The sequence below is a fragment of the Stegostoma tigrinum genome, chromosome 20 (genome assembly GCF_030684315.1).
Source record: "Stegostoma tigrinum isolate sSteTig4 chromosome 20, sSteTig4.hap1, whole genome shotgun sequence".
NCBI lineage: Eukaryota > Metazoa > Chordata > Chondrichthyes > Orectolobiformes > Stegostomatidae > Stegostoma > Stegostoma tigrinum.
This window is the reverse complement of record NC_081373.1, coordinates 12,316,925-12,436,088: the sequence shown is the minus strand read 5'-3', so window position 1 is coordinate 12,436,088 and position 119,164 is coordinate 12,316,925. Positions and strand designations below refer to the sequence as shown.

Sequence of the window (119,164 nt, the reverse complement as noted above, 5' to 3'; positions counted from 1 at the left end):
TAAAATAATCAGAGGGTTAGATAGGGTGGATCGGGAGAGCCTTTTTCCTCGGATGGTGACGGCGAGCATGATTGGGCATAACTTTAAATTGAGGGGTGAAAGATATAGGACAGATGTCAGAGGTAGTTTCTTTACTCAGAGAGTAGTAAGGGAATGGAACGCTTTGCCTGCAACGGTAGTAGATTCGCCAACTTTAGGTACATTTAAGTCATCAGTGGATAAGCATATGGACGTACGTGGAATAGTGTAAGTTAGATGGGCTTGAGATCAGTATGACAGGTCGCCACAACATCGAGGGCCGAAGGGCCTGTACTGTGCTGTAATGTTCTATGTTCTATATTCTTGACTACCAAGTGGATGATTTATCTTGACCTCCTCTGAAAGTGCCAAGCATCAAAGATTGCTAGTCTTCAGCCAATATGATCAATTTCATGTAATGGGCAGTGGATGCCACAACAGTTATCGACCTTGACAACAATCCAACAAAGATTTATGCTCCAGAATCAACCGTGCTTTTAGCTGAGCTGTTCTGGTACAACTTCAACACTGATGTCTATCCAGAAATGTGGAAAATTGCCACAGCGTATCCTGTAGACAAAAAAAAGAACAAAAACCAGGCCAACTACTTACCACCCTGTCAATCTACTCTCGACTACAGAATGGGTCATCAACGGTGCTATCAAGTAGCACTTACTCAACAATAATCAGCTCATCCGTTCAGTTTGGGTTTTTCTTAAGCCACTTATTTCCTCACTTCATTGTGATAGAGTCATACAGCTTGGGAACAGACCCTTTGGTCCACCTTGTCCATGCTGCCTTGTTTTCCCAAACTAAACTAGTCAACGCTTGCACGCATTTGGCCCTTATCCCTCTAAACCTTTCCTATTGTAATCTTGGGCTGTATTTGAGCAAATGAATTGAACTGGTGGATGACGTGAGAGTGACTAGCCTTGACATGAAGGCTGCATTTGAACAAATGTAGCATCAGGGAGCTCTATCAAAACTTGAGTCAATGGGAATCTGAACAACTCTTCACTGATCGAAGTCATACCTAGCACAAAGGAGGATGTTTGCAGTTGTTGGAGGTCAATCATCTTAATCCCAGGGCATGCTGCAGGATTTCTTCAGGTTAATATGTTAGTCCAATTAACTCTAACTGCTTCATCATCATAAGTGCCCTCCTTCATAAATTCATCAATGGGGATGTTTGCTGATGGTTCTGCTAAAGTAGTACATGTCCCTATAACCTGGACTAATTTCCAACTTTGGCACAAAAGTGATGGCAAGTTCTCGGCGATAACCATTCTTTTAACTTTGATCAGAAGCATGCTGAAAGACAATACAAAATAGGGAGTATAATTCCAAAGTGGCTGCAGAAGCAGAAGGACCTGGATGTTTATGTGTACAGATTGTTGAAGGTATCAAGACAGGTGAAGAAAGCAGTAATAAAGCATACAGGGTTCTCAGCTGCTTTAATAGGGGCATAGAGTACAAGAACAAGGAGGTGATGTTGCACTTGTACATGACACTTGTTGGACATTGTACACATTACTGTAAACTACATAGCTGAAGTGTTGTAAATGATGCTGAACCATCAGCAAACATCCATATTGATGAATTTATGAAGGAGGGAACATGATGATGAAGCAGTTAGAGTTAATTGGACTAACACATTAACCTAAGGAAATCCACATTAAAGGAAAGATGTGCATGTGTTGGAAAGAGTGCAGAAGGAATTTACTGCACTGTTTCCAGGTATGAGGAATTTTAGCTCTGAGGAAAGATTGAAGAAGTTGGAATTATTCATCCTGGAGAGAGGCTGAGAGGAGATCTGACTGAAATTTTCAAAATCATGAGCGGACTAGATACAGTAGATGGGATGAAGCTGTTTCTGTGTATAAAACAAACAAGAAGAAGAAGAGATAATAGGAACTGCAGATGCTGGAGAATCCAAGATGACAAGGTGTGGAGCTGGATGAGCACAGCAGGCCAAGCAGCATCTTAGGAGCAGGAAAGCTGACATTTCGGGCCTAGACCCTTCTTCAGAAAGATTTCTGATTTCTGAGGAAGGGTCTAGGCTCAAAACGTCAGCCTTCCTGCTCCTATGATGCTGCTTGGCCTGCTGTGTTCATCCAGCTCTACACCTTGTTATCTCAGGTTCTCCAGCATCTGCAGTTCCTACTATCTCTATTTACCATCTACAAGGGTTGTCATGTGCGTGATGGAATACTGCCCACTGACTTGGATGAGTGCAGTTTTAACTTCGCTCAAGTTGCAAAAATGCTGCCTGCTTGATCAGTACCCATTCCTCACCCCAAACATTCACTCCCAATAAAACCGACACACAGTGGCAGCCGTGTGTTACATCTGCATAATGCACTACAGCATCTCGCAAGGCTTTCAGCAGCACCTTTGAAACCTGCAACCACCAGCATCTCGCAGGACAAGGGCAGCAGATGCATAGGAACTGCACCACCTGTGGGTTCACCTTCAAGCCGCACTTCATCCTGACTTGGAGTGATATCACTGTTATTGGATCAAATTCATAGAAGTCCCTCTGGAACAGCACCATGGGTGTCCCCACACCACATGGACTACAGTAGTTAATATTAGAGTATTAATCCTTTACACTCCTATCTCCATAATTCCTTTGGACCTCTGAGATCTTTGCACTCCTATAATTCCGACCCCCATTTTAATCATTCCACTAATTGATGGCCATGTCTGGGCATAATCCCTGGAATTCTCTCCCTCAGTGCCTACCACATTGACCAAGTTTTTACTCCAATATTTTGTTATATTTCATCATAGTCACATTTTAATCGTCTCTCCTATAAAGCCTCTTGGGATGTGTTAGAAATATAAATGCAATATACCAATCTACTTGAAAGCAGATCAAATAACTCAAAACAGGGATGAAATCTTCCTGTATCTCAGGGAGGGATGCCACTTAAATTACTGGTTAGAGAGTCCCTTCCCAATACATGACTGTGAAATTTCTCTCATTGTTAATTGGGGCTGTACATCTGTAGCTCTCTTCCTCGAGTGTAACCAACAAGCAGTGTCATGAAGCTGCCAGCAGACGTCACTGGCTGAACTTCGAACTGGCAGAGAATTACACAAGAATTCAAGATGCAGTTAAATTCAATCACAAGATAGGACAGGAAAGAAGGATTAAGGTTAACTGTAACGTGGGGAGCCCAAAACTGGATGATACAGGTTTAAGATGAAAGGGGAAAGATTTAAAAGGGACCAAAGGGGCAACATTTTCACACAGAGGATGGTGTAGGCATGGAATGAACTGCCAGAGGAAGTGGTGGAAGCTGGTGCAATTATAACATTTGAAAGGCAGAGTTTAGGGGTATATGGGTAAATGCTGGTAAATGGAACTAGATTAATTTAGGATAGCTGGTTGACATGGACAAGTTGGACCAAAGGGTCTTTTTTTGTGCTCGACAACTGTATAACTCTATGATGGTGTTGGGGAGTAGATGGATTTTGTTTTGCTGTATGTTTTATTACCTTTATAATTATTATATTTAGATAAATTACTTCATTTTATTATTATTCCAAGGGTTAAGGGTTATGGTGAGCAGGTGGGTAAATGGAGCTGAGTCCAAGAAAAGATCGGACATGATCTTATAGAATGGCGGAGCAGAGTCGATGAGCCAGATGGCCTACCCCGCTCCTATTTTTGTGTTATTTTGTGTACTAACCTCCTATTTTACTGTTAAAACCAAATCTGCAATATTGTGTGATAACAAGGTGTGGAGCTGGATGAACACAGGAGGCCGAGCATCATCTTAGGAGCAGGAAAGCTGACATTTCGGGTTTGACCCTTCATCATGTTGTGTGCCTATATTTTAGCGAAACACCACCACCTTAAATTAGAATAAAATGATCTATAAAGCCAGATTTAATTCTGGGATCTATCTTGTCCAGTTGTAGCATCATAATGTCAAGTTCCTGATCCATCATCAGAATTGTCGCCCTGGTCTCCTCCTCTTTCTCAGGTTGTATGCATTGCTGCCCTGGCCAGAGTTTATTGCCTATTCGTAGTTACCCTTGAGAAGAAAATGAGTCATCTTCTTGAACTATTGTTAGTGTTTTTACTACATCTGAGTCTAGATCCATTGGAGCTCAGTAAAACGAGATGATCTTATTGAAACATATACAATTCTCAAGGGATGTGATTTGGAGGAAGCTGAGAGGATGTTTCCCTTTGTGGAGGAATCCAGAACAAGGCAACACAATTTAAAAATTAGGGGTATCCTGTTTAAAATTGAGATGAAGAGAAATTCCAATCTTAGAGGATCGTTAGTCTATGAATATCTCTTTCCCAGAGAGAGGTGAGGGTTTAGACATTGACTGAGTTTGCCCAATGAGCTGGAAGGTTAGTTTTCAGACGTTTCGTCACCATTCTAGGTAACATCATCAGCGAGCCTCCGACGAAGCACCGGTGTTATGTCCCGCTTTCTATTTATCTGGTTAGGTTTCCTTTTGGGTTGGTGATGTCATTTCCTGCATTGGTGATGTCATTTCCTGTTCTTTTTCTCAGTGGGTGGTAGATTGGCTCCAAGTCAATGTGTTTGTTGATGGAGTTCCGGTTGGAATGCTACGCTTCTAGGAATTCTCGTGCGTGTCTCTGTTTGGCTTGTCCTAGGATGGATGTGTTGTCCCAATCAAAGTGGTTTCCTTCCTCATCTGTATGTAAGGATACGAGTGATAGTGGGTCATGTCGTTTTGTGGCTAGTTGATGTTCATGTATCCTAGTGGCTAGCTTTCTGCCAGTTTGTCCAATGTAGTGTTTGTCACAGTTCTTGCAAGGTATTTTGTAGATGACGTTTGTTTTATTTGTTGTCCAGCTGTTGTTTTAGTGAGTTGGTGGGTTTGTGGGCTACCCTGATGCCAAGAGGTCCGACTAGTCTGGCAGTCATTTCGGAAATGTCTTTGATGTAGTGGAGAGAGGTTATGGTTTCTGAGCCCGTTTTGTCTGTTTGTTTGGGTTTGTTGCTGAGAAATCGGCGGACTGTGTTCATAGGGTACCCATTCTTTAATGTGCGCAGCGTCAAGTCCACCGCGAGATGTGTGTCCACATTGGCCTACCTGACCACCGTCAAGGCGGACCTCCTGTTTCTGCAGGAGTGCAGGATATCGCACCTCAGCAGGTACGGGAAATGGTCCTTTGCCTGGACCTGTGGGCCTTCGATCTGGTCGGGGGGTAACGACTGTCGCTCCTCAGGCCTGACTATTCTGTTGCGGGGGCGCGACTTCACCATCTCTCAAGTTCAGGAGGTGGTGGGGGGGCACCTCCTAGTGGCTGATGTCACCTACAGGAACGCTCCCCTGAGGCTGATCAACGTGTACGCCCCAGTGGTACGGAGTGAGCGGTTGGCCGTCCTGCAGCGGCTTCCACCCCTGCTGGCTACGTCCAGGCCGGTCATCCTAGGCAGAGACTTCAACTGCATCATTGATGCAGATGGAAGATCCGGCGTGGGGACAGCGGGTGGGGGGAGTCAGCTGGACGTCACGTCCAGATTCCTGATGGGCACGGTGAAGGCCGCCAAGCTGCTCGACATCTTCAGCACCCCTGCAGACAGAGCACAGCGGAGGTACACCTGGTTGCGGTCAGACGGGTCTATTCGCTCAAGGATAGACTTCCTGTTTGTGTCACGGGCGTTCTTGGTCAGGGCCACCGGCGTCGAGCCGGTGTTCTTCTCTGACCACTGCCTCCTGCTGGCTGACTGTCACTTACAGGATGTCCAGCCGGCAAGGGGACGTGGAAGCTCAACACGACTCTGTTGACCCCAGAGAACGTCGAGGAGCTTAAGAGGGAGTACAACGGTTGGAGAACTGTGAAACCCCTCTTTGAGTCTCCGGGCGACTGGTGGGAGACGGTGAAGGAGAACATCAAGAGGTTCTTTGTCCTCAAGGATGTTCGGAAGGCGAGAGAGAGGCAGGGAAAGCTGTCATGACTCCAGAAAAGGATGCAGAACCTGCTCCTTCTGCAGTTGGAGGGGTCGATGTCACGGAGGACTTCCGCGAGGTGAGGGGCCAGCAAGCCTCACTCTTCGCCGCGGAGGCCTCCAGGATAATCTTCCGGTCCAGGGTCCGCTCCGTGGAGCAGGACGAGACGTGCTTGCGTTTCTTCTTTCAGAAGGTGCACAAAGAGAGCTCTGTGCTTAGCCGGCTGAAGGAGGACGACGGCTCGGTGAAGTCGGCTCGGTGACGTCATCTCGGCCCAACATTTTGAGGATCAGCAGATCCTTCTATGCTGGACTGTACGACACGAAGCCCACGGACAGCATGGCCTCCGAGTCGTTCCTGTCGTCTATCACGGAGGTCTTAGGGAATGGCTGGACCGGCCGATATCCGTGGACGAGCTGACTAGAGCCCTCAAGTCCTTGGAGAGGAATAAGACTCCCGGGAGCAACGGCTTACCGGTCGAGCTGTATTCCACTCTGTGGGACCTGGTCGGCCAGGACCTGCTGGAGGTGTACGATAGTGCGCTTCGGGCAGGGAAAATGTGCAAGTCCATGAGGAAGGGCATCATCACCCTCATTTACAAGAGGAAGGGGGAGAGGGAAGAAATTAAGAATTGGCGTCCCATTTCACTATTGAACGTGGACTACAAAATCCTGGCCAAGGTCGTAGCCAACTGGGTCAGGTCTGTCCTGGAGTCGGTGATTCACCCTGACCAAACCTGTGCTGTGCCGGGCAGGAAGATCGCTGAGAGCCTCGTGCTCAACAGGGATACAATCGCCTATGTGCAGGACAGGCGGGTGGACACCTGCCTCGTCAGCCTGGACCAGGAGAAGGCCTTCGACAGGGTCTCTCATGCTTACATGAGGGACGTCCTCTCCAAATTGGGGTTCGGGGAGGGCATCCGCAATTTGATCCGGCTGCTCTACACCAACATTGTTAGTGCAGTCTCGATCAACGGGTGGGAATCAGACAGTTTTCCTGTTAGATCTGGAGTCAGGCAGGGCTGCCCGCCCTCTCCTGCCTTGTTCGTGTGCTGTGTGGAGCCCTTCGCCGCATCCATCAGGAAGGACGTGAGCCTGAAGGGTGTGACTATCCCAGGCAGCGGAGGCCTTCAGGTCAAGACCTCCCTGTACATGGACGACGTCGCTGTCTTCTGCACCGATCGTCGGTCGGTGAGTAGGCTGTTGGACATCTGCGGCCAGTTTGAACTGGCCTCGGGTGCCAAAGTCAATAGGGGTAAGAGCGAGGTCATGTTCTTCGGGAACTGGGATGACCGGTCCTTCATCCCCTTCACCGTCAGGACAGACTACCTGAAGGTGCTCCTGAGATGCTGCTTGGCCTGCTGTGTTCATCCAGCCTCACATTTTATTATCTTGAAGGTGCTGGGTGTTTGGTTCGGTGGAGCTGGGGCATGCACTAAGACTTGGGAGGAGCATATCACCAAACTGAAGCAGAAGCTGGGCAGGTGGACGCTCCGGTCCCTCTCCATCGCGGGTAAGAACCTGGTTGTCAGGTGCGAGGGGCTTTCGGTACTGTTGTATGTGGCGCAGGCCTGGCCTATTCCCTGGACCTGCGCCGCTGCGGTCACCCGGGCCATCTTCCACTTCATTTGGAAGTCGAGGATGGACCGGATCCGCAGGGACACCATGTACAAAGACCTGGAAAATGTGGGAAAAGGGCGTACCGAACGCCACCCTCGCCCTGATAGCTACCTTCGTGTGCGGCTGCATCAAGCTGTGCGTAGATCCTCAGTATGCAAACACCAAGTGTCACTACTTACTGAGGTTCTACCTGTCCCTGGCGTTGCGAAGGATGGGCCTGGCCTCGTTGCCGCGGAACGCTCCGAGTAGTTGGACTGTCCCGTACCACCTGTCCTTCGTGGAGAAATTTTTGAAAGGAAACACCTTTGACCACAAGGCCGTCAGGCAGCACGTAGTATCCTCAGGACCCTTTGGGAAAAGGAGAGGGTGGATCCCGTCGTGTGGTTCCCCACGCAGACTGCCAAAGTCATTTGGCAGAATGCCTCATCGCCAGAACTTTCAAACAAGCACAAGGACATTGCTTGGCTGGCGGTGAGAGGGGCTCTGCCAGTGAGATCCTTTATGCATGCCCGGAATCTCTACGCCACTGCACGCTGCCCTCGAGGCGGCTGCAGGGGGGAACGAGACTGTCGATCACCTCCTTCTGGAGTGTGCCTATGCGCAGGAGGTCTGGAAGGGGATGCAGTTGTATTTGTCGAGGTTCGTCCCGACGCGGGACTCCGTGCTCTACGGGCTGTTTCCTGGGACGCACACCGAAACCAACACCAACTGCGCCTGGAGGACCATCAATGCGGTGAAAGATGCTCTTTGGTCTGCCCGCAACTTGCTGGACTGCCAGCTGAAAGAACTGACCCCGACCGAGTGTTACAGACTGGCACACTCCAAGGTCCAGGACTACCTGCTAAGGGATGCGCTAAAGCTTGGTGGGGAAAGACCACGGTATGAAACCCCTCGTCCAGAATAGAAAAAAGGGCCCTATCTGGTAACTGGGCCCAGCTTGCACCTTCCCCAACTGGTCATGGGGCCAACAGGGACTGTGCGGTGTGACGATGCCGGGGTGTTTTCTTTGCTTTGTTTTTTTCTTATTTTTTCCCTTTAGTTGGTGTACGTACCCCCTGGGAACGCAGAGCGGCTTGCATGACTGGGTAGGTGTATAAATATGTTTTATTTTTTGTACATCTTATGAATAAAGTATATTTTTTCAAATAAAAAAAGGTGATGAAACGTCTGAAAACGAACCTCCCAGCTCAGCGAGCAAATTTACATCCAGAACCTCAACCTGAGCTACAAATCTTCTCAAAACTCGCTAATATTGACTGATTAAGACTGATTAAGAATTTGATCAACAATGGTTAGTGGTGGGGGGGGAACAGACAGGAATGTAGAGCACATTTAATTCAATCCTGATCTTACGGAATGGCCTACCCCAGTTCCTGATTCTTCTTGGATGTTGTGTTCTTGAAGGATTTACGAGGCATCTTCAGGAACAGTTTAAAGTCAACTATATTGATGGAGTCGTATCTCGGCCAAACCAAGTAGGAACAGCAGGTTTATGACAATTCAGCAGTTCCTTATCACTTTTTCTGATTTGTGTTGTTTTTAAACTAACTCCCGTGATTTTCCGAAGTAGATGTCACCCAAACTACACAATTCGATTCCAGCCTGTAACTTCCACATTGGTACCTGTTACTCTGTAAATAAACCACCCAAAACCCTCAATTAGATTCCAATCTGTAACTTACTCCCAGATAGCTGTTATTTTATTCTATAAATGCCCTGACACCCCAATTAGATTCCAGGCTGCAACTGACTCCTGGGTATCTGATTTTTTACATACAAACCACCTGAACTCTTCAATTAGATTCCACTCAATTAGATATAACTCGTGCCTGGATTTCTGTTATTCTACTTTTAAACGCCACAATTAAATTCTGGTGTTTAATTCACTGCTGGGTACTTTTTATTTCTATATATTAATCAAACCCCTCGATATGTTGCCAGCCTGTATTCCTATATAAATTGTTATCTCATGTCTTAAGTATTCCAGATTGTAACCCAACCGGGGTGTCTGCTACTCTGTAATAAACCCCTGAACCCCTCGATTAGATTCTGTAACTCATTCAAGGTAATCCTGTAACACTATATACACATTTTCGCATACAGCTCCTGAGATTCAGTTACAGATACAGAATAGTCAGCACTGCACTCAGGAAAATAACATGTGGCACTTAAAAGGGTGTGGTGGAAATGATAGAAATGAAGACAAAATAGAATTTAATGGGCTTCTAAAAATACCTTGTTGACACTGGTGTCTTTGAGCTGTCCTTATTGCTGACCAATAGTGTTTGGAGAATGAAGGTTACTGAATTATAAAATTGATAACAGATACTTTGTCAATAACCAATAGGCATTGAGTTAAGATAATAAAATGTGAGGCTGGATGAACACAGCAGGCCAAGCAGCATCTCAGGAGCACAAAAGCTGACGTTTCGGGCCTAGACCCTTCATCAGAGAGGGGGATGGGGGGAGGGAACTGGAATAAATAGGGAGAGAGGGGGAGGCGGACCGAAGATGGAGAGTAAAGAAGATAGGTGGAGAGAGTGTAGGTGGGGAGGTAGGGAGGGGATAGGTCAGTCCAGGGAAGACGGACAGGTCAAGGAGGTGGGATGACGTTAGTAGGTAGCTGGGGGTGCGGCTTGGGGTGGGAGGAAGGGATGGGTGAGAGGAAGAACCGGTTAGGGAGGCAGAGACAGGTTGGACTGGTTTTGGGATGCAGTGGGTGGGGGGGGAAGAGCTGGGCTGGTTGTGTGGTGCAGTGGGGGGAGGGGATGAACTGGGCTGGTTTAGGGATGCAGTAGGGGAAGGGGAGATTTTGAAACTGGTGAAGTCCACATTGATACCATATGGCTGCAGGGTTCCCAGGCGGAATATGAGTTGCTGTTCCTGCAACCTTCGGGTGGCATCATTGTGGCAGTGCAGGAAGCCCATGATGGACATGTCATCAAGAGAATGGGAGGGGGAGTGGAAATGGTTTGCGACTGGGAGGTGCAGTTGTTTGTTGCGAACTGAGCGGAGGTGTTCTGCAAAGCGGTCCCCAAGACTCCGCTTGGTTTCCCCAATGTAGAGGAAGCCGCACCGGGTACAGTGGATGCAGTATACCACATTGGCAGATGTGCAGGTGAACCTCTGCTTAATGTGGAATGTCATCTTGGGGCCTGGGATGGGGGTGAGGGAGGAGGTGTGGGGACAAGTGTAGCATTTCCTGCGGTTGCAGGGGAAGGTGCTGGGTGTGGTGGGGTTGGAGGGCAGTGTGGAGCGAACAAGGGAGTCACGGAGAGAGTGGTCTCTCCGGAAAGCAGACAGGGGAGGGGATGGAAAAATGTCTTGGGTGGTGGGGTCGGATTGTAAATGGCGGAAGTGTCGGAGGATAATGCGTTGTATCCGGAGGTTGGTAGGGTGGTGTGTGAGAACGAGGGGGATCCTCTTGGGGTGGTTGTGGCGGGGGCGGGGTGTGAGGGATGTGTCGCGGGAAATGGCCTTGGAAAGGGATGTAGTGCAAATTTACCAGAATGGGACCGGGCTTAAAAGAATAAATCAGTAAAAGTTGCATACTTTTCAGCCACCCAGAGTTCCCCAGGCACAGGGTCCCACCTAAACTTTGTTGGCCTACCACTGATACTCCTGGTACAGGTACTCTATAATTGAGTATCCCTATGGTATCAGTCCCTTAGCACTGACTTTCATGGGGAACAGACCTCTTGCTCTGACAAGCCCTGGGGTACAGATCCCCTGGCACTGACTTTCCTTGAACTACAGTTCCTTAGCGCTGACTTTTCCCGGGTAACTGTCCCCTGGCAGTGACACCGCCTGAGGTACAGAACACTTGGCACTGTATCTTCCTCAGGTACAGGACCCTGAGTACTGACGGTCCCTGCATTACAGTCTGCTGGCATTGACATCCCCTAGAGTACAGGTCCAATGGCACTGACATTCACAGGTGCACAAGTTCCTGGCACTGACTCCCATAAGGACCATATTTATTCATTTTTTCTATTCTTGATTGTGGATTCTGGAGGAAAACATCATTTTGAAGAATCAAGGATTGGTGAAGGATCGCTGCACATTTTAAAAGCAAATTTCCAGACATTTATTGTAAGAGCTGTTTGTCCAAGAAGTGGGGAGGGGAAGTCTATTTGCAGGCAGGCTGGAGCTCAGGGATGTGTACAAATGGAGATTAAGCCAGCAACAAGCAGCTGATTGGTGTTGGGAATGCTGATCTGTTATTGATAACAAAAATCTTCTGCCTGCCAACAGCTGTGTGATTAGCCCCCGAGTATCTGAACAGCTTGTGGTTTTGAATGTTTGAGCAGAAGCCATCAAACCTCAGGAGAGGAAGAAGCTGTCTCTTCTCTGCAGTGGAAATACCTCAAGCGTGAAGAAAAGAAGTTTAATTTCCCTCAACAGTTGCTGTCAGCCGTGGCTCTTAACCAATAAGTCACAGACTTTATAAGTTGTGAATGAATCACCCTGTACCTCTTGCAAGCAAGTAAAAATACCTGGAGAAGGGAGATTCAAGGAGTGGCAGGTCCTGACAAACCAAAGAGATCATCTCAGCAAATGCTATGACAGGTACCATTGAACTGCCTTCCCTATCTTTTCCTACGTCCATGACACCTATATTTTTGTTTCATGCCCGTCTGTATTGTGTGTGTTGAGCAAGTTTTACAAGGGGTTTACAGCTTAAACTAGTAAATTATACATCAATAGTTAATTGTTTCTCTAACTAGAAATGCATTAATCTGTAATAAGTAGTAATTGTTATTAAATACAGAAACCTAGTCTGTGCTTTGTCAAACTGGGTCGAAACGTCAGGTAGATTTAGGAATTTTGTGTATTCAATAAAATGTTTAACTTTGTGAAAACTCCATGGATAGTGGGGGCCTAATTTCGAGCATGCTACCCCAGTGAGGCACACCTGTAGAAGACACAAATAACATTCAAAAAGACTAAATAATTAAGGAACAAAAGGAGGAGAGAAAATACACACAATATCTATCACCAGGGAAAATGTACTGGAGAAACTAGTAGTATTAAAGTCTGATGAGCACCCCGGAGCACATGGATTACATTCTAGGACATTACAAGAAGAAGCAGCTTGCACTGATGGTAATCTTCCAAGAATCCTAAGATTCTGCACCACCGTCTCAGAGGATTGTAAAACTGTCAAGGTAACAACTTTATCTAAAAAGTGGAAGAGACAAAAACACAGAGGTAATTATATCCACGTTAGATTCATTATTATTGGGAAAATGTTAATGTCTACAATAAAGGTTGTAATTTAGAAATACATGATACAATCAACCAGACAGAACTTGGCTTCATTGAGGGGAAATCACGCCTGCCGAATTTACTAGAACTCTGAGTCAACAAGCCAGATAAAGGGGAGGCAGTGGATTTAATATTATTTGGATTCCAGAAAGTGTTTGATAAGGAATGAAACATCAGGCTACTTCATAAGTTAAGAGCCCATGACGTTAGAAGTAGTATATTAGCATGGATAGACTATTGGCTAAGAAATAGAATAGAGTGTTGGGATAAGGAGGGTATTTTCAGAATAGCAACCTCTATCCAGTGGGGTGCTACAGGGATCAATGCTGGTGCATACTTACTTGCAGTATATATTAACAATTTGGGTTAGGAAAAAGAATATACTGTAACCATGTTGGGGGATGATGCAAAAAAAACGAAAGACGAAAAAAAAGGATGAGGACAACATGATAAGTTTGCAGAGGGATATAGACAGGTTAAGAGAATGGGCAAAATTTCTTAGATGGAATATAAATGTAGGAACAGGTGCTTTGGCAGGAATAGAGGAGCTGAATTTTATTCAAATGGAAAAAGGCTAGAGACAGCTACAGCACAGATGGATTTGGGACTCCTTGTGCATAAAAAAAACCACTAAAAAAACCTCACAAACCCAAGTTCAGCAGGTAATTAGGGAAGGAAAATGGAATGTTGGCCCTTATTTCGAAAGGGGATGTACTATGAGAATAGGAAAGTCTTGCTAAAACTATACAACATGAGTTAGACGGCACTCAGATTATTGTGAACAATTTTGATCCCCTAATCTAAAGATACACTGGCAACAATCAGAGAACATTCACAAGGTTGATCCTGGGTGCAGAGAGACATTTTTATGAGGAGAGGTTAAGTCAGTTGAACTTGTACTCAGAGTTTACAAGAACGAGAGGCAACCATATAGAAACGCACAATCCTTGGGAGCTAGACAGGGTGGATGCAAAGAGGTTATTTCCTCTTGGGGACAGTGTAGAACCATCAGATGTAATTTCAGACTAAAATGGATAAAAGGAGAACTGTCTTCTCTCAGGGGGTAGTGAATCTGTAGAATTTGTTGGTGGCTAGGTTGGAGACACAGACAGACTAAATCGGAAAGGGAATCAACATTTTGGGAATGAAATAATTGCACAGAGGCCAGTATCCCTTCAGCGAGTGACCCTTTATTTACTAAGGCACAGTACATTAGCTGTGACAAGCCAGCTCAGAGTCAATCCACCACTGGAGGAGATTCTAATCTCCTGGTTATATTTGTCAACCAAGGCTTTCCTGATTGGGGTTGTTAACCTGGGCCAAACAAGAACTTTGTAGTTAACAAGGGCCACCTGATCCAATCACTACAATCCTCCTACACCAGGCCCGGGCACGTAGGCTGGGTCTTTCACTTGTGGCTTCTTGTGATGCTTTCAGCCCAGGTCCGGTTCCTCCGAATTGGACTCTGACACAGGCGGCGCATGCTGGACCGTGGCCCATCTCTTGCATCCGGAATGTCTTGGAACAGCCTGCTCCTCTTCTTCCAATGGTTACAGTATTGAGACTGCATCCATTTTGAGGGGTTTGTGATCTGTTACCACGACAAATTCCCAACCGTAAAGGTACCAGTGGAACTCTCTCACACCAAAGATGACAGCCAATTCTTCTTTCTCTAACTGGACATACTTGTTTTTGGCGTCGGCCAATCGCATGTTAGCACTACTTCTCGATTTGGGCTGTAGTGGGCCAACACCTTCGATGATTGCTGTTTTTTATTCCACTTCCCTAAAGGCTGCTTTTTTGCTTGGTGACCATTTGCACAGCTGACCCTTTTTAAACAGCAGATGGAAGGGTGCCAAGATGGACGTGAGGTTATGGACAAGTTTTCCATAATAATTCACTAACTTAAGGAAAGACCTAAGCTATGGTACTGACATGGGACCTGGGGCTCCTTTGATCGCCTTCACTTTCTCTTCCAACAGGTGTAACCCAGTTTTGTCAACTCTGTAGCCCACTCAGGCCACTTGGGGCCTGGAACAGACATGTTTCCATTCTAAGGTGCACGCCCGCCTGAGAGATACATTTAAGAACTCTGCCCAAGTTCTCGAAGTGCTCTTTACTGGCCATCTCTTATTAGTACATCATCTAGATAAGTGGCAAACTGGGGGTAGCCCTTTTAAAATGATGGTCCAGTGGAAAAGGGCTCAGCCTGATGATATCCCAAACGACAGTCTTGTATATTGTTATAAATCCTTATGGGACTCCTCATTCTGTCGCAGGTGCAAGTAGGTATGGCTCATGTCCAGCTTCACAAAGGACCATTTCTCCCTCACCTCCTCCAACTTTGTGTACAAGTCCTCTCTGCAAGGGATTAGGTATTTATCCTGCTGCGAGAAGTGGTGTGTTTGCTTAAAATCCCCACAAAAGGTAGACCAAGCCATCAGGCTTCACAATCAGTAGAACCGTTGCTGCCCATTCTGCAAACTGCAGTGGTTTGAGGATCCCTTCACTCTCCAGCCTCCTGATTTACGCCTCTACTTTTGCCTACAAGGCAAATGGCACCGAGAGGGTCTTGCAGCATGTCAGAACTGCATCCTGCTCAACATGCTTGCTGTACATCTCAACCCACTGGGGAAATAGAGGAGCAGATATGTACTCAGCTACTGGAAAGGTGTGGAAAAAAAGCAGGATGGTTGTGGTGGGTGACTTCAACTTTCTCCTTATTTACTTAGGACTCCGTCAGGCCCAGAGGCTCAAATGGAGAGCAATTTGTTAGATGTGTCCAGGACGGTTTTTTGAGACAGTATGTTGACAATCCAACTAGAGAGGAGGCCATACTAGACTTGGAATGAGCCAGGACAGGTGATCGATATTTCAGTCAGAGTGCATTTTGGACTTAGTGATGAAATCTTCATAAGATTTTAATTAGTTATGAGTAAAGACTAGAGTGGCCCTTGGGCAAGGACCAATTACATTCCAAATTAGACAGCAACTGGGGAATGTGGATTGGAGTAGTTATTTGAGGGCAAATCTACATCTGGAATTTGGGAGGCTTTTAAAGACCAGTTAATTAAAATGCAGAACTGGGGTGTCCCTGCAAAACTGAAAGATAGGAATAAAAGGATTCAGGAACCATGGATGACAAGGGAAATTATAAGCTTTGTCAAAAGGAGAAAGGAAACATACAATAGGTATAGGCAGCTCTTGACAACTGTAGAGAAATTAGGAAGGAACTTAAATGTGGAATTAGGGAGGCTAAAAGGAGCCATGAAATGTCTTTAGCAAATAGAGTCAAGGAGAACCCCAAGGCTTTTATGCATATATTGGAAGAAAGAGGGTAGCAATGGTAAGAATAGGCCTTCTCAAGGACAAAGGAGGGAAGTTATGCATGGAGCCACTGCAAGTCAAATATATTTTCAAGGAGCACTTTGTATTGGTAATCACCAAAGACAAGGACATGACTGATGTGGAGATCAGGGATGAGTGTGTGAATACTCTAGAGAATGTTAATATATTGAAGGAGGGAGCTTTGGGTATCCAAAATTGCAGTAAGGCAGACAAACCCCCAGGGCCAGATGGGATCTATCCCAGGTTCATGTGAGAGACAAGGAAAGAAATAGCTGGGCCATTAGTAGATATCTTCACATCCTCTTTAACCACAGAAGTTTCCAGGGGACTGGTGACTTGCCAATGTTGTTCCCTTGCTTTTAAAAAAGGAAGCAGGGATAATTCAGAAAATTATAGGCTGGTGAGCCTGGCATCTGTGGCGGGGTAGCTCTTAGAGAAGCGACAAGATCTATCTTGTACAAGATAGCTTATACAAGACAAATAGATCAGTTAGTGATAGGCAGCATGGTTTTGAACAGGGAAGGTCATGTCTCTCCAATCTGAATTTTTTTGAAGGAGGTGATGAAGATAATTAATGAAGGAAGGGCTGTGGATGTAGTCTATATGGATTTTAGTAAGGCATTTGATAAAATCCCACTTGGTAGATTAGTACAAAAGCAAAATCACATGGGATTCGGGGTGGACTGGCTAGGTGGATGCAAAACTTGCTTGGTCATAGAAGACAGAAGGAAGCGGTAGAGGGTGTTTTTTTTAGAATGGAGACCAGTAACTTGTGGTGTTCCACAGGGATCAGTCTTGGGTCCTCTGTTGGTTGCAGTATATTTAAATGATCTGGAGGAAAATGTAGGTGGTCTGATTAGCAGTTTGCAGATGATGCAAAGATTGGTAGAGTTGCTGATGGTGCTCGTGATTGTGAAAGGACACAACAGGATATAGATAGACAACTTGGGCACAAATGACAGAGCTTAATCCAGGCAACTAAGCTTATGCATGAGGATCAAATTTAGGTGTGAATTATACTGTAGATGGCAGAACCCTTAGGAATATTAACATTCTGATGGATCTGGGTGTGCGGGCTCACAGTTCCCTAAAAGTGGCAACACAGGTGGCCAAAGTGATTAAGGCGGCAAATGGCATGCTTGCCTTCCATGGTCAGGGCATGCAGTACAACAGTTGGTAAACTATGCTGCAGCTCTCTAAAACCCTTGTTAGGCCAGCTTTAGAGTACTGCTTGCAGTTTTGGTTGCCATACTACCAAAAGGATGTGGAATCTTTGGAGACGGTGCAGAGGTGGTTCACCAGGATGTTGCAACATGTCAGAACTGCCTCCTGGTCAACATGTTTTCTATACATCTCAACCCAGCCCACAGGGGATAGAGGAGTGGATAGGTACTCAGATACTGGAAAGGTGTGAAGAAAGCAGGATTGTCGTGGGTGACTTTAACTTCCTCCTTATTTACTTGGGACTCCCTCAGAGCTAGGGGGCTCCGATGGAGATGTTGCCTGGTCTTGAGGGCATTGGCCAATAGGAAAGGCTAAAAAGACTAGGGTTGTTTTGACTGGAAAGATGGCAGCTGAGAGGTGACCCGATAGATGTCTACAAAACTGAGAGGTATTAGATAAGGTGGATAATCAGATATCACCCCCCACCCCCCACCCCCGCCAGAATTGAAGTTTCACTTACAAGGGGGCACAGGTCAAAGGTTGAGAGGGCAAAAGTTTAAGGGAGATGTGCAAGGAAAGCTTTTCCACACAGTGGTAGGAGCCTGGAATGCACTGCCAGAGGAAGTGGTGGAAGCAGGCAGGTTGGTGACATTTAAGAGGCATCTGGATGGTCACATGGATGGAAAGAGAATAGCGGGATATGGATTGAATAAGGGCAGAAAGTTTGTTTAGTCGAGTTAAGGCACGATGATCGGCACAGACTTGGATGGCCGAAGGGAGTGTTCATGTGCTGTTGTTCTCTTTTGTTCTTTGTACGTAAAGTAGCTTTGGCCCCTTTGCTTACCCAAGCCCTTCTTGGAAAAAAAACTCCTGATTATTTCATTAGGACTACACTGAGGCAGCCATTTTCCAATTGAAAAATGTTTTCTCAATTAGTCCTGCCCTAATAGACTTGGGCCAGAGCCTTTTCCTACCATCAGTGGTAACCTCACCAACTGCTTCTCATAGGAGGCCAAAACCAAAGTCATACCTTTAACTGGCAACAGTTCCCAGCATAAGTTCTGTCTAACTGTACAAAAAGCTAGTGTGGCCTCATTTGGAATATTGCGTGCAGTTCTGGTTGCCCCATTACAGGAAGGATGTGGAAGCATTGGAAAAGGTGCAGAGGAGATGTACCAGGATATTGCCTGGTCTGGAGCACAGGCCCTATGAAGAAAGGCTGAGGGACTTGGGTCTGTTCTCATTGGAGAGATGGGGGCTAAGAGGGGATTTAATAGAGACATACAAGATGATCAGAGGATTAGATAGGGTGGACAGAGAGTCTTTTTCCAAGGATGATTACTTCAGCTTGTACAAGGGGGCATAGCTACAAATTGAGGGGTGATAGATTTAAGATGGATCTCAGAGGCAGGTTCTTTACTCAGAGTGGTAAGGGTATGGAACACCCTGCCTGCCAATGTAGTTAACTCAGCCACATTAGGGGCATTTAAACAGTCCTTGGATAAGCATATGGATAATGATGGGATAGTATAGGGGGAGGGGCTTAGATTAGTTCACAGGTCAGCACAACACCAAGGGCCAAAGGGCCTGTTCTGTGCTATATTGTTCTATGTTCTATGGCTGAGGTCTTGCACACACTTGAAGGTTGGATTCCTGAGCAAATCTTGTTAAAGACAGCCTGTGCAATCACCTGTGCCAGTGTCAACCTCCATGGTATGGGGGTGGGGGCATTGAACCAAATATTAACTTTAATTGGCTGATTTGGGTGTCACTAAGCAATTTAATTGTTCCAACCCACATGTAGGAGAACTTTCCAGGGTGCGCACTCTCCTGGGTACCAACTTCTGAGTTTTCCTGGTCAAGTCAGGCCTTGTGGGACTCCTTTGCTGTCTCAAGTACAAATACTGGCAGCAACTACAGTGGCTGGCCGGCCCAGATCCTGAAGAACTGTTTAAGCACTTTGCCGAGGCTTGGTTTTGTTGTAGGGTTCTGCTGTGAGTTAGCCTAGAGTCCCTCTGCTCGGGACACACCCTGCATGAGGCTCTGCAATTGCCTACTCTCAAGTGCTGTTCCCAAAGGGCAGTTGGACAGGTGAGGATATCCACTTCCACCAGGATTCCTTGTAGTTCCCAAGCTACACTTACCACTTTTTCCTAATTAATGCCTGTTTGGAGTCAAGCTGGGCTTCAGCTAGTAGGCGCTTCTGCACGGTTACATTATTAATCCCACATACCAAATGGTCTCTCAGCATCTCATTCAGAGTTAAACCAAAAGCATATGCCTCTGCCAGTCATCTTGTCAAGAATCCCAATGCAGATTCCCTGGTTCTTGAACAGCCAAAAAAGACTGATAGTATCTCGTGATTAAAGGTAGTTGGGGGGGAGGAGGAGAGTCACAGTTTTCCTTAACCAACTTTCAACACTCAAAGTTTTCCATGTCTGGTGCCTCTGGAAACATTAAGCCGCTTATAACCAAAAATGCTGGGGATTCACATGCCTTCAGAAGGATTATTCAAAGCTTTTCATCTGCTCCAGTGTCATTTACACAGGGGAGTGGGAGAGAAAGAAAAAGGATTTTTTTAAAAAAGCTTTGCACACACTGAGTCAGTGTTCCGAATGGACAAAGGGAGGATCCCTACCTCTCAAACAGCCAGCTTGGAGTCACTTCTCAACTGAGGACATGCTAAATCCCCTGGTTATCTGGGTCAGCCAGAGCTTCCCTGATTGGATCAGATTCACAACCCCAATCAAGAACCTTGTAGTTCACAAGGTCCACCTGGTCCCAATCAGCACAAGGGAAAAACAGGAATGTGGAGTTGAGGTTTATCAGACCAACCATGATCTCATTAAATGGTGGAACAAACTTGATGGGCTGAATGGCATACTTCTGCTTCTAAATTTTATGGTTTTATGTCATAAAAAGTATTTCATAAAAATGTTTTAAATGATGTTCGCTGTTACATGGATGTGGGATGAGACGTGTGAGAGTGGAGATGCCTGGCCTGGAGTGATATGGATTGATGATAAAACCTCTCCCAGGTTCCCATCACTGTGTGAAGAAATTACAAGGCAATCGATTGCTTATGACTTCGTACCTCATTCCATTCTGAAAGCGATTCAACGTGACTAGGAAGGGGGCCGGTGCGAAAGGATCACGGGAGATGTAGTTCGCGATGCGGACGGGCGTGGGTAATCTTCTGTTATTGTGCGTCGGCGATGGACTACATCAACCAGCATGTCTTGCTGGGTGACCAGACTTGGAGCGTTCGCGGCACAAGCACAGCAGCCGGCGGCAGGCGCTGAGCGGAGCCCGGGAGCGGCCGACATGTCCCGGTCAGTCTACACCAGCCTTCTCGGCTCAGAATCGGGAAAGGGTATTGCAGTTCCTCCTCAACCCATCACCGCCTGCATAGCAGACCCCCTCCCCATCAATCCCCGCCCCCCCCGCACCCTCCCCATCAACCTCTTCCTCCATCCGCATCCCTCCCCGGCCTTCTCCCCACCCCCCCCCATCCTCCTCTTCCCCACCCCCCCCCCCATCCTCCTCTTCCCCACCCCCCCCCCCATCCTCCTCTTCCCCACCCCCCCCCCCGATCCTCCTCTTCCCCACCCCCCCCGATCCTCCTCTTCCCCACCCCCCCCGATCCTCCTCTTCCCCACCCCCCCCCGATCCTCCTCTTCCCCACCCCCCCCGATCCTCCTCTTCCCCACCCCCCCCGATCCTCCTCTTCCCCACCCCCCCCCGATCCTCCTCTTCCCCACCCCCCCCATCCTCCTCTTCCCCACCCCCCCATCCTCCTCTTCCCCACCCCCCATCCTCCTCTTCCCCACCCCCCCATCCTCCTCTTCCCCACCCCCCCCGATCCTCCTCGCCCCCTCCTCTTCCCCACCCCCCCATCCTCCTCTTCCCCACCCCCCCCATCCTCCTCTTCCCCACCCCCCACGATCCTCCTCTTCCCCACCCCCCCATCCTCCTCTTCCCCACCCCCCCCGATCCTCCTCGCCCCCCCCTCTTCCCCACCCCCCCATCCTCCTCTTCCCCACCCCCCCATCCTCCTCTTCCCCACCCCCCCCGATCCTCCTCGCCCCCCCCTCTTCCCCACCCCCCCATCCTCCTCTTCCCCACCCCCCCATCCTCCTCTTCCCCACCCCCCCATCCTCCTCTTCCCCACCCCCCCGATCCTCCTCTTCCCCACCCCCCCGATCCTCCTCTTCCCCACCCCCCCATCCTCCTCTTCCCCACCCCCCCCGATCCTCCTCGCCCCCCCCTCTTCCCCACCCCCCCCATCCTCCTCTTCCCCACCCCCCCCATCCTCCTCTTCCCCACCCCCCCATCCTCCTCTTCCCCACCCCCCCATCCTCCTCTTCCCCACCCCCCCGATCCTCCTCGCCCCCCCCTCTTCCCCACCCCCCCATCCTCCTCTTCCCCACCCCCCCATCCTCCTCTTCCCCACCCCCCCATCCTCCTCTTCCCCACCCCCCCCATCCTCCTCTTCCCCACCCCCCCCATCCTCCTCTTCCCCACCCCCCCCCATCCTCCTCTTCCCCACCCCCCCCGATCCTCCTCTTCCCCACCCCCCCCATCCTCCTCTTCCCCACCCCCCCGATCCTCCTCGCCCCCCCCACATCCTCCTCGCCCTCCCCCCCCCACATCCTCCTCGCCCTCCCCCCCCCACATCCTCCTCGCCCTCTCCCCCCCCCATCCTCCTCGCCCTCTCCCCCCCCCATCCTCCTCGCCCTCTCCCCCCCCCATCCTCCTCGCCCTCTCCCCCCCCCATCCTCCTCGCCCTCTCCCCCCCCCATCCTCCTCGCCCTCTCCCCCCCCCATCCTCCTCGCCCTCTCCCCCCCCCATCCTCCTCGCCCTCTCCCCCCCCCATCCTCCTCGCCCTCTTCCCCCCCCATCCTCCTCGCCCTCTCCCCCCCCCATCCTCCTCGCCCTCTCCCCCCCCCATCCTCCTCGCCCTCTCCCCCCCCCATCCTCCTCGCCCTCTCCCCCCCCCATCCTCCTCGCCCTCTCCCCCCCCCATCCTCCTCGCCCTCTCCCCCCCCATCCTCCTCGCCCTCTCCCCCCCCATCCTCCTCGCCCTCTCCCCCCCCATCCTCCTCGCCCTCTCCCCCCCCATCCTCCTCGCCCTCTCCCCCCCCATCCTCCTCGCCCTCTCCCCCCCCATCCTCCTCGCCCTCCCCCCCCACATCCTCCTCGCCCTCCCCCCCCATCCTCCTCGCCCTCTCCCCCCCCCATCCTCCTCGCCCTCTCCCCCCCCCCATCCTCCTCGCCCTCTCCCCCCCCCATCCTCCTCGCCCTCCCCCCCCATCCTCCTCGCCCTCCCCCCCCCATCCTCCTCGCCCTCCCCCCCCCATCCTCCTCGCCCTCCCCCCCCCATCCTCCTCGCCCTCCCCCCCCCATCCTCCTCGCCCTCCCCCCCCCCATCCTCCTCGCCCTCCCCCCCCATCCTCCTCGCCCTCCCCCCCCCCATCCTCCTCGCCCTCCCCCCCCCCATCCTCCTCGCCCTCCCCCCCCCATCCTCCTCGCCCTCCCCCCCCCATCCTCCTCGCCCTCCCCCCCCCATCCTCCTCGCCCTCCCCCCCCCCATCCTCCTCGCCCTCCCCCCCCCCATCCTCCTCACCCTCCTCGCCCTCCCCCCCCCATCCTCCCGCTCCCCGTCAATCCGCTCCCCCCACGCTCCCTGTCAATCTGCTCCCCGTCCCCATTAATTGCCGCGCATCAATCCCTCTCCCCATTAACTGCACCCCCCATCAATTTCCCACATCAACACCTCACTCCCTATCAATCCCAGCACCCCTGTCCCTGTCGGTCCCTGAATTGAAAATTAAGCTAACTGTTATTGTTCCTCAACCAGAAGTTGCCAGGTTTTTTTGAGCAACACATTGAATTTACAGTGTGGAGAATGACCATTTTGGTCAATCTGGTTCATGCTGCTCTGCCTCGTCAACAGAAACTTCACATCACTCCATTTTCCTCCCCAAGGCAGTTACCTCGTACCTGCACGGAGGGGATAGTGGGGATGAGAAGAGTGGTTCCGGGTTGTAGTTTAGAACTGTTAGCTTGAGACCCCTAATCACAAGGACGAAGATCACGCAGCACTGTGCTTTGACATTGAGAGCTGTGCTTCATGACAGTAGTCCTGTGCACGTTCCCCTGTGGACTTGCTCCTTCCTCAGAACACCAGATCCGAAACCTGTTTTTCTCCTTCGCAGATGCTGCCAGACCTGCTGAGCTTTTCCAGCAAGTTTGTTTTCATTCCTGATTTACAGCATCTTCAGTTCTTTTTGTTTTTATTAAATATGTGTGTTGGTGAACTCTGGTTGAATGCTATGATAGTATTTCATCATCATTTATATAAAGTAATAGTCTTTATTAATTGGACCTGACTCATTCATTCATTAACTCACTCAATTAATTAAGTTTGACCAACCTCTTCATTGAAACGTAACTAACTCGTAGCTACAGGACATGTTGGATAGATGCTCTTATCTATGTTTTCCCTCTTTCCCAGGGTTTTGCAGGTTTCTCATTAATCAATTTAGAAGTATGTCTGCACCCCACTCCCCACAGCCACCAATCGAAGAGACCCTGGCGATCACAATGTAGATTGACTTTTGAAAAGTCAATCAGTACTTTTCTGCCAGGATCTGGTAGGTGCAACTTGATCATTCTGCAGGTGACTGTGGCTGTGGCACCAATGTGAATTTAATGCAACAAGGCTAATTTATTTACCTTGGTAAAAGTGCAGCATAGGGTCCCTGGGAGAGAATTGAGGTAAATAGTGCGTGGGTGACTCAGGCTTGGGCTTTTAAAGTTTGTCACGGGGAGGGAGGCACTAATAGAGAATTAAAATATTCATGTACTCCAATCACCCTGCAATCTGCTATTGCTATGCATTACATTTGTTGAGTTTGTTGGACGCAGATGGATTCAACTTGGATTTTACTGTGTCTTTGATTTAATTACCAAAGAAATAACATTTGTGCTCAGGAAAAGGGTAATCACCTGAAGAAATCATCTCACACCCCCAGTATACACTATGCTGGACCTCTACACCCTATTCAGCACTTGACCACAGGACCCCTTAGTCAGTATAGTGAGTGGAAGTATGAAGCTAATCTGGCTAATTTATCCTAAATTCTTATTGCAGACACTACTCACCAGCTGCTGTACCTCGAACTGTTCACCAATAGCTGCTGGAACCTTGCAGGAGTCAGCACACAATGCCTGGTTCCTTAGATCCTGGATCACTGCTTCCACTGTATTCGTCTATTGGTAAGTGAACAAACCTTTAAGATGTGGATTGAACTTTGACAAGATTGCTAAATTATCAAGGGATTTGGGTGGATTATATGTTGAATAGCAGATACCTGGGAATGTGTTACAGGCTGGAAGCTAATCGAGGGGTTTGGGGTGTCATCTGGAGTGTAACAGATAAGTGGGATTGAATTAGAGACTGAAAACATGAGGGGTTGGAGGGTTTCTGTGTAGATAGTGATTTACAGACTGGAAATTATTTTTTTATTTACAATTTATGTAGATGATTTGGAGTTGGGGACCATGTGTAGGGTGTCCAAGTTTGCAGGTGACACTAAGATGAATGGCAGAGCAAAGTGTGCGGAGGACTGTGAAACTTTGCAGAGGAACATACTCACATTGAGTGAGTGGGCAAAGGTCTGGCAGAGGGAATACAATGTAAGTAAATGTAAAGTCATACATTTTGGTAGGAGTAATAGTAAAAGGGATTATTATTTGAATGGTAAAAAAGTGCAGCATGTTGCTATGCAGAGGGACCTGGGCGTCCTTATCCATGAATCACAGAAGGTTGGTCTGCAGGTACAACAAGTAATTAGGAAGGCAAATGGAATGTTGTCCTTCTTTGCTAAAAAGATTGAGATTAAAAGCAGAGAGGTTATGTTGCAGCTGTACAAGGTGCTGGTGAGGCCACACCTGGAGCACTGTGTGCAGTTTTGGTCTCCTTACTTGAGGAAGGATGTACTGGCACTGGAGGGGGTGCAGTGGAAGTTCACTAGGTTGATTCCGGAATTGAGGGGGTTGGTTTGTGAGGTGAGTAGACTGAGTAGATTGGCATTATATTCATTGAAATTCAGAAGATTGAGGGGGGATCTTATAGAAACATATCAAATTATGAAGGGAAAAGATAAGATAGTAGAGATGATGTTCCCACTGGCAGGTGAAGCTAGGACAAGAGGGCATAGACTCAAGATTAGAGGGAGCAGATTTAGGACGGAATTGAGAGGGAACTTCTTCACCCAGAGGGTTGTTAATCTGTGGAAATCCTTGCCCAGTGAAGTAGTTGATGCTACTTCCATAAACATTTTTAAAGCTAAGGTAGATTTTTTTGTTTGAACAATAAAGGAATTAAGGGATGTGGTGAGAGCCCAGCTAAGTGGATCTGAGTCCAAGAAAAGATCAGCCATGATCTTATTGAATGGCAGAGCAGGCTCGAAGGGCCGAACGGCCTACTCCTGCTCCTTGTTCTTATGTTAGTCGATGGGTTCAGGAACATATTTATATGTAGAGTAACAGATAGCAGGAATGAATTCCAGGCTGGAATCTTAATTGAGAGGTTCAGGGGAATTTTATCTACCTTTTAATGGGACGGTGTTTGATCAGGCAGACTTGTGTCTGAATGACATTGCAAATTGTTGGTGAAACCAAAGCAGCTTTTCAATAGACCAACTCTGACTGTTGACCATCTCAATTGTCGTCACTGCAGGTTAATTTGTGCCTATAAATAATGCAACTCTCACCTCCATCAGCCTCCCCGCCTCTGTTCGAACTCTCTTAATTCAGTTCGTCTAAAAGTATTATATGATATTATGAACTGTTCTCTTATGTTCCTCTTCAAACACACACTCGCCCCTTCATTTAGTTTCATTGTGTACAACTGATCTGATCTTTGTTTATTTGCCCTTGACACTGACCCTGGGAAGTAAGCAATGATTTCTATTTTGTGATACTCCACTACTGCCTTTGATGGAGTTAACCTGCAGTTGGTTATTGCAAAAGGATGTTGTATAATTTTCTAATGCTATAAACCTGAGACCATGTGATGTGGGTCATCGCTTCAAGAGAAGAAAGGGTTCGATTTTCTCTCCCTTCTCTCCTCCCTCACCCTGTGACTGTGCAAACCACGCCTCCACTCAAACAAAGGGAAAATGTGCCCCTGTGGAGAGAAACTAAATTGTGGCTAAAATCAGAAGGAAGATTCTCCTTTCTTCCTCACCTCATGCAGTTTCTACACATTTCGTATGAATTCGCCCAACTTCCAAACAAGAAATGAGAGAAGCTGCCCTTGGATTTATAGAGCAAATCACGGAGCTGTTCACACATTGTAAAGTCATGGCAGTGAATTACATTCGGAGCACAGCTGCAGTGGCTGGTGTTAACTGCAAAGGTATGAGACCTCCAACAGCAAATGGCAGTTCAGCTGAGCTTGACTGTGTTAACTGAGGGTTATCAGTGATCTCTTAGTCAGAAAAGAAACTTGAAATCTGGATGATTCTCCCTGAAAAACATGTGAATTTGGGATTAAATGAAAGCTGTCAGGACTAGGATTGAGACAACAAGGTGTAGAGCTGGATGAACACAGCAGGCCGAGCAGGAAAACTGACATTTTGGGTCTAGACCCTTCTTCAGAAATGGGGGAGAGGAAGGGGATTCTAAAATAAATAGGGAGAAAGGGGGAGGCAGATAGAAGATGGATAAAGGAGAAGATAGGTGGAGAGGAGACAGACAGGTCAAGGAGGCAGGGTTGGAGCCAGTAAAGGTCAATGTAGTTGGGGAGGTAGGGAAGGGATAGGTCAGTCCAGGGAGGATGGACAGGTCAAGGGAGTGGGATGAGGCTAGCGGTAGGAGATGGGGGTGGGGATTGAGGTGGGAGGAGTGGATAGGTGGGAGGATAGATTGGGGAGGTGGGTACGAGCTGGGTTGGGTTTGGGATATGGTCAAGGGAGGGGAGATTTTGAAGCTTGTGAAGTCCACATTGATACCATTGGGCGACAGGGTTCCCAAGTGAAATATGAGTTGCTGTTCCTGCAACCTTTGGCTGGTATCATTATGGCACTGCTGGAGGGAGATTTGAAATTGTTCGCCTCTGGGAGGTGCAGTTGTTTGGTGCGAATTGAGCGTAGGTGTTCCACAAAGTGGTCCCCAAGTCTCTGCTTGGTTTCCCCGATGTAGAGGAGACCCCAACGGGAGCAGCGGATACAGTATACCACATTAGCAGATGTGCAGGTGAGCATCTGCTTGATGTGGAAGGTCTTCTAAGGGCCTGGGTTGGGGGTGAGGGTGGTGGGGAGAGGTGTAGGGGCAGGTGCAGCACTTCCTGCGGTTGCAGGGAAAAGTGTCAGGGGTGGTGGGACTAGTCGGGAGTGTGGAGCAGACAAGGGAGTCACTGAGAGAGTGGTCCCTCCAGAAGGCAGAGAAGGGTGGGGAGGGAAAAATGTCTTTGGTAGTGGGGTTGGATTGCAGATGGCGGAAGTGTCAGAGGATGATGCGTTGGATCTGGATGTTGGTGGGGTGGTACGTGAGGACGAGGGGGATTCTCTTTTTGGTAGTTACTGCAGATGGGGGGTGTGAGGGATGAGTTGCAGGAAATGCAAGAGACATGGTCGAGGGCATTTTCGACCACTGTGGAGGGGAAGTTGCGGTCCTTGAAAAACTAGGACATCTGGGACGTCCTGGAGTGGAACGTCTCATCTCGGGAGCGGGTGTGGCGGAAGCGAAGGAATTGGGTATAGGGGATGGCCTTTTTGCAGGAAGGTGGATGAGAGTGATAACATTTTGTGGGATAAAGGTCAGGGGATTTGGATCAAATACAGGTTAATGGGGGTGGAGCTATAGCCATCACTTGACCTGAGTTTCTCCAGCATTTTCTGGTTTTGTTGCACATCTTTTAACACTGTGATAAAGCTCATTTGGACCAGGGGATGTGTCAGCTTTCAGTTCAGTTAATGTTTCATGTGCCTTAGCTTTAGTTCAATATTGTTAATTTCTTTTAGTCCCTTACTTCCATCAGTTCCTTAGTCACCTAGTGTTTCTGGGAAACTTTCCATTTCCTTCCATGCAGACAGATACAACATAATTCCCATCCAGCCTCACACTTTGTTATCTTGGATTCTCCAGCATCTGCAGTTCCCATTATCTCAGATACAACATAATTGTTTAGTTTATCGGTCTTTTCCTTGTTCCACATTATAAATTCTGTTGTCATTACTCCTATTGGGCCACATTTTGTGCTGACTAATCTTTTCCATTTCATTTACCAAAACAAGCTTCTACGATCTGTCTTGATGTTCCTCAGCAACTTGCGTTAAAATTTTCTTTCACCTATCTTCATCACTTGGGGATTTTTCTGAGGTTGTGTAAGTGTTATAACGATAGAAGTTTTGTTTTCTGTTAACCTAGACAATTAAAATCTTGGAGAATGCAACTCTCTTACATTTCAGTTTTCTAGTTTTATTTCCACTTCAGCTGTCTGGTAGCTCACACCCACCCACCCTTGTTCCAAGGATGTTGTTTAGAATGGGCTCATTCTTAAAAATAAAAGTAGAACATGTTCGTTTGTCAGCTGGTTGATGCTAGATCAGTTGGTCACTTTAAATCTGAGACAGACAGATGTTTAATAAGTGAAACTTGAAGGGATATGGGTAGGTATAGAGTTAGGCCACAGATCAACCATGATCTCTTTGAAATGGGGAACAGGTTTGAACGGTTGAATAGCCTAGTCCTGTTCCCATCATTTCTTAAAAGCTTTCAACATTACATCAGCTGCCATATTCTTTATATTTGTAGTGACTGTGCTGTGCCTGTCCTGGGAGTGTTCGATAGCGTCTGATAGGGAGATTTACTCTGTTTCTAGCTTGATTGAAGTGCTAGGGGGAACTTTACTCTCCCCAGCTAACCTATATCCGAATTCTTTGTCACAGGCTGGCCGCTGCTGGAATGAGAAGGCGACTGCACTGTGTCTGTACTGCAATGCGTTTGTTTCTGAAGTGTCTCCGTGTAGGTAGCAGGTGGCGATCGAAGCTCTTCCACCAGGTGAAGGCCCTCTGGAACTACACCAAACTGTGCATCAACTCACTTGTCTACAACTCCTTCACCAACAATGACGTTGTCCTTGACTCCTTATTTGAGCCCATCTATTGGCTGGTAGATCATGTGACCAGGTGGTTCGGAGTGGTGAGTGTAGCATCTTCAACTTATTCCAAAAGTGGATAATAAAAAATGTAGGTGTCTGTGACTGGGCCAGCAGTTATTTCCCATCTCTGGTTGCCCAGGTGACACTGGTGGCCATCTGCCCTCATACAGTGCTGTGGGTTCATTCAGAACAGGTACATGCACAATGCTCTGAAGAAAATTCCAGGATTCTGATCCAGCAGCGCTGAAGGTAATGGCGTTATAATTCTAAGTCAGGATGGTGTGCTAGTTCGCGGAGAATTTGCAGTTAGTGATTTTCCATGCATCTACTCCCTTTTTCCTTTCAGGTGGTAGAGGTCAGGTGCATTGGAGAGTCGCTGCAGTGTGTCTTACTGACGGTACCAATTGTGACCACTGTGCACTGATAGTGAATGGAATTAATGTTTGGCGTGTTGATGGGATGTTAATCAAACGGGCTGCTTTGTCCTGGATGGTGTTCAGCTGCTTGAGACTTTTTGGAGCTGGACTCTTCCAAGCAACTGGGGAGTATTCCAACACACTCCTGACTTGTGCCTTCTAGTTCGTGGTGGAATGTTAGAACATAGAACAGTACAGCACAGTACAGGCCCTTCAGCCCATGATGTTATGCCGAACTTTTACCCTAAACCTAAGGTCCAGCTAACCTCTACCCCTACCTTATAACTATCATCCATATGCCTATCTAATAGCCACTTAAATGCCCCTAATGAGGCCGACTCCACTACCCTCTCCAGCAATGCATTCCACACCCCTACCATTCTGAGTAAAGACCTCGGACATCTCCCCGATATCTACCTCCACTCAGTTTAAAACTATGTCCCCTTGTAATAGCTACCTCCACTCTAGGAAAAAGTCTCTGGCTGTCCACTATCTATACCTGATCATTTTGTATGCCTCTATCAAGTCACCTCTCATCCTTTGTCATTCTGAAGAGAAAAACCCTAGCTGTCTCAGCTGTTCCTCGTAAGACCTTCCCTCCATTCCAGGCAATAGCCTGGTAAATCTCCATGGCACCTTTTCCAATGCTTTCACATCTTCCCTGTAATGAGGCAACCAGAACTGGACACAATACTCTACTCTAGATAACAATGTGTGGAGCTGGATGAACACAGCAGGCCAAGCAGCATCTCAGGAGCACAAAAGCTGACGTTTTGGGCCTAGACCCTTCATCAGAGAGGGGGATGGGGAGAGGGAACTGGAATAAATAGGGAGAGGGGGAGGCAGACTGAAGATGGAGAGAAAAGAAGGTAAGTGGAGAGGAGAGTACGGTTGGGGAGGTAGGGAGGGGATAGGTTAGTCCAGGGAGGACGGACAGGTCAGGGAGGCGGGAGCACCTCCCAGTCGCGAACCATTTTAACTCCCCCTCCCGTTACTTAGACGACATGTCCATCATGGGCCTCCTGCAGTGCCACAATGATGCCACCCGAAGGTTGCAGGAACTGCAACTGATATTCCGCTTGGGAACCCTGCAGCCCAATGGTATCAATGTGGACTTCACAAGCTTCAAAATCTCCCTTTCCCCCACTGCATCCCAAAACCAGCCCAGCTTGTCCCTGCCTCCCTAACCTGTTCTTCCTCTCACCTATCCCCTCCTCCCACCTCAAGCCGCACCTCCATTTCCTACCTACCAACCTCATCCTCCCCACGTGACCTGTCCGCCGTCGTCCCTGGACTAACCTATCCCCTCCCTACCTCCCCACCCATACTCTCCTCTCCACCTATCTTCTTTTCTCTCCATCTTCGGTCCGACTCCCCCTCTCTCCCTATTTATTTCAGAACCCTCTCCCTATCCCCCTCTCTGATGAAGGGTCTAGGCCCAAAACGTCAGCTTTTGTGCTCCCGAGATGCTGCTTGGCCTGCTGTGTTCATCCAGCCCCACACTTTGTTATCTTAGACTCTCCAGCATCTGCAGTTCCCATTATCTCTGATACAATACTTTAATGTGGCCGAACCAGGCTTTTGTACAGCTGGAGCATAACTTCACGGATCTTGAACTCGGTCCCTCTATTAATGAAAGCTGACACACCATTCACCTTCTTAACAACTCTATCCAACTGGGCGTCAGCTTTCAGGGAACTGTGAACATGAACCCCAAGATCCCTCTGCTCCTCCACAGTGCCAAGAATCTTTCCATTAACCCTGTATTCTGCTTTCAAGTTTGTCCTTCCAAAATGAATCACCTTACACTTTTCAGGGTTAAACTCCATCTGCCACTTCTCAGCCCAGCTCTGCATTCCATCAATGTCCCTTTGTAACCTAGAACAGCCCTGTGCACTGTCCGCAACTCAACCCACCTTCATATCGTCTGCGAACTTGCTAATCCACCCTTCCACTGCTTCATCCAAATAATTTACAAAAATCACAAACAGAAGAGGACCCAGAACAGATCCCTGTGGTACACCACTCGTAACTGAGCTCCATGTTGAATATTTTCCATCCACTACCACCCTTTGTCTTCTAAGGGTCAGCCAGTTCTGAATCCAATCTGCCACATTTCCCTCTATCCCATACCTCCTTACTTTCTGCATTTCCTCCCTTTCTCTTTCCCTTCACACACTGTTTAGGTTCATTTCTTCTTCACCTTGTCTTTTGCAGGTCTTTGTGATCCTGGTCATCATCCTAACGACCACAATCGTGATGATTGTCTACATTTGTGTGCTGCCAGTCATCGTGAGTACATATCCTGTGGGCTGGATCGTGTGGCACCTTTGCTATGGGCACTGGAACCTTATACAGATTGTGTTTCACTACTACAAAGCTGTGCAGACACACCCTGGATATCCAACAGAGGTACGGGTTCTTTGAGTACAAGGTAAGGCGGACAGGAGGAGACCATAATCCAGAAAGAACAGAAAGGATGTGTGGCTCTTTGCAGGGTAGGAAAAGTTTTTGAAGTAATGCTTTGCAGTCATACAGGGGGAGAAGAGTATTGGAAGGAAGTTGTTTGCATTGGTCTAGTACCATTCACAATATATAATGTAAATAATGGAACAACTGCTTTATGAACAGAAACCTTGTGCCGTATCTGTCCTGGGATTAATTGATGGGGACAGTGTAGAGTTTATTCTGTATTTAATCCATTCTGAAGCTGCCACAGTATGGGTGCTATACGTTTATGTCTATCTTCTTTGCTAGGGGAAAAGTGACATTCCAATGGTTTCAATCTGCAGGAAGTGTATCAATCCCAAACCAGCTCGTACCCATCACTGCAGCATATGTAACCGGTAAGACTGATTCGTGGGGCAGAGCGAAGGCCTGTATCCGATACCATAAGACCGTAAGACATAGGAGCAGAATTAGGCAAATTGGGCCATCGAATCTGCTCTGTCATTCGATTTATAGCTTATTTGCTTCACAGCCCCTTTTCTCCTGCCTGCTCCGCGTAATCCTTGATCCCCTTCCTTATCAAGAACCTGTCTACCTCTGTCTTAAATACACTTAATGACTTGGCCTCCATGGCCTTCTGCGACAATGAGTTCTATAGATTCAGCAAACTCCAGCTGAAGGAATTCTCCCTCATCCCTGTTGTCCCCTCATTCTGAGGCTGCGTCCTCAGGTCCTAGCCTCTCCTGCTAGTGGAAATATCTTCCCCCATGTCCAGTCTGTCCGGGCTTCTCGATATTCAGTAAGTTTCAGTCAGATCCCTTCCTCCTCCTCCTCAAACTACATTGAGTACAGACCCAGTCTCCTCAACTGCTCCTGATATGACAAGCCCTTCACCCCTGGGAACATTTTTGTAAACTTCCTCTAACGCCAGTGCATCTTTCCTTAGATAAGGACCCAAAACTGGTCTCACTATTCGAGATCTCTGACCAGAGCCTTAGGCAGTCTCAATAGTACATTTTTGCTGTTGTACTCTAGCCTTTTTGAAATGAATGTTCATTTTGCATGTGCCTTCTTAACTGCCAACTGAACCTGCATGTTATCCTTGAGAATCCTGAAATGGACTCACTAGTCCCGTTGTGTTTCAGATTTCCAAAGCCTTTCCCTGTTTAGAAAATAGTCTGTGCCGCTATTCTTCGTACAAAGGTGCATTAGCTCACACTTTCCCATATTGTATTCCTTCTGCCACTTCTTTGCCCACCCTCCTAGTCGGTCCAAGTCCTTCTGCAGTCTCCCTGCTTCCTCAACATGAATTGTCCCCCCTCCCAGTAATTACCCAAGTAATCCATCCACCAAGCTGTTCTGCTACTGTTCTTGGAGGCTATTGTCAGCCAGTGTTTAAAATGTTGGCCTAAAGTATGACAGACCACGGGAGGAGACTCAATAGTAACTTTCAAAAGGGAATTAATGTTTCAGAAGAAGAAAGAACTGCTGAACTATTTTGCGGGGAATAATTGTAAGTGGCTTACATTGGCTAACTCGCACTAGTGCTCTATGACAGAAAGGAAGCATTCTGTTCTGTCCAGTTGAAACGATCTTGGGGTTTAGATTACCCTTGGCTGGGAAGAAGCAGGATTAGTTGGCTCGGATTTTCACATCGCTAGCGCGCGTGTGTGTGTTCCTGCTTGGTTGGTTAGCGTAGGGTTGTTGGGGTAGAGGGTTGGCTGGAGCACCTCTGTGCCTTCTCCCATGGTAGAATAGGGAACCTGCACTCCCCATTCCACACCCAGCTGGATGGAATAACTGCAGGATGCATCCCTGTGGAACTAATCCTGAAGGAACACTCCTTCCCAGTTATGCTCAGTGTATGGGTATTGCTGGTGAGGGCAACATTTATTGTTCATTTATAATTCCTGTGAGAAGATGGTAGTCACTCCTTTGTTTATTAACCCTGGAAGTTATTTGATTTTGAGTGCTTTTCATAGTAAGATCAGAGAGCAGATGGTGTGGCACAGAGTCAAATGTAGAGCAACTTGGACAAGGGCAGAAGGTTTCCTTCCTTTAAAGGACATTAATGAACCATTTCTTTTACAGCCGTCTGGCAGAGTTTGATCACTTCAAAATTTAGAATAGACTTTATATGAGGAGCAGGACTAGGCAATGTTCCTCCAATAATTAACCACCAGCACTTTATTGTCTTCCAGATGTATATTGAAGATGGATCATCATTGTCGTATCCTTTCTATACTTCAGTGTTTTATCATTTGTTACTTTAAATCCTCTTCAAGCTGTGTTACTTAGTCCAGAAAACTCATATCTCACACACCACCTTCATCAGCACTCTTGGGCAAGTTACAGTATGGGATTAGATACAGAGCTAAGCTTGTCCTTTACTGTCTGCCTTAAACACTCCCAGGGGAGGTACAGCATGTGTTAGGTACAGACTGAAGCTTCTGCTACATTCCATCAAACAGTGCAGGACAGGTACAGCACAGGGTTAGATACAGAGTAAAGCTCCCCCATTCTGTCCCCAGGGTGCTATAGCAAGTGTTAAGTATAGAGTAACCTCTATCCATATTGGCCCCATCAATAACACCCATGTTCAGCATGAGGTATGATGAATAAACACGAGCTGAATTTCAGAAAACTTGAGTATTAAAAGGGTGAAATAAAAGGAGGCTCTGCCTTCGCAGTTTCTTCCCAGGATTGTCTTTCTCCTTAACTGTCCAGCCAGCTTGGTTGAATAACTGTGTGGGCCATTTTAACCACCGTTACTTCTTCTCCTTCTGCCTGTTTATGACACTGGGCTGTGTGTACTGTAGTGTGAGCAGCAGGGACCTGTTTGTGGATGCATACTTCACCATCAGCGTAAGCTGCAAGTGTTCACATTGCTGTGCTAGAATGATTTATTTCAAAAGAAATGTTTCCTTACGTAGAATTTGGACCGGTTTGTTTAGCAATATTTGTGCTCCACCAGAACTTTTCTCCATCGTCTTCTCACCCTATCTGTAAATCCTTTCTCCTTCATGTACATATCTAATGTTTCCTTTTAAGTATATCATCAGTGTACACCTCACCTCCCCCAGTGGTGGTGATTTCCACATTCTCACCAATCTCACTGAAGAAGTTCCTCTTGACTTCCTCACTGGGATTTTCAGTGACTGTCTTATATCTCTCACCCTTGGTTTTAATCTCTCTTGCACCTTCTGTATTGAAATTTCTTCATGACTTGAAAAATCTCTCCGGTCATCTCTCTTAGACAAGCCCGTTGATTCTGTTCTGCTCCAATTCCTGCAAGAAAGTTTTAATTTCTAGTTTTGGAAATATGGAACATGTGACTGGAAGAGTTAGCCCACTCTACTGTAAAGTCAAGATGCCCTTCAATCAAAGTGACACTGTTATCTTACCCTTCCCCAAATTGAAATTAAAAAGCAGCTATGTATTTTATTGATGATGTTTACACTGGGATCAATTTCTAAATCCATAATTTTGATCAAACTGTGTGTTTAAAAAGTTACTGCAACTATCTTCCGGATGGGTCAGTCGATAACTATGTCCCAGAATTACAGAATGCGGGGTAACTTTTTCATGCGGAGGTTGCTGTGTGTATGGAACAAGCTACTATAGGAGGTGATGGAGGCTGGGACAATTACACCCTTTAAAAGGCATCTGGATGGATATATGAATAGGAAGGGTTTAGAGGGATATGGGCCAAATGCTGGCAAATGGGACAAGGTCAGATTGGAATTTGTGGTGGGTGCAGTTGAATTGGACTGAAGGGTCTGTTTCTGTATGTCTCTGACAAGTGTTACAGAGCAGAGGGCGGCCAATCAGCCCTGTGCCAGCTTCCTATCTGTGTCCTATATGCGACAAGTTTGAGCCTCGGTTGGCTGAATTCTGCTGGTGTTCAGGTCTGGACTAGTGTAGTTGGCGTTTTTGCTCTCCAAATAATTCAGGGGCAGGTTTAAGTCTCCAGTCACTTAATAACAAAAATTGAGGCCGATGTGAATAGTGCCTCATCTTTTGGATGAGATGTTAAACCGACAGCCTGCCTGTCCCCTTGGCAAACACAGTCTTATTTCCCAAAAGGTGCTAGAGGGTTCTCTGTGGTGTCCTGATAGATAATTAACATTCAGTTGATATCATGAAAAGACTGATCTAGCGATTCTCACCTGTTTGTGGGAGCTTGCTGTGCCTGTAGCAGCTGCGATAGTCCCCATGTTACAGCAGTCCTCATACCACTTTGTCACCCATTTGACTCTCTCCTCACTCTGATCCTTAAAGCCGTTCGAGAAAATCTGTGATTTGTTCATTTTCTTCTTTGGGTGATTGGTTTTTGTTTGTTTGAAATAACTAAAGCTATCTTTGATAATGAGAGTGATGTGTGAGGTATAAGTAAGTGTGCATTCCCATCAGCTCCTGATTGATGCCCTCTTTCTCCCCCTCTCATTCTGTCCAACAGACGGCCACAGAGACAACAGCTCCCACCGTATCCTTCCGAGAAAAAATTTTCCACAAGTGTATAATTTATCTCTGGGTTCTCTGCAGGTCAGTGTTCTTATTTCCTGATACAACCACCATCGTGTTCGAATTGTGGGATCTTAGTGAGCACAGATAATCTGCTACTGTTGCCTAAAGAGGATATTCGCTTCTCAGTAATTTAACTATAAGTGATACGTATGGGGGGACTCTTATTTTTAAATAATAAAGCAGAGCTAAAATGCATTTGTCCTCATCCCTTCACATAAAGCTTCTGGGCATAGGTAGGACGTGACTTTTGGGACTCGAAGTTTGACGTGGTTAATTTGATCCCCTCTCTTTATAATCCCCCTACCCTGTCCTTTTCTCCTTGGTCAGTTCCGTGGCCCTGGCTCTCAGTGGCCTCACCCTGTGGCACACGGTCCTCATTCTCTGTGGGGAAACCAGCATTGAGAGACACATCAACAAGAAGGAACGTCGGAGACAGCAGAAGAAAGGCAGAGTAAGTCACCTGGGCTTGAACTTGACAAGAGTTGTGTGCCGAGGCCTAGGCTTTCAGAACACTGAAAATCTGGGAGCAGTGTTGGCTGCTCTTGGGTTTTTGCTATTGCATGCAGTGTCGGCTGGGGCACTGGGTTGGTGTAGAATGTCGGGGGTGGAGGGCATGATCAAGTAAGATGTCGCGAGGTTCCCAATGGTCACAGGACAGTGTCAGGAGATTTAGAGTTGGGGCAGCGAGGCTGCTGCCTCAGATGTTACAGAAATGGACGAAAGCTTGCAGGAGCACCAGTGGGGAGGTGAGGTATCGGGCTGGATGTCTGCCATCGAATAGTTGGACCAGGAGGTGTGGTAACTTGGATCAGTGCCTGAGGGATGTAGGCAAAGAAATGAGCAGCAATGTTTTAGTGCTTCACGAATGTCGAATTGTTTTCTGAGACTCTCCATGTTGTGATCCCACACCGAATAACATTGTTGAGAGGCTGTCCTCCTGAGCATGGCTTGATGCAGGGTTCTGAGTTGCCAGTTAGTGGTGGGGAGGAAGACAGTGAACACACAGGGCGGGGGAGGTGGAGGTGGAGGTGTAAGGTTTAATCCCCACCTGAAAAGCGTGATACAAGTGGTGTGTGACCTGATGACCTCAGGCTGCCTCCCTCTGCCCTCTGCCCTCTGCCCTAGCAGTGAGTCCTTGGTGTAACAAAGTTGATCATTATCCTATATTGCCTGTCAGGGCTGTGGGAGAGAAAGGACCACCAAAGAATACCATGTGCTGGTGTACCTGTGAAAGTTTTTTGCTCAGTAATACAAAGGATCCTATTGCTCTTGGCCAGACACTTGCTCTCTTCAGGCAGTTGTAGCACACGGTGAGTGTAGTGATTAATAAGGTCAGCTGGGTGGACATGGTGGCATATGAATTTACGATTGCGTCTGTTAATCTTGCCCAATCAGGGAGCCCTGGCTGACAGATATAAACAAATGTTCTGTTCACTGAGAGCTGGCTGTAAGGAAGATGGATTAGTATCAGGGACTCTCCATGTGTAAATAAAGGGTGACAAGATTTTGGCCTCTGTGGAGTTATTTCTGTTGGATATAGAGTAATTCAACACTCCTGCAGCTCAGAGGGAACTTTACTCTGTATCTAACCCCATGCTTTACCCGTCCTACACTGTCCTGAGAGTGGTTGATGGGTCCGGTGTAGTTGGAGCTTCGTTAGCATCTAGCCGTCTGCTGTACTTGATCTGGGAGTGTTTGAAAGCTCCAGTTACACGGTCCCTATTGCGAGTTCTCGGGGTGGATACAGTACAAGATTAGGTACAGAGTAGAGTGTCCTTTGTACTGTCCCAGTGTTATACAAACCCCAATCTGATCAGCGTAAACCAAACTGAACAAGCCACCCCCTGTCGTCTTTGGGCAAGAGAAACTGTTTGCTGGAAGTTGCCTCAGTCTTGTTTTCTGCTGAATCTTTACAATTTTCTTCACCTCAATCAGATTTTCAGGAATCCCTATCACGCTGGCAAACTGAACAACTTGAAATTATTTCTTGGAATAGAAAAGCGAAGGTAAAGCGTTTATATGGAATTCAACAGAATTATGAATTGTAAACAGGCTATTTGGATCAGTAATTCCACCTTTCCCCTCTACATCCTGTTCTCTGCCCTTCAGTTCTTTCTTTCATTTTTCTGGTTACAGCACAATTGTTCAACATTTGACCCGTCAAGTCTGTACCAGCTCACAGCAATTTAGCGTTTCTCACTTTCCCAGCCATTTTCCTCTTACACCAATAACATTTAAACTTTCTGGTGCTTGTCCAATTGCTTTCTAAAAGCAATGATTGAATTTGGTTCCACCACACTCTCAGGCAACACGTTCCAGATTCTAAACACGCACTGCAAAGGAAGGTTCCCTAACTCGGTATTATTTCTCTATCCTCCCTCAAGATCATAAAAAAATTGCAGGCAAAGCTCATGCGGCCCCTCGAACCTGTTAGCTATTTGAGAAGACTGGTTGATCTGATTGTGAATTTATTCCACTTCCTCATTCTCCATCATAATCCCAAAGTTCCTTGTCAAAAACAAAATCTAGCTCAGTCTTTGACGATAAACAAAGATCCAGCCTCTACTGCTTTCTGTGGAAGAGAATTCTGCTACCTTCTGAGGGAAGGAATTCCTCCTCATTTCTGTCTTAAATGGGAAACTCCTTTCATTTTTAAATTGAGTCCCCATAATTCTAGGCTCCCCCAATATAGGTCAGTATCCTCCTCGGATCTATCTTCTCAAGCTTCCAGTATATATTGTGTGTTTTAATAGGATCAACTCTCATGCCTCTGAACTTAAATGTAAATAGGCCCAATCTACTCAATGCTCTTCATAAGGCAATCTCTTATCCCACAGATCGTTTAGTGACCTGTTTCCAAGTACATCCCTCCTTTAAATAAGGAGACCAAACTGTACCCAATACACCATGAAGTCTTCAAAGTTGTAGCAAGACTTCCCTACTTTTATGTTCCAAAATTTCGTTTGCTGTATCTGCATGATAATATTTTGTCATTCATAAATAAAGGCACGAGAATCCCTGTAATGCTATATTTTGCAGTCTCTTGCCATTTTAAAAAAAGAAGTCTTTCTATTCATCTTGTCAAAGTGGAGAAATTATCTTTCTTCCTAATTAAACCAAGTTTTTAAGGTACTTACTGAACCTATCAGTATCCTTCTGCATACTCTATAATCAAACTGCTGTTATTTTATCCTTAACAAATTTGGCTATTTTACAGTCTATCCATTCATCCAAGTCATTGACATGGTTTGTAAATAGTTAAAGCCCTAGCACTGTGGCATATCACTAGTTGGTTTACCAACATCAAAATAATTTATCCTGATATTCTTTCCTATTCGACATTCCTGAATCTATGCTAATAAATTTCTCCTAACACCATGAGCTGCTATTTTGTCCACTAAGTTTTTATATGGGGCTTTATCGAATGCCTCTCAGAAATCAAAATACCCTACGTCTACTGATTTCCCTTTCGCTATCCTGCATGTTACATTCTCTAAAAGTTCTCTAACAAATCTGTTTAAAAACTTCTGCTTTCACAAAAGCAAATTGACTCTCCCTGATAGAAAATACAAAGTGTCTTGCTTTACCTCATTCACACTGGATTCTAACATTTTTCCCCATGATAACTGTTAGGTTAACTAGTCGATAGTTTCCTGCTTTCTCCTTGCCTCTTTTAACGTGGTATTGTATTGGCAGCTTTCCAAAATCTTGGCAGTTACAACCATTTTCATCCATTATCTCTTCAGCCATATCTTTCAAGGCCATGTACTGCAGTCCATCAGGTGTAGGGGACTTCTTGGCCTCTGGTCCCATTAGTTTTCCCAGTACTTTCTCTCTGGTGAGTGTTTTAAGTCTTGCCCTCCCTTTTGCTCCTGGATATTCCTTGGTGAAAACAAATGTGAAGTAGCCACTTATATCTTTAGCTATGCTTCCTTCCTCCATGTGGAAATTTCCTTTTGTGTCCCCCAATTGGCACTATTCCTTGATTCATCTTTTGGAAACTCATTTCTCCTTCTAGTGTTGGATATCCCTTAATGTTGGCTACCAGTATTTTCTTGTTCTGTTTGCTGAAATTTTTTTGGAATATTTTCTATTATTCCTCGTGAAAACAGACAGAAATTCCTGGCCTGCTGCTGCTCCTGTAACAGAGCTCAATGGTGCTTCAGCCCTGAGTGCAGTGGCCCTGCTCCATTGAGCCCTGATGTCACGCCTGCCTGGGGCAGTGGGTGTTTGTTCTCAAAATCTCTGCCATTTCCTTGTTTCCCATTATCAGCTCTCCAGTTAACTAAAGTTTTTGAGAGCTCTTCTTGTAATTCGGGTTGCGGATGAGTTTGAAGACTTGCTCGCTGAGCCGCTACGTTTGATTGCAACGTTTCGTCTCCCTGCTGGGTAACATAGTCAGTGTACCTCCAGTGAAGTGTTTATGTTCTGTCCCGCTTGTTATTTATTTGCTGGGGTGGTTTGCATCAATTACGGTTTTGTTTCTCAGCGGTATCTGTATCGGGTCCAGTTCAGTGTTTTTGATGGAGTTCCGGTTGGAATGCCAGGCCTCCAGGAATTCCCTGGATGTCTCCGTTTGGCTTGTGCTATTATGGAGGTGTGTTGTCCCAGTCTTTTGGGACAACACATCCATAATAGCATGAGCCAAACAGACATGCCAGGGAACCCTGGAGGCCTGGCATTCCAACCGGAACTCCATCAAAAACACTGAACTGGACCCGAAACAGATACCGCTGAGAAACAAAACCGTAATTGATGCAAACCACGGCATATAAATAAAAAGCAAACAGCACGGATGATGTTACCGAGCAGGGTGATCAAATGTCTGCAATCAAATATACAAGCTTGGTGAGCAAGTCTGCAACCTCTCCAGTTAACGTTCACCCTCAATGGGATGTAGGACTGTTTTAGCTACTTTTTCCCTTTTTTGTTGTCCTATTTCTTTTCATATTCTATTTTCACCTCTTTCCCCCATCCTTTGCTAGTCTCTAGTGTTTTCCCAGTCTGCTAGGCTACTGCTAATCTTTGTAAAACTGTCTTCTTTTTGATTCCATTCTGGTATATACCTATTTAGTGCTGGATGGGAAGACTGAAGCCATTGTTTACAATTCGCACTCTAAACCCCAGCTGCTTTAATTAAGCCACCTTTCCTAATCTATCCCATTTTAAATCAGTTATTAGCCCATCACCTGACTCAACTACCTCCTCTTTCATTTCTTTAGCTTGGGCAGCAAGTTCTTCCTTGATGAAAACAGGTGCAAAATGCAATTTTTTTTTTAACCACACTTAAGTCTATAATTGCTGCTACTCCTTTTCTCATCTCTTTGCTATTCACATGTCTATACATTCCTGGATTCTTTCATGTTAGCTGCTTCTTTCCTGATCATGTTTCCTGCACCTTTTATTTTGTTGCTGTATCCAGTAATTTGTGGGTTTATTCTTTGAGTAGCTGATGAATCATTACATTCACGGCCTCTGTTTGCATTCCAGTCACTGGATTACGCGCCTACTGCTTCCTTCATCACACCTACCTTACGGAGATGGTATGACATGGACACTGCCATCAGCCTTCAGCATGGATAAAGCCATATTGGCAATCTGATGAAGGATGTCAAAAAGGCTTTTTTTTTGCTCACCTGGAGGAGGATTTGTCAATTGGTGGAAAAGGACTAATGGCTTTGGACTTCCCTGCTCACCCTGGGTCCGATAACAATAGATACAAATTTTTGAACTGGAAATACTCAAATGATCCATAGTGATCAGCTGGTGCTCCTTGCATTTAAAGGCAATAATGACAGGGTCATTGAAGCAATAAAACACCCTAGCAGCTGTTAGGGGAGTCAACTTCTTGATTATTGGTTATGCTTAAGCCATGAAGCTGTCAGATGGCCAATACCAGGGACTTTTTTTAAAAAATAAGGATCAAAGGCGTGTGTTTTATGAAGACTGTAAATGATTATTGTATAATGATAGCTTGCTTGGTTGTCTGTGGGTGATGCTGAAATTAGGAATAACTCTTGTGGCCCTGAGGATGAAGTTTGCGAGTGTCAGGGATGCCCGCAGCTGATCTCAGCAGGCAGACTTCTCCCCAAAACCCCTGTGGACTGACCCCTTCCCCATCACATTCGTGTAGTAAGATTCTAATTAATCCAAACCTCCCTAGTTGTATTGTTGCAGTGGGGGGAAAAAAAGTGTAACTTTTTCTTTAAAAAGCTGGCTGCATTTGTGGTGTTTGTATTAAGCGAGGAGGCTCCTGAACTAAGCTGTTTTGGTGCTGATTACAAATGGGTCTGTAGTGTAGGATACACTTGCTACTGCTTCAGCAGGAGGAACACGTTTGACAGACATGATTGGTGAGCACAAGAGAGTAGACAGCTACAGAGGAGCAGGTAAAGGGACCCAAACCACTCCTTACCATCCACAAATTCCAGTGTAAGTAGTCATAAGCTAATTTTTTGAACTAATAGTGCCCAACCACACCCTAAATTTCTGCTTTCTCATCTTTTTGGAGAAATTTGTCCCAGCCCTGCGAGTGGCTCATGTGGATGCTGATATTAATTTAAAGATCATTCCTCAGTTTTAACATGAAAATACCATTACTCTTAACCGTGATAACTCCCGCTTGGTTTCCAGTAAGATGGGTCTTACTTCTGATGCCTCACGCTCCGGTTTCAGTAGGCAGCTTTTACAGGATTCAAGACTCACTTGATAAACAGGCCAAACTATACTTCAAACCTAAACACACGAGGCTCTTTCTTAGGCTTCTCTTGTTGTTTACTCATGTTCAGTTTATTTTCTCTTTGTCTTAGAGTTGCCCTATCTTTGTAATATATACACAGTTAATGTGACCAACTATTAATGCTCCCCCCATAAAGTGGAGAATCTGATTGGAGCTGGAGATCCAAACTAAGTGTTGCAAATAAAATATTGTATTCATTACCTCACCAGTTGCTATTTTCCCAAATATCATTTCATCAGAATGGTCTCTTATTCAACTCATTTTAAAATGTCACTAAAATCTCTCTGCACTACAGGCAATTTTTAGTTTACCAGTTTGCGAAACAACTTGGATATCAAAAAACACACTGCACACACATCGTTCCAGCAAAGCGATTTTAAAAAAACAACTTCGGTGGGCACACATTTATTGACGACCAAATGCAGTGATCTTCTATGGTTATTTGAGACGGGCCCTACAACAGCCCCAGTGCGAGTCAAAGACAAGGAAGATGACCTAGCGAAATGAAAAACTATCCAGTCTCAGCCCAGACTCTCATTTCAACTCGATACCAACCCTTTGACAGGGGCAATTAACTCTGGCTGCTTTTAAGTGTATCATTTGAAGAGGAAAAATAACACAAACACAGTATTTTACTTTTTTAAAATGTTAATTATTTCTCCAGTGGGGAGTTAATCTTACATTAAAAGTTGTGCAGGCGATAGTTACAGATCACACTATTGTTTTAATAAACTAGTTGGGTGGGACTAGTAAAGGCTCAGTAAGTGTCACCCTTCATTTTCACCACTACATTGTTCTAATGTAAAAGCTGCTTGTGCACAGCACATGTTGTGGTCCACGTGGCTCTATCAAACCTACAAGCCAAAGAAGGGGAGCGCTATGAGTTTCGGCTCCACCTTGCCAGAAGCAAGAGAAAGCAGAAGATTTAAAATGGGACTTGCTGGCACCTGCTTCAAGCAAACAAATTAACAAAAACAAACAAACAATCTAGGCCATGGAAATATTTTCCTTAGAAATGGTTTAAAGTTTGCAGGTTCACAATACAGAGCTGTACAGCAGCAATTACTTACCGCCAAGTTTAAAAATGGATGGATAGATATAAGGTATCAAAGAAAAGGACCATCAGCTGACAAGTCTCCATTTCAATTTTGGCAGAAACATCAGAGAAGGGACATGAGGTGGGGGTGGATATATAAAATCTGCCCTTTTTAGCTGAAGAAGGTAAAGTTACTGAGGCAGAGGTGAGAGAAGGATAGAAGAAATGGAGGCAATTTGATTTTCTATCCAGCTGTGGGAGAATATCAAAGGCAAATTCACAACTGTCTTCCTCTGTCATGATGCGCACCTCAATACGCCACACGTCATACATCACACACACAGGTCATACGGTCAATACAGAGGTAGCGAGTAAGAGGACTGACATTATACAGTAGATGAAAACAGTGCAATTTTGAAAAGAACATTACACAGTGCCAGTTGGGAGTGACAGAACACAGTAGAACATGAGGTAAATGGGGAGCTCATTGCCTGTCAATGATAGGGCATGGAGGTTAGTAAGAGTCAATGATGGGACAAAGGGAACTCTAGATTATCACCACGCCAGGGAAGTCACCCAATGAAGTAAAAATTGGTAAACAAAAGAACGAGCTGCAGGTAGTGAAAACTTGGGAAAAAAAAAATCAAATTGCTGGAGAAACTAAGCAGGTCTGGCACCATCTGTGGAGAAAAAATAGTCAACATTCCAGGTCCAGTGACCTTCACAATACTTCCGAGAAAGGGTCACTGGACTAGAAACACTAACATTGCTTTATCTCTACAGATGCTGCTCGACCTGCGGAGTTTGTTTTCACTTCAAACAACAATTAGTGATTGGTCAGCAAGAATGTGAGATGGTGATTCTTGTCATATTTCTCTTTAACTAATCCAAGACACATACAGGGTTTGAACATTTTAGCACAATGCCAGCAATGTGCACTATTTCTGTAAACGTTGTGGACAGAAAATACTTTTCCTCAAAACAGTTTTTGACAACCACCTCCCAGTAAATCAGTGCTAATTCATGCCAGGGAGTATCAACCAGCCTTACCATCATAGAGAACAACTGAAGTTCTGTCTGGAATCAGCTCAGTTTAGACTGTGGTTTAGCCTAGGCAGTAATCAACCGATTACAGAGCAAACACAAGCAGCAAGACAGTCTGATGGTTGTCAGTAAACTGCTCCTCCCAAAAGAATACCTGGCAAAGAGAAGGGCTTCAACTGGAGGACATGGTCCCTCCCCAAAAAAGTGCAAATATTCTATGATCTTGTTCATTCTACCACTGTCCTGACTTGTTTTCCACAGGCACCTTTTTCTGTTGTGCTTCATTTTACCCCTCGCCATTCATCATCCCTCCGCATTCTGTAATACTGCTAAGGTGTCCAGAGTGCCAATGTGATACTCGTCAACAAGTATGCATCAGAGCCACACTACACCAAGAGGGAATAGCAATGAGATTCACTTACCAAAAATACAAGCGATTTCACATCTGATTTCTCCCAATTTGTGAAGCTGACAGGTATAGATCATTCATGTTACTTCTCAGTGGACCAAGACCACACTGGTATCATTACTCAGTAAATTGAATCATGACTATGGAACACCTCTATCACTCGAACTCCGCTACAAGTCTTGCATTTTGTCACATCTGTCACACTTCAAGAAGGTCACAACTTGTATAAGACAAGTATTTTGTTCTGGTTGTCAGCAATTTTCAAACCAACCTCATCAGCAATAATGACACTCGGACTGACCGAGAGTAGTCAGACTTGACTGCCTGAAAAGACAGGCCACCACTAAAAGCAGCTTTAACTTAACAGCAGTCGGTTACATTCTGCAATACATGGTATATAGTACATACTAATCTAAAAAACATGCATCACCTAACTCACTGAGGATCAGCCAAGGAGAATTTAAGGAGATGCACTTTCTAAAAAAAAGTAATTAAAGCAATTTCAACACTGTACCTATTGACTAAGTTCCAGCCTGTAACTCACACCCAGGTATTTTTCTATACATAAAGCTCCAAACATTTGGACAAATTCGTCTGTAACAAATTCCTAAGTGTCTGTTATTCCATTTATAAACCAATAAAACCCCTTGATTACAATTCAGTCTGTAACTTATTCCCAAGTACCTGTTATTCTACATAGCACCTCATGAACCCCTCGATTAGCTTTCGGTCTGTAACTCACTCTCGACTACCTGTTGTGGCATATATGAACCACCTAAACCCTTCGATTAGTTTCCAGTCTGTAACTCCTGGGTTTCCAATGTTGTGTATGGGTTTGTCCTGGTACACATTAGGGAGAAATGAACCATCTCAACCACGATACAGCAGAATCGCTGAGCAGCTATTTGATGCAATCTTACACGATATTTGCCAAGACATCTCAATCTTTGCTCAGTTACTAGAACGAATTAGGTGATTTGCTCAGTTAGTGAGACTGCTTTGTTATATTATACAAGGCGAAAAATGATCACACTCTACACACAGGCTGTTCAGAGACCACACGAGGTGCTGAATGAAATGTGCTCATTTAAATAGTCATTAATTGGTTAAAGGTGCAAATTCTTCATTATTTCAGTCTTCATTTCCGCTGGAAACTTTTTGTTTTGTAAGAAAAACAGGATTTCATTTTTATTGTGTTTTTTTTGTGGGGGCTTGGAATGTTAAGTTGAACAGGCCACTGGTTGTAAATGTGCCGGACAGGCTAGGCCTCGCCTGATTGTCTACTCTCTCTCTCTCTCTGGTCTGGTGGACCCGCATCAACTGCCTGGGCTTCCTAAAAGAAACCTACAAAAAACAAAGGGTTTGGAGAGGGGGTGGAATTGGAAATTTTTAAAAAAAGATTAACAATATGAAGTCTTTTCTGTCAAAGGCAGAAATGCAGATCACACCAGAATATGAAAAGCAGATTAGACATCAGCAATTATACATCAAACAAACTTTTCTTGGTGTTAAGATGATCAGCATTGACTAGGATTAAATCTGGGAGCTTTTGATCTGGGAGACTGCACTGCAGTCCTGGACTCCAGACAGGACCTAATTCTGATCTCTGTTATCACATGGAATAGTTAAACTTTCTTCTGCCTTTAGAGGGTATCTGAATGGAGTAGAAATTACATCATTTGGAAAGCAAGCATCCTAACTCTTGAGATTTCCCGGACTGGTTTTGATCCTGGCAAGTCGGCCGGCAATTTTCTACAAGTAAATTTTCTTTACTGCCTTATATATTGGCTGTGGTGAAGGAGTCGGGGAGGAAGTTTCTGTTTGTGAGGAAGGGTCGCCGGACCTGAAACGTTAACTGATGTTTTGCTTCACAGATGTTGCTGGACCCGTTGAGCTATCCCAGCAATTTCTGTTTTTGTTCATGAGGCATGGTCAGGTTTTGATGCTGGAGCTGGTCTTCACCTCTCAAGTGTCTCTCTCTAACCACGGACGTGTCTTGCTGGGAAGATCTACAGCTGGGTTCCTAGTTTTAAACAATGTGCAGATCGATCATACACACTTGACTTAGTTCCTGCCTTCTGGAGAGATAGCGGAACCTAGTCATAGGGTGGTCAGCAAGTTTACAAAGGTGTTACTGATTTGAGTAATGCAGTTTACAGTAATGGGGGAATAGGCTGAGAAGAGGGGTCAGAGGGTGTGTGGCTGGAAGCTCCCTTGCACTTTTGAAGCACATGAGGTTACAAGGAACTAGAACCTATCAAGCTTTCAAACCATCCAACACATGGTGGCCCTTCGTAGTGTTGTTGTGGCTGTGAAGAGTGAAGGGGTAGTAGCACTGCACTGCATCACTCAATTGTTCACGGCATCATCCTCTGCTCCCTCCAGTCACCAAGTAAAAAACCCATACATACCATTCTCCCCGAGCTCTCACTGCTTCCTTCCTCACCAGTCGCTTCTTGTCATCTAAGGGTTTGGCCAGGGCTTGGATAACCCGGGATTTGTGGGGCAGGATCTGTAAAGATCAGGCAAATTTTAAAGCAAATGTTATATACAGACCTGGCTTTCACAGGGAACGACAATGGATACAAAACAGCAGGATTCCATCCAATTACTACAAGTATGTTCATCAATATTTTAAGAGGAATCCACACACAAATTTGGCAGAAATTCTAAAGAGGTGAAATCCTTGCAAACAGATTTCTGGTGCTCCCACGTGCAGCCAAAGAAATTGCCAGGCAACAGGTATGATAAAGACAGTTACATTTCAATTTGGTAAAGGTATAGTGTTATGGAAAAGGCAAATGATCAACATGAACACATCATCAGGCAAGAACAATGAAATAGCTGGAGCAGGTTAAATATAGATATAAAGATTCCACGGTTTATTGCCTCGCCCAACATTGCCGATGTCAAACAGCTAGGATACTGGGCTGTACTTTGAGGGCAACTGACAAATAGACAGGGCTTATTATAATGAGCAACCCGGTCAGGTTGTGGTTGGATCACGGTGTCCACTTTTGGATTTCTCAGTAGTTTGATACTGCAGCTTTAAAAAGCATGCAAGAAGAGGGACACAATGTCAATATCCAGATTGAAGCATTCTGTTGTCAACAGATACATCAGAGATACAGACCTCACCCCTTTGAGAAAAATAGAAGTCCGTGCAGTTAGGTTAACATTTTAAAAATTTGGAAGGGATGAAATTGAAATGTGCTTAGTAGCCAGTATGTTTCAAGACACATATAGCTGGAACTAAGTTAGCGATCAGGAGGCAGATCTTTTCCCAGAGATTAGTTAACTCCTGAAATAGGCTACTGCCTTGTACACTTTGTTGAATTCCTTCAAGTGACAGTTGGACCTGTTTCTGGCTAGAGATCACTTTGTACAGGAGGTAATATGCAACATTAGTCAGGAACAAACTGATCTGGATTACTTTTAATCCCATGAGGATGTGGGTTTGAATCTTTCTCCCACAAGGTCACCTGAAGCAGGAGTAAATATATTTGATACTCAATACTCAGAGGAACATAACTGAGAAGGGCAGGTTGAAGTCACTGTTTATTTATATTTCAAGGGACAGTGTATTCTATTAAAAAAATGAATTAGCAGAGATATGCATTGAGAAACCACATCCAGTTACAAAACAGCATCAGACTATGCCTTTTTATTGATATGGCAGCACCAACGGAGCAAGTGCAGCTCTGTCAGAGGCGCTGTCCTTCAAGGGAGACATGAACCGAGATCTTCCCTGTTTCAGTACGCGAAAGTTCCCATGGAACTATTTAGAGAAGCAACTGGGAATCCAACTCAAAATGTCTGTTAACCTTACATCCTTAACAAAAGTAACTGGATCTTGAAGAAAGAAATAATTACATGATAAGTGTCTGTGTAAACACAAGTCTAATAGACAACATGATAGATGATTAATTGTATAAACCTTACCACATGCGGTGGCAGCTTGGTCAGCGCATGCATACACTGTAAGGATGCAATACGGACTTTCTGCAATTGAAACACAGGCAAACAAGCATCAAAGGTGAGGCTTTCCAACACAACACTGATACATGATTGCACTATCATAATCACCAAGGCATCTCGATTTGGACTCTACCTGAAATGAAACAAAGGATGAAACTAGCAAGTGTTGTCCTAACTGGCTGCGCTGACTGAAGCAGAAAGCTCAAAAACTTATAGGAATTTACGATAATGGCCACAAGATCCAGAGGTGACACGACAGGAGCTGCTTTCACACAGCAAGCTGTGATCTAGAATATGCTGCCTGAAATGGCAGTGAATCAATGGTAACTTTCAAAAGGGAACTGGATAAATAACTAAAAACATAAATACTTCAGCATTATGGGGAAAGTGCAGAAAGGAACTAATTGAACCAAAAGAATGGACAAAGGTACGTTGGATTGAGAGACTGCCTGCAATGTACAATTCAATGGCACAGAGATGTGCTAATGAACAGTTGCACGTGTAAATACTCGGCTCAAAAGGCACAATATAAATACAGTTGTTGCAAGAGGTCACTAAGATGCAGGTGCAGAAGCAGGCCACTCGATCTAACAGATCTGCTCCTCCATACGATAAAATCGTGGCTGATCTGATGACTGTCAACTCCATTTGCCTGCCTTATCCCCATAACCCTTCGTTCAATTAATGATTAAAAATCTGAGTTTCTCAGCCTTGAACATACTTAATGACCCAACCTCAAAAGCATTCTACAGAAAAGAATTTCACAGATTTGCTACACTAAGAAGAAATTCATCATGAGTGGTCAAGTCACCAATGAATCTGATGTACCATAGGCTAATAAAATATACGACCACAAAGTCTTGAGAACACAATAAAATCAAAAGGAAAAATGCCCTTCGCCTCAGGGACCTCAGGTTTCTGCTACTGGGTAAACCCAAGAAAAGACTGCATAAATTGGATCTGATAATCGAGGAAAGTCCTCACTCAAAGCCAGTGTTCCAGCTGTCTTTACATACCATGGCAGGGCTAGAAGTCAGATTGAGCAATTTGTTCACTAAGGTCTCCACATGCAAGCTCATAGTCTGAGTAGCGTCCAGCAACAGAGGATGCAAGCAGCCCAGCGTGGACAACTGGACCACCTGGTCTGAGCAGGACAGGGCCTCCAACAACAGAGTCAGCAGCTGGAGAAAGGAAAAAGGAGCAACGGTTAAAACGAGCACAAATGAAATGCACGATAACAAAGTGTGGAGCTGGATGAACACAGCAGGCCAAGCAGCATATTGGGAGCACAAAAGCTGACATTTCGGGCCTAGACCCTTTCTGATGAAGGGTCTAGGCCCGAAACGTCCGCTTTTGTGCTCCTGAGATGCTGCTTGGCCTGCTGTGTTCATCCAGCTCCACACTTCTTTATCTCGGATTCTCCAACACCTGCAATTCCCATTATCTCTGATCACAAATGAAATGTGCGGCTGATGTAGAATAATACCAATCACACGTCTATTAATTTGGAAATTTTCTAATGAAACTGTTCCAAGATATTACTACACAGCTCCAAGTAGATGGGATTTGAACTGAGGCCTCCTGGCTGAAAGTTTGAGACAATACCACTACATCACGCGAATGATACACCCATCAAGGAAAACTAGCACCAGTCACACACTCCTAGTGATATAGAGTCATACAAATGTACAGCAAAGAAACAGACCCTTTCGTCCACCTCGTCTGCGCCAACCAGATATCATAAATTAATCTGGTCCCATTTACCAGCATTTGGCCCATACCCTTCTAAACCGTACCTATTCATATACTCATCCAGATGCCTTTTAAATATTGTAATTGTACCAGCCTCCATCACTTCCTCAGGCAGCTCATTCCATATACACACTACTCTCTGCATGAAAAAGCTGCCCCCTAAGTCCCTTTTAAATTTTTCCCCTTTTATCTTAAACTAATGCTGTTTAGTTTTGGGCACAAATCCCTGGGATAAAGACTCTATCCATTCGAAATATCCACGTCCCTCAATTTTATAAACCTCTATAAGGTCGCCCCTCACTGTCTAGCACTCTAGGGAAAATTGCCCCAGCCTATTCAGCTTCTCCCTCTAGTTCAGGCTCTGCAACCCCGGCAACATCCTTGTAAATCTTTTCTGAACCCTTTCAAGTTTCAACAACATCTTTTCTACAGCAGGGAGACCAGAATTAAATGCAGTATTCGAAAACTGGCCCATCCAATGTCCTGTAATATGACATCCTAACTCCTGTACTCAATGCAGTGACCAATAAAAACAAGCATACCAAACACTTTCTTCACCATCCTGTCCACCTATGATTCCACTCGCAAGCACTTATGAAATTGCACCCCAAAGTGTCCTTGTCTGGCAACACTCCCCAGGACCTTACCATTAACTATACAAGTCCTGCCCTGATTTGCCTATCCAAAATGCAGCACCTCAATTTTTCTAAACTAAACTCCATCTGCCACTCCTTGGCTCATTTTCCCATCTGATCAAGGTCTTGTTGTACTCTGAGGTAACCTTCGCTGTCCACACCACCACCATTTTGGTGTCATCTGCAAACTTACTAACCATACCTCCTATATTCATTGGCATCAATTACACACTTCATTGATATAAAACACCAATGACTTCTGGCTGGTGCAGTAAAGCACTAAGTGGAAAGAGAGGGAGAGAGTTAAATACAGGAATGCCAGTTAATCACAGTATCACAACCCCAGCAATGTGGTTGACTCTCAATTGCCCTCTGTGCAATTAGGGATGGGCAATAAATGCTGTGTAGCCAGCAATGCCCTCATCCTGTGAACAAATAGAAAAGAAAACATGCACAACACAGAGGTGAACAAATGACTAACAGCAATGAAGCTGCCCAGATTCTACAAAAGGCCCAAAGCCTGAAGGATGAAAAAGGCTTTTACTGACCGATGGGAGCTCAGTCATCAGGACTTGCTTCGGAAGACTGTTCAACACGTGAGAAAGTGCCTTCAGGTAGTTTGCTTTATTATCTGTAACAAAGCAATGCCAGCATACCAGTGTCAGGATGAAAATGCCAATGCTAGCATCAACTGTGCTTATTTAACAAGCAAAACAGGGACGGATTCTCCCATAACCCCACCCCACAACAGCTCTGTAACTAACATCATTTCACCTTGTGACTGCTCAAAAATCCTCCCTCCATACTTCACAGTGTGAACTAGAATTATACTAAACACTGCTCTTGCAGACCAGTAGCAAACTGTAATTATTATATTCTCCATTTCCTTCTGTCAAAGATGCGCGCACACACTCCTAAAGCCGGTGACTCCCAGGACAGAGACTGCAGGGTCCAGGATAGGGGGACTGAATTTCCGAAACCCCAGGATGCAGTGTGGGTCCTGCCCTAATAGTCAGTCCTATTGAAAACAACAGACTGTCCTTTTCTCCCATTTGCCAATTGACCCATTGTGCCTTCTTTCGCTCGAGAATTTCTGTTCCATCTGTGACTGTAGACATGGATCACCTTCACTGGCCGAGTGGAAGCCCTGGACCAGCTTGGGGACATTCTCAGTGAAGAATCGCTGCCGGTACATGATGCGAATGTCAGCGTGAGTGGCCTTGTTCAGGACATCCGAGGAGTCACTGACCAACACAGAGAATCCGTCCGCTGCCTCAGTTCCCAGATCGGGGTCAGTGAGCAGCTGTATCAGCTAGAGCAAAAGGAGAGATTGAAATAAGTGTGATGGGGAATGGGAACAGGCAGATTTGGGAAGAGATTAGAAAGAAAACAAGCTCCATGTTGTGTACGAGATCAGAGAGAAACCTCTTACCTTGTCTGTCAAAGTGGCGGCTAGAGAATGATAACGCAGCACAAGTGCTTTTGTTAACTAGGGAAATAATACAAAAAAGAGGAGATTGTTAGACAGAGCAGAATACTGCTCGCATTCACATCCCAAGGATGTCAGAAACATCACCTGAATGCATCCACATTGATCACAATAAAAGGACGTTAAACTTACAGGTGAGCAGATGGCTAAAAGCTAATCATTTCATATTTTTAAAAACTATTTTCCAATCATGAGATTTGGGCTTTGCTGACTGGGCCACATTTCTTGCCCATCCCCAGTTGTCCTTGAGAAAGTGGTGGTGAGTTGCCTTCTTGAACTGCTGCAGCCCAAGTGGAGGTAGACTCATGGTGGTGAAAGTGAGAATTCCAGGGTTCTGACCCAGCGACAATGAAGGAACGATGATATATTTCCAAGTCAGGACGGTGAGTGCTTTGGAGGGGAACTCGCAGGTGATTATGTTCCCACATACCAGCTAGTCCTTCCAGATGGTAGAGATCATGAGCTTGAACGGTGTTGTAAATGGAGCCTCGATGAGCTGCTGCAGTTCATCGCGTAGATAGTACACACTGGGTTCAATTCCCATGTCGGCTGAGGTGATCATGAAGGAGTCACCTTCTCAACCTCTCCCCTGTCCTGAGATGCAGTGACCCTCAGGTTAAAGCATCACCAGTCATCTCTCTCCAATGAGACAGCAGCCCTATGGTTTGGTAGGACTATGGAAACTTCATCTGGACCTATTTATGTGACTGGCTCAGTTTCTGGTCAATGGTAACCCCCAGAATGTTAACAGTAGGAAATTCAGCAGTGCTAGGAAAGGTATTTTTCCTAATGACCAATCCTGGGACCTGATGGCATTTACCACCTTTACCAGCATATGGTACTGAGTAAGGGTTGTTTGAGGTAGTTTACTGTCACCAGTTTTCCTTTGTCTTTGCTTTGTCTGGCGTCTATCTAGTGATTAGTGGTGGAGGACAATGAGAACAGAAGAGGCCCTGTTTTCAGATAACAAGAAAGGTTACTGCACAATAGCATTAAACACAAAGACATCTGGTCAGGCATCCTTCTGAGAACCTTAGCAGCTGGTACAGCTCTATCTACTTCCTCCAAAAACTAGAATAAGACCCTAAGATATAGGAACAGATATTCAGCTCGTGGAGTCTGCTATGTCAATTTGCTTCTCAAATCCATTCTTCAGCCTTCTGCCGGTCACCCTTGATCCCTTGAATAATCTAGAATGTATCTACCTCTGTTTTAAACACACTCAATGACTTGGACTCCACAGGTTTCTGCGGTAATGGTTTCCACAGATCTACAACCCTCTGGCTGAAGAAATTCCTAGTCATCTCAGTTCTAAAGGTTATCCCTTCACTCTGAGGCTGGGCCCTTGGGTCCTAATATCTCCTACTAATGGAAACATCTTCTCCACGTCCACTGTATCCAAGCCTCTCAGTATTCTGCTCATTTCAATCAGACCCCCACCCCCTCACTCTTCAAAATTATCAAGCACAGACCCAGAGTCCTCAACTGCTCCTCATATGACAAGCCCTTCACCTTTGTGAACCTCCTCTGGACCCCATCCAAGGCCAGGATATTTGGCTCAAAACTGCTCTCAACATACAAAAAGATGCAATCTGACCAGAGCCCGATATGGCCTTAGTATCACACCACTGCTGTTGTAATTTAGCCCTTTTGAAATGCAATGAATGCTAATATTGCATTTGCCTTCCTAACTGCTAGAATGAAACTGCATGTTAATCTTAGGAGAATGCTGAGTTGCATGCCTTGTCTCCACCCACACTATATGTGACATTAGTAGGATGGGTGGAACTTGTAACATGAATATTAACCTTATCAGAGCCACTATTCATACAACAGTGGGTAATCAAAATGCAGTGCAGTCTGCCGGAAAGACACTAGAGAATGAAAGAAGTGGTATTAGAAAATATAAAGAGATACTGAGTCTCAAACTTGCATCACAGAAGAAAAAGGCTGTTTGGCCCATCATGCACCTGTCAGCTCTCTGAATGAGCAACTAATTTACACCCATTCCTCCAACTGGTAAAACGTTTCAGCATTCACTGTCCTCTTCAAAACAGTACAGACCCTGCTGCAGTTTCCGGTAAATCCCTTCGTAAATTGTGAACTGCTGCACCGAGTCATTGGATAGCATCTGAGAGCAGGAACCCTGGCCAATTTTCCCCATGCTCCTTCACCCAAGAATGTCCAGAGAAGTTCTAGTGCCTGTACTCAGATACAATTGTTGTATAATACAGCAAATGTCTTAGTTGAGTGTAGCATTTTAATTTGCACGTTTGAGAGTTCAATTCTCACTCCAGAAGCTCAAGCACAAAATCCAGGGTGATTCTCTTGGTGCTAGTTCTAAACAAAGGCCGCACCTTCAGTGGTGCTGTGAAATAAAAGGTGCCATGAAAGCAAGGCCCTGTTTGCCCTCTCAAAGAGGAAAAGGGTCCACAGTTACTATTCTGACCAGAAGCAAAGAAGTTCTCCCATGTCCTGGTCATCCGTCAGGAATCACGAGTGGACAAAAGTAATTGTTAATTATCACATTGCTGCTTTTGGGAGCTTGCTGTGTACAAACAGGCCAATCGTCTGTTCCAAAAGTGACTACAATTACTTTTTTAGTTCATGAAAGGCACTATATATAAATACACATTTTTCAAAAATCTAATAACTGTAACTACTGGCATATAAATTCCTTACCCAAAGCAGCAAGGTGAAAACTCGGGTCCTGCTAGTGGCCTGTGTACAATCTCCAGAGTTTCTCTCCAGCCCACTGTCAATTTTTTTCAACACATCCTGGAGAACAGAATCCAACTGTTCACCTACAAACAGACACGGGGAAAGAATTAATCACAGGACAGTTACACTCAACCTGAGCTGAGGATCCTGCAACTGAAAGTGGTTAAAAAAAGCCAAGAAGCTGAAGTTGTCTCTCAAAAACTATTTTAAGAATCTAAGAACTAGGAGCAGGGGTATGCAATTCAGCCCGTGGAGCCTGATTCACCATTCAATATGACTGTGGATGATCTCATCTCAGCCTTGACACCACTTTCTTGCCTGCTCTCCATAAACCCTTCAACCCATTATTAATTGAAAATCTGCCTAATTTGTCCTCAAATGTCCTGGCATTTACTGCATCACATTCCACAGATTCATAACACTTTGAGAGAAGCAATTTCTCCTCATGTCTGTCTTAAATGTGCTACCCTTCATCCTTATGGATAAACTCTGATATGGATATCCAATTAGATAAAACTTATTAAGTCACAAATAAATATAGCGTTCATGTGAAGCAATGTTAGAAAAGGGGTGTCACATGACATAATCCCAGATTTGAAGTAATTCACTCTGCCTTCACTTCCAGTGCAAGTTCTTATGTCAACATTCATCTTAAAGTGTCCATGTTATTTATCCTTTGCAATTACAGCATCTTGCAATGGGCTCTGCTGCCACTAGAGGGAGCACAATCACAAAATGACAGTTGACACAAGCAATTTTCCATTGCAAATCCAGCCACAGAATTATACCAGAACCACAGTGACATAGCAATGTAAGCACATACAAAATCTCCAATGCAGACACCGCAAGCTACAGTGCTCTTCACCACTAAGATAGCAAAGAATAGTGAGCAGTTCTTGACGGTGAGCATGTCCCAAACCAGGGGTCAGAGCCTGAGGATTTGGGGCAGACCATTTAGTACAGAAATACAGGAGATGTTTCTTCACCCAATGAGTCGTGAGCCTGTGGAATTAATTATCACAGGAAGTAGTTGATACCAAAACACTGGCTACATTCATGAGGCAGCTAGACATAGTGTTTGGGGTGAGTGGAGAGAAAGCAGGATTCGGTTACTGAGTTGGACAGTCAGCCATGATTATGAAAACTGGCAGAGCAGGCTTGAAGGGCAGAATGACCTCCTCCTGCTGCTATCTTATTTGTTTCTATACCTCAGGAATCATTTTTTAAAAAGGAGGCAGTGAGGTGCGAATTGTTGGTGTTCGTGGATGGTTTCCCCTTTGTGACAGAAAGGTCGTACATATAAACGGCAGAGACTGGTGACTGTCTCCCAAAGCCTGCCGACTGTCTACAAGGTACAAGTCAGGATGTGACGGAATATTCCTCAGTGGCCAGAATGAGTACAATTTCAACATCTGAAGAGGCCTGACACCATCCGAAATAAAGCAGCCTGCTTGACTGACACTCATCCTCCAGCTTTGATGATCACTCTTTCCACAAAAGCAAACTGACAGGAGTGTGTAGCATTTCTGGGATGCACTGCAGCAACTCATCATACCCAGAACTCTGGCCATCTAGGAGGACAAGGGCGGCAGGTAAATAGGAGCACCACCACCTGCAAGTTTGCCTCCAAGCAACTCAGCACCCTGACTTGGAAATATATTGCATTCCTTCACTGTCACCAGGTCAAAATCCTCAAGTTCCTTCCTTAACAGCATTATGTGTCTCCATATAACATGTGGAATACAGCGTTTCAACACAACTTTCCCAAAGACTTCTGAGGAAGGGTCACCGAGCACAGGAATTGGTGAAGGCTGGTACAAGTACAACATTTAAAAGGCATCTGGATGGGTCAATGAATAGTGAGGGTTTAAGAGGGATATGGGCCAAATGCTGGCAAATGGGGCAAGATTAATTTAGAATATCTGGTCAGCATGGGAGGGTTGGACCCAAGAGTCTGTCTCTGTGCTGTACATCTCTTTGACTCTATGACCTGAAACGTTAACTAATTTCTCTGCACAGATGCTGCCAGGCTTGTTGAACTTGTCCAACAACTTCTGTTTTTGTTTCTCAAGGAGCATTTAGGAATGGGCAACAAACAGTGGCCTAACCAGTGATTCTGCTGATAGGTGCTGCTTATTAAGGTTAAGGTGCCTTTTCTTTTTACATCAACAGAGAGTCTCGAGTTAAAACCTGAATGCAGCTTTCAATTAAACTGATATGTGGGAGAGAACATTTGGAATGACTTACCAATATAGTGACAGCTCTCAAATCACCTTTGCAACAAACATCCAACAGTTGCGCATAATGTGGAAGGAAATGGTTGCCAAACGATGCATGCCACCCATGAATGAATAAATAAAAGTCTTGATTGCAGAATAGTGAGTAATGAGCTGATTTAGATCGCTACTTCTCGCCTGTGAAAGGAAACGCTCACCCAGATCCCAATCTCACCTGCAGGGTATTTGTTGATAAGGCCAGCAATGCATTTGGCCGCAGACGTGTAAGTGAATCGATGGTCACTGGTGCAAGCTAGCTCCATGAGTTGTACCAGCAACTTCTCCTGTTGTGGTACTGTTATCTGCAATAAAGAAATGCTTCTGTAACTTAACAATTAGTGATCTGAGATTTAAGAAATGAAATTAGACCTCATTCAGGAGTGGTCCTCCCTCATGTTGTTATCAAAAAGAAAGGACTCAGTAATAGGATTAGAACTTTACTACAGTGCGCGTATATAGATCTCCACACTTGGCGTTTAGAGCAAAACTGTCTAAATATATGCAGATTAGAATCATAGAATCCCTACAATGCAGATAGGGGCTATTTGGCCCTCAAGTTTGCAATGACCTTCTGAAGAGCATCCCTTACCCCCACCCCAGCCCTACAAACCCACATTTATCCACCAAGCCTGCACAACATTGGACACCTAGGGGAAATTTAGCACGGCCAATCCACCTAACTAACACATCTTTGGACTCTGGGAAGAAAGAAACCCATCCAGTCGGGGGAGAAGGTGCAAACTGCACACAGTCAGTCACCCAAGGCAGGAATTGAAGGCAGACCTCTGCCACTGTCCGGCAACAGTGCTAACCACTGCACCACCATGCTGCCCTCTACGCTGTTTCAAACACTCCCAATTATATGGTCTAAACAGAGTAAAGCTTGCGCTACACTATCCCAATCAAACGCTTCCAAAGGAGGTACGACACCAAGGAGGAGAAGAACATCTAGTGATTGTGATAATTTTGCTTGTTTAGGTCAGGTTAAGACTCACATTCTTTGGCAGGGAGCAGACCGCAGCTTGCAGGAGGGCAATCAGCTGAGTTTGTGGCCACGGAGAATTCGGTGACTGGAAAACAAAGGAAGAAAATTTTACAGCCTACAGGTGAAACATTTCAATTTCTCAATTCTGTATAACTTCTGACTCCCATTATAAATACTGCTGAAAGGTGGAATAGCCAAAGCTCCACTGTGTCGAGCTTTGGACAACATAGGGGAAGTATAAGGCCGCTTTCAATTGCAGCGATGAGGAGTACTGGATCCTTTTCTTCATTCTGTGGAAGGAGGGAAGTGCTTGGATTTGTAACACCTTTTGTTTCAAGAGCCCTGTGTGAGCATCAGGCATTCCTTGATCAGATTGAAAAATGGAACTCCCTGGGCTCCATCCCAGCATGGATTCTCTGCAAGCATAGGCCAATCCCATTGCAGCCCGAAGTCCGGTTGTATATTAGAGCCTCACGTTAAACAGTTTGTCATCCCAAAGATGAATGGCATTGTCTTTAAATTACTTAGGCACTTTTTGATCAACCACATAATAAAAGTGTCCGAGATAACGAAGTATGGAGCTGGACGAACACAGCAGGCCAAGCAGCATCTCAGGAGCACAAAAACTGACGTTTCGGGCCTAGGCCCTTCATCAGGAAAGGTTTCAAGGCCGAACAGATTACAAGAGAGTTGCAGTGGGAGAGAGATCCCCTGAGATTTGTCCGGAGGGAGGAGGGTAACCTCTTCAGGTTAGGCATCCCTGGAAGAGGCTTCGCAGTGAGGTTAAAATTGTATCAGAGATAATGGGAACTGCAATCCGAGATAACAAAGTGTGGAGCTGGATGAACACAGCAGCCAAGCAGCATCTTAGGAGCACAAAAACTGACTTTTCGGAGTGTCGATTTAATGGGATGAGTTGGTTAAGGGGTGGAGTGAAACATTAGGTTTCTGAGTAAGTCTGCAAGCTAAGACAGGGAGCTATCAAGGAGATGTCTGAGCTTCAAACCAAGGGTGGGCAGAAGGAAGGGGTAAGGCTATTCAGGATTGAGATGAGGAAGCACGGCTTCACTCAGAGGGTAATGAATCTTTGGAATTCTTTACGTCTCAAGGCTGTCGAAATGTGTTTCAGTCAGAGACGTAAGATTTCTACATAGTAATAACATCAAGGGATATTGAGATAACGCAGGAAAATGGTACTGGAGTAGAAGATCAGCTTCAAATCGCCTTGAAAAGGCAGAATGAGGTCAAAAGGGTGAATGACTTAGTCCTGTTCCTACATTTTACGTTCTTAGAAATACTCAAAATCAGAGGCTCATCATCCTCTCTCAAACCATTTCCTGCTGTTTATGAAGTCACTGGTGTGGAGACCTGGGGCAGTTCTCCAATCAAGTCAGTCAAAGCAATAGGGGATAAATCTCATCTGAGTTTGGGAGGTAGGCAGAACGAAACTTTTCTGACATCAGCTCAGTTCCAAATAAAGTTTTGTCAGGCAGCGTCAGATATCAGTATCTTAGCCAAATTGCAATTCTTCACCCAAGCCTCAACAGCACTCTGCCAAGCAGACTATTTGACTGACTAAGCTGTGCATAGCATCCCCTCCACATTCTTTCTGATAGAAACACTGGCCTTTCCAGTGATCTATCACCTATCTTCTCTGATTTAATTCCTTCCACTGTCGCAGCTGAAATTAGCTGATTCATTACAATGGCACAGGTATAGAGTAATGCAGAAACGGCAGGAGCAGTGAGGCTATTTGAGACTGCTCCAACTTTTGATATAACAGGCTGATCCATCGTCAGCTCCATTTCTTGTCCCACACCCATGTTTCCTGATTCAGTTACTGGTCAAAAATCTTTATTTTAAAAATCATTCTTTTGTGTTATATCAGCATCACTGGCAAGGCCAGCACTTGTTGCCCGTCTGCCCCTTGTCCTGGAGAAGATGGTCTTGAGCTGCCTCCTTAAACCACAGCCGTCTCAGCTGTGTCAATACGAAGTGAAATATATGCAACAACTAAGCATTCACAGCATTTCTGTGAAAAGAATTCCAAAGATTCAGAACACTTTTAATGTAGAAATTAGGAGCAGGAACAGATTGTTCAGCTCCTTGAACCTGCTGTACTATTTCAAGTATATCATGGCTGATCTGATTGCAGCCTCAGCTCCCAACAGTGTTCCAAACACTCATGACCCCCACGGAAAGGACATTTTCTTTCTTGAACTATGGCGACTTTTCGGATGAATAACCAGTTTCTGTGCCACAAATGGCTTGTTGCTTATTCTGAGACTCCAACCCCTAGTTCGAGACTCCCTGAACGATAAACTTATGGAGTCCTCAGGAGGGTTGAAGGGCCTGCTGAGATGAAATGTCTGAATTTGAATTTAACATTTATTGTGCAGAACAGGGAACACCCTATGGTCTTGCTGCTGTAAAGTTAGTGTTGCTACAGTTGGGCTGAATACAGCTGTACCCAAGATGCCAGATAGCTGGCTCTTGCAAATCACCGTCAGAAGGGCAGTATCATGGAAAACAGTGTTAAGGTAATTGCAACTCTAGGTCCTGAGTTATGGTAATCTAGAATGCACTGGGCAGTGGAGAGAAATTCAGCAATTAACTTACATAGGAAACCTGCTAAATATTTCCACAAGTTAAAGGTAGACATTTTCAATCAAACTGTTAAGATATGGAATGACATACCTTGGAATGGGTAGGATGAGAACCTGGCCATCTGGTCCAGAGTTGGGACACTACCACTGTGTCACAGGAACCCTCAAGAGCCATGGGACTAATTGGCAGTTGTTTCAAAGCTGGTGCAGGCATTACGTGCAAAACGATTCTACGATTAAATATCATTAACCAAAAACAGTGACTCACCTGAAAAGGCTGGAACTTTCTGGAAAGGTTATTTTCAGGCAAGAAGGAGACATCCCCATCGAGATACAAGGCCACAATCTGGGAAATTGTTCTGGAAGCTAGTCTAAGAGTGGATGGTGTTGGAGGGGGAACAAGGAAAACAAAAACTTCGTTTTCATGAAAAATAACTTCCTAAACACAATGGACAAATTCCAAAAGATAACTAATCACTCAAAAATAATTTTGCTGCCAGATAATTTTCAAAAGCCAGATTCACACCGAGGGCGACAATGTTGCTGACAACCTTAGCATTCGTTTTTCTTTGTTCGTCCATGGGATTTAGGCATCAGTGGCAAAGTTGACAGATGCTGCCGGTCCCTAATTGCCCTTGAACTGAATGGCTTGTTGGGCCATTTCACAGTGCAATTAGCTGTTAACTACATTTATTGAGTCACATTGTCTAGAGTCGCATATAGCCAGATTACCCTCCCAAAAGGACGTGAGGGAACCGGATGGATTTTTCACAACAATCAATGATGATTTCATGGTCACCACTAAGACTGTTTCAAGGATTTAGAAATGAAATTTAAGTTCCACAAACCACCATGAGTGACTTCGGGCCATGTCCCCAATGACTTAGCCTGGGTTCCTGGATTACTAGTTTACTGACATTATCACTGTGCCACTATAACCCTGTCCCAAACTCCCAGAGTAGGTGGTGGATCTTCTAGAACTGCGGTTAGTCATTGGATACCATGGAGTGACAGACTAAACTACCTCAGGAGAACAATGAAGTTGGTGTGAGCGGGGATCACCAAGACCACCCAGACAGGGCAAGGTCAGCAGTATTCCTTCCCTCAAGGGCATTGCGGCTAAAGGCCCAGTTTGTTCACCAGTCAAATAGTTCAACTTTTATTAACACAAAATTTCTGAAAACTGGACTCAAGAGCTCAAACTGATGTCGTTTAATTGGAACTTGTAACCTTTACAAACTGAAAGGAAGGAACATCAGACAATTATCAACTTGTGATAACTGGCAAAACTATCAGAGGGAAATTCAGGGATTTTCTTTTAATTTTACACAGCAAGTTACTGTGATCTGGAATGTGCAGACAGCAGATGGTGGAAGCAGATTTATTAGTAATTTTCAAAAGGGAATTGGGTAAGTACTGAAAGAAAAATTAAATTAGGGCTTCGGATAAAAGGCTAGGGCATTGGGGGTAAGTGGATAGCTACAAGGGGCATCATCAGTGAATAACTTATGTCATGACTCCCTAAACCTATCCATCATCTGCAAGGCAAAAGTTGAAGTAGTGGAATAGTCTCCATTGCCTGAATGAGTGCAGCTCTGAAACACTCCAGGACAAAGCAGCCTGGCTTGATTGGCAGCATATCGGCACCTATTCATTGCAGTGTGCGTTACATTTACAAGATGCACTACACAAATTCACCGAGGCTGCTATATCAGCATCTTCCAAACCCACGACCACTACCACTAGGGAGGCTAGGGGCAGCTGGAACATGACCACCTGCAAGGCCTCCCCCAAGCCACTCACCACCCTGACTTGGAAATACATGACTGTTCTTTCAGTGTCACTGAGTCAAAATCCTGGAATTGCCTCCCTAATGGCAGGTCTATCTACACCAAATGGACAGCAGCTGTTTGAGAAGCTTGCTTACCAGCACCTCCTTCTCAAGGTCAAGAAGGGATGGGCAATAAGTGCTGACCCAGCCAGCAAGTGACATTCTATGAATGAGTTAAAATGGCTCTTTCACAAAACTGGTACAGGCAGAGAGTCATACAGCACAGAAACGGACCCTTCGGTCCAATTCCTCCGGGCCAATCAGACATCCTAAACCAATCTAGTCTCGTTTGCCAGCATTTGGCCCATATTCCTCTAAATTCTTCCCACTCACATGCCCAACCAGATGCCTTTTAAATGTTGTTCCCACCTCCACCATCACCTCTGGCAGCTGTATAATGCACTCTGCATGAACATGGTGCCCTTCAGGTCTTTCCCTCTTACCCTGAACCTATGTCTTAAAGTTTTGGACTCCCCTATCCTGGGAAAAAGGTCTTGGCTGTTAACCCCATCCATGCCCCTCATGATTTTATAAACCGCTCTGCCTCTGACTAGAGTTTTTCACAATCTCAGGACCTCCCCAAGGTATTTGTTGCCAGTAGTCAATACTCTCATGCAGGAAATGCATTCAATTTGTGCACAGTAAGCGCACACAAGCTGCACAGTGATTAATGGTCAGGCAGTATTCGTCAATGGAGTTTAGAAGAAGAATGTAGCGGATAAGATTTGAGGGGGCTTGCTAGGAAAGATGCCGAAAATTACCCCTTTGCTCCTCATGGGGAAACCAAGAATTAGGGGGTACAGTTACAGATCCATTTAACAGATTTTTTGTTCTCTCCGAAAGTAGTTAACATTTGGAATTGTCTATCGCAGAAATCAGTGGGGGCTGGATTATGTGTGATGGGTCTTTGTTTTTCTAAGTATTCTTAACAGTGAAAGCCAGCATTCTGTGAAAACAGTCATGTTGTAACATTCAGATGTAGACAGTTGCTATGGGACAACACTGAATTCCAAGATGAGAGCTGTGGATGTTGCAAGATTTTCAATTGGGCGCTCAGGAGGAGGTGGTGGTGGTGGCGGGGGTCACTGAAAATCAGTTCAAGGGAAAGGAACAGAGGTAGATTCCGTGTTGGGAGTGCTGATTTTTCAGATATACGGCAGGAATGAAGTTAAGCACCGTTGGATGATTTGATGCTGTTCGAATAAAACCCAGACAGAAGTTTGAGGAAACAGAATGCAGCTCAGAGGTGGTGTTAGGATGCCGAAGTAATCCTGGTCAATTGTGAAAATGGGAAGATTGCTGGCTTTGTGTTGGAAGAAGACATGAGGGGATCAGAAGATGTCTGTGAGCATTACTTCAGCGCAGCTGAGACAGCGGAAGTTCAAATGCCCATGTAGTATTTACTTTATTGAACAATGCAAGATTAGGGTTCGGGGAAAATTCAACAACATTTCTGAGTTGTTGAAGTTAGCTGTCAGTATAGAGCTGGAATTACGTTTCTGAATGGGTACTAGATGCAATCTCAGAATCTGAGGAAGCATATACCCAGGACAGGAGGTTAATCAGTTAGATTCGTTGAAGTTGCAGATCCAATGGGGATTCTCAAGTCCAGATTAGAAACATGAAGAACTGCAATCCTTTATGAAGTTTAATAAGATTTGATGACTTACTGTCTCATTAACATCTGGACAGAGTTGCTGAGAAATCTTGTTGAGGATCTGTCTTGACAATAGTTATTATTTGATGTGGGCTGTTGAGCGTATGATTACATGTATTACCCATGTTTACTATCTTAACTCTGGGTGCATGAAATAAATTGTACACATCATCTAAACTGTATATGCAAATGTTGCTGTTTGTTCAAAATTATGGATTTATTATCTTCATAAGACCCCTGTGACTCACCTATTGTTTGTTTGAAAATCAAAGGTTAGTGTTCCCTAAACAAATTGTTACATGATTTGGTGGTCAGGTTTGGGATTCTAACACAAAATTGGTGGTCTGATAAGGGATTATAACACACTGCAAATATGCAAGGCTGAGTTGGTCAGATTTTTCATCTATAAGAGAATTAACTGTAATTGGGGTGGTGGGTGAGGAGTGAAAGGGGAATTGAGGCTGTAAATCAGATCAGATTACTGAATACCAGAGGAGGTCAAGCTTGAGGCAAACTGACCTTTGCCTGTTCCTACTTCTCATGTTCTTATAGGCTGTTTTAATGAAAGATAAATATTAAGCAGAACTCCTCTGCTCTCCTTGGAAAACTTCAGTGGAATTCTTTTACATCTACAACTCCATGAGGGGGGCAAATGAGGTCTCAGTTTAACATCTCAACTAATAAGATAGAAAGCCCAATCAATCAGCATTTGTTTCACTATCAGATTGAAGCGCAAACTTGGATTTTGAGCTGAGATCTCAAATGGGGCTGGAGTATTACCAATGGTTCAGTTGGTAGTACGTTTGTCCAAATCAGAAGGGTGTGGTTCAAGTTACACTCCAGCATTCGAGTAGAAATATTACCATTGACATTCTTGTGCCGGAGTGTTGCACTTTTGGGTGAAATACTAAATCAATGGCCCATCTTCTCCCTCACGTAAGAACAATTTCATAGAAGAGTTATCCCTAATGCCCAAGCCAATGTTTGATCCCAATTCAGGGTCGCAAAAAAAGATTATACGGTTATTAAAACATTAATTGCTGTGGGAGCTTAGTTATCACAGATCAGTTGTTGGAATTTTTCTACCATACCACAGTGGTTACATATCAAAAAGTAATTGTTTGGCTTTAGTGCCTTCTGTGGGCGTAAAAGGCAACAGAGAAATACAAGATTTTTTTTCCTGTGAAACCACAACATTCTGACTCAGAAGCACAGTGCTGTCTCCTGAGGCACAGCAGACACTTGAACTTTACACTTGCCTGAAAAAGAGCTTCACACGTACAAATTACACTTCAAGTTCAAGGAATTCAGCTATTCAGCACAGCAAGTTACAAGCAACAACATGAATGATCAGTTCCTGTACTTTTCCTTGATGTTAATGGAAAGAGAAATGTTGGCTGGAAGCTGGCAAACAACTTGCTTCTCTTTCAGTAACTCGTAACCAAAAGTTTGTTGATGTGCAGCTCAGCCCATTTCTTTTTCCTCGTCTCTTGTGGTAACTTCATCAACTTACAACTAGCGAGAGATCCGAGGAGCGAGAGAAGAACATCAACTGCTGGGTTTACAAGACTGCATCTATCATCCATAACATTGGTGAAGTGGCACAATGACTGGTAACTGCACATTCACTGCAGTGCAACATTATCACAAAGGGATGGAACAGCAACTGCCAGCGACATTGATGACGCTACCCGATTGCAAGTTGCAGAAGCCGTTGTCTAAAATAAATTGGAAAACATTTGGACCACAGAGTTCACTAACTTGCACATGTAATTCATCAACATGCACTGGAGGAACTATCACTGCTGTGAAACACCATAGGACCCATCTGCATATACATGGGCTCCTGTGACCATCTTTGCATGGATGAGCTCTGCCAGGCAGCTTTAATATTTGGAGCACAGGCTGTGGGTTTACAATTCACACTCTCATCAGATCCACTCTCAATAAGGGCAAACAGTCAATAAGTTGAAGCAGTCTTGACTGGGACAGAGATTGCATCCTACATAAGAAACACGAGCAGAAGTAGACAATACAGCTCACAGGTCCGGCAGCATCTGTGAAGAGGAATCAGAGTTCAAATCACTTGACCCAAAATGTTAACTCTGATTTCTCTTCAGAGATGCTGCCAGACCTGCTGAGCTTTTCCAGCAGCTTATGTTTTTGTTTCTGATTTAAAGCACCCACAGTTCTTTCGGTTTTTAGACAATTACAGCTATTGAGACTGCACTGGCAGTCAATACAGCCATGGCTGATTACCCGAATTCATCACCTGAACTCCCTGACCATGACCTACAGCCACACAAACTCCAATTTCTCACACAGTCCACACATGCCTCCATTCCCTGATGGACCACAAAACTAATAATATCAGCCTTGAATATATTCAAAGTATGAAGAATCTACTGCTCTTGGGAATACAGAATTCCAAAGTCACATAACCTTCAGCGTGAACAAATTTCTCAACTGAGTCCTAAGGAAATTACTCATTGTCAATGTTTCCTCTCAGCTGTGTGGCGGCTGTGCAGCTGCTTTGACTGCTTCCAGTTCTTGGAAGTCACTCCCATGCACAGATCTCAGAAGTCCGTGCAGGAAATAAAGTTAGTGTGAACATTAGTCCTTACCCTGAGACTCTGTCCACTCTGTCAAGCCCTTTCAGTATTTATGCTTCAACAAATGTCTTTCCAAATAATATGTGGCCCAAAAGATCTCGTGGTTGGGGAGGAATTTTTCATTGGACTGTTTCTTTCTTCCTGGCCCAGGGGTTTCCATCACTCAAGAGAATATGTGAATACAAGGGGAGGGTGGGAAAGAAGTATTTGGTCATGATAGCTTGGCCATGTGGTGTGGGGCAAGCTTCACAAACTAAACAGCTACTTCCTGTCCCTGAATATTGTTAAAAGTATCAAAAACTTACTCTGTCTCGCCATCACTGTAGGCAGTGCTGATCACAGTCCCAAACTCCATGATCACCTGTTCCTCACATAGGATTCCAAGCGGGACCTCAGAGTCACAGCCTAAATCAGATATTTTACAACGTTTAGTGAGCAAAATTCATATTTCTTCATTTTTTCAGTCATAAACTTTATTACCTCACCCGACTTCAAATTACACCAACCCAAATCAACAGAGAAGGGAAACGTAAGCAGCAGTAAATCTTGTCTTAAAGACAGCAGCTCTGACAGTTCAATACTCCCTCCATGATGCACATGAATGTCAGCCTAGATTACATGTGTAAACTCCTTAAGTGGGACTTGAGATCCTCAACATTCTGACTAAGGCAAGGCAACAACCCAGTGAGCCGCAGCTAACACTTTCAAGATTTCTAGTTCTGAGAAAGGGTCATTTGACCTAAAACACTGACTCTGATTTCTCTCTCGAGACACCAGACGTGCTGAGCTTTTCCAGCAATTCTGTTTTGTTAAACACTCTTCTGAAATAGCTTGCTTTCTTTTAAGGTAGTGCTATTATATTGCGCTGCATGGAAGTTCATGTCTGGACTCACTGATGCATGGAGTCACCGATGGAGGGAGGAGAAGAGGGTCAATGTCTCGGTAGCAAGGCCCACATCTCAGATTTTTTTTTAAGCAAGCTACAGACCAAAGAATTGAGCTGTAACATAACTGGGCAAAAAGCAGAGTAAGATATCACAAGCTGTGCTTACAATAACAGAGAATTCCTACCAGTGTCACGTGTTTCCTACCAATGGGAAGACAGCGGGAGAGGGTACTGATCAGTTCAGACTCAGTTTTTAATTTTAGGATACCTCAATTTGTAAATCTCCCAACCCCTGCTCTGGAGACATGGGTAACCATGTTAGTTACAGACATTATACGCAGAGTAAAAGAACACCCCTTTTTGTAAACCATGTTTTCTTGTTCTTTAGCTAATCCAATCCAGGTCTCGAATGAAGAAATACCACGCAAATCTAGACATCAAATTGTGTTTGAAACAGGTCTCTTGTTGCTGCTTGACTCCTGATCATCTAGCTGCATGTTCTTGAGAAAACAATGACAACAGTGTCTGGGAGAGATGTGTTAAGTGGGTGCTGGGGGTGGGGGGTTGCAGGAAAAAATTGGGGCACTCGAGAGGCAGTATCACTCAGGACAGGAAATGAGAGAAACATGGAAACAGATAGAGGCTAAGATAGCAAGGTGTGGTGCTGGATGGGCACGGCAGACCAAGCAGCGTCTTAGGCGCAGCAAAGCTGACGTTTTGGGCCTAGAGCCTTCATCATCCTGCTCCAAAGATGCCACTTGGCCTGTGTTCATCCAGCTCCACACCTTGTAATCTTGGATTCTCTAGCATCTGCAGTTCCCATTAACTCTGATACAGCTAGAGGCTATTTGGTCTCTCAAACCTGTACCACTAATTAGCGAGCTCATGACTAAGCGGAGGTTGAACCCAATCATCTATATTGGTACCATTACCCTCAATATCATCAGCTAGCAATCTTAAACTAAAACTATTAAGAGAGTTAGCATCGACTGCTTTTTTATAGCTCAGTTCCACATATCTAGTAGCTTTTACATGAGGACTTGCATCCTAACCATGCCTAGCTGGTCTGGCTGATTTTAAGGACGTCACTTTTTTTTTCTAAATTCCATCCATAGAAGAAAATTCAGGATAATGTGGATGAAACAAAGACAAAGACAGAGTCTGGCGAAGTGAGAGCTCAGCCTTCCTTTGCTGTGGGAGTATCCGTGGTCCACTCAGCTCCTCTGTGCAGTCCTGTGAATACAGTCAAGCAACTGAGTGCAAACGTGGGGAAGTGGGAATTAATCCATTTCCCACTGCTACTGGAAATCTCAACATGCTGTGTGACTACACCATTGATTCGAAATTTCATTTTAAGTTGAGAGAGAGAGAGAGAGAGAGAGAGAGAGAGAGAGAGAAAGAGGGGCAGACAGATACAAGTGAAACAAGATATGTTTAAGAAACGCAAACAGAATATTAATTCCAACAAATGGGCAATAAATTACAGGCTGGCAAAGTTCCAGGTTAGGGTCCCAGCCCACGGCAACCTAACAGATCTGCATTTTGAATCCATAGTAGAAAAAAAACAGAAAAAGATTTAAAAATTGATCAAATACTGCTAATATTTAATCAGAAGAAAATTAAAGTAAAAAATGGGCAAGTCCTAGTTTGGGGTTTGAATGTATGCTTGAGGGTTGTGGTCAATGACCTTCAGTAGTTTGAAATGAATACTGAATTAACTACTTCAAAAGAAAAATAAAAAAAGGGAAAAGGTGTAGAAATCTCAGAAAGCTTAATTAACCTCCTCTGATCCAATGGAATCAGGGTAAAGCATGTTTAATATTTATCAGCAGTCGTACTGTTTTGTGCGAACATGTACAAAGCAAGTGGAAGCCTTGACTTGTTAGAAAGGCGAACTGACCTTTCCCCTGTTCCGACAGGGAATGCTGACTCGAATGCTTAGCATTGCTGGCTTGAGTTTGGGTGTAAGATATTGTTTACCTTGTACAGCTGTCTGGATGGCCAGTCCCAGCAGGCATGGGATGACCATTTGGTGAAAGTACTGGCTACTCTCTCCAGCACCACGACAATGTTCTGCCACCAGCTGTAGGCTCTGGCAGGTCAAGATGGCCGTGTCATCTTCACTGCCTGAACTCACTGCAAGAAAAATAAAGTTAATCTAAGTAGGTAAACCTGATGATGGAGCTCTTTCATACATTACTGCTGAGCCACAGTTTGCAAAAGTGTCTGACATAGGACAGGATAGCTGCCTCCCCCTCCCAAAACTCTTCAGCTGAAGGAATTTTGCAATTCAGGAACAGGAAATAAAAAGTTTACATTTATTTTCGGCCTTTTATATCACATCTCAAAGCACTTGACAGCCAATTGAGTACTTTTCAAAGGTTGACAGTAGCTGATGAAGTGGAGGTGCTGGTGTTGGGTTGAGGTGGACAAGGTTAGCTGTCAGACTACAACAGGTTTTGTCCAACAGGTTTATGTGAAATCATAAGCTTTTGGAGCACTACTCCTTTGCCAGGAGCAATGCTCGGAAAGTTTGTGATGTCAAATAAATCTGTTAGACTATAACCTAGTGTCGTGTGACTTCTGACCTTGAAATGTCGATTCACTGTTGCTACGTAGAAAACGGGTCAGCCAATTTATGCATAACAAGATCCCAAGATCATGTGCTTTAATCAAAGAAAAGCAAAACTTGTTAGAGAAATTCAGTAGATCTGGCAACATGCACGGAGAGAAAAACAGAAGGGGATGCGAAGTATGGTCACTGGACACTAAATGTTAATTTTCTTGGCTCTCCGCAGTTGCTGCTAGACCTGCTTGGTTTCTCCGACAATTTCTACTTTTGTTTGTTTCAGATCTTCAGCATCTGCAATCCTTGGTTTCATACTGGTATGTTTTAATGTTGATTAAGGGATATCCTCTCTTTTCTAACCAACAGTATTGCCTTGGGACCTATCCACCTGAGGGGGCTGACAGGCCTCAGTTTTGTGTGTTAATGGGTATGTGCCTCGACAGTCAGCACTCCTTACTTGAGTGTCAGCTTTGATTGTTGTGCTTAAGTTGAGGAACGCATCTAAACTCTCAAAGCTCTGATTGAGAAATACATGATACCCATGACTGCCAATAAAGGCAAATTGTAAATAAAGGGAACATAACTATCAAACAAACGTTCAGACTTGCAATGTATTGAGTTTCATGCCCCATGAGTGACCCACCATGCCGTTCTAATTTTAAAAGCATTAGTCCTAATCACAAGATAGTTTTCAATAGCAGATCACTGATCACTATTTGCCTCTAATGTACCTTCTTTGGTCTCCTTGCCTTTCAAAATCCCTGCCTTTTTCATTGGTACTATCTCACCCAAAGAAGACATCAGTTCCAACCGGAGGTCCAGTTTTATAAACTTCTCCACAGCTGAACAGATACTCTTGAGTTATGTTTTGGAAAAAAAATCTCAGCTTTCAACAACTCAGTTCACCAACTCTTTCATGTGAAAAATACTCCTTCTGTAGGATTCACCTTTCTGTAAATGGATCAGATGCTGCAGCAGGACCGGGACTGTCCTCTTCACTGTACTGAGGTGCGTGGAAATGGCAGCCAGAGCCTGTATACTGCGTTGATGCAAAGCATTATCAGACGATGCAGGAGGTTTGTCATCACTCTTTACTTCCATTGGTTCTAGAAATATCAACATACAAAATATTTATACACAAAACATTCACCCACTCCGCCCTCCCCTATTTTCTACATATAAACCAATGTTTTCCCAGCCACCATCAGTTCTGAGGAAGGGTCTTCAGGCCCAAAACGTTAACTCTGATTTTTCCTTCACAAATGCTGCAAGAGTTGCTGAGCTTCTCCTGCAACTTTGTTTTTGTTCCTGAACAGTATCTGCAGTTCTTTCGGTTTTTACAAAATATTCATACTCAGTATTAATTACTCTTTGGACTACTCTCCTCAAAACTCAGGGCATGTTTCAGACAGTGTTTCAATTCCAGTTCCAGTCTCTATTGCTCAGAGAAATTTCAGAGCAGCTGGTTTAACAAGTTGAAGCAGAATTAATGTTGCAAGTCCAATAGGAGTCTTCTTCAGTAAACCAGTGTGACCCCACCTCACCTCCAACACAATGGCTTGTTTGTGTCTTGTTGGCTTTGCACTGATCAGATACTAAACGAGGTCCAGTCTGATTTGCAGGTAAATAGTACAAGATTTTCACACTTGGAGAAAACGGCAGCAGCCTGTATGCTAAAAATGCACATACTCTGACTGTGCACAGCCCCGGAAAGTGTTGTGAAGGTTGGCTTGCAAACAGCTATGCTGTAAACTGGCTATTTGCTTCCAAGATAAAAGGAGCAGCAAGATGCCTTCGTGGTTAGCACAGCAGCCTCACAGTGCTAGGGGCCCGGGTTTGATTCCACGTTCGGGTGATTGTCTGTGTGGAGTTTACACGTTCTCCTTGTGTCTGCATGGGTTTCCACAGGGTGCTCCGGTTTCATCCCACAGCCCAAAGATGCATAAGTTGGGTGGATTGGCCATACTAAATTACCCATAGTGTCCAGGAATGTGTAGGTTAGGTGGATTAGCCATAGGAAATGCAAGGTTATAGGGACAGGGTAGTGGGATGGGTCTGGGTAGGAAGCTCTTCGGAGGGTCAGTGTGGTCTCATTGGGCTGTATGGCCCGTTTCCACACTGCAGAGATTCTATTCTATGGATAAGTAACAGCATTTCTACCTGCATACATGATCTGAATAATTCATGTTGCTATAGAGCAGGACTTTAAGCGGGGAAATATTTCTTCTTCACAGGCAGCCCATTATAGGTGAGCAGGAGGGAGGGAAGCTAAATGCTTTTATGGTGCACAACACAATCTGTTGCAATATTAAGAGTAGGTTTTTGTTCAAATCCTTCCGATAATCATAGATAGATTCCAAGGTAGTAAAGAAGAGAAATGAGCTAAAGAAAAGATTCAAACAATAGAAGTGACCTCCCCTATTATTAAAGAACGCGAAAACATCATGACTGAAATTGGACTACCAGCTTGTCCATCTCTTTAAGATAGTCTACCAGATGGCCAATCACAGAATAACCTTGCACCGCATCCAAATGGTATCAGGGAAATGTGTGGCCTAAGTTTCAACTATATACAATCTGAAATTTTTGCATGCCTTGCTGCAAGAAAATCGGAAGCTGTAACAAAGTTGTATCAAAATAAAGTACCTGAATTTACCACCAGACTCGGACTCTCACTGGAAATATATGAGATCTCACACAAATGATCATTCCCCATGCTCCTAATTAATGGAGTGGCCAATTAGTGATTTGTAGCTCAGGTTGAAGTTCTGGATGTGAGTTTGCTCGCTGAGCTGGAAGGTTAGTTTTCAGACGTTTCGTCACCATTCTAGGTAACATCATCAGTGAGCCTCTGACGAAGCGCTGGTGTTATGTCCCGCTTTCTATTTATTTTATCCTAACCAGATAAATAGAAAGCGGGACATGACACCAGCGCTTCGTCGGAGGCTCACTGATGATGTTACCTAGTATGGTGACCAAAAGTCTGAAAACTAACCTTCCAGCTCAGCGAGCAAACTCACATCCAGAATTAGTGATTTATTCAGCTACAATTTTTCACAGATACTCAGTGACATGATCTGCTCTCACCAATGCAGACTGTGTACTTGGGCAAAGGCAATTACATATTGCAAGGAACATGATTTTACCAGATGATGTGGTATCAAGGAAATAAACCACGCCAAAACTAGCAGGTCAAGAGTCAACAATGTAAAACTATTTAGTGATTCTCATGAATGTGTTTTTGGAACAATTTCTGTTTTGCAAACAAAATGAACTGCAAAGAGAACTTGCAATTATTCTCTTGAATAGAGGAGTCCGAGTGGAGATAAACAGAATTACTCAAGGTTTACAGACGTTTTTATGAAATGCAAAGGAAATAGCTTACAGGAGAGATGGGACAGTCATTGGTCAAAGGTTTAAGATCACCAGCTTAAAAAAAATCCAGGTGGGCAGCAGAGATTTTCTTTTAAACACAGCAAGCTGTTGTGACGTGCACGTGTTGCCTGAAAGGACGGTCTAAGCAGATTCAACAGTAACTTTCAAAATGAAATTAGATATTTCAAAAATGCGACATTTACAGGACTATGTAAAAAAAAAAGAGATTGGGATGAGAGGGATGTTCCTTTAAAGCTATAATGAGCTGAATGGCTTGGATTACATCAATATGTGGTTGAATTTTGCCATACTTGTCATATGGTAGGAGAGCTACAGACAGTTATAAAACCAGCAGCTTTGATGCCAATTGCCACATTTGAAGAACCTTTCGCATGGGTTTGATTGATCGTGTATGTCCCCTCCCTAAAACCAGAAGCGGGAAGCAGTATTTGCTAACCTTAATGAACGTGTCTACCAGATTTCTGGATTCAATTATATTACAGAATGTCAAGGCAGAAAAGTTGTGGAGGAGTTACTTACTTTCTTCCAATACGGACTATCCAAGGAGATTCAGTTAGACTAAAGATCCAATTTTACTGCCAAATTATTCAAAGATGTCATGGATAATTTAGGCATCAAACAGTTCAAATCAAGTACGTACCATCCTGAATCCCAGACAGCATTGGGAAGGTGGCATCAGACCCTAAAAACTATGCTGAGGACTTATTGCCAGGATTACCCAAATAATTGGGACAAAAGGTATACCATTTTTATTATTTTCTATTAGAGATGCTTCAAATGAATCAACTCCATTTGAATTGATATTTGGACAGGAAGTAAGAAGACCATTACATTAAGGAAAAGTTGATAGGTCCAAAGTCAGAACTCTCATAGTATTTAAATATCATCTCATGCATCTATGGTGAGGGAAAGATTAAACAGAGCAGGTGAATTAACGAGACATCATTTGAAGGTGGCAAGAAGCTGCTAAGAAGTCTAAAATTCATACATTTGCCTGTGGGGATAAAGCATTGGTGCTGCTACCACTGGTAGGAGATCCCTTCAAAGCAAGGATTAGTGGTCCCTATGAGATTGAGAAGAAGTTAAGTCAGGTGAATAATCTGATATAGATTCCAGAAAGGAAAAAAAAAATTATTGGGTATGTCATGTGAACATGCTGAAATATTACTATGACAGGGAAAGGGAATTGAAGAAACTGGTGTTAGTTACCGCCACTCGGAGCGAGGAATAAAATCTAGATGAGGATTTTGATGTGGCTTAGAATAAATTGAATAATGAGGAAGTCCTTAGGAACAGGATAGGGTAATGAGTTATCAGTCCCAGGAACAGAGAACTGAATTGAAAGATTTGTTACAGTGCTGTGAGGGCATATGTAGAAATAGAATGGGGAGGACTAATACCATAGCACGTGAGGTTGACTTGGGAACATTGTTCCGCTAGAAAAATACCCATACAGGCTGAATCCTCTCAAAGCAGTACAGGTTCAGAGGCAAGTGGAGTTCACAGATCATGTTGGTTCCCAAACCTGATGGTACTTAATGATTCTATGTAGATTATCAGAAGGTCAACGCCGATGACCAAATCTGACTCAGACCCAATTCCAAGGCTGGAGGACCTTGTGGAAAAAGTAGGACAAGCCACTTACATCACACAGTTGGACTTACTTGGCTGTTGCTGGTAAGTATCGTTGTCATAGAGAGTAAAAAGAAGTTTCTGTTTTGTAACCCCAAAAGGGTTGTATCAATTTAAAGCTATGCCCTATGGAATGAAAAATGGACCAGCCATTTTTCAAAGACTTATGAACAGAGTTGTGGCAGCACTGACTAACTGTGCCATCTATACAGGCGACTTAGTGATCTTTAGCCATTCATGGAAAGATCACATGGAGCATTGGGCAGAGCTCTTTGAGACACTACGGAAGGCAAAGTTGGTCGTAAACTTGGTAAAGACAAAATTCGCAAAGACAGAAGTGATGGTCTTAGGATACAACATCGGACACAGGTTGATGACGCCAAGGAACGTGAAGACAAAGGCCATCGAGGAATTTCTAAGGCCATCTTCGAAGAAGGAAGTGTTACGATTTTTAGGATTGAATGAATTCTGAAGGACATTTGTGCTGAACTTTAGTAGTATGGTCACACCGCGGATGGATTTGTTAAAGAAGTACACAAAATTTTGATGGCAAGAACAATGCCAGGAGGCATTTGAGAATTTAACTGTTAACCACCGCACCGGTTTTAGCCACTCGAAATTTCTTGAAAGCATTTAAAGTAAACATTGACGTAAGTGATGTAGGGTTTCGAGTTGTTACAGGAGGATGTTTGTGGAATTGAACGGCTAATTGGTTATTTTTCAAAAAAACTCAAAATCCACCAGCAAAATATGCCATAACTCTCTTTCAATGGTTGAATCTGGTAATAACCTAACAACATTTTAGTATTTACATTGCAAATAATGCAAACCAAATTGATATTTCTGGAAAGATTCAAAGACAAGAGCACCAGATTATTTTGTGGAATCTTATGTTACATGCATAACAATTGACATGTTGGGGAAAATGTTACTGCAGATGCTTTATTGTGAGTTTGAAAGAAAAACATATAGAAACAGTAGAGTTCAATGTTATATGGAAGTAGAATTAGTATAAAAGATGTAACTCTAGACGAATGAGCTATGGATCTGGTAACAGAATGGAGTTAAGGAAAAAAAATGAAGCCATCTTTTCTTAATGATGGCTCACTTTTTTCTTAAGAGGGGGTCATGTTGCGGAGTTGGGTAGAGTATTTATTGACTGGGAGGCGGGACAAGCAGTTTTCTTTTGTTATTAAAACAAGTCTTGAATTTAGCTAATTAATTTGAACCAGGCACTTACATAACAAAAACCAATTAATTAATTTTAAATCTGATGGTTTTGACAATGTAAGACCGACGCTGTTGTAAGAGACTGACATGTCATCAAGGATATAAAAGAACAGAGCAGTTGGACAAAGACAGGAGAGCAAACTGCCATCTGCCACAGTTCATGGTCATCGGCTCTAAAGACAGAATCAAGGGCTCTTACAAAATTCTCTCAGTCTTAGAGAAAACACCATCTAAATGAAAGATACCGACGGTACAACTAGTTAATATTCCTATTCGACAGGGAAGGCATTCCTGACAAAACATCAATGAAGAAGGCAAAGAACATTCTGCAAGGCATGTAACCTGGCTGTAATTCCAAGACATTAAATTTTAATTTGTTTTTTGTTTTTGTTTTATACAAGTGCGACTTATATTTATCGGAACAGCACACCATTAGAATCTCGTTTTATTCAGGGATAATTAGTAGTGAGAGGAGAATTGTTCAGTTCGTTAATAGTTTAGCTAATTTGTTCACTGTTAGAGTTAGCTAAATAAATTTGTACTCATTTATTGTAAAGTGAGTGTTAGGGATTTCTTTTATTGGATGACTAGAAGTTGCTGAAAACACAGATTACACCCTTTCTCACACTTCTTTTAACAGATTATAGCACCCTTTTGTGTAATCTGTTGTCAGTTCTTGGTTGGGGGGAGGGGCAGGGGGTATTCAACTTTTGCTTTATAACAAGTATGATTCTCTAAGTCAGCAATAAGGTTGAGGTAGGGCTACGGTCTTATAGCATTCCAAACCTTGTTACATCCTTGTGTAACAATCCATCTAAATTAGCACGGCAATGTGATATACCTGTATTTAACTCTTGCGTCAGTGCTGGGACCATCTTACTAATGAAAGCGGAAGGATGGATTGCAGAAATGGTCGTGGAAGCTTCCAATGCTGCAGCACTGAAGAAAGAAAGAAAGAAAGAAAGGTTTGCAAAAATCAACAGCTTGTTTAGCACTTTTAGCACTTTTAACACAGTAAATAAATTTCAAAGCCCTCCACAGAATATAATCAGGCAGAATATTGACACTCAATGACATGATATTAGAACAGTTAACTTGATCAAAGATGCAAGTTAAAATAGGAGAGAGAGATGGGCAGAAACTGCAGAATTTAGTGACCATTCAGCTGAAAGCAAACTGGTTTTATGGTGGGACAGAGAAAGTGAGACTGCACAAGTGGCGAGAATTGGAGAAGAGGCCATGGGATGGAGCTTTAAATATGGTGAAGAATTTGAAATTTAAAGTGCACAGTCATTGGTGTGGAAGGCGTGTAGACCATCAGCAATTGGATAGGCCAGAGCACAGCAGTAGGCAAAAATTCAGCCTCAACGCGATAATCTTTAATCACAGGCTCATAGCTCATTCGGGAAATGAGGGGAATACGTCCCAAATTGAACAGAGGTCCTCTACGCAAACGCTCTCATGTTGGAGCAGTCAATTCCTTGCTAGGGGGTCTGCAGGGAGCAGTCACCTGTACCTCACCTATACAGCAAATATTTCACCTGCCAGTCCGCTATTCAACTACTAGAGAAGGACAGGAGATGGACAATGGTCATAAGATGGACTGACCATCTAAGCTAAAATTTGTCCTCAGCCAAGGTTGACACCAACATCCTGCGGGCTGGATAGATGATGATTAGGAATGAGAACCCTGGTAACTCCTATTTCTTTCTCAAGCTCCAAGCTGCTGTGATCAACAGTAGAAGCTGTACTGTCTGATCAGCATTTGGAAACAAATCATTGATCTCTTGTCTGGACGTCATCAAGGTGCAAATTTTTTTTTAAAAACTGACTAAGCCTTCAGGTGTCCATATCCCACCTGGTATCACCCCTCTCTTCCAGAGTTTTGGAATTAACTTTAGATTATTTGCCCCATATTGCAAGGCTGTTGCACAGCAGCCAGAATACTTCAGAAATGTTCTGTTATCCATCACCATACAAGAAACTGAGCAGAGTTTTCCATGGAATATGAAGAGGAGACAATTAAAATCCTCACCAAACCTGAGGGTCGGCCTCCTGCAGGATCAATCTGTTCAAATGGTCTACACTCAACTCGATGTCAGTGGGGGACAGCAAATCTGTAATCGGAGAGAGATCAATTAAGCCACACAGTGAAATAACAGTAGGTAAAGAGAGGTGCTCATAGCAGTTCTGCATGAGTTAACCAGCCTGCCATTCAAATGAGTTCAGTTAGCAAGCACAAAAAAATTACACCTGAGCACATGTGAGAATCTAAAGAGGATCTAACCTTGCTGTGATGCCAGAACTGCCAAAGTGCTGATCCCCACCATTTGTAGTTGGACACTGGAATCAGTCAGTGCAGAGAATACCAGGATACAAAGCTGATCCTTAAAGGCACACAGAGGATTCTCACCTGCAAGTGCAGGGAGTTGGGGGGAGAGAAGACAGAACAATTAAAAATAAGATCAATGTGATCGTTTCCCATCAGACACGCACATTGCTAAGCTTCATTGTTCAAAAATAATAGTTTGCATTTACCTAGCCTTAATGTAATGCGCTAGAATGTCCCAAGGGTTTTATCAAACTTGTGCACAAAGTCACATGACGAGGTATAAAGATGGATGATCAAAAGCTTGATCAAAGCAGTATCCAGAAGCCAAACGTCATGTAAAGTGGTATAGACGCTTGGGAGTGAATTCCAGAAACTCGTGCCCATCTAGCTGAAGGCACGGTTACCTACGGTGGAATGATAAATTGAGGGGAGCACAAAGATCTAAAAGGCTTTTGGATGAGAGCATTAAAAAAAGAGATGAAGCTACAGAGCGGTTTGACTACAAACATTTGGAAAACCTGGAAAATAAACAGTTACTAAGCATGTACTGACAAACAAAAAGAACTCCTTTATTTGTCAACAAAGTACAATTTACACTTATTTTTTATGAAGGTAATTACATCTCCTACAATGTCTCAGCAAAACCATTTCTTAAAGGGGCAACGTCAAAAATCACACCAGATTACAGTCTAACAGGTTTATTTGAAAATGCAAGCTTTCAGACTCTCGCTCCTTCTTCAAGTGTTAGCGAGAGGGGTGGCAACAGACAGACTTTGAAAGCTTATATTTTCAAAAAAAACCTCTTGGACTATAACCTGGTGTTGTGTGACTTTTGACCTTATCCACCACAGTCCAAACCCGGCACCTCCACATCCAGAGACAACGCAATACCATTTTTTATACTGCTGATGCTGGAATATTAACAGAAGCAAAAGAGCTGGCTCAGTGATAATGATTCTCAAAGGATATGAACATTACAGCCTATGGTGTAAGAGGTAGCCATGATGTGGAGATGCTGGGGTTGAACTAGAGTGGACATTGTCAAACATCAACAATGCCATGTTATCATCTAACAGGTTTATTTGAAATCACAAGCTTTTAAAGGAGTGGCCCTTCGTCATGTGACTTTTGAACTATGGTGTAAAATGCGTACCTATCAAACATAATTGTATTACATTCTCGGAACACTTTATATGGAAAAATCAAACAGTTACATTCTTTAATTTACATTAGAGGTAACAAATGATAAAATATCAGAGTCCAGAATTTGGTTTCAAAGTCTGTCACTGGCTGTTTTCAGTCTCCAAGGTGGAGTTATCTCTTGTGGTACTGAGAGTGAACACTCATTGAATAAACAAACATTACAAATAAAGAAGCAAGTGTGTTGGTCATGCAGCCTACGCCCTTGCAAGATTGTGTGGCATTTTTTGCAATCTTTCATGAACTCAATTTTTTTTCCTGTGACGTAAGAGTAAAGTATCCAGGTTTATCCACACTTTCTCTCATTGATGCTATGATTAGACTTTCCCTCAAATTCTACAAACAACATGAAATGATTCCAAACAATTCACCGGAATGTTACCAAAACTCAAAATGATAAAGAACTCAGTTGAAGGAACAGACATTAAACAGCATTTTATAGGAGAACGCAGGGTAAGAAGTTAGATGGACTTATTGAAGGGATTCTAAAGCTCAAGACTTCAGCAACCAAAGACAGGTTCCAAATATAAAACCATTAAAACTGGGAAATGTGCAAGAGGCTACAATACCCTCGATAATATCCTGGAACACCACGGAGGCTTGTCGTGCACCCCAACTTCCTCCATCCCCACTCCCTGAATATCTCATTGACACAATATCCAACCCACCTTCCTCATCTCGATCCCACTTATTAATTAGTTTAATGAAAATTTTCAAAATTCCCAAGATTGTCCAACGTTGACTGCTCTGCAAAAAAAGAACATCCCATCATTAGCTCAATTTAAAAGGTTGGAATGCCAATTCATGTAAAGTGTCTCACAGTGTCCTTGTCAAATGTGTCACACTGAATTAACATTCAAGCACAGTGACAGTCATGTAAGAAAATTTACCAATCTGAGACAGCAAAATCCTACAAACAAGCATGAAAGGCCAATTAACTAGTTTGTTAGTGGTGTCTTGCAAAGAAATGCCAGCCAAGGCACCACCACTCTTCTGTTCCTCTTTGCATAGTACAGGTTACTTTTTCACATTTTCATACTACCCCTAGAACATTGTGTGTAGCTTTCGTCTCTTCACTTGAGAAAAGGAGACCAAAGGAGAAATGCAACAAAGGCTCACCAGACTGATTCCTGTGATGGAAGGGTTGTCGCACAAAGAGAGATTGGGTTGACCCCGCCTATATTCATAGAAGCTTAGAAAAATGACTGAACTCTCAATGAAATATCTCGAGTGCTGAGACACTGGACGGACTGGATGAAGGGATAATGCTCTCCCTGGCTGGTGGGGTTTAGCACAAGGGGTCAAGGTCTTAGGATAAGAATTAAGAGCAGAGGGAAATCATTCAACTTTAAAAGTCTGTTCTGCCATTCAATGTGATCACAGTTGATCTGATAGTTCTCAACTCAACTTTCTTGCCGTTTCCCCATAATCCTTGATGCCATTAATATTAAGAGTCTGTCGTCTGTCATGTGTATATCCAGTGACCATGCCTCAACAGCCTCTATGGTAGACAATTCCATAGTTTCACTATCCTCAGAAAAAAAAATCCTCCTTAATTGTCTTACATGCGCAACCCCTTATTCTGAGATTATGTCCTCTGGTCCTAGGCACTCCTACAAGGGGAAACAGCATATCTGCATCTATCCTGTCTGTCTGTCAAATACTCAAAAAATCTTTCAATAACGTCTCCTCTCATTCCTCCGTATTCCAAGAAATGCAGGCCTAATCTACTAACCTCTCCTCCTAATACATACCTGGTATCAACCTAGTGTACCTTCTCTGCACTGCTTCTGATGCTACTACATCTTTCCTAATGAAGGGTAGGCTACTTAGGAATGAAGAGACACATATCTTAATTCAGAGGATGGTCAGTCTGTGGAATTCTCTAAAACAGAAGGCTGTGGAGATCAAATTAGTGAATATATTCAAGAGAGTAACAGATAGATTTCTCGACGCTGAAATGACAAGGGCGTTATGGGATAATGGTGTTGAGACAGAGGATCAGCCATGATCAAACTGAATGACAGTGCGTGCTAAGAGGCCAAGTGGCCTGCACATACCATTATTTTTTACGTTTCTACATTTAAGTGTCCAAACAGGACAACATTTCTGTCAATATACAAATTCTCTGCGGAAAAAGAGTTCAACTTTATATTGTGCGTGAATCCAGAGTTTTTACAGGTTATTAACTGTGCAAAACACCACAGCTTTACTTGAGGTTACTTTCAAATTAATGTTATTTCCAAGGGGAATTCATCAGATACTGACTGCAATTGGAATCCACTGCATGATTGTACGCATTGCAACATCCCACAAACAGCAGTGGGATCAATGACCAACTAATCTGATATAATGGTACTGGATGAAGGAGGAATGTTGGGTTAGACATATTATCTTTAACAGCCAGACTAAGTGCACTGAGCATTTAAGTTCAACATCTTCCCTGAAACAATGAGTGCTGCATTAGAGTACTGGCCTAGATTCTATGCTCACAGTCCAAAATGGGCCCTCAACACATTGCATTATTAATCCAAGGTAGATTTCCATGTTTCCTTCCTTTACCTGCTTATGTTTGTTGAATTGTTCCAGCAACAATGGAAAGATGCAGCTGTTGATCTTGGAACATGCTCTATAGGAAGCACTTGCAGCTGCCTGGAGTAGCTTTGCACTCGGCCACACAAGTTTCATGTCTGGTTCACACAGGTGATGCTTACAATCTGAGGCAAGGAGGCAACAGTAGACATTTCAGAAATGCTGTAGAGCCATCCAGTCATTCAGTATGGAAATATACCCTTTGGTCCAACTCGTCCAAGCTTCCTACACTAAACTTAACCCATTTGCCTTCGCTGTGCAATGACTGGTGGCAATGTCAAAATGGGCCCCTGCATAATACGCAAGGAGGGACAATGGCAGGTGCACTGAGTTGAGATATCAGTTGGTCTGCTGGTCCCACCTTGAAGTGAAGACCATTGTTCAAGAGTGGTAGGACAAATTTAGTTTTGCGCCATGCCAGCTATACAAGGCAAAAATAAAGAAGCAAGTTAATCAAAGAATAAAGATATTCCTTCAACCACATGTGCAAAACATTCAGAATGGAAACATACTGCAATTTACTGCAGTAAACAGCACGGTGATTACAGAGAGATCTCAAATTTTTAAAAAGCTTTCAAATAGCAACAAATTTAATATATCGTCAGTGGGGAAAAAAAGAGCTTTGAATCATCTTCAGTGGTTTGTTCAACTTGAAAATCATCGGCATGTGTAAATTATCCAGTTTCTGCTCACTGCATCAAGATACACTCTGCAACACACAGATTCTCCAGCATCTGCAGTTCCCGTTATCACTGAACCTTGAGAACTGCCTGATGCTGAAATCAGATGATTTAAGTGGAGTGCATTCTGCTCCCCATCACTGAAATGACTTTCTTTGAAGTAAAAAAACTGACAGTCCATTTTAGACAGATAACTGTTTCTATACTGATTCATGGAGTGAGATCGATGCACTCGATATAAGGGGTGGATTTTATGCATACCTTGCAGAACATTGTCGAGGAACGTATCCAGACTATCCTCTGCATCTGCATCGATAACTGATTTGGACAGACTAGTTGATAGCGCTTCGAGAGCAGCAAGACCTTCAGTTTCAATCTTTTCACTTGCTGTCTGAAAGACCTTAAAAAAAAATTAAGGGGTACATGCAATGCTCAAAATGGGTCTGACCTACTCCAATTCTGCTATAAATGAAACAGCACATGACTTATCAACAAGTATCTAGCTTTTTAACATCTGTTGTCTCACAGCAATGTTGGATATCACTCAGGGTTTAGAGCTTACTACTTACAGAGTGGAGGTGCTACTTTCAAGCATCTGAGGGGGGAAACAGGCTCAGGCCAGTCTCAAATCAGTTCTCAGCAGGCACTCAAAAACTGTACAATTCATTATCAGCTGGATAGTTTCAAAATAACACAGAATGTGCAACAGAGAAGCAGGCCATTCAGCAGAACTGGCTCATTGCAGTGGTCATGCTCCACAGGAGCCTCCCCCTACACCCCTTCGTCTAACTTCACCACACACAACGATCTACTCCTTTTTCAGTCATGTTTATTTAGATTCTCTTAAATGCATGAATGCTATTTGCCTCAATTATTTCTCATTGCCTGAACTTGCATATTCTCATCATTGTCTAGATATCTACTCCCAAATCCCCAACCGGATTTAATCGTGACTATCTTATACCTATAACCAATATTTTTGGTCTCCCTCTCAAGATGAAACATGTTTCCTACATTGCTGCACTCCCTAACTGAATGGTTGGCATCTTGAATCTCACATTTAATCTATAGTTGGTTTGAATCCTTATCATCTGAAAAGCATAATTATGGCCATCTCAGTCTACAAGGTAGATGTATGCAGTCTATATATTCTTGTGCTTACCTCTCTGCGTATGGAGTGCCAAAGAGCTGGTAGGAATTCTTTCAACTCCTTCTTCCTATAATCTCTGCAGCATGCTGTCTATGAGGGACAAAAAAGCAGGGCAGGTCTTTCATTAATTCTCAGGGTTTCACAGGCAAAATCACGCACATTGCCAATCGTCATGAAGAAGTTGGTGATAAGTTGCCTTCCTTGAACTTCTGCAGTCTATGTTATCCCACAGTGCTGTTTGTTCCAGGATTCTGACCCAGCTGTGAAGAACAACTGATAGATACTCAAACCTACTACAGCCACCATGTTCTCTGTGATGCTGACAAACATGCTGCAAAGATTTTCTTTTTATTTCATATTTATATTTTGCAACATGTTTCATTTTTTAATTTCAGTATTTCACTTTAGAAAGATAGCAGCACTAGTTTTAGTAGGCTACTTGTGACATATTGATTTAAAGACAGCACTTAATATACAGAGGTGCCATTTGGGGCCCATTTCTCTTTCTTTTCCCTCAAGGAAACAGTAAATGTGGTGAAATAGGAAGCAAGGTTATGTCGGCAGCTACAAGAAAAGAGTTTAATCAAACCGCACGCCTGCGGGTTTTGACAGAATGATTGGTCTTGGCTATCCATTAACCATTGCCCATACAAGTTTAAAAGCAGCTGCAATAATCTGGATTTTCCCGCTCATGGCAGTGGAATTAAAAGGAGTAAGCCAGGTTTGTTAAAGGGCATCAGGGCCCAAACCCAGAGTACTTGATCACCAACACAAAAGACCGAAAAGAAACACATCAGGTGACAGAAACACTTGACCTACCAGAGTCTGAAGGGAGTCCACTTTGGCACTCTGAATATCCGAATCCAGCTTCTCAATCAGGAGCGGTAATAGGAACTAAGTACACAAGGAATTATTTTATGAAATTAAGAAAATTCCTAGCAAAGATGCGAAGCTAAATTAAGACAAGGCACCTTGAACAGGCTGCCAAAAAACCCTTCACTTCCCTATTATCTAACAGCTGCTAACACTCAATACCAAAAGGTGACAAAGAAAAAGGGCCTGTTTCTGTCAGATTTCTACAACTGTCATCAACAGGATGAGACATAGACCAGGTGGGAAACATAAAAAGAACAAAATATTACAGGGCCACAGGAGATTTCTGGCTGAAACTGTACCCAGCAGTACTACTAATGAACAGATTGAAGTTTGTTCATACCTCCTTAAGGCTTTGATTAACCCATACAAACAAGTTGGAAGATGCATCAAAATGTCATTAAGGAATTTGACAGGAATAAGCATGCATGTTTTATTACAGACAGTGATCACAGGTAAGCTCTCTAAGTGGACGGAAGACTTGTACATGAGGAAGGCCTATCCCTGCATTGTACTGCATATGTGTTTTTGCCACATCAGCCCGATGTATGTAACCCCAAGGACTAGGCACATGAAGAGGCAGTTTCGACCTATGATGCCTGTGTACTGCTGTTCACCAGACTTATCTGTACCAATCTATTGCCACCCATGCATCTGCCAACTCCCTCCCTTCTACCTGCGCACAGCATATTTGAGTCCTTGCTTATGAAGAAACCATCATCATACTGGCAAAGATTTGTTGGGCTAAATAGCCTATTTCTCTACTGTAAATGTGACTTATTATGAAACGAGAATGGATACTGTAGGAATCAAGAGATGTTTGGGGCTATTTTCAGCAATCCTCCCTTCTGGGGGCTTCATCTCCGTGAAGGTGTACAGCACTATAGGGTAACCTCCAACAGTTCAAAGTTACCATGTTTCAGGGACAAATTTGAACAGCAAGGTGTATTGACTAAAGTATCGGTGTCAGGTCTGACTGCCCTCAGCAAAGAGTTCTCACAGACCAACTTCGAACAAGAGGCACCAAAAGCAGACAAATTAAAGTGAGATTTAATTTGGGTATTCGAACTTCTGAGGAGTGAAGAAGGCTACAATAATTTTTGAAGAAGAAACAGAAAGGGATGGAGAGAAATTCATTCACTTAACAAAGCTATGATAATATGTTGCGTGAAAGGGCAGTGGAAGAAGGTACAAGAGTAACTTGGAAAAGGGATTTGGATAAATACTTGAAGAAGCATTGAGGCTATGATGAGAAAGGAGGGCGAAAGGGAGTAATTGGTTCCCTCTTTCCAAGAGCCAGCACAGGCACATTGTGTCAAAAGGCCTCCTATCTGTCTTATACAATTCGAAAAAGTCACAGACAAGTGAGGACTGACAGTTTATTGACTGGTTTTACTGGTACTGGTGCTTATTCATCACATCCCGGTACAAATGAAGCAGCAATGTCCATCAGATTATTTGACTGATAATACCTCTGCAAACCGTGGTGTGGCAGTAAGCACAGATCGTAGACTCAACACTAACTCCTCCTGAGATATTCCATGTGGGTCATTTGGAGGCTGCAAATTAAAGCAGAATGAAGTCAGATTCTAATAATAACATGCACTCAACACAGTCCATTCATTCAAACGAAAAGGATTTCTGTAAACTGATTCCTTGCCCTCCAGTTATTTTAATCGCATGAGAATTCCAATGTTCTATTTTAAACGGATCATTAGCACTTCAGCACAGCATTCATTGCCATTCATCTCTTCTCCTCCACCACCGTAATTCCTTCCATCCATTTTGTATAACATGCCTGGTTCTTCCAACACTTACTTTCTCTAAACATAAAAACTGACTTGAAACTTGTCCATTTTCTGCACCCTCACAACATTCAAATGTGACTCATCACAAAATCTCCTTCTTCAGTTCATTCCTTCCCAGGGTCTGAAGGCTCAAACTCCTCACTTCATTAACAGAGATAACAAGGTGGACAGCTGGATGAACACAGCAGGCCAAGCAGTATCAGAGGAGCAGGAAAGCTGGCGTTTCAGGTCTAGACCCTTCTTCAGTAAAACTTTTCTGAAGAAGGGTCCATACCCAAAGCGTCAGCTTTCCTGCTCCTCTGATGCTGCTTGGCCTGTTGTGTTCATCCGGCTCCACACCTTGTTACCTCAGGTTCTCCAGCAGTGGCAGTTCCCACTTTCTGTTTTTCAGTTCACTGACATCCCCTTCTTTCAAAAACAAAGACTTTATCTCCCACTTATACACAAAAAGTTATTTGAATTGGACAGAAAATCAGAACCCCACCCCACATATCAATCATGGGTCTTGCATCAGCACTACATCATTGATTACTGGCACTGATTTCTTTTTAATTCATTAACTGGATGAGGGTGTCACAGGGTAGGCAGTATTTACTGGCCATCTCTAATTGCCCAGAGGACAGTTCAGAATCAACCATATTGCTGTAGGTCTGGTGTCACATTTCGGCCAGACCAGGTAAGGATGGCAGTTTCCTTCCCTAAAGAACATTAGTGAAGCAGTTGGGTTTTTCCAACAATCAGCAATGGATGCATGGTCATCATTAGGTTCTTAATTTCAGACACTTTACTGAATTCAAATTCTACCATCTGCAGTGGTGGGATTTGAACCCAGGTCACCAGAATGTTATCCAAGTCTCGAGATTAACAGTCCAGCGTTAACTCCAGTAGGCCATTGCCTCAGATTATGGGTGCAGACTCAAAGGGCTGAAAGGCCTCTATCTGCACTGTAAGGATTCCAGGATTGTCTCAGCCTGAACGGTCTTGACAAAGCAGATGTGAAGATGATCAGACAATCACTCCTCTTAAGGGAGAGTCTGGAACTCGGGATCACCATCTAAAAAAAGTGTCAAAAGTGTCCATTTGAAAAAGATGACGCAAAACCCACCACCACTGACCCTCCGTCTCTCACACGCACACACACTAATCCACCCTCACAAACGCCAACACACCCCCACCCACACAGGATCCTGATTCTTTTGAACCCTCTTTCTGAAAGTCTGGTTGAAGCAGAGTCTTTGCGTATCTTTAAAACAATAAAGGAAGAAAGAGAATGGAAGCTTATCCAAAGTAGGTGGGATTGCAAATTTGAGGGTACAGTTAGATCAACCATGATCTTATTCAATGCCGGAACAGGCTCGACAAGCTGAATGACATACTTCTGCACATTGTTCATATGTGCGTAAACTGGTATACTTGAAACACAAACTCAATCTTCTAATCATGATTGGCTTACCGGTGTAAAATCAATGGGAAAATAGCATGAAGTGATCTCAAAGAGCTCTTCCACAAAGTTCCCTTTAAACAAAGACAGAAATCAATAGTTAAACAGAAGTCAAAACAAACTGAATAGTATCTAAATAGAACAGATTCTTTTATACCTTACTTGAATTTAATATAAACCAAGCGGTTTCTATTTATTAAACCAAGGTGCTTTTTGTGGTAAGGATTAAAAATACACACAGAAAGTTTCTAACTTTCACTCTTTTCCATTGCTGACTGTGCCAGCTTATGGTGGGGTCCTGTTCCTTGTGGACTAATAACGTCAGTATCTAATCAAGACATAAGCCTTGAATCAGTGGCTTGCACTTTCTCTAGAGTCAGCATGCTGTTGGTTTAAGCTCCAATTTAGGGGCAAGAGCAAATTATCACAACAAACACTGATATAATACAGGTGTACTGATGCCACATCAACCCTCACAGGTGGGTCATAAAAATCCCAAGGAGCTACTCCAAGAATAGAAAGGAAAATCCTGAATATCCTGGAACATATATCCATGAACTAACATCAGTGAGATAGATTATCATTATCATATCACTTCTTATACTATAAAAGCTGAGGCAGTCAAATTGCTCAATTGTAACGACAATTCAGAAGTACTTAGTGACTGTCAGATGTCCTAAATGCAAACAGCAAAATAAATGCCTGCTTTCCCTTATTGTGTTTAACCAAAATAGTCATATCCCTTAACAAGTGTAAAAGGTAAAGTTTCCACAGTACCAGAGGACCATAAGCTGCCCTCTCAAAGAGACGATGAACATGAAGTGAAGATGATAAATATCAGCAGGCTGTTGAATCACAGGGTAATATTTTGAAAAGTCTGATTCAGTTTTCACCTCAAGTACACACAAGCAGATTTCCAGATAATTTGCTTTTTTTTGGGTTTGCGGTTTACCAATTCAGGATGTTTGGTTGGGGGTGGGGCGGGGGAAAGAGGAGAGAGAGAAACACACAGACACAGACAGAGATAGACACATGCATATATTAAGAACTTTATAACTGTAGTGTTGTGGGTGCAGAAGCGGGAGTAAAACATGGAGCTTTATCTGTGTGACAGCCAAACAAAAATAAAACCCAAGCTCCCACACAACACCTATGCTGGGTTGCTGGAAACTGAACCAACTCAGACTAAAAATAAACTCATGCGGCTCTGACAGGATGTCAGCAAGCTTGCAGCGAGACAGAATGCTGGGTGCATAATAGGTTTGTAGTGCATCCAATTAAGAAATGAAAAATAGAAACAATGCTATTTTATTGCAATTACACAATGTTGTTAGCAGGGTGACAAATCTCAGACGATTTAATTAACAGTGTCACACGTGAAACACGGTTAGGCGTAATTTGACCAATAGGTTATTTTCCTAGCTTTGTCTCACGGCTATAAAATTGCAAACTCTTGCAGAAAATACATACCAAGTTCATAATTGTTGACAATGATGTCCCTGGAGATCTGAAAAGCCATTAATAAATTCCTTGGGTCTTTTTCTCCATCCATTGCTTGAATAAAACCAAACGTGAAGTCCGCTGCCAAAGTCTTCAGCTCTAATCACAGAAGAACGAAAACCAAGCTTGCTTAGTGCTGAACTCCACAATGACCATAGCAATATGGTTGACTCTTGACCTCTTGCTGGGCATGTTAGTTTAGGCAATAAATGCTGGCCTTGTCAGTGATAGTTCATGAATGATTATCTCAAATCAGAGGAGACAACAGACAGGGCCAGGGGGATGAAAAGAAAATGTCTCACTGATTTTGCACACAGTAATTAAGATTATGGCTGAGGAATATTGGGAGGACAGTTCAGAGGAAGCACCTCTTTTTATTTATTGCCCTGATAAAATCAGATGATTCAACCATTATTACTGATTGTAAGAGCCTGCTATATGCAAATTGCATCTCCCCACATAGAACAGTCATGAAATAAATTGAACTGAGCTAACCATACAATCTTATTCATGGAATCATACCTCACACACAAGTCCTAAGCATCACCATCACAATGCCTAGGTATGTCCTGTACCACCAGCAGCACAGATCCAACAGGAGTGGTGGCAGAGTGGTATAGTATACAATTTGGGGGGAAGGGGGCGGAAATGCTCCACAAGTGCTCTACACTGACTCCGGGCCCCATGAAGTATCATGGCATCAGGTCAAACATGGGCAAGGAAACCTCCTGCTGCATGGAGTGTGTCCAGGGGTGCAGAGTGGGTGGCTTGAAAGTCCATGACCAAGAGTGTCGCAACAACACCATTATTTACTGAGCTGGTCAAATCCTCAGGAACATTGAAGAATTATATACCTGAACTCCTAGGTCTCCAAAGTTTGCATCTCTAATAGATAGAACGGCTTAGAAGGCATTTAGCCTGCTTGCCTTCAGATCTTTAGAGTATAGGAGTTATGATGTTAATTTGAGGTTGTACAGGACATTGGTGAGGCCTCTCCTGGAGTACTGTGTCTAGTTCCAGTTTCCCTGTTATAGGAAGGATATTACTAATCTGGAGAGGGTTCAGAAGAGATTTAACCAGAGCCTTGCCAAGCAAGGAGGATTTGAGCTATAAGGAGAAGCTGGATAAGCTGTGCCTTTTTTCACTGGAGTGTTGGAGGTTGAGAGGTGACCTTATGGAGGTTTGTAAAATAACGAGAGGTACAGAAATGGAGAATGGTACGTATCTTTGACCAAGAGTGGGAGATTTCAAGACTAGAGGTCATATTTTTAAGGTGAGAGGAAAAAGATTTAAAAATGAGGAGCAATTGTTTTTTGCACAGAAAGTTGCTAAATGTGTGGAATGAACTTCCTAGAGGAAGTGATGGATGAGGGTACAGTTACAACGTTCAAAAGACATTTAGAAAAGTAAATGAATAAGAAATGTCTGGAAGGATTACGGGCCAAATGCAGGCAGGTGGGACTAATTTAGTTTGGGGTTATGATCGACATAGGCTGGTTGGACTGAAAGATCTGTTCCTGTGTTGTATGACTCTATGACATAGCTGCAATAGTAGGTGTGAGGCAAAATGGGAATCAACCAAGGAAAAAGTCTAAATGGCCTCATCTTCACCAACGTGACTGCTGCAGATGCAAGTGCCTACCAAAATATTGGTAAGAGCGATCACCACATAATCAGTACGGAGACCAAATCCTATCTTCACAGTGAAATTACCCCCTGTCATGTTGTGTGGAACCATCATTGTGCTCAAAGAAGTGAGCTAGAAACGCAAGGCTGGACATCCATGATGCACAGTAAGCTATCAGCAGTAACCAAATTGTACTCCAGCACAACCTGCAACCTCATGGTCTGACATAACCCCATGCTACCATGACCATCAAGTCAGAGGATCAACCCTGTTTCACTGGAGAGTGCAGAAGGGCAAGGATCAGGTGTACTTGAAACAGAGCTGTCAACCTGGAAAAGCTACAAAACAGGGTAGTAGCAAGTGAAGAAACAGAGCCAGTGATTCCACAAACAACAGATTAGATCCGAGTTCTGCAGTGCTCCACCATCTAGCCATGAATGGCAGTGGACAACTAAATTGGAGAAGGATCTACAAAAGTCCCCATCCTCAGTAAGGGGCAAGCCCAGCAGATACCAACAGATTAAAGAACAGCTTCCTTCCATACTGTTATCAGGCTGATGATGGACCTCTCATATTCAGCATTCTGTTCTATTACCCTGATGTACCTATGCAAGTTATGATTTGACTGGTTACCATGCAAAACAATACATTTCATTGTATCTCAGTACATGTGATATAAATAAATCAAATCAGTGCAAAAGACTGAAGCATTCTCAACAGTCATCAGCCACAAATGCCAACCTTTTCTCGAGGTCCTAGTATCACAGACGCCAGTCAACAGGCAGTGCGATTCGCCCCGTGTGAAAGAACCGGCTGGAGGCACTAGATACAGCAAGGACTATGGATCAAAAAAAAAAACGCAGATGTGCTGGAGATCTGCAACAAAAACAGAAACCGCTGGAGAACCTCAGCACACAAGTTTGAAACATGAGTCACGGACGTGAAACGTTAACTGTTTCCTCTGTGCAGATATTATCGGACCTGCTGAGGTTCTCCAGCAATTTCTGTTTTTTGTTGCAAAGACAGTTATTCCAGCAATAAACTGACGACATTGTCCAGAACTTGCTGCAGTCCCAGTATAGCTACAACATGGGTATTTATATGATAATTGGAAAATTGCCAGATGTGCTCTGTACACCAAAACGAGGACAAATCCAGCCTGGCCAATTACCAGCCAACAGCGTTATCAAACAGTGCTTGCTAAACAAGAAACTTCTCATCGGCTCTGGTGAAAACTAAACCGAAAGACACTCAGTTCCTGACCTCACAGCAACCTTAGTTCAAACATGGTCAAAAGAGCTGAATTCCAGAGTTGAGGTGAGAATAATTGCCCTTGACTGATTGTGGCATGACGGAGTTTGAGCAAAACTGGATTCAATGGGAATCAAGAGAAAACTATCTGCTGGTTGCAGTGATACTTGAGACAAAGAGAGGTGGCTGAAGATCAGTCATCTCAGCTCCAGGACGTCTCTGCAACAGGTCCTCAGGGTTCATATCCTCGGCCTAACAATCTTTAGTTGCTTCATCAATGATCTTCCCTCCATTATAAGGACGGAATCGTGGCTGTCTGCTGACAAATCCACACCTTTCAGCATCATTTATGACCACTTAAATGCTGAAGCAGTCCATGCCCAAATGCAGCATGACTTGAACAATATCCAGGCTTAGGCTGTCAAGTAGCAAATAACACTAATGCCACGTAGATGCCAGGCACTGACCACCTCCAATAGGAGACAATCTAACCACCAGCCCGTGATATTCAACATTGTTACTATCACCGAATCCTCAGTTACCAGCATCCTGGGGATTACCATTTACCAGTAACTAAACTGGACTAGTCATACAAATACAGTAGCAATAAGGACAGGTCAGAGGCTAGGAATCCTGCAGTGAGTAATTGACTCAAAGCTTCTCCACCGTCTACAAAGCAAAGGTTAGGAATGTGATGAACCTTCCACAGTTGCCTGGATGAATGCAGCTCCAAGAACACTCAAGAAGTTTGATAACATTCAGGACAAAGTGGGCCATTGATTGACACCGCATCCACAAGCATTTACCCTCTTTACTGATGACATACAGCAGCAGCAGGGTGTACCAGTTATAAGATGCAGTGGAAAAATTCCCCAAGGATTATCAGGCAGCACCTGCCACACCCAAGAACATTTAGGACAATGACAGTAGATCAGTGAGGACACCACTACTCAAATTGCTCTCCAAACCACTCACCAATCTGAATTGGAAACATATCATAATTCTTTCACTGTTACTGGGTCAAAATTTTGAACTCCCTTTTAAACAGCACTGGGAACGTATGCACACTGAATCGGCTACAACATTTCAAGAAGGTAGGTCCTCACCACCTTCTCAAGGCCATGAGGGTCAGGAAATCAGTGTTCGTCCAGAATCCCCTGAATGAATAAAAATAAAAGGACATTGCAGTGGAGATGAATTATGATACATCAGTATAAGCTTAAGAGGCTGCATGTTTCTCTCACTGCTTCCTAATTGATGGATTTCCAACTGAGATTATGGAGGCAAAGAATCTGGGATATTTTGCAATAACGGTTTCTCTGATCATTTTGTGTGTTGCGGAGCAGGGGGGAAAGTCAATCAGATTTCCAACTTAAATACACTTCAATGCCTCCTTTTATCTATTTCCAACGTAGGACAGTGCTAAACAGAAACTCCCTTTAATGTACCAGCAGCAGTTCAAGAAAGCAGCTCAACACCACCTTCTCAAGGACAACCACGGTTGAACAATAAATGCTTGCCAGCTGATGATGCCCACGTCCCACAAGTGAATTACAAAGTGGAAATGAGATGCAAAGGGATAAGAATAAAACAATAAAATATACCTTGTTCTCTGGTGTCCATTAAATTTGAGATGATGCTGTACACAGAATGCCGATCGGATTGCATCAGGGACTAAAGAAGACATTAAAAGAAACACACAAAATACCTTAACAACCCACATGAGGCTACATTACTTACTAATCATATTAGCTGTCAAAATGTCCCAAGGTGCTCAAATAGACCGCTATCAATTAAAACAAAAAAATGCATGTTTATCAAAGACAGGGATTTGTGGGAAAGAAAAGAAGGTAGAGGCGCTTAGGACCGGAATTCTCTTTCTTGGGGCTAGATAGTTGAAAACCATCAGTGGATTCGGTCTCAGGCTATCATCCATTTTTGCACCTCTCCCTCACAGTCCCCTTAATCAGTAACAATGCCCAAAACCAAAGTAAACAAAACAGGGGAGCATACGATAAATGCAAGAGTATTGAGAAGGGTGAAGAAAAGTTATGAACATTGGACAGCATGTCAACAGGCTCCTAAAGATGGCAGCACAGTTACATAAGGTGACAAAGGCGGCATACTTTCCTTCAATTGGAGAAGTGTTGACTATTAGAGCAGAGATGTAACGCTGGAGCTATACAAGTCACTAGTTAGGCCAAAGATGAAACAGAAGTCCATAGAATTTCTATAGTGTGGATTCAGGCCATTTGGTTCAACAAGTCCACAGCAACCCTCTGAAGCTCATCCCACACAGGCCCATCCCCTTACCCTAGAACCCTGCATTTCCCATTTCTAATACACATAACCTACATATTCCTGAACACTATGGGCAATTTTAGCATGGCCAATCCACTTAACTTGCACATCTTTGGGCCACAGAAGGGAACTGGAGCACCCGGCAGAAACTCACACAGACACGGGTAGAGTGCGCAAACTCTAGACAGACAGTCACCCGAGGGCAGAACTGACTGTGGGTCCCTTGCGCTGTGAGACAGCAGTGCTAACCATTCAGCCACCATGCTGCTCGTAAGCTGGTCACTACATCACAGTAAGGATACGATAACTTTAAGTTGTTTGGAGGAGATTTCTAAAAATGCTACCAGAGTTCGAAAATTGCAGGTCTGAGCAAAAATTGGAAAGACGAGGGATGCTTTTCTGAGCACAGAGGAGGCTGAAGGATGCCTTAATTAAACAATATAAAATAATGACAGGCTTGATGAGTGGATAGAGAAGACCTATCTTTCCTAGCAGAAAATCACCAGAGGGCACTAACTTAATGTACTCAAATAGAAATTGTTGGAGAAACTCAGCATGTCTTGCAGCATCTGTGGAGACAGAGCAGAGATCATGTTGAGTCCAGAGTTAATATTATGGCTCTTCTTTGGAAGTCAAGAATGGATTTAAGATGATTGGTAGAAGGATTAAAGAAGCAAGATAAACATTTTCCGCAGAGAGCAGTGGGTGACTGGAATCCACAACTCTATTTGGCGGTTGAGATCAAAACCCTCAACTCATCCAAAAGGACACTGCACCTGCACCTGAAGCACTGTAACCTACAAAGCTATGGATCGAGGGCTGGCAAGCTGGTATAATGGGTAGCTGGTTTATTTAGCTGTCACAAACACACTGGGCTGAATGGCCTTTTACCGTGTTTAAATTTTCTATGTCTCGAAAACATTGAACTGGGTTTTCTCTTGCCAGTAGTGTTCCACAGGATTTTCTGATGTGTATCATGTGAACTCACCTGGACGTGCACCTCCTGGAACAATGCCTTCAGCATAATTACAGCCAATCCTTCCGGCAGAACAGAGCTCATGCTCTAAGGGCAACAGATAAAGCAAAAATCATTATGCCAGAAAGAATGGATTGATGACGGTTTGCAATATAAACTGTTTCACTTGTTAACTGATTTTCAACACAGCAGGAAATACATTAAATTATGTTATATTAAAAGTACTTGGAAAATTATTAGGCTTCCACCAACAGAAATCCAATGAAATTCTTTCACTCTAAATTATCAAATTCTCCGTCAACACACGCTGCTCAACTTGCTTCTGGCATTTTCTGTTTTCATTTCAGACCTCCAGGTTTCATATTATTTTGCTTTTGAACTACAGTAGTTCAATTTTTTTCAGCCGTTTCTTCATATCCTTTATGCACTTATTCCCAATAAATTATTTCTCTTTCTTAAACACTTTAATTCAATCTATAGCCTAAGGCAGCATACACTCTCAACTGCATAAATGATGGAGTTTCTCCCTGCATTTGGTTTCAACTAGTTCAGCCTTTGTTCGTGGTTTCCCCTTTAAATAGAGCAACGTGCTTTTGGCAAGCAGGTGATGATAACAGCACAAAATGTCCAATGTCTTGTATCACAGTAATATGACCTACTTTTGATTTTTTTAATTCTCTTTGCTCATGCTGCAAACCTTTTCGCATTAAATGCGGCTAGGTGAATGAGGGAACTTGCATTTATATATCCAAAACAAAGAGCTTTTAAAAGGTACCAAAGGCATTTAATAACTTTCAAGTGTAGTCACTGATGGTATGTTGGAACATTTTAAATTTGGTGCTAGCAGTTTGATCAAAAGATCAAGTTTCTGATCAGCCAGCTGAACTGCAATTACAGTTGCAATTAACAGTTTCCCCTCTGTGCTCTGAGCAGTGCCAATCACACTAGTCTAGTCACTGCAAATTACTCAATACTGCAGCAGGAGCTGTTTTCTCAGGTATGGCTGAAGCACATTGTTGGAAGAGAGAGTGAGATCTCCAAACTGTTATTAAGTTGTGTTGGAAGTACTGACTAATGTTGACAAGAATCATTCCAACACTTACAACTCACTTCAACAAAATATACAAAAATAATAAACATTCTCACCAAGGCTTTCAACCCTTGCAAGACATAAGGTGTGATAATGTAATGATCCTTCAGTCGATCTATATAGAAGATAGCTAGTGCCTCCACTGAAAGAAAGCAAAGAACGATGATTTACTTGGTGCTTTCCAGAACTACCAGACATCTCACAGCCAATGATGTACTTCTGAAGGTTAGTCACTGTTGTAATGTTAGAAAACTGGCAGCGATGTTCACAAAGCAAATTCTCAACTACTGACAATGACTACATCATTTTTTTTGACATTGGTAGAGGTAAGAATATTGGTCTGAACACCAGAAAAAAATTGCCCCATTCTTTGAAATAGTGCCACAAAATTTTTATGCTCATCCAAGCAGGTAGATGGGGCCTCAGCCAACTTCTCATTTTAAAGTGGCACCTATTATAGTCTTGCATTGCCTCAGTAATGAATGCCACTGTAGGTTTTTGTTCTCAAGTATTATGGAGTTTGAACCTGAAACCTTGCAACCCAGAGGTGACAGCATTCAACTGAGATAATATTAGTTTAAACTCTGTTTTTTTCCCCTCTCAGGATGGGAGGTGCAGGGAGGAGAGAGTTTGACAGACAGAAAGAGAGTGAAAAGAATTAAAGGAATCATTAGCAAGGCAGACTGGGTTGGAGTTGAGGTTAGTAGCTTGTAGTGTCTGCGAGAATGGGGTAATAGTGAAGGTGTGGGAGCTCATTTGGCTGTGGCTTGGAACCCTAGCAGTTGTACCTTTCAGCATTTCTGTATAAGATGCAGCCTTCACTGGTTGCGTTTCATTTGACGATTCACCTTTTGCTTGATAAACTTCACCGTAAAGCAAGGCACGAACAGTCTATGTTGCTCAGAGGAGACTTACAAGAATGTTGCCAGGGTTTGAAGATTGCAGGAATGAGCAAAAATTGGAAAGGCTAGGGATGCTTTCCTTAGAACAAAGGAAGCTGAAGGATGACTTAATCATGGAGCATAAAATAATGATGGGTTTGATGAGTGGACTGAAAAGATCCATTTTTCCTCGGGGAAATGTCAATCACCAGCGGGCACAGATCTTGCTCAGAGACCAAAACTGCTGGCCGTTGACTGGTGACCCTGACCTAAAATTGTAACAATTTTCGTTTAAAATTTGTTCTTGTCATGTCAACAATATCAGCTCAGATCTGGCTGCTGAAAGTTGCACGACGGAGTGATCTGAACTTCAGGAGACATTAAAGGTGAACCACGCTACATAAAAAATTGATATGTGAAGACAGAGTAAAGTGAAACATCTTGGGTTTTCACAATGATGTGGCAGTATTAATGGCCAGTGTTGAACAATCTAGAAGAGTGATGGACAGAGAGAAGTTAACCCCTTTTCTAAAAGTGCCTCTCGCCCCACACAATCACTGAGTAATCCTTCTTCCTGGCTAGTTGTCCGTGAAGCAGAGTCTCCATCATGCCCTGCCTGCCTAGCCAACGACAGACTGAATATCAGTACATTCGAAAATTATGAATTTAGCATCTTCTCAACTTGTACACAAAACTCTTACCTTCTTTTTGATTGAGAGACGCATAAGACAGCAACAAAACCTGAGACAGAAGCTGAATCCCTCGGCTTCTTGTTCTTGGCTCAGAATTTGTTAAACATTTCCTGTAAATCAAAATGTATTTTAAGACACAGCACAATTAAACTTGATCCAACTAGTGTTAGTGTTTGTTTAGTCATAACATGTAATTACAGCTGGAATGCTACTCCCTGGCACAAATACTAATTTCTCGCTACAATTCAGGATTTTCTCAAGATGCAGGCTCTTTCTAAAGTATTGTACCAGAACTATCAATGAAATGACAGCCCAGACAATGCATCTATGTCAATGTTGCCCCAGTTGAAATCAGCCAAGATCAGCATGGCAATTGTTGCTTTCTGGTTTACACAGTACACTGCAACACAGGATTATGCCTTTGCATTCCAGTAATGAAGAGCTCTGATTCAGACAGCGCACTGATATTTTGAAATGCTCTTTGTAAGGAAACAGGTGCACTGGGATCTAAAGCTAAACTTCAACAGTCTCAGTACTCATTTTTTTAAAAAAACAGCAACGATAACAGCCTCTCTAAATGAAACTGCCGCCACTATTGAAAACTAATTCCCCTCACCCTGACCTTATCAATATTTTTCTCTTTTTATCCACTCTGAGTAGAGGAGACTAATTGGAATTGTGAACTTAAATTAACCCTACTGGAGATCTGCTAACAAGGTGAAGGCCTATTACAGCACCTAACTATTCCAGGTTGTGAAATCACCCCTTCACCTCTTCTGGAATTTAAAAAGAATCACCCACAACAGATAAAAGTTGCGTTAGTACACTGGGCCAGGGAAAGCGGTAACATCAAATCAAATCAGTCCAAGTGACCTAGACTTGACAAGTATGCGGGAACAGCATTATTAGCAATAGGCAGTGATGCCCAATATGGACAAATAAAGCAGTTCATTACCTTTGCTCATGTGTACAAAACATGCGGGTAAGACATTAGTTGTACCTGGTACCCACGAAGTTATGCTCAAACAAGGGGTATTGAAGATTAGGCAGGAAAAGAAAGTCACTTCTCCTTCACAATGAAGAAAAAGTTTATAATTAACCTACACTACGCAGCAAATTTAGGAACTCTATATTGATCTTGCAAGATGAATGAGGAATGACACACATACATCAGTGCAGCTCATTCAAATGCCCACGAGTCATCCAAACAACTTCATATCCAATGAACAACGATTAAGTATAGTTACTGTGCAAAGTAGGAAAAACAGCAGCATTGCTAATTGTGGAAACTTGCTGTGCAATGTGAAAAAATCCAGAGAGCCTACATTCTACTTAAGGGTTAAACATCGGCTGAGACACCAATGTTAACTGTCCTGCTCTTCTTTGAAGAATGCTATGGAGTTTTTCGCATACAGCTGAAAAGCTGCTTGGGGCCTTCAACAAACGTCTTATCAAAAAGACAACAACTTTGTCAGTTGAGGAGTTGCTCAGTAGAACACTGGGAGTGTGCAGCTTATAGATATGCTGAATTCCTGGAGTGGGACTTGACGCCACAATCTTCTAACTTAAAGATGACCAACTGAGCCACAGCTGAAATTCTCACAAATTTCACAATTTCATTTCATTTCAAATTGCATAAATACAGCTTGCATGCTGAATTATTGAATAGTGAGTGATAATCTGATTGACGTATTCAGAGGAATTCAATCAAGTAGATTCACAGAAACTCATCACTCTGGTAAAAGAAATCATACTTTGCACATAAAAAGTAGTGGAAACCTAGAATCTTCCCCCCAAAACATCACTGATGCTGAAGACAAATTTCAAGACAGATATCATTAGGTAAGCATGAAGATCAGAAGAGGATAGAACTGACCTGAGGTACAAATTAACCTTGAACTAGATTTATATTATAATGTGGAGCTGAACAAATCTTTTTGTTTTGCACGTTGCACAGGATCGATAATCAGCAAATTGTAATGGCCAACATCAACCTAATTGAACAATTACGTAGGTTATCAAACGGCATGATAAAGTGTTCGAGAAACTGCTTTTACAACAGAGGCACAAATTTTTGTTAACTGTTGGTCAAAGTTGCTCATCAAAACTTAACACTATGCAACAGAGAAAATAGTCGGAAGAGAACTGAACCACCAGTAAAGCTTACAAGGTCCATCAGCACAGAAGATAATTCACATTCATCTCTAACATGTAAACACTGACCATTAATAGGACAAAGAAGTCTTAAGAACAATTTCACAAAAGTAAAAGGCTCAATGTTTAGTTCTTTTTTATTTGCTGAACTCAATTTGAACTTTTATAAATTGGCCTCAGTGGAATAGAGAAGGGGACATAAACAACCCAGGTTCCTGTCAATCAACTATCCATCACTGATTTAAACATGGAAGAGCAGAAGCAAGGTCAGCTGTGAATCACCCTACAGCCAGACAAGAATTATTTTCTCAGCTGACAAGACATGTAAAACCTGAAGTCTGCAGTACCCATGAAACCAACATTCTACGAAAAAAAACACTAACTTTCAGAAAGGCACAGAAGAAAGAGAAGACACAGAGCAGCAAAACATAAGGAATCAGTCTGTGTTCATTCAGTTCTACATCTTGTTATCTCAAATTCTCCAGCATCTGCAGTTCCTACTATCTCTGAATCAGTCAATTAATTGTTTTTAACTGGCTCTTCCACTCTACAAAACAAGACCAAATCAAGACACTGAACAAGGATGATGTGCATTACCCCAAGGCTTCCACAATTTCCAGTGCAGTGCACTTCCCATCAATGACACCTAAAAGGAAACGAAACACAATTAATATTCCATGGAGTGCGCATCAGACGCTCAATTCCTGTAATATGTAACATTGAAGATATTTAAATTATCCAACTATTTCATCCTTTTATTGAGTTGTTAGCAAATGCTGACAAAGCACAAAGAGTGCAGGTAACATTCTATCATCTGTCTGTTTCAGTTGTTATCGGATCTTTTGTGCATTGCCAGAACTTTCTGGTTTCAAGTATCAGAAAACAGCAACATGAAAGAGGCATCACACAACAAAAATTACAGCCAGTTACAAATTTGCATTCAGATTATGTCTACTGGTACACTTTTTGCATTGGCATTCACAGGTAACCTTGGACCTGGAACATCAGAGACACAATCATTAAGGTCAGACATGGCACTGTGCTGTTCCACAGAAAATACACCAGAACAGCGCAGCAAAATCGCCATGCAGCTACTACAGCATTACAGAAACCTACTTACGTAACATGTTCTCATTTATAACTGATTGTATAACAATTAACTTTGAAACAATTCAACATAAAAAGCACAAATCAATAATTGTCAATGGGATGTTAAGCTTGTGAATACGTGCATTTCCTGTTCTTAAGTTTTACTGAACAGTAGTAGAGTTCCTGTCGAGTTGTGCAACATGAGTCAGGGCAAAGTGTAATTTTAAAGTTACGTACTGAGACCATATTTTAGCTTGATAATAAAGACAGTGTCAATAATTTGAACCACAGCTATACTTGTCTCATCATAAGTGTCTCTGCAGTGCCTCTGAGGGGACAGTACAATTACAGCGTGACATATAAATGTGAGCAGTTTCCATTCTAAATACAAATACAAGAATTTATTACGAGAAAGGACAAACAGGAAGTGCAGGCTTGAGACTGCGTCATTTTATCAGGACTGGTCAGCAATTCAATTTGTCCTAACGAGAGTGCCCAACCAGAAACTACACCCTCAATGCAAAGATAAATAAACTTTTGATTGTGTCAGTCAGGGCTTCCTTTCACTATTTCTGTGACAAAGAGAACGAAGGTCACAGATACAATTAGTCCATGCTTGTTCTCCAAAGCTGAGACAATGTGCAATCTGCTGCATAAGCACAAAATATTAAGAAGAAAAACCTCACAATGTCATTTTTCCCAATTGCTATGCTGGATGAAGAATGCAACTTCTGTGCTAAATTTGCACTGAGGATCACCCTGCTTTTTAAACACATTCCTCCTGTTTTAGGAATGACATAGATGCTAATTAAGAAACAGAGAAAGGTTGTCTCCTGAGAAAGCTAGACTGATTTAATCTTCTTTTGCAGGCAGTAGAAATGGAACGTCAGACTTTTTAGCCTGGACAAATACAGAGTCTGTATGTCTGTGCATAATTGCTGTACAACAACAGCTCCTCCCACATATTTTGCTGGAGAACAAAGTAGAAGAAACCACACTGATAAAATGCTGTTACGTCATAGCTTGTGTCATCTGACAGGCAGTAGCATGAGATATCATCAGTCTGTTGGATGAGCACTTAAAATGCCAGGGTATGAACCAAGTGCAGGTAAATGAGATTAGTGTAGTTTGAGGTTTATTGATCGGCATAAGTATAGTGGGCCAAAAGACCTGTTTCAATGCTGTACGATTCTATGATCATCTTCAGGTGGACAGAGTTAATCCTATTTGAGGAGCAGGGAGTTCTCATAATGCCTGAGGCAACACTCATTACGGTTCACAGGATGATGCTGTATTTGACTAAATACCAACACCGATGAAAAACTGCAAGAACTTTGTTGCTGTGAAGAGATATTGGGCATCTTGAGGAGGTTTAAGGTGCAACACACATGCAAGTTTGTTGATTCTTTCCTTTGTAATCAATATTCAGGAAGGAAGTAGATTGGAGGTTAAAAGCTGCATCTTTCAGCTGACACATCCTGTATAATTATCTTTGATAAAATATCAAGGCCAAGACATTATTCATTCTTGGAATACAGCGTGGGTACATAACTGTGCTAATTAAAATGAAATGCACTGCGGCAGGTACATCTCACCAAATCAACAAACTTCTTACTTCTTAGTTGTATTCGTATACTCATATATGTTTTATCCTCCATAGCCTTATATAACACATTTCTAACAAATAGTCCTCTAGAGTTTAATGTTGTGAAATACTATGTAACAAAAGTGTGGAATGTGTTTGCTAATCATGATTTTGTACATAGAAAAATCAAAATTTCATTCACTGAAATGCACTGGATTCAATATTCTCATCTTTATGTACAATCCTCTCCATGAGCTCAGCCACCTAACTTCTGCACTCTCACTCGCCTCCCAACTCAGCCTATGCTCTTCAGTTCTGTGTCTGTTTACTCCTGGTGATGCAATTGATCCAATTATTCATTCCCTGTGCATATCTTCACCACCATTAGAAGAGAGCAATCACTCAGAAATTCCCTCCGGACTGGCCGATATTTATCGCTCCTTCAACAATGCAAAAACACAATCTGGCCATTATATTACTCCTTATAGGAGCTTACTTGTGCTAACTGGTTGCTGGGTTTCTTACATTGCTACAGTAACAACAATATAAGCAATTAATTAGCTGTGATGCATATTGTGTTGTGCCACAATCAAGTCAGGCCTCAATAATCTAAGTTCTTTCTTTCCTTAAAGTATTCTTCAAATTCTTAACATTTTGAGCAACGAACAGCTTAGTTTCACTTATGAAGGATGTTGCACCCTGTCCTATGGAAATCTAAAACCAGAGAGCTGAAGTGCCCACAGCTGTTAACACATGGGCCTTTGCGTCATCATGACCCAGCTTGCAAATTCACGTCATAGGCAGCAACAGTGATTTAAACATATTCCAGGGCCATTCTTAAACTGAGGACATCATGAGGTTGTTTTGCTATTGCCATCAGCTGCGTGACACCAGCGTCAGAATCCTGCAGCACTAACAGAGCCACAATAATAAAGTGAAAGCAGCTCATAAGCAGGTAACAGTATAAACAAAGATAACAAAGTGTGAAGCTGGACGAACACAGTAGGCCAAGCAGCATCTCAGGAGCACAAAAGCTGATGTTTCGAGCCTAGACCCTTCATCAGAGAGGGGGATGGGGTGAAGGTTCTGGAATAAATAGGGACAGAAGGGGAGGCGGACCGAAGATGGAGAGAAAAGAAGATAGGTGGAGAGGAGAGTATAGGTGGGGAGGTAGGGAGGGGAATAGGTCAGTCCGGGGAAGACGGACAGGTCAAGGAGGTGGGACGAGGTTAGTAGGTAGGAAATGGAGGTGCGGCTTGGGGTGGGAGGAAGGGATGGGTGAGAGGAAGAACAGGTTAGGGAGGCAGAGACAGGCTGGGGCTGGTTTTGGGATGCAGTGGGGGGGGGGGTGGAGGGGATGAGCTGGGCTGGTTTTGGGATGCTGTGGGGCAAGGGGAGATTTTGAAGTTGGTGAAGTCCACATTGATACCATTGGGCTGCAGGGATCCCAATCGGAATATGAGTTGCTGTTCCTGCAACCTTCGGGTGGCATCATTGTGTCACTGCAGGAGGCCCATGATGGAAATGTCATCTAAAGAAGGAGGGGGAGTTGAAATGGTTCGTGACTGGGAGGTGCAGTTGTTTATTGCGGACCGAGTGGAGGTGTTCTGCAAAGCAGTCCCCAAGCCTCCGTTTGGTTTCCCCAATGTAGAGGAAGCCACACCGGATACAATGGATACAGTATACCACATTGGCAGATGTGCAGGTGAACCTCTGCTTAATGTGGAATGTCATCTTGGGGCCTGGGATGGGGGTGAGGGAGGAGGTGTGGGGGCAAGTGTAGCATTTCCTGCGGTTGCAGGGGAAGGTGCCAGGTGTGGTGGGGTTGGAGGGCAGTGTGGAGCAAACAAGGGAGTCACGGAGAGAGTCTCTCCGGAAAGCAGACAAGGGTGGGGATGGAAAAATAGCTTGGGTGGTGGGGTCGGATTGTAGATGGCGGAAGTGTCGGAGGATGATGCGTTGTATCCGGAGGTTGGTGGGGTGGTGTGTGAGAACGAGGGGGATCCTCTTTGGGTGGTTGTGGCGGGAGCAGGGTGTGAGGGCTGTGTTGCGGGAAATGCGAGAGATGCAGTCAAAGGCATTCTCGACCACTGTGGGGGGGGAAGTTGCGGTCCTTGAAGAACTTGGACATCTGGGATATACGGGAGTGGAATGCCTCATCCTGGGAGCAGATGTGGGGGAGGCAGAGGAATTGGGAATAGGGGATGGAATTTTTGCAGGAGGGTGGGTGGGTGGGAGGAGGTGTATTCTAGGTAGCTGTGGGAGTCGGTGGGCTTGAAATGGACATCAGTTACAAGCTGGTTGCCTGAGATGGAGACTAAGAGGTCCAGGAAGGTAAGGGATGTGTTGGAGATGGCCCAGGTGAACTTGAAGTTGGGGTGCAAGGTGTTGGTGAAGTGGATGAACTGTTCGAGCTCCTCTGGGGAGCAAGAGGCGGTGCCGATACAGTTATCAATGTAACGGAGGGAGAGATGGGGTTTGGGGCCCGTATAGGTGCGGAAGAGGGACTGTTCCACGTAACCTACAAAGAGGCAAGCATAGCTGGGGCCCATGTGGGTGCCCATGGCCACCCCCGTTGTCTGTAGCAAGTGGGAGGAATCGAAAGAGAAGTTGTTGAGGGTGAGGATGAGTTTGGTTAGGCGGATGAGGGTGTCGGTGGAGGGGGACTGGTCGGGCCTGCGGGACAGGAAGAAGCGGAGGGCCTTGAGGCCATTTGCATGCAGAATACAGGTGTATAGGGACTGGACGAGCATGGTGAAAATGAGGTGTTGGGGGCCAGGGAATTGGAAGTTTGGAGGAGGTGGAAGGTGTGGGTGGTGTCATGGACGTAGGTAGGGGGTTCCTGGACCAAAGGGGAGAAAATGGAGTCCAGATAGGTGGAGATGAGTTCGGTGGGGCAAGAACAGGCTGAAACAATGGGTCGACCAGGGCAGGCAGGTTTGTGGATTTTGGGAAGGAGATAGAAACGGGGTTGGGGAATAAGAAGGTTGGAGGCTGTGGGTGGGAGGTCCCCTGAGGTATTGAGGTCATGGATGGTGTTGGAGATGATGGTTTGGTGCTTGGGGGTGGGGTCATGATCAAGGGGGCGGTAGGAGGTGGTGTCGGAGAGTTGGCGTTTGGCCTCGGTGATGTAGAGGTCAGTGCGCCATACTACCAGTGTGCCACCCTTGTCTGCGGGTTTGATGGCGAGTTTGGGGTTGGAGTGGAGGGCTGCCCGTTCTGCGGGGGAGAGGTTGGAGTGGGTGAGAGGGGTGGAGAGGTTGAGGCGGTTGATGTCTCGAAGGCAGTTGGAGATGAAGAGGTCGAGGGAGGGGAGGAGGCCTGGGGGTGGTGTCCAGGAGGAGGGCTTGTGTTGGAAGTGTGTGAAGGGGTCAGTGGAGGGAGGGTTAGGCTCCCGGTTAAAGAAGTAAGCATGGAGGCGAAGGCAGCAGAAAAACTGCTCTATGTCCAAAGGTGACTGGTATTCATTGACGTGTGGTTGTAGGGAGACAAAGGTGAGCCCCTTGCTTCGGACTGACCGTTCGTCCTCAGTCAGTGAGAGGTCTGGGGGTGATGGTGAAGATTCGGCAGGGCTCAGTGTGGCTGTCTCCTCTGGGGTTGCTGGCTGTGGAGGTTCTGGGCGGAGCGATGAGGTAGCCGGCTGTGGGCGGGGTTCCGTCGGCGCCTCTCTCCGTGACTTCTTTGTTCGCTCCACACTGCCCTCCAACCCTACCACCTTCCCCTGCAACCGCAGGAAGTGCTACACTTGCCCCCACACCTCCTCCCTCACCCCCATCGCAGGCCCCAAGATGACTTTCCATATTAAGCGGAGGTACACCTGCACATTTGCGGCCAATGTGGTATACTGTATCCAGTGTGGCTTCCTCTACATTGGGGAAACCAAACGGAGGCTTGGGGACCGGTTTGCAGAACACCTCTGCTCGGTTCGCAATAAACAACTGCACCTCCCAGTCGCGAACCATTTCAACTCCCCCTCCCATTCTTTAGATGACATGCCCATCATGGGCCTCCTGCAGTGCCACAATGCCACCCGAAGGTTGCAGGAACAGCAACTCATATTCCGCTTGGGATCCCTGCAGCCTAATGGTATCAATGTGGACTTCACCAACTTCAAAATCTCCCCTTCCCCCACCGCATCACACAACCAGCCCAGCTCATCCCCTACCCCCACTGCATCCCAAAACCAGCCCAGCCTGTCTCTGCTTCCCTAACTTGTTCTTCCTCTCACCCATCCCTTCCTCCCACCCCAAGCTGCACCTCCATCTCCTACCTACTAACCTCATCCCACCTCCTTGACCTGTCCGTCTTCCCTAGACTGACCTATCCCCTCCCTACCTCCCCACCTACACTCTCCTCTCCACCTGTCTTCTTTTCTCTCCATCTTCAGTCTGCCTCCCCCTCTCTCCCTATTTATTCCAGAACCCTCACCCCATCCCCCTCTCTGATGAAGGGTCTAGGCCCGAAACGTCAGCTTTTGTGCTCCTGAGATGCTGCTTGGCCTGCTGTGTTCATCCAGCTTCACACTTTGTTATCTTGGATTCTCCAGCATCTGCAGTTCCCATTATCTCTGATACAACAGTATAAACAAAGACTTGCATGCATCCATATCGCTCGTAGAATGGTCCCCAGTATCAGAACTATGTCACAGTATGTTTCACAGGTTGGTTAAAAGTGATTCAAGGAGTCTTATGATGCATTGGTGACAGCCCTAACTCCAGGCCAGGAAGTCTGGCTTTCAGTCCGACTTATATCTGTTATATATCTTTAAAAAAAACTGACTGAATATAAATTGTCCTAACTCCTTTCACAATGTCAATACAGTCTAACATGCTTACAGCCTATACCTACTTCTGAAATACAGTCACAGTTAAAATGAAAAGCAGGGAAGCCGATTTAGATTAGATTCCCTACAGTGTGGAAACAGGCCCTTCGGCCCAACAAGTTCACAACACCCCTTGGAGCATCCCACCCAGACCCATCCCGTCTAACCTACACACCCCTGAACACTACGGGCAATTTAGCACGGCCGATCCACCTAGCCTGCACATCTTTGGGCTGTGGAGGAAACCGAAGCACACAGAGGAAACCAACGCAGAGACGGGGACAATGTGCAAATTCCACACAGACAGTCACCCAAGGCTGGAATCAAACCTGGATCCCTTGCACTGTAAGGCCGTAGTGCTAACCACTGAGCGGCCGTGTCACCCTGCACATAGCAAGCTCCAACTAAATGTGACAATGACTTAAGTGTTTTTAGTGACATGGACTGAAACATAGGTATTGGCCATTCCCTTTACTCTGTTAAAATAGCTGCAAGAAATCTCAAGTTCATCCACGGCAGCACGAGGCCTCAGTTCAGTGACTAACCTCAAAGACAAAACTTCTAACAGTACAACGCCTTCTATGCATTGGGCTGCCAACATTGATTTAGTTTTCCAAGTCTTTACATTGTAAGTCCACATAAACCAAACTACAAATTCCACGAAATAAAGTGAAGGAACAAGCCATGGGTGGTTGCATGAGTAACACTTAAGATGAGCATTATTTCACACATCTTCCTTGAAAAACAAACCAGGAATATGCACAGAAGAAACTGAGATTTATCTTCCCAACCCAGTTTTGCCCAGGACAGCCACCTCTCTTCAGCATCCTCCCCTTTTAAATCAACTTAAATTAACTTAAATTAACTGGTTGTCTCGAAATTCAACAAATGGAGAGGGAAATGGGCAATTATTTAATGTTATAAATGCACCATTGTTTGAATTTGAACAGGCAGCAACTCTAGTGGAGCAGCACTTGTACTGCAGCTATTCACAACAGATGTTCATATTTTAAATGAGGGAACTTAATGTAGTAACTCCAAGGTTGCAGATGGCACAAAGCTGGGTGGAAAGGGGAGTTGTGAGGATATTCAAGCGACCTTTCCCTGACCTGTCCCTGTGGTTTCCTTAACCCAATTGCATCTTGGTGATTTGGACAAGGTGAGCGGGCAAATGTATGGCAGATGAAGTATAATGTGAGGTATCTACATTGGTAGCAAAAACAGGAAGGCTGATTATTATTTGAATGGTGATAGACTGGGAATGGGGAGGCAATACAACTCGATGTAGGCATCCTCATACACCAATCACTGATAGTATGCAGACAGGTGCAACAGACATTAAAGAATACATATGATATGTTGGCCTTCATAGCGAAAGAATTCAAGCACAGGAGCAGGGATCTCTTTCTTGCTGCAATTGTACCAGCCCTTGGTGAGACCACACCTGCAGCATTCTGTGCTGTTCTGGCATATTCATCAGAGGAAGGATATTCTGACAGTGGAAGGAGTGCAACAGAAGTTTAACAAACTAATTCCTGGGATGGCAGAACTGACATATGAAGAGAGATTGGATTGGTTAGGTTAGGACAGGACTATATCCACCAGAGTTGGGGGCGGGGCAGGGGGGGCGGGGCAAAGAAACCTTTAAAATTCTAACAGGACTAGACAGGGCAAACCAAAGGAAGAGATATCCAATGACCTGGGAGTCCAGAACCAAGGGCCCCAGTCCAAGAATACATGGTAGGTCATTAAGAGTTGAGAAGTGGAGAAATTTCTTCAAACTTGAGAGTGATGAGCCTGTGGAATTCACAATTGCAGAAAGTTCTGGAAGCATAAACATTGAATGCTTTAAAGGAGAGTTAGATATATTTCTTACAGCGAAAATGATCCATGGGTTAGGGAGGATCCTGAGTGGGATGATCAGCATGTTCGTATTGAATGATGGATCAGTCTTGAAGGGCCAAAAGACCTAGTCCTGCTCCTATTTTCTGTGTTTCTATGTCTCTTTAGAAATGGAAGTGTGCTTCTTTCTAAGAAAAACACTGCTTAGTCATATCAGCCCAAACTCGCAAATAAGTTCCTCCTCAGGGTAAAAGCTACCAAAAAGTGTTTATCAAATCTGTTGTTGTTCCTGAATATATCTGTGATTGCAAATAAGTAGAAAAGATATCTTCCGAATTCAAAGGTTTTCAAACAAAATATTCCTATGAATGTTGTACTCTTAGAAGCGGAGTGCACAATGCAATCAACACGTAACTCTCAGTTGCGACAAATATCAAAGATTCCACAGACTTTTTCAAGAACAGCAGCTTTGTTCACTGTGCCAGTCAATCAATAACATTCACAGAACCAAGCTCAACTGTAAAGATGCAGCAATTAACCTCAATACCAGAGTTAAGTAAGGACGGAGGTGGTGACTAACATTGAGGGCTAGCAAAACAGTATGTAAACCTGGAACTATAGTTTGAAAAGACAAGACTTGCAGAAATAGGGTGGCAGGGTGGCTCAGTGGTTGGCACTGCTGCTTCACAGCACCAGGGACCCATGTTTAATTCCAGCCCCGAGGAACTCTGTGTGGAGTTTGCACACTCCATGTCTGCATGGGTTTCCTCCCACAGTCTAGAGATGTCCAGGTCAGGTGAATTGGCCATACGAAATTACCCATAGTGTCCAGGGGTGGCTAAATTAGGTGGATTGGTGATGGGGGTGCAGGGATGAGGGGTGAATCTGGGTGGAATGCTCCTTTCTGAGTTGGTGTGGACTCATTGAGCTGAATGGCCTGTTCCCACACTCTAGGGATTCTATATTGTTACAAATGGTATAAATTTGAAATAAAAAACAAATATATAAAATAATCAGGTCAGGCAGCATTTGTGGAATATGGAACGGAGCTAATACTTTGAGTTGAATATAACTCTTCTTCCAAACTTCTTGTAGGAGCACTGCCAAGAGTCAAACAACAGAAGAAATGCTCACAAAAAAGCAAAATTACATTGTCAAAACTTTTTTGATCTGGCAAAATAACGAGGGAGCGTTAAGCGAGGCATCTTCTGGAGTGCTGCGTCCAGTCCAGGTTGCCTTGTCATAGGAAGGATATTATTAAGCCAGAGAGAGGTCAGAAAAAGTTCAGCAGGAATGGAGCATGTGAGTTATAAGGAGAAGCTGGGACCCCTGTTTCTACTGGAGCATAGGTGGTTGAGGGTTGACCTTATCGGAGCTTATAAAATCATAAAGGTGATGGTAGGTGTCTTTCCCTTGAGATGGGGGATTTCAAGACAAGGAGTGGGGGGGGATATCTTTTGCTGAGAGGAGAAAGATTGTTTAAGAAAAAAAGAGGGGCAACATTTTTGGCACCGAGAGCTATTCTTGTTTGGAATGAACTGCCAGAGAAATTCATGGATGTAGGTAAAATTACAATATTTAAAGGACATTTAGATAAGTCCATGAATAAGACGGATATGGACTAATCGCAAGCGGGTGGGACTAGGGTCAGCATGGACTGGTTGGGCTGAATGGTCTGTTTCTGTGTGGTATGACGATGACTGTGACAAGGGAAAGTTTTTTTTCCAATTTGTAATCTAAGTTTCTCCATCCTGTATATATTACTAATCGCAAACGTTATTATTTAATTGAGATTTCATAACATCCACATTTTTAAGAAGTGCAACATACATCAGTGCAACATTAAGAATAGATTGCTGCCCCAAGGCAGAAATCACTGGTGGATGCGGTGTTTAAGAGCCCTAAACTCCCAGCCACAAGGAAAGTTAAGTGAATCAATAATTTTCAAATCAATACCACATTACTGCTATCTGTGAAATTCCAGTAAAGCATGCCATTATTTGGAATTCAAAGGTCTTATCTATCATTGACTGTTTTGCTGGATCCAGAAGCATCAAGTTCCTGCAATCAATTTTAATGAAAGGTAATTTGACACTTTGAAACCGATAACCCATCTGACATAATAGCTTTTTTTTTCAATGAGAATAATGGGGAAAGTCAGCGAAAACAAATAAATGAATTCACTACCAATAGACAAATTTTAAAAATGCCATTTTTAGTATTTCTAGCTAAATTGCAAGAACGGTTATAAAATTGTTAAATGCTTCTCATTCAAAGTGACAAATGTTTATTTTCCTCTCCAATTTTCTCTGTTTTCCCAATAAAGTTTGCTCCCCTAAATTAACAGTTCCTCAGAATCTGGTTCTAAACATGGCCATTCTGCATTAAGGACTGCAGTACTGAGTCCAAAGGAACATAGAAGAACACATTCTGGAAGGATCATGGGGTCAAATGTAGAAAACAGAATTTCAGTAAAACTAATTTTATCCACCTGGCTTTGAAAGAATCAGCTTGCATACTTAGATGCAGCCTGAAATATGGGATCAGGACATTGCTTTATCACAATCAAAAAAAACTTAGAGAAGAGAGCCTCAATCCATTTAGATATTAAAAACCCAAAATTACTGTCACTAGGTTACCAGTGAGGGCAATTCTGTCTCCTTATTCAACGAAAGATATATCTGTATTCAAGGGAGTGCAACAAAGATTTATTAAATGTGATTTCTGGAGTGAGGAAAATGTCCAAAGAGGAGAGATACAGTAAACTTGGCCCATGTTTTTTGGGGTTTAAAAAAATGAAAAATCTTATTGGAACCCTGAAGTTCTTGAAGAGTTTTACAGGGTATATTCTGGGAGGATGTTTCCCCCAAGGGAATCACTGTTATCAGAATAAAGGGTAGGCCATTTCAGAAATTAGAAGATGCTCTAAGAATTGGCTTTATTGAAAACAGAGAAATATTGATTTTTGGATACTAAAAAAAATAAAGATAAACATGGCGGGGGGGTGTACTGTTGGATGGAGTTAGGGTAGAAAGTCTTACTGAATGGTGGTGAAGGCTCAAAGGTTTGTATGGTCACGTGCATTTTTTAATGTTCTTACATGTAAATAAACACTAAATTGGAGTTAAGATCAAAAGAAGAGTCAGACAGTTTTATATCCTATATAAAGTTTAGATCTCTAGGCTTCAACATTAGCTCAGAGATGCCAACCTCCCAAAATTGATGGTCAACTCGAGAAACTCTGGCAGTGCTGAAACATTACACTGGCCATTTTTCAGACAAACCTTAAACTGAAATTTTTTTGCCTAGGGAATTGCTCAATACTCAGCTTATTACTTGAACAGATTCCTGAAAAGCTAGGGGAGGCCTACGTGAGGGCTGTCGAGCGCAGAAGAGATACAGATTCCAGTCAGGAAACTGGGGTCCGTGCGCCGTTACCAGGGTGACACGGCCAGACGGGCGGCGCCACTTCCTCGCCCGGGACCCCTCCATCAGCAGCTCGTCCTCCCAGACAACAATAGCTGTACACAGCACCATTCACTTCCATTCCTACCTGTAGCTAGGTCCTTGGCAGCCCCGTCCTGCAACCCACTCACAAACTCCTCCACCAGCCCTAACAGCCTCATGTCGGCGGCCATGCTGCTGCACTCAACCGCGCATGCGCCACGAGCTGGATGTCACGTGACCGCAAATGGCACAGATCACATGCTCATTACTCTGCAGACTACACAGAGAAACTCCTTCACTTGACAGCTTTGATTTTAATTCTGTTAGTCAAAGGGAACAGAGACTGAATTCAATGTAGAAGATAAAACATTTTTAACGGACTCACGCAGTTATTTGGCTGTCCAAAGCTTCAGTATTGTTGAAAAAGCAGACATGAAGTAGTATAAAAATTCTTCTTTTGTCAAAGTTGATTTTTTTTTCAACAATACTCAAATCACAGAATAATTACAATGCAGAAGAGGGAGGTGGTGGTGTAATGGAAATATTGCTACAAGGGTTATCCAAAAGAGAAGGAAATGTGTTATCCTTACCTGATTTGACCTAAATGTGAGCCACAATGATGTGGTGAACTGTCAGTTTTCTTCTTAAAAAGGCAATACCAGTGATGCTCAACATCCCATGAAAGGATAAAGGAGGCCATTTGGCCTATTAATAAAAATTTTGCATTTTGTTCCATACTAATTTTGGTCTCAAATCTTCTTAACCTTTCCCTGACCTGCCCCTGTGGTTGCCTTAACCCACCAACCCAACCCCAGCAACAGAATAAAACCCACTCCTTCCTTCTTTAGTTCCTTAAAGAGTCACTGTATTTAAAATATTAGCCATGTTTCTGTCTCCACTGATGCTGTCAAACCTTCTGGGGTTCTCCAGCAGTTCCTATGTGTATTTAATTTAACCGATTCCCCTTCTGCCTTCACAATGTAACCCTGCACATGATGTACAAATCAGGAAGAAGAGTAGAGATAACAAAGTATAGAGCTGCATGAACACAGCAGGCCAAGCAGCATCTTAGGAAAGCTGACATTTTGGGCCTAGATCCTTCATCAGAAAGTTTCCTGCCCCTCTAATGTTGCTTGACCTCCTGTGTTCCTCCAGCTCCATACTGTATTGTCTGTAAATTTGATCAAATCGTCATTTTTAAAAAATAAATTAAAGAGATGATTATTTGAATTTGTATAGCAACAATGGAACTTTGTTCCTGAAAATGCCGTCTTTGAATATTTTTAAGAAATACCTTGACAAGTACTTTTTAAGCAAGGGAATGAAAAGTTATTGGGGTTGGTGGGAATGTGGATTTGAGATTACAATAAGGTAAACTGTCATATAATTGTATAGTAGAGCAGGTTTGAGAAGTTGACTAGCCTAATCTTCTTCCTGAGATGATAGGAACTGCAGATGCTGGAGAATCCAAGATAACAAAGTGTGGAGCTGGATGAACACAGCAGGCCAAGCAGCATCTTGGGAGCACAAAAGCTGACGCTTCGGGCCTAGACCCTTCATCAGAAATCTGTTCCTCCAGCTCCATACTGTATTGTCTCTGACTCCAGCATCTGCAGTTCTTGCGACCCCTGATCAAATTTAATTCTTTCAAAATTGCTTTAATCTTTTAAACTCGAACTCAAGATTTTAGACTGGAGCTCTGAATTAGTCAACAATTGATGTTACCCAGATTACCCCATGGTCCTTATTATATGGCACAGAGTAAAGTTTCCCCCATTTCTAGTTTCAGGGGGTCGCCTTAGTAACGGCTGGCATCCGGTTGCTAAGGAAGAGTACGCCGATGGGGGGGGCGTGGCAGGTGCCCGTGCGCGTGCGCGGTGGGCCGCGCGTCAGGTGTGGGAGGCCAGCGTTACCCAGCGTGCACCGGGCGGGGTAAGGCAACGGCGCAGGCGCTTTGGGCCGGTGGGTGTACATTGATAGTAACGTCGCTCAGGTGGGGAAAGGCTGGTAGTGGAGTGTCACTGCTGGTTCAGCTTCCGAAAGATATGGAGTGAAGCTAGACAGAATTGTATGTTCACAGATTAGACCAACTTTTGCTTTGTGACATTGAGGGAGAGAAAGCGCGAGAGAGCCTGCCTTATTGGCTGAGATGGGAAGGTTGGTGAAGCGATGAGAGATGTTGGTGTAGTTTTGCAGTAGCAGGTAAAGTAGGTGAGGGCCGACTGGTTGCCCCGGTTACGGGCTGTTACTTGGTTTGGGAGAGAGAGGAGGGGTAGTTCTGTGTTTGCACTGGGGTTTTGGGGTGGGTTAGGGATTATCTTGGATCCAAACTTTGCACGGACTGGTGGGTCTTAAAGGTGGACCGTGGGATTTCTTTTGTGTGCGTTTTTTGGGAGGGGATAGACGGCGAGTCTTTAAGAAAATGAATTCATGAGCTCCAGGGGACTTGCTGCGAGTTTCTCCCAGACTTCAGGTGGGTTTGCGGTTAGTGGGTGAGACGCACCTGGGTCAAGGGCATCATTGATGGGAGGCTGCGTGGGGACCCAACGCCGGCAACAACAACAGCAGCAACATCATCGCTTAGGGAGACGGAGTGGCAATGGGAGAAAAACAGGTAAGGCAGCAGAAGAGTGTAAAATTATGATAGCGCCCAGTGTTTCCGATTGGGCGTGCTCAGCAGGGGGCTAATGGCGTAGGACTTTTTTTCACTTTTGGTCATAATTTTAGTTCCAGCAATGCAATATATTTTCCATCGTGTCAGTGTTGTGTTAGTAGAATCGCCATCCAAATTGTAGTTCACTAAATTAATGAGAAGTCTGTTCACGCGCTGCTTTTGGAAGCTACTTCCTTATTTATATTTCTTCCATTGCTACATGGCAAGGCCCATCTATCTACTAATGTTAGATTTATGCCTGTGTTGATACTGATACTCAGACATTTATCATTTTTTCAGGATAAAAGCTCGATGTTTTAATGTAGCCATTCAGTTTAGGTGAACTTACCTTGGATATGTATCAGTGAAATTACTTGTTCTAGCTCTTTCTTTCCCACTCTCATCTCTGACCTCTGTATTCTGCCCCATGTAAAAGCTTTGTCTCCAAAGGTCTGTTTTTGCTTCCTGGATGCCAGTTTTATACCCAGGTGGGCAGGGAGATTGAATGCTGCTTGTGATAGCAGCAGACCTGCTGTATATCTGGTCGATTCTTAGACACACAGCTTGAGTGACTGCCAGCAAGTCTGGTTATCCCTGAAATAGTCAAATTCAATAAAAGCCATTTTTGGATAAATAAGCATTTTCAGTAATGTTGATAGTAAGGGTTAAAATTTTACTTTGTAGCTGGAATGTGTTTTCTTTTTATGGAATTAATTTTTCATGTCAATCTTATTTGCATAAGAAATTTATTTAACTGTTTTCAAA

General features: G+C 43.9%; 3 protein-coding genes across 7 annotated transcripts in view; 2 read left to right on the top strand and 1 right to left on the bottom strand.

The window, feature by feature from the left end:
• Nucleotides 1–20,579: 20,579 nt before the first annotated feature.
• Nucleotides 20,580–43,874, top strand: zdhhc16b (zinc finger DHHC-type palmitoyltransferase 16b). Of its 5 annotated transcripts, none has more exons than XM_048550776.2 (11): nt 20,580–20,698; nt 24,524–24,648; nt 29,328–29,580; nt 32,173–32,367; nt 32,713–32,801; nt 34,605–34,633; nt 35,135–35,268; nt 36,863–36,948; nt 37,258–37,381; nt 38,866–38,936; nt 42,421–43,874. In XM_048550776.2, the coding sequence occupies exons 3-11, from the start codon at nt 29,344–29,346 to the stop codon at nt 42,530–42,532; spliced, it is 1,077 nt and encodes a 358-aa protein (XP_048406733.1). In that variant the 5' UTR covers nt 20,580–20,698; nt 24,524–24,648; nt 29,328–29,343; the 3' UTR covers nt 42,533–43,874. The 5 variants fall into 5 exon arrangements, with proteins under 5 accessions (XP_048406733.1, XP_048406734.1, XP_048406735.1 ...); XM_048550777.2 differs by having other exon boundaries at nt 20,638–20,739; XM_048550778.2 differs by lacking the exon at nt 20,580–20,698 and adding an exon at nt 24,005–24,023.
• A 155-nt stretch (nt 43,875–44,029) lies between these two features.
• mms19 (MMS19 homolog, cytosolic iron-sulfur assembly component) lies at nt 44,030–115,956 on the bottom strand. Its single transcript, XM_048550775.2, has 31 exons — nt 115,853–115,956; nt 103,559–103,607; nt 100,817–100,917; nt 99,291–99,376; nt 98,157–98,231; nt 96,472–96,541; nt 91,960–92,088; nt 90,502–90,563; nt 88,713–88,799; nt 87,187–87,261; nt 86,380–86,457; nt 85,479–85,617; nt 84,508–84,662; nt 82,614–82,692; nt 80,701–80,826; nt 80,449–80,530; nt 79,255–79,352; nt 73,103–73,261; nt 71,567–71,722; nt 69,006–69,105; nt 62,869–62,971; nt 60,005–60,079; nt 59,185–59,311; nt 56,695–56,816; nt 53,956–54,012; nt 53,649–53,835; nt 53,072–53,154; nt 51,153–51,317; nt 50,101–50,160; nt 48,570–48,670; nt 44,030–47,502 (listed from the first exon to the last, which is right to left on the bottom strand). Exons 1-31 carry the CDS (start codon nt 115,935–115,937, stop codon nt 47,475–47,477), a joined length of 3,099 nt encoding a protein of 1,032 aa, XP_048406732.2. The 5' UTR covers nt 115,938–115,956; the 3' UTR covers nt 44,030–47,474.
• Nucleotides 115,957–117,683: 1,727 nt separating this feature from the next.
• ubtd1b (ubiquitin domain containing 1b) overlaps nt 117,684–119,164 on the top strand; it is a 99,702-nt gene continuing 98,221 nt past the window's right edge. Inside the window, exon 1 of the mRNA XM_048551590.2 lies at nt 117,684–118,360. Coding sequence (XP_048407547.2) covers nt 118,270–118,360 — 91 coding nt within the window. The 5' untranslated portion in view covers nt 117,684–118,269. The remainder of the gene's footprint in view (nt 118,361–119,164) is intronic.

Bases quoted from the DNA above. Each gene is read 5' to 3' on its own strand.
- zdhhc16b (XM_059653004.1), top strand. The intron at 29,581-32,172 runs GTGAGTGTAGCA...TGTCTTTTGCAG, and splicing joins TGACCAGGTGGTTCGGAGTG to GTCTTTGTGATCCTGGTCAT. The intron at 38,937-42,420 runs GTAAAGCGTTTA...TTTGCATTCCAG, and splicing joins CTTGGAATAGAAAAGCGAAG to TCACTGGATTACGCGCCTAC.
- mms19 (XM_048550775.2), bottom strand. From the start codon at position 115,937: ATGGCCGCCGACATGAGGCTGTTAGGGCTGGTGGAGGAGTTTGTGAGT. The intron at 84,663-85,478 runs GTATGCATAAAA...TCCTTGCCTCAG, and splicing joins CCTCGACAATGTTCTGCAAG to ATTGTAAGCATCACCTGTGT. The intron at 56,817-59,184 runs GTGAGATTGGGA...GTCTGTTTGTAG, and splicing joins TATCAACAAATACCCTGCAG to GTGAACAGTTGGATTCTGTT.